The sequence below is a fragment of the Calypte anna genome, chromosome 4 (genome assembly GCF_003957555.1).
Source record: "Calypte anna isolate BGI_N300 chromosome 4, bCalAnn1_v1.p, whole genome shotgun sequence".
NCBI lineage: Eukaryota > Metazoa > Chordata > Aves > Apodiformes > Trochilidae > Calypte > Calypte anna.
The window spans coordinates 4,659,110-4,781,005 of NC_044247.1; the positions used below are offsets into that span (position 1 = coordinate 4,659,110).

General features: G+C 40.7%; 1 protein-coding gene across 7 annotated transcripts; it reads right to left on the reverse strand.

Moving 5' to 3' along the window:
- Nucleotides 1–36,214: 36,214 nt before the first annotated feature.
- Nucleotides 36,215–105,234, reverse strand: KLHL13 (kelch like family member 13). Of its 7 annotated transcripts, XM_030448943.1 has the most exons (12): nt 105,076–105,170; nt 95,237–95,301; nt 88,520–88,578; nt 69,007–69,122; nt 68,519–68,563; nt 67,906–68,018; nt 54,308–54,449; nt 52,512–52,644; nt 52,064–52,260; nt 49,602–50,397; nt 41,292–41,405; nt 36,215–39,263 (listed from the first exon to the last, which is right to left on the reverse strand). In XM_030448943.1, the coding sequence occupies exons 6-12, from the start codon at nt 68,001–68,003 to the stop codon at nt 38,776–38,778; spliced, it is 1,968 nt and encodes a 655-aa protein (XP_030304803.1). In that variant the 5' UTR covers nt 68,004–68,018; nt 68,519–68,563; nt 69,007–69,122; nt 88,520–88,578; nt 95,237–95,301; nt 105,076–105,170; the 3' UTR covers nt 36,215–38,775. The 7 variants fall into 7 exon arrangements, with proteins under 7 accessions (XP_030304803.1, XP_030304805.1, XP_030304802.1 ...); XM_030448945.1 differs by lacking the exon at nt 69,007–69,122 and having other exon boundaries at nt 68,523–68,563; XM_030448942.1 differs by lacking the exon at nt 69,007–69,122.
- Nucleotides 105,235–121,896: the final 16,662 nt, after the last annotated feature.

Below are 121,896 nucleotides of genomic sequence, written 5' to 3' on the forward strand. Positions count from 1 at the left end.
CCAAAGCCAGTTTTCCCTCTCAGATTTTGCAGCAATCCCAGTTCCCACCACCAGCAACTCTTGGCTCCCTCCATCAGGGAAGTGGGACTGAACAAAATGAGCAGAAAAGCACATTTAGGGCTCTGCCTAAAACTGGATGTTTCCCTGGCAACATGGAGAACTTGGTACATCTGATCACTTGCCTCATACATGAGTTGTCTCACTGTAGCATCATCCCAGGTGATTCAGGGGTTGGCTGGAAATGGTTGTTCCATCTGCCACAAACATCCAAAATCCTCCAGCCCAGCACAGGTCAAAGTCACTGCTATGCACTGAACAGCATTTGGAGAGACACAGCCCCCTGCAAAGGCTTGTGTCCTACAAAAACAGTGCAAAAAACATTGTATTTATTACTACTCTTTGTCCCAGCACACTTGCAATGTCATAAAATGAAGGAAACATAGCAGCCATGTCCTTGTTAGTAAATTTGCTCCAATTCCCACAGCACAACTGGAAGTAGAACAACATCTCCTGACCCAAGACAAATTACACAGAGGTCTCAACTTTTGGTAATGAGCCCAGGCTTCCCAAGCCACAGTGGCACAGGCAGTGGCAGTAAATGTGTATTTGGAGTTTGTGTGTAGGGAAAAATGCATTCAAGTGCAGCCAAATTCATTAGAAAACATAAGCCTTGACATGATGAGGTACAAAAAAATTAACAAAAAGGAATGCAAAATTACCTCCTTTACTGCTTCTTATTGAATGTATTTTAGTGTATTGCTCTTCAATACAATTTAATTATGAGCTGGTAGAACAGTTATCTAACTAGAAGATTTAACCCTGATTAAAGTCTAAACAATCTGCTGAACAAACACCTCCTCAACCTTGCCTGAACTGAATTTCAATTACTGGCATGTTTAATGCTTTGCTTACAAATTTTCATTCTGATCATGCTACCAGGGTACAAGGCACCATCCTTCCTCTCATGCACAATTTACAACTCATTGCATGGTTACCAAGAGGACCAGTGCACTGGTTGCATTTCTTTGCCCTGACCCAGTTCATTCAATGCTTATCCCATGTTTCCCATCTGTATGCAGAGTATTTCTCTCCCAGCAGAAAATACACAGAAGTTTGAACCCTGTTGGTGTCTACACAAGACACAAACTGCAACAAAGCAAAGCACTCCAGCTATTTTTCTTAGAAGTGCTGCAAAATCTCCCACCAACAATTCTATAACACGTGTATTCAGCAGATTGAAATGGGGGTAAAGAGCACTGAAAATTCCCTTTTCAGATAAACAGCAAGAGCAGAAAATAGAGGGAAAACAGGCAAAAAGCTGTGTTTGCTGTTCTGGGGAGAGACAGTGCTCCCAGCTACATTTAAGGACCAGGTCAGCATCCCCACAGCTGAGGGCATGTTTGCTCTTCCATGCCAGAGGCTGTTGCCTGTGGTCACCTCACTATGATGATGCAGCAATATTGACCATTATTTCCATCTGCCCATGGCTCACAACAGACTTTAAGCATTGTGGTTTTTTCTTTTTTCTTTCTTTTTTTTTTTTCGCTTTTTTGTCTTTTTTTTTTTTTTAGGTAACTTAAAAATTAATCAAACATCAACAGAAAAACCTGGGGGAGGAGATAGAGAGAGGGAAGCAGGCTCAGCTTTGCAATAGGTGAGAAAAAAGGGCACAAGGGCAATCAGCAGCACAGCAGGGCATCCAGGGCTTGATTAGTCTGCTTAAAGGATGTTTTAGAGACCCAGCCTTCCTCTCACCACCTTAGTGATGCCAACAGCACCCCAAACACAGCAGATGCCTTCTACAAGCCTCCAGAGAGTGGAGGGGTCTCAGCAACATCAGCAAGAAGTTGTCCAGAAGGTTTTTATTAACGGTCTGGGGTTTAATTTGCTGTTTTCTTAAAACAGAAATGGGCAGAGAAGTGCCCCAATATCAGCCATACTGTGTTCATGTCAGCATTTGAAAAACAATTTGTTTCAAGGAGAATGGAAGGTCCCAGTGTTTTCGTATGGAGTGTGATGGAGTGTGCAGTTTTGAGACAAAAAGCACTTTCACAATTAAAAACATCATATTAATATTTTTAAATATTGCAGTCACAATAAAAGATATTACTTTAAAATAAAATCATATCACACAAAATTTAGAAGCCTTGATTTCATTCTGCTACAAGAAATTTTATATTCGTTGACCAAAAGTGAACAATGATGAAAGTTACAGTTTCCTTCTGTCAAGATCCTTAATAATCAAACTGTGAATTCAGGAGGCTTTGAAATGGGGTGGTCTGAGCTGGAAATACTGCTCAGAATCAAACTCATAGAATCATGGCTAGGGTTGGAAGGGACTTTAGAGATCATCTAGATCCAACCCTCCTGCCCTGAGCAGGGACACCTTCCAGCAGATGAGGCTGCTTAGAGCCCCATCCAACTTATCCTTGGACACTGCCAGAGATGGGGCTTCCATTACTTTGCTGGGCAACCTCTTCTACTGTCTCACCACCCTCACAATAAAGAATTTCCTCCCAATATCTAATCTGAATCTCCCCTCTTCAAGTTTTAAACCCCAGCTAACAGCCCCACATGGGATCTTTCTGGACAGGACAGATGCATTTTAACAGGTGATTTCTGCAGAACGGGCCAGGAAGCCCATCCAAGGCCTGAACCAGAAGACAATTTTATAAACTTGTGTAATAAAACAGCATTCTAACCAGCAATGGCAGAAGGAGGCAAGAGCCAAGCCTCCCTGATGAGACAGATGCAGCTGACCTTTCTGTGGACAACAGGCAAATGAACCCATCAATTTGTCAGCAATAATGATAGAATGCATTAAACTGAGAGTTTTACAGCACTCAAATGTCAATATGCCAATAGGAACTAGTGGCTTTCCATATGACTAAACAAGACATTCACATCCAGAAAATGTCACTGTCTTGTGGCAGGAGCCAACAGGCATTCAAAAGACATTTATTTAGGGACCCACGCAGCCAACATCACCACGTTCATCATTACCTGCCACCACACAGGATTCAGCCTGGGGAGATACCAGCAAGGAGCAGGGATAATCCATTACTGAGGGCAATAAGAAATACAAATGCAGCCTGGGCTTCCTGAAGCGACTGGGCTAACTAAAGCATTTTTGAAAATGCTCAGCTGCTCATAAGCAATACAATGTTATGCCACGGATGCATCAGCTGAAAACAGAAGATTAAGCTGACAGTCTATATTCTGATTTATGACATAAAAATAGCAGGATCTTTACTCATTGGGTTTGATAAATAGTTATGCTTCTTGACTTTTTAATTAAATTGTAAATAGTATTTATTATATGACCATATATTCTTTGTATAATTTGTTATGATATTGAAGGACCTGAGAGCAAATGCCAAATAAACCAAAAAACAATAAAAATGTATTTTTTTAACCACAAAATCAATAGTAATTAAAGCATGCTAAGCTTCACGATTCTATCTGAGAAAGACTGATCATCTCAGAGTGAGAATTTTTAACATTTGGCTGGATTCTTCCATTTTCCTAGCATCATCTTTTTCTGAAGAATCACAGAATCACAGGGTTGGAAAGGACCTCTGAGACCATCAAACCCAACCCTTGATCCACCACCACCGTGGTTCCCAGACCATGGCACTGAGTGCCACAGTCAGTCTCTTCTTAAAAACCTCCAGGGATGGGGAATCCACCACCTCCCTGGGCAGCCCATTCCAGTGCCTGATCACCCTCACTGTAAAGATTTTTTTCCAACCTAAACCTCCCCTGGCAGAGCTTAAGTCCATGTCCTCTTGTCTTACTGGTAGCTACTTGGGAAAAGAGCCCAACCCCCCCCGGCTCCAACCTCCTTTCAGGGAGCTGTAGAGAGTGATGAGGTCTCCCCTGAGCCTCCTCTTCTCCAGACTGAACACCCCCAGCTCTTAACCAACTGCTACAGATGTTTCAGAGAATTCATGCAACCAGCATTCCAAGGAAAATGTGTGTAGAAACCCAGGACCCTCAGCACGCCAACTGGCACAGCAACAAGGACAGTCATACATCTTGGCAAAAGTTCTGTGAAGCACTTCATTTTCAGTGAATTGGCATTTTCAAAGGAGAAAGAGTTTAGTTCAGAATATTTCCCTTTAGCTGTAACGTGAAGATACACCACAATGGTTTGATTTGCAACAAATCCCTCATTAAAAAGTGCTGAGCTAGCAGGGCTGTTCTCCTGAAAGGTCGTATGAGAGATTTGCAACAACATCAAAGATTAAATTAGCTGTTCGCTTCTGGATTATAACTAATCCCTCTGGAAATAATAATTTATTCAATCAACAAAATAAGATCAGTTACATTAACCTTGGAAGATCTTCCAACAGATACTCTGCAAACACCGCACACACAGATGATGAGGTTTAGCACCAATGGTTCCCAGAATCTGTTTCCTCACACTATTTTCACCATAAAACAGTGAAAAATATACCCAGGCCTTGTTATTGTTTTGCTTTCAGGAAATTAAGCAATATGGAAGCTAATTTTCTTCTCTCACCTTCATGTCTTTCTCAGGATCAACTTCAGCAAAGCTCCTGTACTTCATGTAAACATCAGGGGCCTCATTTCTCCACACTGCTCTATGGGTTTTTAGAAACCATAATTGGGTTTGCAATTTTTCCAGGTATTCAGGAGACCTTCTCAAACTCAGGAACCACCAGGTATCTCTAGTCAGGCAACCAGTACAAGTTTTTATCTCCTTTTCCACAGAAAAACACTGTGGATAAGGGACTTTGAGTGTTTCCAGCATGTGCTGCTTAGCTGCAGAGCAGACAGACAAAAGGCTGGGAGAGGGACCTCTTTATTTTCTTTTTCTCTCTGCATCATCCATAATTTAATTGCACCATCCAATGCAGGGTATTTTTGTCTCAATTATTTCTGACCACAGATAACTTCCTATGGAAAATGTCACAGTGTGGTATCCCTGAATTCATTTTGTGCTGCTGCTCTTGTGTGGGCGATGCTGTGCTTCCCACACTGCACCAAATACCTGTAAAAGCAGAGAATTTGCAGCAATCTCAAGCTCATCATGTCCATTTCTGGAGTCTGGCCATTCGTGCTGCTGGAGGGCTCCATGGGCACCAAATGGACAAGGACAGAAACTTGGATATAACCCAGCTAACCCAGCTTCATAGCATACATAGCTCAGTGAGCTGGCCAGTGGGAAAGGTTAGGATGTTCCCTCAGCCACATCCTGTCTCCAAGTCCCTGATATTTTCTCACCCCAAATAAAGCAGAAAAGGTGGTTCAGATACCCTGGTAGATAAAGAATACAGGAACTGCAGAGCTTTTTGCAAAGCCTTGTTAATACCCTGTCAGATTTCCAGGAGTGCTCCAGGGAAAAAAAAAAAAGAAAGGTTCAGGAAGAGCCAACAACCAACTGGAAAGCAGCACAAGGCTGTGGTGTATTACAGAACTGCAAGGAATCTGTATTGCTCAGTATTCCTGTAAAGCTATGGCATTTAGCTACAGGTTAAGCAAAGACACCAGGATGGCAAGGTTTCTGGGAGAGTTAGATTTACCTGGGAAATAGTCACCAAAGGCCATATCCATGGAAGAGTCTGAGTGCTGGACTCCATCTCAGGTGTGGTACCTGGGGAGAGCAGGTTGCCACAGGGTGATTTTTGTGACTGCAATGTGGTTATGTATGGAAGCTGCCTTCAAAGATCTGGAAGAAAAGCAGATGCTTTCTCTTGGCTGAAACCTGGCCACAGCACACATATGTCTAGGCTCAAACTGTAAATATTAAACAACATTTTGTCTATAGCCCAGCAGTGCTGCTGAAGACAACTATCAGCTGGGCAGAGAGCTGGGTTTCAGAACTAAAGTCCAACAAAGCCCAAAAGCTCAGCCTTTGTGTGCCCAATCCAACTCTGATTAAGCCATGAGGAAAGTTCATTCTGATGCACTAAGAAGCAAACTTTAGTGGTGTTTATATTCATAAATAGATCATTAATATTTCTGAAAGGTTCAATCTGGGAGCACTGCAGAACAGCAACATCAGAAGAATACAGACTTGAAAGAGAGGTTGAGTCAATAGCAATGTGTCTTTATCATCCACATATTTAACAAATGCACCTTTCTGTACTGTTTTTAAAAGAAATCCTACCCATTTGCAATCTGTGCTCTTGTGAAACGCCTTTACTCTGCAAATCTCTAGGAAAATAATTGAGTTTAATAGAATCCACCCACATTCTAAAGCTGAGATGGAAAGTACTTATATTTAATAGAGACTAGAGCTTCTAAATTATTATGGTATTTAATTTTCATTCTCTTTGCTGTTTTAACTGCAGCTTTATTAGAACAGCATTTCTGACTGCAATTACCATCATTGTCATGATAATAAAAACATGGAAAGCAGATGAAAAACAGGTAAAATATAAAAGGACAAAGAATGAACAGAGTAGGCTGAATATTTGTATTTGGGGAAAAAATTATCTCAGATCTCTGCAAAGCTCAAATCCCCATTCACTCTCCATGTGAGCTTCCAAGAAGAAAAGAAGAGGTAGGATGTTGTTGGCTCATTTCCATACCAATTAAACATCCTTTTGCTTCAACAGAGGGGCAGACAAAAAAACAAAAAACAGCCCCTCAGCAAGCACTGCCCCTTGGCAATGGTGGAAGAGGCTGCTCACAGCCTGCCTGCTTCCTCCATCCTCTGATAGTGGGACCAGAAATTCCCTTTATTTTCTCTACTTTCTCCCTCTCAGGACCTTTTAAGCTTTGGGGCTTGGACCCAGTGCCAGATGCTTGTGTTTCTCCAGTTCAAATTCCTACCCAGAAGGGTACATATTTCTGCATCCAGAGGATCATCTTGAATTTCTGCTGATGAAATCATCACAAACATCAAGAGATAAGATTGTAGCTCTGGGCCCAGAGCATTTGGCAGAGGTGAACCAGAAACAGGTGAGAAGGGAGGTGGCTGATGGTGAGTGAGCCAGTAAAAACACAAACCTTGGGGAAACTGAAAGGGAACCTCATTGTGGCTCCCTCCCAGCTGTGGTTTGAGTCCCACAAGCCATTTGCAAGGGTTTTACATGGTCAGGTCAGGTTCTGCAGCCCATCTCTGACCTCTGACAATGCCCCACATCACTCCACCAGCGTGCATGGGTGGGACAAACCAGAGGCTGCCATACCTAAAGATGATGGCTAGAAGATACCTTTCAACTTTCTTTCAAGAAAATGTGTTAAAATTCCAAAAGACCACGTCCCATTTCACACTATCATGTTCAATAGATCACAACTGCATCTCTCAGGCTCCAGCTGTACTTTGCTCTTTTCTAGCAGCAGCTCAATACTTTGTGTTCCCTTCAAGGTGAGCTCTTCCTTCAATTTATATTTGACTGAGTTGACATGTTTTTGTGCTCACATTCAAGTGAAGCTAATTTTACATGGCAATATGCCAGTTCAGGAAACTCATATGCAAATTCATAATTATTCATCCATAATTCAGGAATTATTTGCATACAGTAAACAGGCCATCATCCTGTCAAATGACACAAAGTGCTAATGAAAGAAAGAACAGACAAGAAGAGATCATGAGACCCAGGGTGGGAGTGGAGATTTATCCTCTAATGAACTTTCAAAAGTCTCTCCAAGCTCTTCTATATGACAAGAGACACCCAAAACACCTTTAAGCACAGACCCAGAAGCCATCCTCTGCCCCACGTTTATGGCCAGGACACAAACTTTTTCTTCCATGTCCTAGTAATTCAACCGACCTCTCATTTTCAGATGTGAAGTGTTTCATTATTAAATAGTTCCTCAGCTGCCACAGGAGGGTACCTACACTCTTGGTATGTATTATGCATTATGTATGCTGAGATTATTTTAATCATTTCACTACAAGAGCAAATATCTCCCAGCTTCACTCAAGTCTCTCTTTCACTCTTATACTGAGGTCTATGAGTGAGACAGAGTCCCCTCTTCCAGCAACAGTGAAAATACTCTATATTACTCAGAGTGCTTGCTAGCAACGTGTTTTCACTAAGAAAGAAAGGGAGAAATGGATTAATGCTCTGGTGCTCTGACACTGGATTAATTCACATTGTTTCACAGTGAGTGTTGCATCCAGTGAAGGAACCCAGCTCTTCCTGAAGGCATCCTGCTTCAGAGGAACAACAATCAACATTTTTTTGGTGACATTAAATCCTTTCTTTCTAAATATGCAGTCTTCATTATTCTTACCTTCAGCTTTAGAATGTAAATATTTCATAAAAGGGCTTTTAGCTTTCAGGTTCAGAATAAATGTGCCATGGTTTTAACATGTTTTTAGGTAGACTGATACTTATACCAAACCATAGGTTTAAGTCGTTTCAGTATTCATCTTAATAAAAACCTCAGAGAAAAATGGTGAGAATTGTTGTGGGAAATGTGCATTTTAAAGTCATTTCCAATGTTTCATTTTAAAAGGTTGATTTTTAAATCATAATTGCCAGGGAACAATTTGACAGAGCAAGGGGCAGTGCAAAAATAAATTAGCCCCTGTACTGATTTACAGGACCCTGTTGCTTTCTGCACATTATAGCTGGCATAAAATGAAAAAGAAGTGATAATGTATTACACCTTGTAGTAACTCCTGCTAGGCTGAATGAAGCCAGATTGTTTTAGGCTCATAGGGGCTATTGGAGTGCCAAGCACTTTTTGTACATATGCATTATTGGATGGTTTATCACCGATGAGGTGCCATAGACCTGACTTTGCTGTCTGCTTCCACTAAGTGGAAATCAGTGGGATGCACCCAGACTGCCTATAAATTTATGATACTTCCACTGAATTGAAATCATACCTATTATTAATAGAGAGGCAGTCAACATTGTCACTAAATACAGATACCAAAATCTCTATGCATTTTGATTCTATTTGCTCATTTCTACTCTCACATCAAGAGCAGCAAGGCTGCATTCAGAGAACAAAAGGAGAGACAGGATTTCTCTGTGTCCATCTTTGTTTTCTTGCCTTCTAAGCAGATAACATTGTCTCCTTGTGAAACCTGTTTACAATCAAGATTTCACTCTTGCTTTCATCTTGGTTTGTTGGTTTTTTTATCCTCTCTGTGAATGGACTGCCAAGGGGACCTGAGACTGGGGGATACATCAGCTGCAGTAGCTCCTGAGAAGAGCTGTTGATCAGCATGGCTCTCTCAAGCTGCTGTATGCATGGTAAAAAAGACTTTTTGCTGATGAAAATGCTCTAGGAGAAAATGTTCTAAGTGCAGTGCACAGTGGAGAGAGGAGGGAGAGCTGGAAAAGAAGACAGGAGCACTTTTTGCCATAAGAAAAGATTTAAGCTTGTCAGAATAAAATACAGGGATTTTCAAGGTTCATCATTTCCACAGAATTACATGGGATGTGAGTAGCTTCAAGGCTACAGCTCCTGCTCTGCCACAGATAGATTTCAAGGTCAGAGTCTAATGTCATCCTGTGATTTAAGTCTGTATTATGAAGCTGCTGGGGCATGCCTGAATCTTGGTGCCCAAAGTGATCAGCATCTGAATTCCCTTGTTTATCCGAAGCTGCAGACAGTGCAAGAACAGGGTGATTTGGGATCAGGCTGTGATTTTTTTGCATGTGGATCTCATGAAGTGCGGGAGTGACAAGGCCACGGCCACAAATGATGCTCTGATCAGCAGCACAACCACCACTGGTAGCATTTGAGCTGAACTGAAGGTGGTGAAGGGGAAGGAATGAAAGAAGAAATTCCTGCAATGCACACAAGCTATGGAAGTTGTCAGGTTTTTTTCCCAGTTATCCCCCAGAAGCCTCAGCTTGAAACTTAAGTGCTTCAGTGAAGGAACTAAGAGTGCAAGGCAGGGAAATAATATTAGTAGTGATTTTGTGCACATTAATTAAACAATTAGTCTCAAATGAGCTTGGTATCACCCTGAAGGCAGCACTGGGGTGAAATCTGGTTTCAAGCAAACTTAACCAAAAAAAAAGAAAGCACAGAAAAAGCAAATTAAATGCCAGCAAGGGAGACCTTGAAGAAGCTGACAAGACTGAACACTTTTTGATGCCTGTTCCTCAGAGAAGAAAGGTTTGACAGGATCTCAAGGCTAGATTGTTGTGACATCTGAAAACTGGTCCATCAGGGAATCTGAGATTGGTTTCCTGGGAGATCTTCACATAAGTGGTTCCTGCTTTGGAGCAAGCATGGGACAAAATGTCTTTCTGTATTCCCTGCCAGGCCAGTAATTCAGTCTGTTCTTAATATCCACAAATTCTTTCTAATGTCTTTATTGGCATCTGCGATGCCTCTCAGACAGAGGCCTGTGAAAGAGAACCCTGTGAAAGAAAATTTGGTAACGTTTTGTGGTGCTTGTTGGCTTTGTCTGATTCTCTAGAGTATCTCACAAGATAAATCATATTATTGGTAGTGTGGTTTCTAGCAATGCATTTGCAATTCCTTGGAAGAAGTGGTACTGTCAGGCCATAGATTAAGAAAACCCACAAAACAACAAAAAACAAAATAAACAAAAAAAACCCAGCAGCAAACAAAAAAATCTTGATTATGGGAGACTTACCAAACACTAGCAGAGAGATCAGCAAGGGGCTTGAATTCACATTCTGGATAGATCTAATAGAAAAGAAGCAATCAATAATCTTCTTTACTCACATAAAAATTACTGCTATAAGCACATGAGCTTGGAGAGCTGTGTGGAGCAAATGGAACAGGAAAGAGAAAGAAAGAAAGTAAAGAAAAACCTTTTTCTTTTGTTACTTTTCCTATAATTAACTGAGACAATTAAGATTTGTTTTTTCCCTCACAAAAATTAACCTACAGATAGCAGGACTGTACAGAAAGTGCTGGAGAGCCAAATACATCCCTGCAGCCCAGGGCAACTGCTCTGCAGTTGACACAGAAGATGTCAGGTTTTGCAGTCACCACCTTGTTCCAGGGCTGGACTAAAATATGGTTAAACAGAAAGGGAAATTCTGGAAAGCTGATCCCTTCCCAGGGAAAGGCATCAGTTGTGTGAGCACCCTCAGCAAGGTCTGCTCTGAGCACCCACAGCTCAGCCCTGTGCTTCCATCCTCAAGACCCATGAGGGTTTTTTCAAAACTTGGAAGCCCTTTCTCTCCTCTGAGCTCACCTGTAGCAGAATTAAAGCATTTTCCTAATGACAAGCCTGGAGACAGATTTGTTTTTCCTTGCCTATACATAATCACTGCCAATTCCACCCACCAGAAGTACTGATGGGGTCATGCCTGGAGCAGGGAGACAGTGGAGAGGTGCAAACTGTAAAAGACAAATTTAATCTCCACTGACAGTTCTGGGCACTAGCACAAAGAAAGCTTTTACTCCCAGCTTTGCAAGACTGAAAATTAAAACAACACCTGGAGACAACAATCTTTGGGTGATGATAAAGCCCATGATGAGGCTGTGACAGAGGGAGGAGGTGCAGGATGGAGGTGAGAGTTGTGTGGCCACCTCTCATTTCTGCAGCATGGACAACAGAAATCACCTCAGCTTTTTTGACTCTAACTGAGCTGATGCCAGCCAAGCCCCCCCAAGTTAGAGAGCCAGGGCCATAGCAAACATCCAGCACCTGGTAACTGTAAAGCATCAATTCTCTTTTGAATCTCTGCTAAAGCAAAAACTTCACTGTCTTTCCATGACAGCCTACATTTATTTTGCCTTCTACCTCACATTGTATGGATTTATATCAAAAATAGGCTTATTCTACACCATTCCAGTACTGACTGTAAATTAAGCTGCTGAAAATTACAAATTAATGTTATTTTCAAAGTAGGAAAGATCTGCAAGGTGGCAGATTTTACTGTAATCTTTTCATTGTAATCAACCAAGCCTGTAAATTTACTATAAAGAAAACATTCAGAAAACTAGTTTCACATTTTTATGACAAGGTTATCTTGCCCTCTTTTAATATTTTACTGGTTATAAGGTCAGGTTTAAAATAAAAATGCCATCAAGGTGTTTTCACCCCTAGCAGAGGGCAGATGTTGCAAGGCAAGAGCTGTAGCTGAAAAGTCAGTAGCAGTATTAGAATTTACTGCCTCTTGCTGAAAAGAAGAAGGGGGTTGTGTCTGCTGATGCTTTTTTTCTATCTGATGTTCCTGCCCCAAGGGCCTCCCCAGAGTGACCACATCCCACTCCAGTTGTTTTGGAAATCTCCAGACTGCTCAGGTGTTTCCAGGACCAAAGCCAAGGGAAGATATGTCACTTTGCCTGCTAGTAAGATCCCAGCTGCTTTTCTTTAGTGCCTTTGGAGCAAATTCCTGAGGTCTGGCAGAGGAAGGGCACTTACACTGGTACTATACCCTCAGCATCCCCCTGAGCTGACACCAGGCTCAGCTCAGAATTTCCTTAACACCAAGGTGAACACATGCAGAAAACCTGCACTACCAGAAATCCTCCATGTTCATATGGATGAAACCAGATTCCATCACATGCTTTCACACTCTTTTTCCCCCAGATTCCCAGGACAGTTTGCAAGGCTGGCTCATAACCCACAGATTTAGAAGGAGCTGTATTTGTAAGCCATAAGGATGAGGTCAGAGTTGCATCCTCAAGGTCTGCTACCAACTTCTTAGCAGCAACATGGAAAGGTGAGGAATGAGAAGCACCTTGTCAAGCTTTCCAACAAGGATTGACACCAGCTGGACTGGCTCAGGAATGATGCAGAATTACCCAAAGCACTGGCTGTGCTTTTCCCAGCACAGAATCCTGCATCTCTGCTTTTCACAGCCAAGTTCTACCTGCTAGCAGATCCCCAGCACATTTCATAGCAAGCTAGAGAGGTGAGAAAACAGCCACAGAAAAGGGGTATCTGTAAGAAAAGAGAGCATCATGTGGAAGGTAAGAGTGTCCATGGTGCAAGGGTATGAGCAGCATTCACTCAAGCAATTCTAGAAACATCCCACAGAGTGGATAAATGCCAGGAAAGAGCATTTTCCTTTAATGGCCCCTTCATTTCTCTTTTATTGCATCTGAAGCATGCAATAAAAGGAAAAACATTTGAAGCCATAAACAGCCACAAACAAACAGCCTGGCTCTTCCTGAAATACTGTGCAGAGCTGGATCCATGCAATTTCAGGAAGGAGTAGGGTGTTGGTAAAGGAATAATACCCATGGATGAAAATCCCATGCTGGCTCCAGTATGTTCTGCTCCAGGAAACCCCCCTGCAGGCTCCATGGTCATACTGGGGATCACAGGGGCACCCAGAAAAGCAGAGCTTGTGGGCAGAGAGACACAGGGCTGTCTGTAGTGTGGCTGCTCCACAGCAGCACCATGAGCTTCAGGCCCCAGAGTTGTACCCAGAGATGATCCATGACAAGGTCTGTGCCACCACACTGAATCATAAGGAATCAGCACTGCAAAATTCCACCTCCATCAGCAGTAATAATGCAATATTGTCAGAGAATCCCTAACTGAACTACACCTCACTGGTAAAATCTTGGCCCTATATCTGAAATACCAAGGAAAATGGGGGTTTTTATTATTATTTTTTTAGAAACCAAAACCCCAGACTGTGCAGGATGCTCCAGAGCCCATCCAGAGGATTAGGGTATCTGCTCTAAGAAGTACTTGGAGCAGAGCTGCAGCATGGGACCACTCTGTGCTACAGATACTGAAGCATGGCACCACTAAGGCTCAGTGAGACCAGAAAGCCCCCAAAAGAGAAACATTTCAGATGAGGCTCTCAGTTTCATAAAGAGTCTGTATGGGGCTCCCTTGCTATTTGCAAGAACTTTATTTATAGGAAAGACATGATAAGCTATTTCTTTACCTGTACACATGGAACACTGTTCTCTCCAGCTCAGCTACACCTTCTGGACAAATCAAACATGCTGCAGAGCTGTGGAAGGCTTTGGATTTTGAAAATTAAAGCCTAGCTCCACTGTACTGAGGAGCAGTCATTATCTGAAGATGCCAGCAACAAATTCAAGTGAGAAAGATCTTGCACCAGGATGAAAACACAAAGAGGTTTCAGGGAGAACCAAAATTGCCTTCCCTATGTATAGAGTCTGCTCTCACTCAAAGGCTGCTGCAGTAGATCCTGAAATGCAGCCAAGATGAAATGTTACTTCCAGACCAGGTAATACAGAAGCAGTTTATTGACACCCCCTTTCTAGCTTCCTGGCTCAGCTCTCCCTGGAGCATGGAAGATGCTCACAGAGCCCAGGAAGGGGGAACATCAGCAGCTGCTTGGCTGAGGGCAGGAATTTGATCAGTATTACCCCTGTGCTGTGAAGTTTCATCTTCTCCCTTTTTTCAGCTACATTTCCTCATGCAGTCTGTGTAGGCTCTTGCTGCCAGATTTCCCACTTCAGCAGCACTTGCAATACCAAGCAAATATCTGTTGCCCCAAACCTCCTCTTCCCTCCTCCCCTTTACTCCAGGGGCTATAGGGAAATCACAGAAAAATAAACATGGAGCCAAAATGGAGCCAAAATCCCTGGTGAGAAGCAAGGGCTCTGCTCAGGTGGGACTGAGCCTTCAGCTCTTCCTCAAGTAAAGCAAGAAAGGGATGGAAGGCAGGAGTGGGACAGCAGGGTTACAGGTGGAAGGGCAGAGTCTACCCCAGGGATGGACATGGAGAGGGCAGGTTACTCATTTGGGCTTTCTGGGAGAGCCCATCCATTCAGGTTATTCAATCTTGCTGAATTTGGTATTAAAATAGCTTCATAAATCCAAGAGGGGAGCAAACAACATAATTAGCAAGCAAATTACACATTAGAACATGATGAAGAGTGGAGAGAGGAGAGGTAGCTCATTGAGATCTATCTGCAAATAAGTCTCCCATTGGAACAGGCTACACAAATAATTTCTCAGAAACTTATTACAGCTGTATGACTCAGAACTAGCTTGACAGGAAGGAAAAAAAAGGTAAAGATTCACCAAATCCTAACTGGCAACAAACATTTGATCAGCTTCAGAAGGAGTCTCATTTCTACAGTAATATAAACAACTCTGGCTTTCCCTTGAAGTCTGTAGAAAGATGTTAAATAACATCTACTGCTCTTTTTAATTTATCTAGATGCTGCAAAATAATGTCAAGGTAGAAAAAACCAAACCAAAAAAAACCAAGACAACTTAAATGACAAATTTATGGTAACCAAGCATCAGTAACCAAAGACATTAAAGAGTTTAATATTAATATTTAGTGTAGACTAAAGCTATTCACTGTGCATATCCAATTAGGAGGGGAAATCTCAAGGCCATGATACAATCAGTCACTCAGTGTTAGGCTGTATAAGAGACACAGCTGATGATACTTGCACATGGCTCAGAGGTAATGGCAGTGCTGGCATCACAGCTTCCATTGCCAGCAGATATTACTGTTTATGATAGCCTTGATCTTTTTGTCATAAATTTTCAGATCTTACTGCTGCACACAGATATCACAGGCTAAATCTATCAGAAAACATTACCCAGTATAGCTCTTGGCAACACAAACTCTGCTATGTCGACCAGCCAAAAGAGGCTCTAAATGAGGAGAACAACTTGGATCATATGTTTTGCTAATTATGTACAAAAAAAAAACCCAAAAAAAAAACCAAGCTGTAAACAAGCTCCATTAAGATTATTATGCGTGAGTTTATGTTTTTGCATAATTCACAAATTACTTATAACTGCTCTTCTGAGAGAAATAATGCTGGGACAACAAAGCTGACATTTTATGCCAAAGACTATAACTTCATTGTGGCCTTCAGAGAAATTACCCTTAGATTTATAGTCTCATGACCCACACAACCCTGAAAAATGTCTGATGAAACTTGTTTATCATCCTAGTCTGGTGGCTGAAAACAGTCCTTTTCTTGATCCAGATGACTCAGTGCACAAGCAATATGGCTCTGAACTTAATCCTTAGCAAGGTGGTCTGAAAAAAACAGCCCTGCCTCTGTAGGAGCAGATATGTCCTTATTCCAGCTAGGAGAAAAGCTGTCTCCAGAGTGAGAACAAGTAGAATATATTTCTTTTTCTGATTAAAATCAATCAAAATGGGAGCAGGGGGCAGGGTGAAGACACAGAGCTCCTGCAGCCAGCATCTCCACAGCCTGGGCAGACACAGCTGAAAATGCACAAAGCCCTGGGGGTCAGGTGGCACCAAGCAAGTTGCTTTGCATTCTCAGTCCCTTTTTAAAGCCCTCCAGTCTTGGTGTTTCTGGCTTCGTTCCTAACTCTGTGCTTGTCTGGGTATTTCTGTTGAAAAATTTCAGCAAGTGGCTGCACTCAGTTTCTCAGTGGCTTTGTATTCTTTAACAGTGCATAAGCAGCTCAGGGTAGACTCATGACCTTTCAAATTAACCATATTATTAATACAATTTTCTACTGGATTGTTAGATAACAGGAACACCTTTCTAAACCCACGTTTCTCTGCAAACTGGTTTAATCTGTACATACTAAGCACTGGTCCAGTCTGACACTAGGAAGGATACACTTGATATGAAGAGATTTCCTGTTTGGCCACAGCATCCCCTGACAAGGGTAGGAGAAGGAAAGTATCTGCCTGAGATAAGAGTAACACAGGACAAGTAAATCACTCCAGGCAGAGCTGCAGATGGCTTTGGTGAGAGAAATGGTCAGAAGGTTTCTTCCCTTGACTGGGCCCATACACATGCAGGAAGTCTTAACTAATATTTGATTTTTAAATCCCTGAATGACTTTCAGGGATCAAACTGTTTAGAAGCACTGCCACATTCACCAACCTTGAGTCATTTCCCAAATGATACTGAGACCTTTTGCTTAAATGCCTGGTTGGGTAAGACCCCCTCATCCCACCTGCTCCCTGCACACCTGAAGGACTTTAAAAGACAAGTTGAGGATTTCTGCAGAAATCTCATCCAAAGCTGCCAAGGACACAACTGGTTTACTGTGGAGTACCCTGAGGATGGGAAGGCAGACCAAAAGCCCAGATGGATCCAACAAGCCCTGGTTCTTAACCCAAAACTAAGCCACACATCCATGAGCTGCCACTGAGTCAGAAAAAGGGGGTGTGATTTCCTACAAATGTATTCAGGCATTTGACTTTCAAATTCAGCTCACTCAGGGACTCCTGCCCTGTGTAAAACTGCACCCAGACCCTGAACTTAATATTTGCCAGTGCCATCCATGGTGTCCTTGACTGTGACATTCATAGCCTTTAACTATAGGTATTTTATAATTATATTAATGTCATCTATGTTATGTAAAGCAGATTAGAGTTCTGTTCTATTTAATCTTGCTCATCCATCATTTATTTAACTCTGCACATTGTCATTCAAAGCAAGTATCTTAAAATCAAGGCTCCATTAAACCTATTCAATTATCTTTTGTTCTGGGTAACTTGTTATCAGGAGCTATAGCTTTTAATAACTGAAATAGAACACTATGAAAATAAAAACATGATTGCTAATGCTTGACTATCCCCAGGTCTTCATTTTAAAGCAGCTCAGGCATTAATCCTACAACCTATAAATAAATTATTTTTTCAAATATAGTAGGAAAACTTGTAGAGTCAAACAACTAAGCAATATCTTACATCATTGATTTTTATTTTTTAAGCAGGTAGGTCCTTTTTTCCATGCACCATACAGAATGGCTTTGATGTTTTATGTAATGCTGTCACTTACTGAAAGGCAACTTGGAGTTCAGCATAAGATTCAGACTGCACAGAGGATTTAACCTCACAGCTCCTGCACTTCTGTTTATGATTTTTTTTTTCTATTTATGAGTATTTATACTGATTGAAAACTGGTCAGAACACAGAGTTTAGTAACTTCAAAGTAAGGGGAAATACTGGTCTGTTTCTGTATTATTCTTACTCTATGTCACACTTGTAAATACATAAGTGTTTAAAAAAACAGTCTGACAATAAATCATTAGTTATGGAACTGATACTTCCAAGCAGAAGCTTCAGACAATAGCAACCCACTTCCTAGCACTTGGCAAGGAACAAAACAAGGCAGAGATAAGAGCAAGAAATAGTTAAAGCCATAATTCACCTTCCTGCTTTCCAGACTGTGAAAGGTTGGGGTCAGCCAGAGCACACTGGCTCTGCTTCTTCAGGTTCCTCAATTGTAGCAGGAGGTTAGCAAGGAAGTCTTATGGACTGAAATGTATTAAATGGTCAGAAATAGGCAGCTAGACTCAGAAACACATTTAAAACACAAAGGTAAAAGAAGAATAGCACACTCTAAGGGAAGGTGTCTTCAGCCCACCCCTCTGGAATCTGGTACAGCATCACAGAAAGTAGCCAATAACAAGACAAAATTGCAAGACTGATTGCAAATTTTCATGAATTTTGATACAAATATTAGCTCTACCTGAGGCTAAGAGTTAACACAGGCTAAACCTAACCTTCTCCCTTCCAGCACTAGGTAATACCACACCACCCAAACAGCCCAAACTGCTTTTCCATGGACAGTTATGGTTGCACAGCAACAGCCTCCCTGCACCTCAGCAGTTCTCCAGTGCAAGAATCAATGGGAACTGCTAATAAAGCACATTTTTTCTGTTGTTCTTCCACATTGGCCTTCAGCCAGATAAGCCTGCAAGAATTTTTTCAATCAAGGGAACCTATAAAAAGTCAACTTGGTTTCATGATGGCGATGGAAGTGGTCCCCTGACTAACCTTATGATTTGTTTGCTTGTTTTGATAAGATCCAAATCAGGCAGCTTCGGAATTATCCACACATTTTCAGTGTTTTGTTAATCACACTGTTACTTTATTGATGTTCTGAGACTGGACAATTATGTCCATGTGGTGACCTCTTTCTAATCATCAATATCTGTGAGACTGGGCGTTTGTGATAGATCCAACTAAAGGGACAGCACTGCTGTTGTTCTATCAGAATGCCAGAATCAGCTGTAAGAAAACAGGATAAAAACAAGTGGAAAACAGAATAAAATGCCACGTGTTTCCATACATGGGAAATCATGCCAGACCAGTAGCAGCACATCATTCCATATAAGAAAACCACCTTGCTGGTCCTCATCCCTCCAGAGTGCAGCAGTCAGTGACACCTCCCTGGGTGAGTTACCTCTCAGAAGTGGAACAGCCAGGAATTAACAGCAGGAGCCATCTCCATGGGTAATGCCAGCGGGCTCTGCTGAAATGGGTGCTCTTAATGCTCAGCCATCACCAGTGATTACAATCCTGTTCATGGTGGCCTCTAAGAGCCCTGTTCTACAAAGCAGCTCTGATGCTGAGGCCGTGGCTGTCTCACAGGGTAAGGTGCAACATCAGACCTGTGAAAAACTGCACTGTACTACCAGGCTTTTCTTCTCTTTTTAAAGCTTGAAATGGTCAGTCTGGGAGTCAGAGAAAAGGTGGTGATATTAGAGACACTAATACAGCCAAAGAGTAGAGTGCACTGCAGAGACACAGGCTCACCTCTGCCCTACATCTGGCTGGTAATTACTGCCCCAGGCCCCTGGGATGGGGAGGAATAAGAAATGTGTTTCATCTCCTGAAGAATCAAGATCAAAAAAGATGTAATCAGCAGTGCAATTTGCTTCTAATTCAGAAACTTCCCAGGTCTGCTGCTGTGAAATAGTTTATAATGAAGCAATTTCTACCACCATGCTGAAGAGGAGAGACATAAGAGCCAGGAACAAATCAAAAGCCACTCCAGTGGAATCATCCCTCTTGAAGAGCCATCAGCATTGCTGCTGAAGTGTCTGCAGTGCATGTGGTTTAGCATTTATTACCCAGGTGGGTGCCATGCTAACCAGCCCCATACAGGTCATTGCATCCATCCCTGGCTCATGTCTGGTATCAGTGCTGCATTGAGCTGGGGGCCCAGGCAGCAGCTGAGTTCCTCCACGCAAGCAGAGCATGAGATGTTCCCATGTGCCTCCCAGAAAAACTTCATGTCTAAATAATGTATTAGTGGAAGGAAATATAATAATATATTATATTATAATAATATAATAATAATATATATGCTGAAGCCAATGTCTGCAAGGCCTCTACCCCATGGAGAGCACCTCCAGCAAAGGTTTAACTGGTGCAAAGGTTTTATACCACAAAGAGGTGACAGCAGCTCCTGCACAAAAGGAGGACCTATGGTGACCTCTCTGTGGTCTCCAAACCCTTGGAGGTTTGTAGGATTCCCTCAGATCTGTCTGGACCCTCAGAGCACAGTGGGAGAAGTGGCATGGCCAGCCACCAGGATGGATGGGACCTGGGGCTGAGGCTCCAGCACCAGGAAGGCTCAGCCAAGGCTGCTTCTGGACCATGGCATCAGGTGCTTAGCATTCAACATAATGAGCTACCAATTACATCAACAAACTACATTAATTTTTATGCTCTCCCATTTATGCCACAGTCATGTTTTTGCACTCCATTTACCTGATGGTGTCCTCTGAGACAAACAACAGCCAAATATTGAAGTGGTAGCATCCCCACAGCCCCAGCAGCCCCACAGCAGAGAGAGACCCAGGGGCAGCCCAGGGGAGGGTGGGCAGGTGCCCTCCTCACTGATGGGTTTTCCCAGGCCAGGGTCACTGCTTGGCTAAGGGGAGGTGATGTTTTTGCATCCAAAATCATCCCAATTCCTCTGCAGCTGAAAGGTGGCTGATGGACCCAAGCAGGATCCTGAGCAGTGCACTGGGCATAAGGGCAGCCCCACAGTCAGAGCACATATCTGGTAGAAGATGCCTGTTGATCAAAAACTGCAGTTTTCACGGGGAAAAAGAAGGAAAAGGGTGGCATTTTTCACTCTTTCCCATTGCATTTTTTAAATGAAAACGAAAAGATGATTTTCAAAGAAGGCCAAAAAAAAAAAAAAAAAAAAAAGAATTAGAAGCCAGTGCATAAAGAGAAACCGGTGGTATTATTTTCACTGGATATTTCAACTTTAAAAACTTTCATACATGTTTGTAGAAAAAATACTGCTGTTGTGGATCAGCTTTAGAGTCAGCATCAAGAACAGATTTTGCTGAGCACGTGCTCCTCTAGAAATGCTTCTCAGGATAGAAAGCAGAACTCCCAGACTTCTCAGCACAGGCCATTTGCTAATTTCGTCCTAAGAAATCTACCCACCAAGCTCAGCTTGGTTCAACCCTTCACATTTCACAAGAAATGGTCCCAAGGAAACCCAAGAGCACTGCAGACACTTTGGTCACTGCTCAGCCCTCCTGAGGCAATATGTACAAAGTGTAAATAGAGTACAGTGCATATACAATACAAGATATGTGACCTGATCAGGGTCTGCCAGAGCCTTTCCCTTGCCATATGCACATTCTTAATAGAATCATAGAATCATAGAATTAGCCGGGTTGGAAGGGACCTCAGAGATCATCTAGTCCAACCCTTGACCCACCGGAGCAGTTGCTAGACCATGGCACTGAGTGCCCCATCCAGTCTTTTTTTAAATGTCTCCAGGGACGGAGAATCTACCACCTCACCGGGCAGTCCATTCCATAGCCTAATCACCCTCTCCGTGAAGAAATTCTTTCCAATATCTAACCTAAACCTCCCCTGGCACAACTTAAGACTGTGTCCTCTTGTCTTGTTGAAGGTCGTCTGTGAAAAGAGTCCAGTTCCCACCTCGCTACAGCCTCCTTTCAGGTAGTTGTAGACAGCAATGAGGTCTCCCCTGAGCCTCCTCTTCTTCAGGCTGAACAGCCCCAGCTCTCTCAGCCTCTCCTCATAGGGCCTGTGCTCGAGTCCCTTCACCAGCCTGGTTGCCCTCCTTTGGACCTGTTCCAGGACCTCTACATCCTTCTTAAACTGAGGGGCCCAGAACTGGACACAGTACTCGAGGTGTGGCCTAACCAGCGCTGAGTACAGGGGAAGAATCACCTCCCTGGACCTGCTGGTGACGCTGTTTCCGATACAGGCCAGGATGCCATTGGCCTTCTTGGCCGCCTGGGCACACTGCTGGCTCATGTTCAGTTTCTTGTCAATGCAGACTCCCAGGTCCCTTTCTGCCTGGCTGCTCTCCAGCCACTCTGTGCCCAGCCTGGAGCTCCCCATGGGGTTGTTGTGGCCAAAGTGCAGGACCCGGTACTTGGCCGTGTTGAACCTCATCCCATTGGAATCAGCCCAACTCTCCAGTCTGTCCAGGTCCCTCTGCAGAGCCCTCCTGCCTTCCAGCTGATCCACACTTCCTCCCAGCTTGGTGTCATCTGCGAATTTGCTGATGATGGACTCAATCCCTTCGCCTAAGTCATCGATAAAGATATTAAACAGAACTGGGCCCAACACTGATCCCTGGGGGACACCACTAGTGACCGGCCGCCAACTGGATGCAGCCCCATTCAGCACCACTCTCTGGGCCCGGCCCTCCAGCCAGTTCCTAACCCAGCACAGGGTGCTCCTGTCCAAGCTGTGGGCTGACAGCTTTTTCAGGAGAATGCTATGGGGGACGGTGTCAAAGGCTTTGCTGAAATCCAGCTGAAATTTTAATGCTGATTCTCTCTACAGCCCCTCTGCAGTAACATGGGATTGAAACACAGGGAAAGCATGTAGGCAGTGAGAAAACTGTTCCCAAGGTGCTGGACAGCACCAAATTTACTCCCAGAGCCCTAGTGGGAGTTCCAGGAGTCAAAGAGAGTGAGGAAAGTTTGGGGAATTCCTCCCAGCTGCTCAGGTTTGCTCAGCATGCCAGGCAGTCATGCTGACCCAGGGCTGTCTTCTTCCAGGAGAGAGCATGAAAAACAAGGCCCTGGAGAGAGTGTAGAACAAATTGTACAACCACAGCTGTTGATTAATGAACGGTGCTTTATTATCTAATTAATGATCTAATAATGTTAAAGCATGAGGCCTTGCCCATTCCATGAGCTTCCAGCACCCAGGTAGATGCAAAAAGGCCTTTGCATGGGAATTACCAGCAAAACCAGCAACCTCTCCCATGCAGACAGAATACTGATAGTTTTAAATACTAGAACTTATGTGATTTGAACACACATTTAGATTTTTTTCCCCTCCCCTGGGTAAAACACTTGTATCATCATTTCTTTAGTAACATATGGCCCTGCTGTACTCCAGATTCACCTGTTTTGCCCTGCTGGGAGCTGAAGAGATGCAGGGGACATGAGTGAAGCACAGGGGCCCATGCCTGAAGGTTCCCAGAATTTTGTGTGAGCTGGGGGGGGGACTGGAAGCATTATCAAAATGCTGGTGACTGAGAGGAAAACAGCATTGGCAGCAGCTGGGTGTGGTGCTGGAGAGGTGCTGGGCAGCTGCAGTTTCATCCCTGGGCTGGTGCTGGGGGGATCCAATATTTGTACTGAGCTGCTCCCCCAGGCTCAGCACCACTCAGCATCACCCTTTGCTTTCTGCCTGTACCATGTTTGAAAACAACCACACTGTGGTTGTGCTACCACATCATCCAGATGCAGATGTGAATGCAGAGCAGAGAGCAGCTTCCAAAACCATCACAGATTTGGGGCAAAAATACGTTTTGGGCAATAGAGCAAATCAGCACACAGAGACAAATCTCCTCATCTACTCAAAGCTTCTTTCCTTCCTCTCTTTATAACATGCAACACAGCAGAGCAGCATTCAATTAGTAAACCCAGTTAAATCCATGAAAATATCCAGAAAATAATTTCATCCTGAGACTGAGTTCATATTCATCCAAACAAGAGGAATGTCTGTGTGGTTCCTCACTTGTTTGGTTGGTTTGTAAAAAAGATCTATTACCTAGACTTAAGTAACAACCCCCCACCTGGACTCCTGGTAAAATACTGATGCATTCTAGTCTGATCCTAAAGCCCATCAAGACATAAAGACCATTTTTACTGATTTTGGAAGGTGTTGGTCAGGGCTCACCTCGTGGAGGTTGTGTTGCTCCAGGCACAAGGCAGAGGGAAGGTGCCTTGGTGCTCCTATGCAGAACTGTCTGGACCCAAGCCAGCACCTCCCACTCCAAGCTATCACTCTGCAGAGGAAAAAAAATTATTAAGGATTATACAAGCACACTTTTTTTTTTTTTAAGATGCCAAAATTGCCTCCAAAATTAAACTGTCAATGCCACAGCAGAGCTCTGCAAGGCCAGGTATTTGTAAGGCTATTTTAAGTATTTTAAAAATTGGGAAACTGAGTAAAAAAAAAATAAGGAGTCCCAGCTGAAAACTCTAAAGACAGTTCACCAGGTAAAGGAAGCAAGGAAAACAAAAATAATTAAAAATAAAATTAGCAGGCCTTTAAAACTCCATTTATTAGGCAATCTAAATATAGCAGCACTAGACTAAAGCACTGTCTTTAGCAGGCTTGTGTCAACAATTCATTTGTTATTTATCATCTTCATTAAATTACTCAGCATCTTGATTTTTTTAAACAAAGGAAAATAGTGAATTTTTAATCTGTTTAAAGAAGACCAAATCACAGTGAGCTAAATGTAGAAAAGGAGAATGACACCAGAGAATGATGTAAAACCTAATTAAAGACCTTTGGCTGCCACAGAATTGAAAACCAATTAAAAACCTCTTTTTGCCTAGAAAAGCCCCAGAAGAAATTCCTAAATCTTAATTTCCTTCTGCCCTTATCTCAGTGGTGACAGGACTCTGAAGCTTTCTCTCCCAGGCCAGGAAGATAAGAGAGAAGCACAGGAGCAGCACACAGGGGCTGCCTCCTCCTCCTCCCCAGGCAAAGCCAGCTGGATGGTGATCTTTAATTAGGGAGCAGAATCAGATGTTCCATTAAACAAGGGGCTTTTAAAACCCTATTTAAATTTGACACGCAAGCCTCAATACCTCACTGCTAAGCACAGCCCTGATGGATGATGAAGGATGCTCTTCAGCCCAGGCCTTGAACCCACCTCATCCTGCCAGCAGTTTCAGCTGCTCTGGGTGCATAAACTGTAGTGCAAGTGAGGAAGCAAACCAAAATTTTCAAGTTTATTTTTTTAAAAAACGTTGTAAGGATCAGCTCACTTCTGTCCTGCTTAGGGGTAGTGCCTCGGCCACATACTTGATACCATTTTGTTTTATTACTGCAGAGGATTATCAAGAGGACAAGTTAGGAACACTCAGAAAGCCTTTTTTTTTACAGGTTTAGATTTAATTTAAGAATCTAGTCTAATTTCTTAGTAGCCTTTTATTTTTGTTAAATTAACACTTAATTCCTTCCTTGCTATTTGAATTAATTCGTATCTGTGGTCAGCCAGAGGATGAAATTGGAAATTACAGTTTTGGGGGTGTCATGCTGCACATGAGTAATGAAAACTTGGGTTTTTTTACATAGATGTTGATATTTATTATTTTTTCCTAATACCACTTTTTGTTCTGGACAAATCTCAGTACAACCCCTTTCTCCCATATGTATGGGCACAACATACTGTGCACCTGATCCTGCTGGCAGCACTATCTTTTTCCTTCCCCACATCCAGTTTTCAGAGTGCAGGGGCTGGGAACTGCACTGAAACTAAGGAATTAAGTCCCTGGGAACTGCTTACCCAGCACTGGCCAAAGCCAGACCTGCACAGCCACAGTGCCAGGGGGATGCTCCCTGGGTTCCCTGCAAGCTGCTGCCCAGAGAAGGAAAAGACAAGAGGACACATTCTTAAGTTGTGCCAGGGGAGGTTTAGGTTGGGTATTAGAAAGAATTTCTTTACCGAGAGGGTGATCAAACACTGGAATGGGCTGCCCAGGGAAGTAGTGGATTCTCCATCCCTGGAGATATTTAAAAAGAGACTGGATGTGGCACTCAGTGCCATGGTCTGGTAACTGCAGTGGTAGTGGATCAAGGGTTGGATTTGATGATCTCTGAGGTCCCTTCCAACCCAGCCAATTCTATGATTCTATGATTCTATGAAAAAGGGAACTTTGTGCAGCAGGAGGGGATGGCAGCTGTAACAGAGAGGGGCAAAGGGAAAGACAAGCAAGCAGAGGAACCAAAGACCACAGAGATACAAATCCCATCTGGAGTATCAAAAATCTTTGCAGAGAACTAGGCACCAACTTGGGCTCTTCTCCTGCACACAAGGAAGAGGGGTTTCTGCTTATGCAGGGGTTCACAGTCCCTTATGCCATTGGGAACCTGCACATGAGGCTCCCCATGCACAGGGAGCTCACTGCACATGTGAGCTCAGCAATTGCTGAGCCTTTGTAGAGACATCAGCATGGCAGAGGCCAGGCAGCTGCAGACACTTGTTGGGTGTTGCTGTTGTCCCAGGGCCCAACTACAGATGCAAAAGCAGCAATGTGCTGGCCAGCAGCAGCTCCCTTGCTCACTCAGAGATGTTATGCACTGAGACGAGTAATGAGAACTGGAAAACCTACCTGGCCTGAGGCCCAGCTTTAATTGCAACATCTTCCAATCCCTGGATGGAGGCCTCAGAAGCCAAAGGTTTTCTCCTCATGGATTAGCTGTGATCCTGAGCTCTCCCAGTCTGTGACACTGGGCTTTCTGTTCCAGGGCTTGGGTGGTCCTCTTGCTTGAGTTGGGTGAACTTGTCATCACTGAGTGTTTGCAACCCAAGGACCATTTCCATGAATTGGGGCAGTAAGTCACCTCATCAGTTTGCTTACCATGCAAGTGGACTTTGCTGCTGCAGTTGTTACATGAAAAAAAGGCAGCTTTAATTTGGGGAAGGCAGCTTTAATCCTGCTGAAGGAGAAATACCATCAGGAGATCATTTAGTACAGTTTGACAGAAGCTCTGCATGTCACCTGTCAAGCTATCAGATACTTAGTAAGAGGCAACTGCAATTGAGAATTAACCCATTTTGGGGTTTGCAGCTACTGCTAAACCTCTGTTTCATGACTTTAAAGAAAGTATTTTAGTCCCCATTGGATATTTAATCTCCTGTCTACAATGGCAACTTCAGGATCTTCTCTAAGGCTGGCTGGATCGAGCTCTCAAAGGGCCCTAAGTCACCAGACCCACTCAAATATCTCAACACCATCAACCTCAAGGGCTCTTCTACACATGAAAATAGGCACCTTTTTCCCCTCCATTGGTACAGCTCCAGCTTTTTTTTTCCTTAATGTCAAGCCTTCACTTCTGAACACCAGGCTGCCCTGAGACAAGGATGGAGAGGGACTCTCTAGAGGTCTGTGTATTGTAAGGTCACAGCATGCTTTCCCTGATGGAACTCACTAATAGCATGGCTAGACACATTAAATGACATAAAAGTCTAGAGTGGACAATTAAATATAATTTCAAAGTGATACTTATCCTACTTGCAAAGAGCACTGGATTTACAGTGTCTAATCCTTTGCAAAATGTGTATTAAACAGGAATATTTCATGCAGCCACATATTCTCTTGGTGGTCTCGTTACTCTATCATCTTGCTAAAAATACTCCTTGTGTCTGGGAATACAATAGTTCTCATTACCAAATCGTGGATTGTCTTATCTAACACCACAGAACAGACTAAGAGACATGGAAAATACACCAAAGAAACTAAATGATGGTTTTGTGTCTTTCTGAGTGGCAAAAATAGTGAAAGTGATGAGTTATTTTCTTGTGAGAATATAACCAGGGAGAAAAAACAACAACAAAAAAAAAAAAAAAAAAAAAAAAAAAAAAAAAAAAAAAAAAAAAAAAAAAACAAAAAACCACAAAAAAAACCAAAAAAAACAACCCCCACCAAACAACAAACCACTGCATGCAAAAGCTAGCAACAAGCATTTACTTCATCGTGCTCATACCAAGCATCATTCCCACAGCCACATCCTTTCCTTCCCTTTATGGCACCTCCTGGAGGTCTTTGACATGAGACTCACCTACCTGGCAGGGTTATGTGCCAGCTGGAAACAACCTCTTGAAGTGTTCTGCCTGTATGCCAGGCTCCTTTTGGTTTCTGAAGTCAGAGGTTACAAGAATTTGGTCCCCAAATTAGAGGCAGCTCCTTGCTGACTTTCTACAGAGTGGGTGCTGCCTCCACACCATCCCTGCACTGCAGGATGAAGCACAAGACCTGCTTTGCCATTCCACACAAAGGCTTACTTTGAAAAACACAAACCAAAACAAAAAGCAGTTTACAGGAGCATTAAAGCAAACACGGGGAATTCTTAAATTATTAAATAATAAAAAAACCAAAACCAAAGTACTGCCCATGAGCATGATGGGCATTTGGCTGGTTTGGGCTCACTAGTTGAATAAATCAGGATCTCCTGTTTGTCTCCTTGCCCCTGAAGGTCAGTTCCCTTACTGACCAGCAACAAGGCTATTTGTTTAGATTACTTATGGGCAAGAGAAAGCACCTGGTTACCTTGCAGAACAGCACCAGTAAGGCAAGAGGAATCACCCACAAGTTTATTTTGATTGTTGTAACAAAGATTACTCATCTGTGAAGAAATGTATTGACATTTTCTGAAATACAGGACAACCTTTTGGGGGTAAAAAAAATTTTAAAAAATCTTCAAACCCCAGACTTATAGATTTCATCTGGCAGTAAGACCCTCCTGGGGGCTGGGTAGACAGCAAATACCACTTTGCATGCAAGAGCTTGTTTGCCTTCTCTGCTTCATTTACCTTCTTTATTGAGAAAATAAAGTAACCAATGTAACTCCCATTTTCTCCAGAATATATCCAGCTTGGCAACAGAACATCTGAGCATGAAGCAGACAGTAACAACAGAGGCAGCCCCAAAACAGCTGAGCAAGTGAGTGCTGAATCTGGTCCCTCTCACAAGTGAAAGTCAGAGCTGGGGCTGTGCACAACTGCAGGGTCTGGCTGCAAGCATGGTGCTCCCTTACCTGGAGGAAAGCTGTGCCCTGGGAGGGTGCTGAAGTCTGTGGGTACCAGGAAGCATTGCAAAAGGGCAGGCACAAGGCCTGAGGGCTCCCCTGGCCTCCAGCACCACCTGTAAGCAGCAAAACCCCAGGAACCTATCCAACAGGTTGAAAGATAAGCAGTACTTTCACTAAAATCGCTTTAAACTCACTATAACTGGAATAAAGCTCTCATTTTACCAGTAATTTTATCACATGAGTTTGGTTTAAAAAAAGCTCCCTCCCTGCTTGGTGACAGCACAAACAAAACTTGCACTACCCTCTGCCTCTAGTGACGCTACCCATGCACTCCAGATTTTTTTTCTAAGACTAACATTGACAGATACAGTTTTTCAAGACACATAAACCCCATCTGTGACACACACACACACACACACACCTCATTCTGTTCCACACCATTCACTGGATCTGGAAAGAAAAGGGACCTTAAGCAAACAGAAAACTTTACATGTGAGTATTTCACATTCTGTCGTTCAGAGGAGGGAAATCAGTTCCCTGGCTACATCCTTCCTTATAACTTTACCCAGCTGTGGACACACAATCACTGGTGACAGATATCTGTATAAGTAACCAAAGTTATTTTTCTGAACAAGTAAACTTTAAAGCTTTCTTGAGTGCCTACAGCAGGTATTTGCTTTTACTGTCTGTGGCTCTGCTCCTGCAGCCACACCACTATGGTTAGGGAAGCACAAGCAATTTAAAAGATCTGGATAAGACAAAGGTTGCTGTTGAATGGCTGGTAGGGCTGTACAGTTTCTAAGAAAAAGGTGCCACTAAACTACTGCAGCTCTTTCCTGTTCCATAATGACAGAAAACAAAGATGGGGGCTTGTTGAAGAGAGGTAAAGTACTTCTACAGGCAATGAGAAGGAGAAGGGTTGAAATTTCCACACGTATGTGTTATTATAGTGCAGGTATTTACAACCTAATGTTGATATATAAATCATCATCTGTGGTGGAACAAACACTAAAAATGTAAGAATAAACATTAAGCTGCTCTTTAACCACTCAGCTTTTCTATTTAGCCATTCAAATTGGTTTGATTTTTTGCCTTTTTTTTTTTTTTTTTAAACAATGCATCCCACTCCACCTTGACAGCTTGTTTACAATTTGTTTCTAGCCACAGACAGCTGACAGATGTGATGTGATTAGGATGACAAGACAGCCTAAATACAGAGCAGAAAGCACAGCAGTAGACACGCAATGGGACTGCAACCTACTTTGCAGGCTCTGACACACCTACCAGCCTCTGGGTTTTAATCTCTCCAGTGGAAATGGGCCTTAACCCCTGCAATTCCAGACAAGGTTATGTTTTAAGACTGCCTGAATTTAGGAGCAGACCCAGTTTCTTTTGCATTAAAGGTTTTTGTGGCTCAGCCCTCAGACAGGAACATTTTTCAGCTCGGTTCCACTGTCATTAGCAGAGTTAGTAAAATAATTACTGCAGTTCAGCTTGTGCACTGGTGACCTTCTCCTTGGTGCCACCTCCACGGTGTACCAGGAGCTGGCATGGCAGGCACTACCCCAGCTGCTCTGATCTGCAGGAGTAGAGGTGCCTGTGGGGAAACACTCCCCTCCAATATTCTGAGTTGTCAGATGTGAAGACATCTGTCTTCTGCACGCAAAAGGGTAGGCATCAGGAGGAAGAGGAAAAACAAAGAAATTTCCTAGGGAACTTGAATTATTTTCTCTCGTGGTAGTAAATTCATATATGTGGGGTCTCTCTTGCTTGCCTCAAGTAATACAGCCAGAGAAGGAGCCACTTTGCAGGCTTTGTACTGAGCTCTTCCAAAATATTAATATCCAGTTTTGAAAGACACATGAGAATGTGCTGTCCAGGATCTGCAGCCAAGGTCACAGGCCTGACCAGGCTGCTTTATTCACTAATCTTGTTGAATAATTTTACTGCAGACTAACAAATCACATGGGTGTAGTCTTCCTTTAGCAAGCAGACACTGACAATTGGACAAGGGGCTTTCCACCTTCTGCAAGAGCTGCACAGGCAGGTTCAGGGGCTGATGGTTCACACCATAGAGCAGCAGAGTGCAGCGTTTTGGCAGAGGCATTCATCAACAGGGAAGAGCACCCCTGGTCTCAGAACTGAGCTGACTGAGATGCCACTGCACTTTTTTTAAGCAGTCATTCACCTGGAGGATGGTGAAGGCTTCTCATCCCACATGAGGCAGTGCTATATCAGGGTGGCAACCCAGCCAGGTTGCAGCCACCTCCTCCAGCTGAGCAGGGAAGCAGCTGAGCCAGCTGAGCCAGGCAGGGGCAGTCTGTATCACATTTGACATTGAACCTGTCCCACACCAGACTTCCAATCAGTTATTCCTGCAACAAGCCCAGTTACTTGCAGCAATTCAGCTACTCATACAACAAATAGCACGTGCTCATGAGGTTCTTCTGTGCCCTCCATGTGTGGTCAATGCAGCTACTTGACAGCTGAGTCTTTGCTGTTGACAGCAAAAAGCTCTGAACCTGACCCAGCAGCTGCTTTTAGGCAGATCACGAGACATTAGAGCTTTTGAGAAAAAAATATAAATAATATCAGTAAACAGAGAAAACAAGTAATTAAAAATTAAGATGATAGCAAGCATCAGAAGAGTGTGATAAATTATTTGTTCATGTTTCATGCATAACAGAGTTCCCAAGGGGCTTAGAAAAGGAAGAGGAAAGAGAAACATCTTCCTTTAAGCAAACAGAAGACTCAGGAAATTAAAGCTGCATCACACCAAGACCCAGTCCCTGAACTCAGCTCATGGACAGTCAGGGCCAAGGGTGCGCCCAGGGCTCCCACCCTGCTCTCCCCCCCAGGGCTCCTCGTTCCTCTGAAGTGGGGTGGTTGGGTACCCCTGGGCATTTGGGGTGCTCCTGCTCTCAGGGCACTGCTTTTGCCCCCCCGTAGCAACATTTGTGGCTTCTTCCAGAAGGTCCCTCCCTCCATTCAGTGAATGTTGTGCCAGTAAGATTTAGTAATGTAGAGGTATTATTTCCCTATTAGCTTTCCTGTTTGCATCTTACACATCAAGCATTTCTCTGCTTAATTTAAGCCATTTTTAATGGCCGAGTAGGAAGGTGAACATGGGGTTTAATGGCTTGATACTGCAAAGTCATCTCACTGTGTGGCATAAGGAGGAGTCTCAGAGCAGCAAATTCTGTAAAAAGTAACTTCTGTAATTTTTAACTGGTTTGGTAATTGAGAGGCTGATTTAATACTGCTCAAAATAGTAACTGCTTTTCCTTTCAGCCAGTGGATTGTTAATGAAGCTGGAATTTGTCCCAGCACATGCCATTTATATGAAGTTACCTAATTCCAGAAAGTCTACATTTATAAGAGTATAAATATGGAGGGGGAAATGAAATGTGGTTCCTCAAGAACTAATGTAGCTGTTCACTGAATGGTTTCTCATGCCATATTGTGTGAACTGTGAACACAAGGCTGAAGAAAAATTATCTTAATTTGGAATAGACAGCACAAATGAGTGATATGTAGAATGTGCAACATCTTTTAAAGCTCCCAGATCTAATACCTGGTCTAATGCAAATGTATGTTTAGAAACAGGATGGGTTTTCTTTAGGGAGGAAGTAACAAGGGGGAGAGCAAGCCGGGCTTTTTTCTCATCAGGATCACTAGGTACAGGACATATGGTTGGTGGGACAAGGAGGTCATAGTCACATCCTAACTGCTTAGCTTCTGCATGCTCCAACATACCTGGAAAAGAGACAAAATGTATGAGAAATATTTAAGGACTAAGCAAAAAAAAGGGGGACACACCAACTCTGATCCTCTCTAGTGGCTGATGAGTGATAAAGCTGAGTGGTCTCATTTCAACATCCTCAGTGCCCCCTTCACTACACTGATTGTGCCTTCAGTTTTTCCTATGCTTTGGACAGCCAAGATGCAAATTGTTACTTCAAACAATCAAGGATTTTTAAAAAATTAAATCTTTCTTCTCTGCTGTCAGATACTTCCAGAGCTCCACTGTCTGCACAGGACCCAGGCTCCAAGCCTTGTTTGCTCCTGCACAGCCAGCACTCTGCCTGCACAAACTCCTGTCCCCACCACTGCCTTTCAGCCTTCCAGCTTCCAGGCAATGGTCCTGGGCTTTGGGTGGCTGCAGGAATAGGACCCATGCCCCAGGAAGGTGCTCAGAAATGGGATTCAAGGTTTGGTGCTGCCTTGGTGCAGAGGAATGTGTGTGGCTATTCAGAAGTCAGAGCTCAGGGAATAAGGCAAAGATGTTTGATTTTTTCCTTCCCCACTGCTGTGTCACTGCAGGCCAAATGGAAACCTTCTGGGCTATTAAACAAGATAAATTTTACAGGACAGTAAATCATAAAATTGTTCTAAATTGCAGAGGTGCTGACAGCACACCCTATAAGCTGAGGGGCATCTGACATCTCTTTTTCCATCCTTAAACCTTTGCAGCAAAAAGCAACAGCAGCAATGCCAAGAAAGCTGAATGAGGAAGCAAAACGTGACATTTCATGTTGTCTTTGCTGGGTGCAAGTAAATTCAGTAACACTTCAATATTTAGATACAGAAAAAGGCTTTTAAAATGTTTTTTAAACCCCAATGAGTATATCCTCTAATATTTGATATCATAGAATCATAGAATTAGCCGGGTTGGAAGGGACCTCAGAGATCATCTAGTCCAACCCTTGACACACCGGAGCAGTTCCCAGCCCATGGCACTGAGTGCCACATCCAGTCTTTTTTTAAATGTTTCCAGGGACGGAGAATCTACCACCTCACCGGGCAGTCCATTCCATAGCCTGATCACCCTCTCCGTGAAGAAATTCTTTCTAATATCTAACCTAAACCTCCCCTGGCACAACTTAAGACTGTGTCCTCTTGTCTTGTTGAAGGTCGTCTGTGAAAAGAGTCCAGTTCCCACCTCGCTACAGCCTCCTTTCAGGTAGTTGTAGACAGCAAATTTTAATTTTAAAACATTAATAATAATAATTTTAAAACATTATTCAGAACTGACTGTAAAAAACACACGGGTCTCATGGGAACTAAGGCATCATTCATGTGATTCCAGCAGAAAAGTGAGGTGGTTGTTATATATAAACACACAGTCAAATGCTAAGGATGTTGCATATCAAAAGCAGCAATTTGTCCCTGTTTCAAGGACAGACTGGGGGATTTACTTAGTTTTCTTTTTATAGGGACAACCTTTTCATTGTTAATACCCTGAACAAAACATGCCTAAGGGACACCAACTCTCCCTCCCCTACCTAGAAACCTGGGCTTCCAAACTGAGATGTTGACTTTCATTTCTTAAGCAATTAAGCAACTGCTTTGATTTTCCATCCAAGTTCAGTTCTCCAGTTCCTGGCACAGATTCTTTTAGTTACACAAGGTTGTTCCTTTGAAGCTGGGAGAGCATCACTCTCAACAAGACTTTGTAGGCAGAAAGGCAGCCTTGCAGGCAGAGGATGAGTAAGCCTCACAAGTCAGTGTTCTACCTACCTCTTAGTAAGGAATATACACAATAAAAAAAGCTACATAGGCACTACTGAAAAAACATATCCTAAAAAGTAAAATATTCAAAGCTGAAATTAATAAGCACAGGCCAAAATAATCTGCATTTAAATGACTGATCTGGGTTGGGGGGGGAGTGTCTGTTCTCCAAAGCAAATTATTTTTTCTGTTGTTAGGAAAAGAGAGAACCCTCTTCACCATACCCAAGGGGAGCCTACACCCACCAGGCAAGAGTTAAATGATTTTGTAATGTTTATTGACAGCTGTCAAAGGTCTGCATAAAGATGTGGAAAGACACACTGGCAGGCACTGGGTAAATAACATGGGGAGGGGACTCAAGTGATCAGTGGGGTGTTTATTTGGGTGCATAAACATGTAAGGAAAATTATTTTTATATTTCTAAGAAATAGTTACAAGCACTGAAAAACAAATAGAAAAGAAACCAAGCATTTTTTTTTTTTTTTACAGTAATGTTGAACAAGGGAAATGAAGGCAAAGTTGTTAACTCAACAGAAGCCAAGTATTTTGGAACAATCCTGAATATGGAGGACACGTTAAAATGCACCCGTATCAATCTTTTTCTTTAATGAACTGATACTGTTATGTGAGTTAATGTTTAAAATCTGATGCACTGCTGCAGGTCTTTTCCCCACAGTGTTATAGAGAGAGATGGATCTGGAAAACATGACCCAACCCTGACTTTCCCTTCTGCCATTTCTGCAGAGGCACAGAAGACAAAGAAAGGGCAACAGCAATGGGCAAGAAGGGAGGATTGCATCCCAAGGAGTTGCTGCATTTACCTTCTTCCAGAGGACTCAGCAGCTCTGGTACACAACCATTTTGAAAAGAGGATGAGGAGATTCCAGTGATCTTTAGATGCCAGGATAACTAAAATTTTAGGTGAACTGTAAGAGATTTGCCTCTTGTACACAAGATGCTCACAGAATTTGGGAACATTTTCCCAGAGGGCAGCAAGGGACTGGTGGCTCATTAGATGTCAAAGCCAAGGTCCTCATTCCCCAGCTCCACATGAACCTGAGCAGGCCAGAGTCACAACACACTTTAGACAGAAGAATCAAAGCTCAGATTTCTTTTGGAACTCACCAAAAGGCAATATGGAAGAGAGGAGAGGTGCTGTTACACTTAACCAGAGAAAAGAGACCCCAGCCAACACAGAAGGCTGAGGTCTAAGGGAGAACACAGCATCACTCCAGCCAAGAGTGCCAGCAAGCATGAACAACTGAGATACAGTTCACCTAATCCAACTACAGCTTTTATTTGTTTAAAATTAAATAAATAGTATAGCTCCAGTCAGCCCTGACTTAATATCCAGATAAGCCTCTGAACCATGCTAACAGACTCGAAAAAATGCTTTTTTACTGCCTAGAATTGTAATTTTACTCTGCAAGTTTAGTAGCTTTGCATCTTTCCAAAGCTCTTTTCACACTGCAAACTCAATTCTCCTAAATCCTTAGGAAACTGAGCCCTGAATGCAAAACTTTTTAATGCAGAAAGGGATAGGCTGTCAGCATGTAGCTAACTCAGAAAGAACCAACTGAACCTTTCACTCTCACCTTAGATTCAGAGAGGCACTACCCATAAAAAGTAAAAAAACCCAAATAGCAGCAATAAACACTCCCAAAGATGAGGAAAACAACCCCTGCAATTCAAGATTCAAAATAAAACACAAGGTGGCAATGCCCATTCCAGATCATCCCTTCCAGAATGTCAACACCTTTGGCATTTGCTGCTAATTGGGCACCAAAAAAGGCAAGTCCAAAACAGAGATTGCAGTCTTGGCTGCATTTAGAATAAATATTTATTAATTGCTTTTCATCCAGATGCTTTTCTAATTTAGGTACTAGGCTGCAAAATTAAAAGCATTCAAGATTCACAAAAAAAAAGGCAGCTGCTTAACATCTGGATACTACTGGCTCTAGATACTATGATGGGCTTACTCTTCATTAAAACTGCCTTATTGAAAATGAAGACTATCTGCCAAACTTATAGCTGTAGACTCTGAGACAGAAAGGGTTTGTTATGCTATGGTTAAGAAAGATGTAAATAGCCCCAAATCATTTTACACTGCATTACAAAAGAAAAGATACTTCAGTTTTTGGCAAATGTTTCATGTTTACTTTTCAGTCCCGGTGAGTAGATGTTAACTGATGTCATTATGAGCACTTTAATCCAGAGGGAGATGTAAGAAAAAAACCTCAAAGATTAATTTGATTGAAGCACTACATTTAATCACTCTGCTATGTGCAACACTGATGAGAAAATGACATTCAGAAAGAATTCTTCCACTTTAAGTAGAATGGATAATGAATCATTAAAAAAATAAAATAAAATCCTGACATTGTGGCTATCTACCAGCTCCTGGCCTGTTCTCAAAGCTCAGACACAAACCATGGACATTTTGACTTCCAGCCACCTCCTACCAGTCAGAATCTGCTCATTCTGGATGAGGAATACCAAAGGAGACACCCACTTTTATCCAGTGCATCTCCTCATCCCCAGCATGCAGACAGCAGGATATAAATACATTATACAAAAGGAATAGCAATGACTTTGACTGATTTTGAGTTTAATTAATAAAATAGAAATGAAATATGTATTTCAGGGGATTTAAACCAAATTAGGCTTGAAAAATCTGGTCTCTGAGCTAGAAAAAAAAATAGTAGCATGGGACACTGATACTGATGACTGAAACAAAACAACAGAGCAACATTTTCCATTTGCACAGCACTAGAAGAGTATTTTTAAGATGCTGAGCTAATTTTTCTTGATTTACTGCTTTCCAAGAGCATCCACTGGTGCCACTACTGACACCTGTAACAACCCTGCACAGCTAGGCAGAATTAAGATTATTATAGATTATTATTTTTTTAAATGAAACAACTGCTTTTGGTTTTAGAAAAAACAATCATAAAACCTAAAGCCTACATATATGTCTTGGTAGTGATCACTACTAGCAAAAAGCATAAAAAATAAATATCAGTAATTCCAAAATTGACACCACAGTAATACTGCTGCTTGATGTATCAAGCAGGGACAAAATACAAATAGCATACTCCCAACAGAAGTCTCTTAAACTTGACATGGTTACTGGTAATAGCACAATGAAGTCAGCTAATGGATCCAAACAGTTTTTCCTCAGACTATGCTCTTCTGTGTCCATTCCCAAAAATACTTGTAGGGAAGTTCAGATGTTACGGGAAGTTCAGAACAAGCCTTGTATGAACACTTGGAGCTGCAGCAGTCACCTCATTTTGGAGCACATAAAAAACCTCTGTAAATCTGTATGACTGCACACATAAGCAATAGCTGTCCAAGGAAACAAACAAACAAAAATGACTGTTTGTTCTTTTGTCAGTGCTTAACAATAAAATGAACATATTAGGCCAAAACAGCTTCTTAAAAGTAGGTCAAAAACACCTATATTGATCATTATTTCTGCATTGGTTTCCTAGCAATTAATCTAACCACATCATGTGTATCCTGAAGAGGGTGAGGCAGAGGAAGAAAACAAAATACATTAATGAGGTAGCTTAGACTGAATAACTGCAGTTAAAAGTTTTATTGAACAAAAGAAGGTAAAATGTGGTAGTCCAAGTTCACTGAGCAAAAGCAGCTCTCTCGCTGAAGCTGCACTTTGTGCTAAATAACCTTATTAACTATACAGAGGACACATTATGCAAGTCACCTTAACAGTAAAGGAAAAGAAGGTAGATTAAATTTTATCTGATGGAATGATTTGGTCAAATTCAGTGGCTTAAGTTAACATTTCTAGCCCTTATCTACCTATATTCAGTACAGACATACAACAGACTATACAACTGCACTGAATTTCCATTTGTTAATAGTGTGTGCTCCCATGCAAGCAGAAGCCAGTTCCTGAAAAAAAAAACCAAATTAAAAACTCCAAACATTTTAAATCTTTTGTTTGAAGCATCACTCAACTGACTCAGGAAAAACAATTGATATGTGTTATAAAATCCCAGCCTCTACAAGGTTCACTTCCTGTATAGTGATAATGATTTAAAATTATTTCTCCCCTCTGCCTAAGAAACTTCATATGCTCTGAAAGCACCCACAAAGTCAGGTGGTTGAACAGATATGTCAAAAACAGCCTGTGAAAAGAGGGAGATAGCTCAGGCTCCTTGGCAACCTTCTGTCATAGTTCACATTGATGTGTTCTACCTCCCCTTTCCAGCAAAAAAATGAAAGGAAAAATGTTTTTAACTATGACATTTAGTGACAGAATATTTTTAATACTAAGTCTTCAAATTTGACTTCATGGGCTTCCAAATGTAAGCTATAAGGTACCTCACACCCAACACACAACATTAATAACGTACCTAGCTCATACATTTTACAGACATTATCTTCTCATTTGTTAAACATTTGGCTTGGGTGAGTGTGTCTTTTTTTTGTTAACCACTTGACAAACACACAGCACAAATAACGTCAAAGTTTTGTTGTTTCTTTTTGTTTTTTTCCCCAGTAAGCGTTCAAAATGCTGTAGGCTAAGCCTAACAGGAACTACTGAAGAAAAATAAGACTCCATGATGCAGTGCAAAGGTGTTACTACAACATCATAAGTCAAGGGATGTTTCTAAGGTGCTGAAAGAGGAGATTCTCTGGATGGTGACCCCGTATTGTCCTCCGGTGGGAAAACAGTAAGAGTGCAGGCTCGAATGCCACCAAGGGATTCTGGAAGGTCAAACACTTTATGCCACTCATCTTTTTCTGGATCATATTTCTGAACTATTTCCACCATACACCGATTATTCCAAGAATATCCTCCAACAACATAGATTTTATTTTCAAAGACAGCAACCCCAACATCACTTTGCCCACGTAACATGGCAGCAATTGGAGTCCACTGGTCCAGCGTTGGTGAATAATATTCACAGCTCAGAACATCATCATAATCACTTGTTCCTCTAAAGTGATTTCCACCAATAACATAGAGCTTGTCTCCTACAGTGCACATGCAGTGCAGACCTCTGACTGTCGTCATTGGAGCCTTCTGAGTCCATTTGTCTGTGTCAGGGTCAAAACACATAAGTTCCTTTTGGAAAGTATCATGGGTGATTCCTCCTAGAGAAAGAAAAGAAATGTTAGAGCAGTGCTCACCCTAATAAGCTGTAAATAGTAGAACCACGATTTTTCATTAATTAATCCAGTCTTCCCTAAAACCTCTTCACATCCCATTCATTAGCTCAGGTTTCTGTATGTGCTCTGTTTCAAAATGACATTTTTAATACACCTTGTCCCTTTACATATAAATATGGAAAGAAGCCATGTCTCATATTGTAAGATGATACTGGCACTTTAAAAGGAAAAAAAAATTGTTTTCTATGCTTCCTTTTAGAAAAAACATTTCTTTGCTTATATTTGTTCAGTTTGCTAGTTTCATTTCTTACTATTAAGAAAACAGAAATGCATTTCCCTTTCAAATTTTGTTACTATGCTGTTGTGTTCTGAGTGGTCCTATCACATAGCAGAATTTTCTTCATAAAACTTTTTTAATCAACTTGAACTCAAGAGAGAGGACACAGATTTCTAATACTCTTCTGTTAACAGATGCCTATGGGTCTCTTGACCTTCTCCATGGTTCCCTGCAAAAGCAGTTTGAGAGGCTTGAGGGGACATCACAGGACAATTTCCCTTCAGTGGATGCAATGTTCCACCTTTTGAGAAGGTCACTAGAAAGGTCAGAAAGCAGTCACACCAATTTCAGACACTGTAGGCTTATTAGCTATGGTTTAAGACCATAATGCAACTAGATTTGAGATGCCAAAAAATACACAGAGAATATACTGCTACTAAACAACCTCCTGCCAGGCTAACAATTCCACACTGAGTTATTATGCTTGGATTATTAGTGGCAAGAGATGCCATGGTGTCTACAGGAGTTATTGCAAGAAAAGTACTTAATTCTTCAATAGGACAGCAAGAATTAAATACAGGAAAAATAAGAGGACTGTCCAGCTCTGACATTTAATGACAACTGGTAGTGACAGCACTTGGGAGCCTGTCACAGATAAGAGGCTTTAATGACAAAGGAACCAATCATCACATTTTCAATTCCAAAAGTGTTTAGAGTCACAGGGATATCTGCAAGAAAAAGTGAAAAAGAAAAATCTGTGGGAAATACAGAGCATTTACATGAAAAAACACAGCAGGGAGTATCTGTAAGTGCTGCCTGAAGTAAAACAAGCAAAATGGGCAAGAAAAGTACAAATAGCAGCATAAGGATTAGGAGGTAGCCTAATGAACTTGGACATAGAAAAATAAGAAGCTGTACTTTATGGTAGATTTTAAAAGAAACCCCTCCTAGTCTACAGGCAGGAGGCTGCCTTATTCAAAATACCCCAAGGATCAATCTGCTCCAGTGCTTTTCCTCACCAGCTCTTTACAGCTCAGCAACCTTTTCCCATCTCCTGCCCTGAATTTCAGCTTAGTTTTTATAAAACATCCCTTGAAATTGCAGTAGAGCATACACAGGTCTTTGATCTCTGCAGAGATCACTGAAAGATAGATAGAATCTTTAAAAACTGAGCAGATATCAGAAAGGATACCATCAGTTTCAGAAAACCTAGTGCCCCCAATTTACAAGAAAAATGGAATGAAACTGTAACCTTGGTGACATATAAGTGTATCACAAATGAAAGACCAGTTAAAATACAGACTGTATATGGTGATTAACATGAAAATTTATCCCTTTCCATAAGCTCAGTACAGGGACATGTTCTTCTACAAAGTATTAAAAATTCTAAAGCTTTCCAAAAATATCACAGAATGTGTTTAATGGTTATTAATATACAAATATATGTATGTGGTGTTGCCAGACAGAAAAATGTATTCTGAGAGTTAAAGTGAAGCACAGCTTTGAAATTCAGAGCTCTCATTTACTGTGTAAACACATAATATTATCTAAAATTATTTTCTCAGACTCTACAGTATATATGCTGCTTCACTGGCTTCATATGAAATTGCATCAATGCTTAAACCATGACAAACCTAGTGCAACGAGAGACTTATCTTTATTGTCTCCCACTGAAATAGGAAAAATCAGGCACGTAATTGTTTCACAGAGATTGTATGATCATAGGAATTATTTACCTGAAATGTACATTAATCCCCCATACACAGTTCCAGCATGGCCATAATGTGGTTCGTTCATTTTTGCAACATAGCTCCACTCATTCATCCTGGGATTGTAACATTCCACAGTGGCTGTTTAAAACAAATGAGAATATAAAGATATTGAAGTGTGTGATTTTGACTACACTCACAGTGGCAGTAATATATTCAGAAACAGAGGAAACAGCAATAAGAAACATAGTGCAGCTGAGAGACTGTCAAAGGAATTACTGAGCATTATGTCGAGTGACAACAGAGAAAAGCCTCAAACACTGTCCCACAGGAACAGCAAGGAAGAAAAAACCCTCTTGGACTCTTGCTTTCCAGTTGTCTCATTCGTGTTTCTGCTTGACACACAACCTGCTCCAGCTCACAAACCTTGCTGTGGAACACCAGACAAAATGGCACAGCTGGGTGAACTCAGCATCCTGCCCTTTTCTCTTGTACCTTAAGTGTCTGCCATAAAGAGACAGGGAGTAAACTTAAATCTGTGTCAAAGAAGATCAACGAATCTGGCAATCAGAACAGAGCCAAGTCTTCAGCTGTGTCCCACTCATGAAGAAAATTAAGCTAGATTTGTTTCTTGGTATTTCTCACTGAAATCGTCCCATGCTTTCAAAATGGGAGCAGCAACTGCTGACTCCTCTTCTATTGCCTTGCAACTTTTTATTAAGTACTTGCACAGCAACATCCAGCACAGCACAGGCAACTCACTAATTCAGACAGTTCACAAAAACCAAGATGATGATGAAACACCCCTGAATCTTGAATGGAGAGAAGCAGCTCCTGTGCCATTTGTGCAGTTTTCTTTGTGAGTTTGAATGCTGAAATGATCAAAAGATTTATCAAATCAGAAATTGCAGAGGTTAGTAATAAGTTAAAAAGAAACTTAGAGCCCAGGTGTTCTTGTAGAAAACATTTCTGAGGAATCCTTTCTTCAAAGAGAGATGGAAGAGATACAAGGCTGCAGGTAAAGGGCTCTGTAATAAGCACATAGAATAGAAATAGAAAACAGATTTAATAATGGAGCTGAGCAAGTTGTGTAGACTGGCAGCTTGAAGTGTACAGTTATGACCAGAGGGGCAAAGCTCCTGAAAAATCCTGTAATACAATGACCTTATGATGCACAGAGCAATTATCAATAACTGTGTTATCTTCAAGACAAATTAAATCTTATTTTCAACAATTAAATCAGATTCTAATGCTTGCTACACAATGCTTAATCTCTGAAGAGAGATGTGTACAGACATGTGTACAAAATTGAATCTGTCTTTGAAAGTGGCATTTTACTTCCTCTAGAACAAACTTTTCATTGAATCAAGAGCAGAAAATCTGAGCCATCTCTATGAAATCAGTGATGGTGACTTACAGTCCAGGATTACACATCAACTTAAAAAGACAAAAAAGAAAATCTAAAAGCTTGGAAACTTGCCATTTTAAAGGCTTTAGAGAAACAGTTATTGTTACACTTGCAGAATTAGCAATGCTGTAACACAGTGGCTACAAGGCACACCTCTGCCTGAACTCCAAACTCTTCACTGCATTTTGGAAGACTGAAGTATAGCTATGGTCTCAAACTACCTGCAAAAAATCCCTAGGGAGGGACAATTTAGCAAAAAACACATTACAGTGATCTTCACCTTTCATGGTGAATATATGATCCCCCTTATAGATGCAAAACAGGATGACATTTTCTAATTCCATGGAATAAGTATTTTAAGTAGACACACTCAAAATAAAAGGTTCCAGTTCCAGTGTCAGGAATACTGTCTGACAAGCAGTTCAGTACCATCTAAGGTTTTGTTTGTTTTTTTTTAATCTACATTATAAATAAGAATTGCTAAACATGACATCAGATTTTCTTTTTTACCCACCCAGAAGCTGAAATGTAAATTTAGGAAATAAAGAGAAATGCTAGTCCAGAACATTAAGTTCATATATAAGGTGAAATACACTACACTACTGTTTCTGTCAGAACAAATTATAGACATTGATATACAAGTATGATAATTAATTTCATATTCTTTAAATTGTTTAGCAATCAATGAAAGCCTGAAAGGATCCCCAGTTATGCCCACCATCTCATGGCTTTGTAAGATGGAGACAAATTAAAAAATGACAAAGTAACTAAAGTGAAGTGTATCTGAGCACTCCTGTTGACATGATAATTTTGTGATTTAAAAAAAAAACCTGCCCAATATGGGCAAGTCCTAAACTTACTCTAAAATACCAGTTCTTCACGAAACACTTTCTATCATCTTCCTTATTGTTATTACATTTCCTACCTCAGCCATTTGAAATGAGCCTCAAGCTGCCTTTCACCTTAAACACATACAAGTAGATTAAAGTCTGCATAAGGAAAGGTACCAAAAGGCATTCAAGCATTTTTTTACAATGAAACTTTTTACAGTCAGGCTTGATTTTTTTAAATTATTTTTTTAAATGAAGTAAAAAAATCTCTTAATTTTTTTTTTTTTTCAAGAACAGGGAAAACCAGGTTTGACATGCACATAACCACAGCTGTCCCAGACCCTCCCGACCTGCTGCTCTCTGCTATGAAGCACCTAAATCATCTTTTTACTTAGTTTCACATAAAAAAGGCATCCTCCTTCCCATAGCACTTCCACTCCATGCTGAGGTGAGGAACTTGTATTTCTAATATACTGTAAGGACAAGAAGAGCCAAATATGTGCAAAGCAATCACAAAGCTAGCAGCAACCAGATTAAGATGACATTCAGCTCTGGACAACTGTTTATCTCACCCTGAACTACAGATTGCATTTAAGAGAGAAACCATTGCCAAAAGTTCACTCTAACAAGAGAAGAGAAAACATTCAGAAACTGGTATACATTGCTGCTACACCACTATCACCATGCTCTCAAGACATCAGTTATCTCAGAAAGGACACTGCTGACTACAAGATACATCACTTTCTGATGCAGCTTCAAAATTCTCTTGAACACTACCAATAGAGCTGAAGTACTGTTTAACAGTGTTTCAGACAAACCATCCCGACTGAGATCAAACAAATCTAATTATTTATCATCTGAAAAAAACCCAATTGTTCTGCTTGATTGTTCTGCATGGTATTTCCCTCATTACCTTGTAAGGTCATTCCACTTCTCTAACAATATTTCCCCAGTACTGAAAAGAAAAAAATATTCAAATTGCCAAGTAGTAAAGGTGCCTGGCAATTTAACAGAGGCATCAGAATGTTCTCTACATTATCTCCAGACATAGCACAGTTCACAAAACACTCAAAAGAACTGCTACTTAACTGAAGTATATATCCTATACAGCATGAGACTGATGGATTCATTCTCCCAACAGCAGGCTTTATTTATGTTTAACAGTTGAACTTCTGATCTGTTCATTACAGTAAGTCAGGGAACACAGGCCTCATTTTAATGGAATTAAGCAATCTCAAAACCCCCACAAAGCTTTGGCAGTCCCAAGGGATGCTCTGTCTGCAATCATTTTATAGTACCATCTGTGATGCTATTTGAGGAATATTCAGATATTTACCACTTCTCTATCAGAAGCTTACAATGTGTCTTGATATTTATTAGAGCAGCACTTAGCAACTGCACGTGATGTTCCAAAACCCTGGATCTTAGTTACATTATTTCTGTAATACAGGTTGCTTCTGTAGAACTCAAGAGCTGACTTGGTTAAATTAAACACAGCTCTGAGTAAGTCTGTACCTAGAAGGGCTGAGCCACCTGCCAGGTCCTCCACACTCTGGTTTGATAGTCCCAGTACTGCACTGACAGCAAACAGCTCAACTGGGACACACTTTTCTTCTTCAATTGCAACATTTAATATATCGAGACTCACAAGAGCAATTTTTACAAAAACAAGGAGTTGCTTGAATTAAGGGTTAAGCATCACAGAGGAAACTTGACAAATAAATGCCTTCCCAATTGTTGGGCAAGGGATCAAAAAAACATGAAACTGTCCTGCTGTGGACTAGATTTATTCCCTTTATGTCTTTATTGCAGAATGATGATGAAGTTACCAACGAATGTGTGTGGTATAGGCACAACTCAACATCCCCTAAAGTGCTCAGGCATGTCCATATTAATTAAAATCTCAAACTCCACTCAAGTGTGAAGCATGGGAAAAGCACCCATCTGCACAAGCTTTCTAATGCTTAAAAGCACAGCTTCTGCCATCTTCATCAGGCACCACAACTGAACCTCTAGAAAAAAAAACCAAAACCTACAAAGATCTACTTGTCTGAAAAAAACAGTATCTGGTAACAGCACAACTAGAAATCACTGATGAGCTCTGCTTCATGATAGAATCATAGAAATGCTCAGGCTGGAAAAGACCCTCAAATCATTGAATCCAGCCTTGTCCTAACCCTGTTCCCAATCACCCACCACTAAACCATGTCCCCAGGCACCACATCCAGCCAATTTTTAAACACATGCAGGGAGGGAGACTCAACCACCTCCCTGAACTGCCTGTTCCAGTGCTTAACAACCCTTTCTGTAAAGACGTTTCTCCTGATATCCAACCTAAATCTCCCCTGACACAATTGGAAGCCATTTCCCCTTGTCCTGTCATCTGTCACCAGTGAGAAGAGACCAACCCCACTCTCACTACAGCCTTTTAGGCGTTTGTAAAGAGTGAGAAGCTCTCCTCTAAGCCTCCATTTCCCCACACTATACAGCCCAAACACACTCAGTCACTCCTCATAGGGGATGTTTGCCAAACCCTTCACTACCTTTGTTGCCCTTCTTTGGACTTGCTCCAACACCTCAATGTCCTTTTTGTATTGAGGTGCCCAAAACTGAACACAGAACTCGAGGTGGTGCCTCACCAGTGCCAAGTACAGGGTCAGGATCACTTCCCTGGTCCTGCTGGTCACATAGTTTCTGATACAAGCCAGAATGCCATTGGCTTTCCTGGCCACCTGGGCACATTGCTGGCTGATATTCAGCCAACTGTCAATCAATACACCAAGGTCCTTTTCTGCCAGGCAGCTTTCCAGCCACTCTTCTCCAAGCCTGTAACACTGCCTGGGGTTGTTGGGATCCAAATGCAGGACCCAACACTTGGCCTCACTGACTTCCATCCAGTTGTTCTCAGCCCAGTGATCCAGTCTGTCCAGGTCCCTCTCTAAAGCTTTTCTGCCCCTCAGCAGACCAACACTCCCTCCTGACCTAGTGTCATCTATGAACTTACTAAGGGTGCATTGGATTTCCTCATCAAGATCATTAATAAAGGTGTTAAATAGGAGTGGCCCCAGCACTGAGCCCTGGGGGCACCACTCCTGACTGGCTGCCACCTGGATTTAACTCCATTGACCACAACTCTTTGGGCCTGGCTATCCAGCCAGTGTTTAACCCAGCAGAGTTTATGGCCATCCAAGAAGCCTTGGGCAGCCAGCTTTTCCATGAGGATGTTATGGGGGACAGTGTCAAAGGCTTTACTGAAGTCCAGGTAGCCTGCATAAACAGCCTTTCCCTCATCCACTAAGCAGCTCATCTTGTCATAGAATGAGATCAGGTTTGTCAAGCAGGATCTGCCTTCCATGAACCCCTGCTGACTGGGCCTGTTTGTCTGGCTGACCTTTAACTGATCTGTAATGGCTCTTGAGTGTCTCTGTGAACCACACTTGGTTTTCACTTTGTCTCTATTTCCAAAAAGTGTTTCCTTTTGCACAGCTGCCTTCTCCAGGCTGTGCTCCTCCTCATGCTGGAGTGATGTTCCTTCTTCCTTCTGGGAATAGCTTTGGCAGGTGTCAACTTTGACGTTTCAAAAGAACCAACCAGAATTATGCACAATCCTTCTAGATGTCACAGGATTAATTCTAATCATTCTAAAACAGCACAAGGTCAAGAAATCTGAATTATAATCTCATAAATGAGTGTGTTTCAAAGACATTTACCAGATTCCACTGCATTTACCACATAGGTACAGATTCACCCATCCTTATCAATGAGCCAAGCATTTCTCAGTGGAATGCACTATTTGAATAGGAATTGTTAATTATTGCTAAAGGACAAACTACTGAGGCAGAAAGTGGTATTTTAAAAGTTTTCAGAAGATTAAACATTTGAAAACTGTTTTGGGAAGGCTTGACAGAGAGCCTCAAAAATAGTGTTATTTTTATTCCATTGAATGTCAAGAGAAGAAATGCTAAATAAATTCATTTTAGTAACTTTCATCTCTTTGGCCTCTTTCCATAAAAGCTGATCTTCCAGAAAGCTGAATTCAGGTTTTGGGAATTGTTTTGTCTCTAGCAACAGACTGAAATTAGTTTGAACCCAAGGGCAACTTCTTTCATACCTGTCCAACACACATTTGACCTTCTCTATGAAGAGTTTTTGTCATCTGAAGAGAATGGGAAGTTTAAGCTGGATTTCATCTTCCAGTTGTCAAGGTTTATGAAAGAAACATGAAAATGAAAAGTGACTTGCTTCACAATTAACAAGCAAAGAAATTGAAGCCCCAGATCGAAGCACCAGACAGCTACAATATTTAACATTTATAGAGTGCTCTTCCTGCAGAATGATCCAATGACATTTTTCAGGTTTGTGTGGAAATCGTTGCAGCATTTTAATTATCTTTACTGAAGAATTTTAGGTGGGTGGTAGATTTTATATTTAATTAAATCTGCAGAAGAGTTGAGGTCAGGAGAATGACACTGCTTGATCTAATTTAAGAAAAACACTGTGGTCAAAGCCTGCTGCACACAAAGATTGCACTGCCTTAGTGGTATCATTATTTCATATTGATTTTTTTTAGACTTGTAACTTTTTCACCAACATTTCTACAACTCTACTCTGCTTACACAATACACAAGAATGGCAGTCTTATTATCTGCTATTAATATGAGAAAATAACTTAATTAAGGTCAGGACTTTCTGATGCTCAAAGATTAATATTACTTGGTACATTTTGTCTTTTACAAGTTATTAAGCTTGTTTTTAGAATTAGTATTTTCAGGTAAAGTGACATGTAAGAAGAACTCTAAAAACCTCTGGATCTGCATCAGAAAACGGCTGTTGAGGGAAAACAAGCTACTGTAAAACAGTTTCCCCTGTTCTTGGAAACAGGAGGTATTTTAAAATGTCTCATTTCATAGAATTTTAGAATGGATTTTAAATTTCTAGAAAAAACAGCCCTGTTTTGTGTAGTGGAAGCAATATAGCATTTGTTTCCTAAGAAATTCTGAATATGGTCATGAAATGAAGTGTTTATGTGAATAAATTAGGATTTGTATTGTACAACTAAACATGTTTCTCACTGTACTTAAAGTTTTGAGTGTAATTCTAAAAAGCAATCCTAAGAGAAAGAGATGCTGCTACAAAGCCCTGACATGCTAACAGCTAAGGGTTGGGCTGAAAGCAGCAAACAAAATAATGAAATGTTACATCTGGTTTAGATATAATATTGTGCTAAAATTCCAAGCGTAATCACTCTAAAACTTCAATTTTTAAATGAAGACAAAGTGTACACTCTCAGACGTGACTGCTAACCAGTATGACTTCAGAAAAAGCAGTGGATTAATACAGGCCATTCTCTTTTGTTAAATTAAGTTACCATGTATTTATTCTTTCTTTCCAACCATCTTATTTTAAAATTGATTTTTGCCTTCTTTTTTTTTTTGGTCAAGTAAAATGAATAATCATTTGCAAGATGCAAAGAATGATGCAGTAGGACAGGGTCATTCATGTAACTAAGTTAACTGTGTAGTCAGAAGATGACAAGCAATATATAGCATTTTCCCTAATTAAAAAGGTCAGAATGTCAGGACATCTGAATCTCACTGAGCTGTGATTCAAACAAATCACCCTACCATTAAAAAACAACCAAAAAACCTAACAAAAACCCCACAGCACTTCTAGCATTTCAAAATTACCATTCCACAAAATTTCTGTCTTTTCAAATGCAACTTTCATTCAACAGTGAATTTTGGTTACAAAGTCACATATCCCTCAAGAGTGAAATGGGTGAGTTTGATCTCTCAGCTCAAGTAATGACTTTTTTTGTGTGTATAATTGCACTTCTATACACACACATTTATACAGGTAGAGACACACGTTTACGTCAAAGCTTGGATATTATGTACCAATATAGATAGTTTGATATTTTGAAATCTTTTTGTGGAAAACCTTCTCAAATTAGCTGCTAACAGCATCCGGAGAAGTTTCTTTATGCATTTTCAGTATTTCCAGACAGAAGGCACATGTCAACAACTCCAACTTGTTTCCCCTCTCCCATTCATAGGTGTTCCAAGGACTAAAAAGCAAGGCTTCAGGAGAAGCACTCACCTAGCTCACCCGCTGCATTTCGCCCACCGACTGCATACAAATGTCCTTTGAGGGCACTTAGGTGGAAGAAGGTTCTCTTCTCATTTAAAGATGCAACTTGCATCCACTTGTTGTAGCGAGGATCAAACCTAAAGACCGTGTCAACCGCTGTCTTTCCTTTAGTGTCATAATTGCTCTGGCCCCCGACGACGTAGAGAAAGTTTCCAATGACGGCGATGCCGTGCTGGTACCTGGGTGCATCCATGGGAGCTAAGGATTTCCACTCGTGGGCCTTCTCATCGTAGAGCCGTAACTCCTTGCTGACAACCAGCTGCTGCCTCAGCACTCCTCCCAGTGTCACCAGGTGAGTGCTGTCCGACCGGATGGCAGTTCTCTCCGACTGCATAACTGGTTGCATGTATGGCATCATTTGGTAGTTGCTGGCTTCCAAAAGCAAGTTGACACAGGTGTTGTCAGTCCTCATGAAGTCCACTGTCTGAACGTAGTTGATGAGATCCTGGGGGGACATCAGGGGGAACCTGATGTTCTTCATCAGCTTTGCAGCGTACTCCATCCGCGGTTCCTCGTAACGCAACCAGCGACAAGCTGCCTTGAAGAGTTCAAGTTCAGTGCAGTGCTTAAGGCTATTACTTGAAAGCACAAAGGCAAGACGTTCAAAGGGGAGTTTCACAAATTCACCAGTACTTAATAACGCGGGGAAATTCTTCAAGATGAAATTATTAACATATTTATCCACTTCTGTGAGATTATACGTGTTGGCAATGCGCCCGACCTCAACACAGTTTTCCAAGGAAACCTATTAGGTAAACAGAAAGAGGAATTAAAACGTTACCTTAATTTGGTGTCTAAATGATAATGAAGAATTTAATTAATACTATAGAATCGGCAATATTTCATCGTTTCACAGTGCTTAGGGTGATTTACACATGAGTAAATACATATTCAGTGCAATGTATATATTCATGACTGCAAGAGGAGACCAAATGTATTCCTGATTTCGAAGAAATGAGACAAGTAACAAACAGATGGTATATATTAATTATGCCAAATACATGATACAGTTATAATACATAGCAATTATACAGCACTTCATCTTTGAAAAGCTCTGTAAAGTTCTTTGTAAGACAGACGTGGAAAATACAGCTAAGGGAGAGGTGATCAGCCCAAGGTTACAGAGCACGATGCAAAAGTAGGTCTTGCCATTAGAAATTTTTTAGAAACACTATTAAAAATGTATTGTCATAATGGAGCCAAAGAGAATGGCACAGCTACCTCTCCACTGCCACGTTTCAGCTATCTACAGTGTTCAGCCCCATGAATACACTCCTTAGAAATTAACAAAACTGGACCAAGGTGGTGCTGTAGCAGACTGTGTTCAAAATTAAACACGTCAAACAACAAAGGTAAGGGTTTATATAGCATGGATTTTTAATTTTTTTTTTTTTTTAATAATAAGCCTTGGAGGGTTTCTCCTAGAAATAATCAGCACATGAAATGTTTCAGCAGCATGGATCACACCCGATTTAATTTCAGTATTTGAGTGACCATATCTCAGTAACCATCTTTTTTACACTGTGGCTGCATCTGTCTTTCTTATATCTTTGGCTCCTACACTTCTGAGGTTACTTATGATCCAAGGCAGAGGGAGGAAGAAAGATGGCAGGGATGGGACATAATTTAAAGTGGGTCTCCAGTAAACCCCTCCAGTTCACTCCAGCAAGCTCTGTGGTACACAGACAAAGCCAGTAAATTTTCAAATGCTTTATGCTGAGAATTGCAGCTTTTTTTTGCATTCAATTCTTATTCCAATTCAAGTTTCATTTGCACATACTTTCTCTGTGCAAATCAGTCCTACTCAATGCTGACAACTTCCACTGCTTTGTGATTCTCAGTATATTTGTAATGCCAAAAGAATTCAAGCTTCCAAATCTCATAGTTATTTTAAAAAAGATTATTAAAAAGATTAAAAAGATTGAGTACTATGACCTGATTGCAGCCTAACAACTCAAAAACCTCTAAATGACCTTCTGGTCATGAGAGAGATTACAAGATTTTAATACTGTATAACTCAATCTGGTCATTGCCCTTTAATGCTGGGCAATTTAAAAGTCTAATGAGTATGGGAATAGGATTTATTTTTTTTTTATTCACTAGAAACTGATCTAACTTGGCCTTAGAGCTAAGATCTGGAGTCATCCAAAGTCTTCATTCACATATCCTGAAATGCCTTCATATTTTAATGTGGTATATAAGATTTTTATCAAGCTAACATTGTGCATAACACTCAGAAGAAAAAAGATTTTCAGGAAAACTACAAAGCAAACTTATTCTCTGTGAATCCAAATTATAAGTATTGGCAAGTTTTAGATTAAACTCTTACTATTACATAGACATTGGTCTTTAAAAAAAAAAAGTACTGAGCCCCTAATAACTGTAAATGTGAAACAAGCAGTAAGTCTTACCCCAGAGATAAGAAACACTTTACAGAAGTCCAAGACAGGTAGAATCTGCAAAAAACTGGCAGCTTCCAGAGTGTCCTGAAGGTTGTCCATGTTAAGGGAAAGTTTTGCAGTATAAATAAAATCAATTATCTTCTTTAGGCCTATTTTGTTCACACCATGAAGCTTAATGCACATCAAATCCTGTTCCTTCATTCCTCCTGGAAAATACATGTAGGTAAGTTTATATGATCATTTTGATTGGATTGAAAGACTTTCATAAAGATATATAAAATTAAAATATAATTTTATGGTTTAATTTAAAAAGCCACATGCAACAGTAGAGAGAGTAGAACTATACAAAGCTGTCTGCAGTCCTGGGTTGATTCACACACATTTAACATGTATCTGAGAGTCCAAACAATGGCAGTTGAGAGATAAAAATACATATTACTTTAACAAGGAAAACTACCTGTGAACATAGCCTTGAAGTAATCACTTGCTGAAGCCATCATTGCTCTGTGAACTGGAAATACTTCATCACCATCTCCTGGAACAAGTGTCACATCACACAGCAAACCTTCCACTCGCAGCTGGTCAAAACCCTGCAAGGAGACCATAATGTAAAGCATTCATAGAACCATAGAATTGGCTGGGTTGGAAGGGACCTCAGAGATCATCGAGTCCAACCCTTGAACCACCGCTGCAGTTCCCAGCCCATGGCACTGAGTGCCACATCCAGTCCCTTCTAAATATCTCCAGGGATGGAGAATCCACTACTTCCCTGGGCAACCCATTCCAATGTCTGATCACCCTCTACATAAAGAAATTCTTTCTAATCTCCAACCTAAACCTCCCCTGGCACAACTTGAGACCCTGCCCTCTTGTCTTGCTGAGAGTTGCCTGGGAAAAGAGCCCAACCCCCCCCTGGCTCCAACCTCCTTTCAGGGAGTTGTAGAGAGTGATGAGGTCTCCCCTGAGCCTCCTCTTCTCCAGGCTGAACAGCCCCAGCTCCCTCAGCCTCTCCTCATAGGATCTGTGCTCGAATTTCATCTGATTTGGGAGGAGAGTAGGAATCTCTTTCTTTTACCTTATGTAAATACTTGTTTACTTTTATTTATGTATTTACTGTTGTTCCAAGAAGTATCTAAAGAATAATTTGTCATATTATAACCATTACCCCCCATATATAGTAATAGATAATTATTCATTGGAATACAAGCAGAATAATTATTCACAAACAAGGCTTTACAACTACAGACAGGTTCACCATTTGCTCAAATTTTGAGGAAGAAAATTCAATGAGGAAGAAGTAAGTTCTGAACATTTTGCTTAGCATTCGGACAAGGGAAGCCTTTCCTTAGACACTAGAACAAAAGAATCACTAACTTCTCTGAATTAAAAAAAAAAAAAACCACCACAAAACCAAACAACAGGTCATTTTTTATCCAAAACTTGAGTAATCTATTTTGGCAGCAAATCTAAAAAGTAAGCACCAATTTATCACGGCATGGAGCTTTCCTCATCACATCACAGAATCACAGAATTTTCAGGGTTGGAAGGGACCTTAGAGATCACCTAGTTCCAACCCCCCTGCCATGGGCAGGGACACCTCCCACTAAATCAGGTTGCTCAGAGCCCCATCCAGCCTGGCCTTAAAAATCTTCCAGGGATGGGGCATCCTCTGGGCAACCTCTTCCAGCCTCTCACCACCCTCATGGTGAAGAACTTTTTCCAAACTTCCAATCTAAATCTGCTGTCTTCTAGTTTGTACCCATTCCCCCATGTCCTATCACTCCCTCACATCCTATAATGTCCCTCTCAAGCTTTCTTGTAGCCCCCTTCAGAAACTGGAAGAATAAGGTCTCCACAGAGCATTCTCCTCTGCAGACTGAATAACCCCAACTCTCAGCCTGAGGCAGCTTTCACACAGGAGATGGGACAAGTGGCTAACATCATAACATGACTCTATTCAAATGAGCTTCTTTGATACAGCTGTGGCTTCACAGTTTAAACAACAGTACCTCTTCAAAATTGAGAGTGGACAGATAGACCAACCAAGGAATAGGCTAGAGTGTTTCTTCCAAGCTGCTGCTAAAAGTTGAACCTTTAACTCAGAGTAAGTTACAAGCCATGCTTGCCTGTGGGCATTGCCAGCACAGAACAACAACATGCTTTTAGTCTGATAAAGTCTACTGAGGAGAGACATTCTTTAGAGAAGCCAAAATTCTCAGAAAGATCAATATTGACAAAAGAAAATATAATTACCTGTAATACCACAGAACTGTGAGTATTGCTGGTGAAAAATCTTGTGGTCCCTGTCTTAGAAGACTGTAGGTGGGCAGAGATGCCCATATCGCTGCTACCAAGAGATACTTTCATATGAGGATCCTCCTCTTCCACCAGAGATCTAAGATTAGAACAAAGAAACCTTAAGATGAAAATCATTTTCATTCGGTGCTCTTGTCCATTAAAACCACAATCTTCTGGGATGAAATATAACAGGAGAGGTTAGAGGTGAAACGTTGGGAGGTGATAAAATCAGTCCTTAGAGATCCCTTTCAGCTAATCTGGGACAGTGAAGCATTAACACTCTCTAAAACAGTTTTAACTTCCTTTTCCATCCACCTCCATCTCCCTGATTAAGGCACTTTCACACTATTTTATTTCTATCTGTGCTTCCAGTATAGTTGCATGCTTGCAGGTGTTTCATCCAGTTTCCAAATTCAAGTGTCTTACCTGATTGCCACGGAAAGCTACAAGACTCAAATTCTAAGTGCAATATTCAAGTTCTGTACTTTCATTCCTATGGCTTGCATTATCTTGCTCAAGTATGAACATAGTAAAAAAAAAATATACATAACGGAATTTCAAGTTACTTTTAGAACAATAGAATAACTCATTTAGGTCATGATATCCAATATTTGGCTATGACAGGCAACAACTTCATAATTTTAATTTGTTAGTGTGACAATAATAATTAAGTTTTTTATTACAACCAATTACTGCACAAATCTAGATAGGAAGGATTAGTTTTAGGTAGAATTATTACAGAAGTAACTGTGCTCTTATTAGCCTTCCACTGTAATCTTGAGATATAAATTAGGCTTCTATAAAGAGATATGCATATGAGAGTCTAACTACCTAACGTGTAATTATTATAAAATGTAAATAAATTTAATCTCTAGAAATATTAATAACTAGTTCCTGTGATTTCTGTGATCTAATGTACTACATATTAGCATGCATAATGGCATAATGCATATGTACACAACATTAATTAACAAACATAAGATGTTATTCCACAGATGAGGGCATCTCCATTATTAATAAAGACTCCATGTCTCAAAAACCATTCCAAGCAGTTAAACATAATTGCTGCAAACCTCAGATATAAAGTTTTACAAATTTTAAATGTGCAGGCTAAACATTGGCCTCCAAGCAAGTTTCAGAAATTGCTTTAAACAACTGAAAAAGATGTGCTTACAATTTCACCCATTCCCCCACTTTTGTTTACACTCAGGAGGAAAGCACAAATTTGGAATCTTCAGGTGAAAAAGATTTTCAGAAGGTTTTTTTCCCCAAACAAAGGTTTGTTTCTTTAAAAAAAATATATATATATATATTTTTTTTTTTTCAGGTAAATGGAATGTGTAGAGCAGTTTCTGAACCTCACACATTACCCCAACAGCACTGCTGTGCCTTGTTCAAACCCATGGGTACACAAGGTGAGCTATAAAAACATATTCCAAACAAATTCACTACTCAACAGTGTACATGTGTTTGAAACAATGAGATTTTATGTAAACAGACATAGGAATAGATTTCAGGAACATCTAAATAGCTCTGAATTCTAGTGCAGCAATCAAATCCTCAGACATCTCAAAAAAAAAAATTATAAATAAGGATGTGCTGCAGCATGTGAAAACTGTGCTGGCTTTTTAGAAAATGTGCTTACCTCTCTTTTACAAAACTAATCCAGATTATATTTAAAATAAATTTTTATAAGGTGTGCCACCTTGGAAAAGTGCTCTCCAAACTGTCTTTGGAACCCAACAATGCATACAGTGGTTTAACAAAGCAGCAAAGCAGTTGCCAGCTCATGACCCAAAATGGTTTTTGTTTGCTTTCTGCTAGAATGGGTTTTGAGTTTGGTGGGGTTTTTTGGTGGGGTTTTTTAGTGGGGTTGGTTTTGGTTTGGGGTTTTTTGTTTGGGTTTTTTTGAGATTTTTTTTGTGGTTGTTTTGTTCTTTGGGGGTTTTGATTGCTTGTTTTCTGTTTTCTCTTGTTTGGGTTTTTTTGTTTTGGTTTTAATACAATGACATCAAGGACAGAGCCTAACATAATTTCAAGTGACATCCAGTCACTAAATTTATACATGTCTTTCTAAGAAGAAATTATGAAATAATGTAAGGAGACTTGTAAGTGTGGGTGGGAAGGAACCACAGATTCAACTAGCATGATTCTGACTATTTGCTCCTGAAAGATCTTCCTGAAATGTCAGCTCAGATAGGCATTGTACAAAGAGGCTTTAAAAATACTTCTGAACTCAGAGCAAAACAGAAGATGTGCACGTTAGTTAAAACCATTCAGAAAAGAAACATGTAAGTAATCCAAATTTTTTGGCTTTTTACTATGTTGTCACATACCCCATGCTGCTTTATTTCCTGACAGCCAGCGTATGTTTCAATTTTATTAATAAATTCAAAAGCCTTGACCGTGATTCTTTTGTTCCAAAAGTGGCAGTGATAACAGAAGCATTTTTCTGAACAGGCCCCATAACATACAACTTCCCAAGCTTTGACCTAAGAGGTCACAAGATGCTTTATTACAACAGAGATGGTACAATACATTTCACAGTTCTAATACTCAGATGAACACATTTGACATGCCAGATGTGGTTAAAAGCAATTATTTCCCCACCTGATTTTCAGCACATAAAGGCAGCTGTCTAACACCTATAGCACACATATAAGCTCAGCAGCTCATGACTTGATGCTCTTGGGGAAAAGAAATTTCCACTGTTTCTCTCCCACGTTTGCTTGTTATGTACAGAACTCACATAAGCAAACTAAATATTAAAAATCACCACCTTCCATACTATAAAAATCCACCACAAAATAAATGTTACAGTTCTAGTCTCAAACATTAACATCACTGTGTATGACTCCAAGAGTAGAAGGTAAGTAGATTATACTGTTCTCATCCTGTTTTTTGCTTTATATATAAACAACTATGACAAAAAAGTGTGTGTGGGGGGGGGTTGGGTTGGGTTGGTTGTCACCTTTTTTTACCTACAGCTTTAACAGTTTCTCAAGGCCAAGCATCCTTTCCCATCATGCAGAAAAGTGACATTCAGGACCTGATTTTGGCAGAAGTTAAAGCACAAGTCAGCAAAAAAAAACCTGGTGACAGCATGCTGGTCCCCTGAGTCCCCGCCTTGTGGCATTCACTGAGAGGGAAAGAGCACACCCAGAGAGAGCAAAAATTATGAGTTTGTCATTGGCTTTGCACCAGTTTCAGCATTGACCTTCACACAACAAGAGAAACCACCCTTAGTAAGACAAATTAAAATGCAACAGCTCTTCTGTTGCTCTTCAGCTCTCTCTCTGTTGATCCCAGTACACAGGGAAACAGCAAAACCCAAGCACTATATCATCAACAGTAAGAGAAATTTAAAACTGGCCTGATGAGAAATTTTAACTATTCTGAATATGACTTCTGTTTGAAGGGGCTGTAAAGTGAATATTCAGCAATAACTCTGCTATTCACACCCTGAACTAACAGGTAATCCACTTTGTACCCACTGAATTTTAACCAAGGTTAAAAAAATTAGTTGGAGGAAACAGCTAAAACTACATTTATGTCTAGTGATAATTCACAGCAAGTTGCTCTTAAATGTGGATATTAACACCACTTTCAATGCATACACCTGGTCTGGAGGGGGTTGAACACTACACTGCTAAGACCAAGGGAATTTTAATGTTTAATGTAAAGTATTAATATATTAATTACATTAATAGTGTAATAGCAAGGGCAGAGGAGCTGCCTGACTCTGCAGCCTCTAGGAAGCAGTGGCTCAGAGTTCAGAAAAAGGCACTGACAGTTAATTAGTTTCTATCACAGAATGAGTCAGAATCTTCTTTTTAAACTTAGGTTGGTTCAAGTACAGTAGAGTTTTACCCCAGCAACTGTAACCAAACGAGCTTTTCTCATTACTCCAAATATGTCAAACCAATATTTTTGTAAAAATGAAATATGGAGTGTGCATTACCTGGGTATTAATTGTGTATCTTCATTTCCTAATTTTCTGTCAATTTTAAAGGAAGATAGCTTTCTTTTTAACATTAAAAAAATGTCAATATAAGGTTTCTTTCTGTAGATTATAGCCAACTAGATTCATTTTCACTAAGAATAATATCTTTAGGGAAAAATCAATCCTGTTCATCTACTGAAAGATACCTGAACAGTCTCTCACAATGGAAATTAATAATTACTTTAGAACTAGCAAGAAGGCTTGAAGTCAAATGTTGAGCTATGAAAAAACAAAAACAAAACCCTATAATAGTTCAAGAGTTTTGCCAAGCTAATTAGGAAGCTACACTGACTTTTCAGGTTTTTATTACTTTAGGGATTTTGGGGTTGTTTACGTTTGCTTTTTTTCATAGGACAGGCAGAGGAAAACCATAGCTGAGCACTCTCCTAGTGGAGAAAATAAGTGTTCAAACTGCACCAATTCAGTAGTAGTATTTAATATTTCATTGATCTGAAAGATACAAGTTCATATGATCAGATATATAAATCCCTAAATGTCAGCACACAGGACAAAACATGATGTGCTAACAACAAGAGTTGGCTTCTCTTAATGAAAAGCAGATTGGAATTCATCTCCATGTGCTCCATGAGTTTCTAGGCTTAACTGCTGGCCCCTGAATGCAGAGAACCATCTAATGGCACAATCATTATGAAAAATTAGTATTCCAAGAGAATATTACATAAGCCTTGAAAACACTCAGACTGACCCAAGTATTTACAGGATTTCTGCCTATTAGGGCTCCCAGTTCTGTATGAATTCTCCGTAGATTACTGGAAGTTATTTATGATAACTGTGAGCTGACTTTAAAGGAGAAACTGAAATATGAATACAGCAGAAGAGCAAGGAACCTCCTAACCAAGACAGGTTATGAGACCCTTTAGTCGGAACCAGAATCTGAGCTGTACTCACTCAATCCTTAGCTGAAAGCTGAAAACCAGCTGGCAAACATTGGTGCTCACACCTCCAGCAGAACTCTGATTTGTACCTTCCTTCAAAATATGCCTTCAATACTGGAAATTTTCAGCAAATATTGACAAGTATCTTTTAACTGGGTGGTGTTACAACCTAATTCCCAGAGGCAATTTACTTTCTAAAGCATTTAGCAAATATTAACCTCTTAAGAGAGGCACCAAGCTGAGCCACAACCATCAGGGATCTGTGGAACATTGGGTAAGTTTTGCTCTAAACCAAAATATTCAAATCATGGAGTTGCCATTTTGTATAGAGCTCAGTGGCAGGAACAAAGAAAAAATACTCTGTTGTGGTGATATCTTCACAAGTAGTGAAACTCTCTCTGATGCAACAGAAATAAGGTAACTATGAAAAATACTGGGGCTTGCTTCATTTACAACCATTGATCTGTTTAAATTGTCAGAGCATGGTGCAGTCTCTGAAAACAAAGGAAAGAGATCAGCCTACAGCTACAGACATTCTAAAGTGCATGTTCTCTGATTTATTTAAAACTGACAGCCTTTTTGTAACTCAGCAAAAGCTTGCCAAAGCCATATTGGCCAGACAGTTAATTCTTAATTTGGTAAAGCTCAATAGCTTGTTTCTGAAAAGATTATAACCTTATTTTCTCTGTCAAATTACTGTTCAATGAACCATGACTGCAAGTGTTCTGGTCACTGGTAAATGGCATCTTCAACAATCACTCCTGGCATGTACCAGTACTCTGGTATTTATCAGCAAACCAGATTTCAGTTTCATATTAAGATATCCTTAATATAGGACAAAACTTTTATTACTTTATGATCTATTTAAAAATCTGGTATATTACAGGACTATCTATACACAAAGCTATACATGACCCTTCTTTCTAATGACCCTTTTAATGAAGAGGTCAGTGAAAGACAATGAAACTTTTTTCACAATAAAGATTAATTCCTTATTAAGATTACAGATTAATTCTTTATTTTGTGTGCATAATCTGCCATAAAGTATTTTATAATGCTTAGTCTGGCAAAAAAAAAAATGTTAGTATCAACTGTTGTACTGTCTTCCCATTATGAACAGATAGTCCAGAATCATGAGTAATGGAATTTAGGGATTCCCCAACATCCACCTTAGAGCTCAACAAGCATAAATCATTTGGCAGCACTATATACAAGAAAATTTCTTAATGCTTAAGAAATTCAAATATTAAAATAATGTAGATGAACAAATTACACAATCATGGTATTGCACCCATACCATATCTTCTACCCCTACAATTTCTGAAAATCTGTTATTCTGGCAAAAGATACTTTTACATTTTTCTGCCCCTAAAATAACATCTAATCTTTTTATTACTACTTGTAACAGATATTATAACTTCATAGATTTATCATAACAGTAACCCAGTAGAATTAGATTTTTATAACTTGTTAATGGTTTCTTATTAAAAAAAATGAAGCAAAAGCTTCTGAAGAAAATGCAAGTTTACATTTTAAAATAGAATCATAGAATTGTCAGGACTGGAAGGGACCTTAAAAGATGATTTAGGTCCAACTCCCCTGGCATGGGCAGGGACACCTGACTACAGCTAGAAGAGAAACCAAAGACAAAAGATCATCTTTGTTCTGATAGTTTGACAGAGCAATTTAACTTCCTTTTAAACAGACCAACCAACATGTTCAGTTCTTGCTTTGGGGGTATACAGGTAAGGACACAGGTGGATGTTAAAGATCTGAGAGCAGGATGAACATAGCAGCAGGACTGGAAGGCAGGACCTAACGCACAAGGCATCAGGAGTAGGAATCCTGTCTTTTTTTCCTTTCCTTTTATGAGCAGTAGTCCCCTGCTGCCAGCTTCAGTTGTCACTATTGTAGCTGAACAGTTTAAAAGCCTCTATTTTAATAGATCAACTAGAGGCTGACAATGTAACTAGGAACACTTTGCTTTTATCAGGTTACTCCGTTTCTTAAAAATGCTGCTTTAATGCTGTTCACTTGAAAGGGGTCAGCACAACCAGAAGTTCACAAACCTGTACCTCAAACAAATTAACAATGCATTTTTAATTACTGGGATCTTCAAAAGTAGCTAGAGCAGCTGGTACAGAATACTGCTCACCATGGGCAATGCACCTGATGTTTATATTTTAATATCTCACTTTTTACACCTTGCCTTGTTTATAGATTATAGGGATAGCAGTAACAGCAGAACATTTAAACGTTTTTTTTTTTTGTTTTTGTAAATTGACACTGAGCTCTTCTAAATCTCCACTCCAGAAGAAAGGCATAAAACACAGCTTACTGTTTCTTAAATTAAAAACCAAATAGATGTTCCTCTATCTGTTTTGCCACCTTTCCTCTAAACTAAGGGTGTTCTGTAAGAGGGGAACAAAGACCCAGGCTCCATATACCAGAGGAAATCAGTGACAAGTTACGTTTTACTTTCATATGGCTCTGGCCAAGGGCAGCAGACAAGGAGGACACAGGCCCTCCAACCCCCCAAAATCAGCAGAAGAGTACAAAGATCATTTCTGGACCCTGCTGATGGGCAGCAAGCATATGCAGGCAGCTCCCCAGGTTTGATCTGCTCTTAAAACAGTTACAGCATGAGATGCTCATTGCAAGGGCAAGTTTAAGAAGGTGCCTAAAGAGGAAATTAATCACCACAGCAATGTAGTCCAAGCAGGTCTGTAAGCAACAAATACATCAAGGGCATGCGGGCAAAAAAATATACAAATTAACAAGGACACTGAATGTTGTTCAAGTGGAGTCTGGCTCAAGGCAATATACAGAAGGTGTAATAGAAGCAAAATTTTGGAATCTAGATGCTGAGCCTTTAACCTTTTTTTAATTTTTTTTAAATAGAGTCTGTCTTTGCACTTAACACACAATCACCATCTTTTTAAAAAGTTTCTACCCAAGCATACAAGCCCACAATGTGAACAGGAATGAAGGCTACTAGAAACACTCGAATGATTGAAGATGCGATCACCAAACACCAATAGATCTGGTTGAAAAGCAGGACAACCCAGAAATGAAGAAATTCCCAACACCTGAACCTTTTTGTATCACTTCCTAGTAAGGCTACACCATAATCAAAGCCAGCACAAAATTAGGTCCCACAAAGCCAGCAGAAGAACACTGAGCAACAGCATCAAATACTTCCATATGAATTCCCAAAGACACACACACACAGAAAATATTCTCTTCAAAATTCCTTTTTAAACAACTAAACTAACAGAGGTCTCAAGCTGTTAGCAGGATAATTACAGCCTGCTGGTTAATTCAAATTTGTTTTCCACAGAAGCAAAATAATACTTGACTCAGTTATTGCTATAAAGCTTTTGTTCCTCACAGTATTTAGTCTCTCTGGGAGCCTTACTATCACACCCACATTTATCTATTGGACAAAGGGTTTACATTTATTGGGCCACTTGTAGCTAAAATCTGCAGACTCAGATTGCTAAATGCTAAATTAGAAACGGTTCTCTAATGACTTTTTGCCAAAGTTGGTGTTCCTACTACTAAAAACAGAAAAAGCAAAGCAAATGCACACACTCTGTAGCTTTCTGCAGAAGCAGAACTATTTTATATGCTTGATGTTCAATAAGGTACAATACAGCAGTCAGATGTTTCACAGTTTAGGCTGGACTGACACTGCACATCCTATTCTCTGCCCTTTATATCTGAAATGTTCAAAGGACAAGTCATCATTTTAGCCAGGCAGCTTCCTACTTCCAGTGCATTACAAAACACTTAAGAAAATCATTTTGCATGCATTAGCAGATTACAGTTCTACCTGATATGTCTTTTAAGTTAGTTTCATACACATCAAAGTTGTTCATTTTCCTGCATATTCAAGACTTGGTCACAGAATTTATATCCCATTGTATTTCATTAACAGATGTATGAACAATTCCCTTCCAGAGTATTGGCTTTTTCTTCCTATATAATGTACAGAACAACTTTGATAAAAGAGAGCAAAAACTAAACAAAATTGTGACATTGTGGTTTAGTAATTAATTTCTACATCTGCTCTAGGATTGCTCTTGCTTTGTCACTTCTGACAGTTCTTTTAGCATTTCTTTATTACCATCTTCAGGGGAGAATACAGGGTGGCATTATTAGTTTAAATCATAATATATTTTTCCACTACATGATAAAGAGTTTAAATCTAAGCATGTCACATTAACAGGTGTGGGTAACTAAATTGCTAGGATTAAAAGCAGTCTTGTATTTGTATGATATAAAACCCTTTCTATTCCCCACCCATCCAACTCATCCATCTACAGGCATTGTCAGAATAGTTGAAAAAATATTTGAGGTGACCTGCACATTGACTTTCAACGTGTTGAAATTTGAAATACCTAGGAAGTAATTGCTTAAAATGCAAATGTTGTCAAAGACAGGTAAGTCTGTGTTGGTGAGAATACCATAAAACCCAACAGCAGGGTTTATTTAATAAATTCAATAAATATGATCAATGAAGATGTTGCACAGGGTGCTCTCTCCCAGAACAGAACTAATAGAGATGATCTGATGATTTATGCACAGACACCTTTTGCCACTGCAGTATATTTCAGTGTATTGCATAAATCCAAAGAGCACATTTCCTGTTAGACAAAGTTCACAACCCAAACACAGACAATTTCACACACAAACTCAGAATCGACAAACTGTGTTGCAAAACCTTTTATAGCAATGTACAAACATTGTATTTGTTTATTTCTCCTAACACTGGTCAGCTATTTATGAAAACACACACAAAAGAAGTTTTTAGTCAAGTCCCCACTTCAAATATCAACACACAGTTACATGTAAAGGCACTAAGTTTACAAACAGATTGTTTGGCATTAAGGCTTTTTTAAAAATTTTATTTTACTTATATTTAAACAGGGCATGTTGGAGTCTAAAAACACCTAACTGAACTTACAACTTTTCTGAAAACAGTCAACAACCATTCTCACATGGTATCTTTTTTGCATTATTGAATTCTTAATAAATGTCCAGCATAGTATTTTAATATCCAGAGTTTCTACAAACATTTGGAGATGTGTGTAACTTCAGGAAACAATCTAAATAACATTGCTAGTGAGATTAAGAAAAAATTCTCCTCTTAGTTCTGAATGTGACCCATGAGCAATAACAGGCACACATGTTCCTTTACACCTCAAGGCATTACATACAATGTTTCTCATCCTCTCTGAAATAATACTTCAATTCTTAACCTCTGCTTATGTCAGTCACTGCCTTCTTCTGTTTTTAACATGTGGCCATCAATACACAGCTACAATGCCAAGGAACAGAACTCTTCAAATGCTTTATTCACTTTGTCCTTTCCTCTGATTTACTTGCTAGAAGTGCTCATCTGCATATATATATATGTATATATCACATTGTCACCTAGGTTTGTCCCACACAATCAAACCCAACCACTAATACAAATATGGTTTCACTAGCAGAGAATAAACTTGCAGTACCAGCTCTGACACTCATTTTGACAAGAAGAATCTCCATTCTAAACCCCAGCACCATTGAATATCATTAAAAAAAAAAAAAAAAGGTAAAGCAACTTGACAAAAGCATGTACATACACACACATCTGCACATCCCTAACGTGCACTAAGGCTGCACATATATTGGTCACATGCCAGTGCTCCAATTCTAAAATTATCTGGTTTTTCCTATGCAATGTCACTGGATCTCTATCAACATGGAGGACAACTCAAGCTACCCTGGTGTAGTTCCACCTGATGGCAGGGGTCTCATGCACTCCCCTTCAGAGGGACCCTTCACCTTCCACAGAAGGTGAATTTACCTCTTGCAGTCAGGATATCCTGAAAATTGCCCTAATAAATAACTGGTGGTAAACAAAACCACCAGCCAAGAGGCAGTGATTCACTGCTGCTCCTTCCCAGTGCCAGGAAAGCAGCGCTAGACCCAGCAAAACCAGAACCTCCAAAGTCATCAGCTCAACTTCAGCAGGTCCTTTATTTTGTGTACTGCCCAGCCACAAGTTTCCCACAGCAGAGGAGTCTCTGGGACGAGCTCTTCCTATACATTCCCCACGTCAGGAACTACTGCAAACTTTTCAAGCAGAGACTGTAGCTAAACTGCCCTAAACTGCACAAATTTGCTGGGCAGTGAACCAGTTTAGAGTGGTTCTTTGTACAAAGATGTCTGGTCCATCTAAGAAGCCCAACGTGCCCATAACCACCAGTCTTGGCATTTCAACACAGGGAAACTAAGGCAGTGTTCAGGTTTCAGGTACACAGACCAAATAAAACACTGATAAAATCTATATGTAATAGATTTATAATAATGACAATCAGTTTAACTTCCAGATAAGTTACTTGTAAATCATAAGCAGGATGAAACTTATTAGAAAAGTCTGGAAAATTGGAATTTAAATACTAAAAAAAAAATTTAAAACAGAATCACCTGTAAGAACTCCACATTCCAAATTACACTGCAAAGCTATTTTATAAGATTAAGATGTCTAGTATTACAGGGGTTAAAACCTCTGCTATAGCTTTCCATACTCCAGATCCAAAATATCAAGTACTGAAGTAATCATCTGTGAATTCTAGAGTTTTATGGTTATTTACTTTACATCAATACATGTTCCATTTCACACATCACTTATTCGTGAATCTTTTACTTGAAACATAAGCCTTTTGCCAATGTGAAGAACAGTATTTGTGGAAAAAAAAAAAAAAAACAACTCATAAATATGAATGTGAAAAACATGAGATCACACAGAAAAGGAGCAAATTTACCATGACTTCTGCAATGAAGATAATTAATTCCATCACCTACTTTCCTGGTCAACCTAAATTACCAGGTTTTTTTTAATCAGTTGATATATACTGCCTAATCAAATAGGTATTATTTGGTAATATTTTTCATTTTTTATTATAAAGTATATGAATAATTTTAATGCTAGATTTAACAGTCCTGATAATGCCAGGACCGTGTGCCAGTGAGGAGACGTCTCTATAAACACTGGGATACATTGACTCATAAAAAGATGATTAAGGCTGCTGAGCACATACATCTCATGCTCCAGATAAGTTCAGCATCATATAGTTAAGCATGATCACTAAACCTGTTCACATACTTTCAACACACTGAGATAATCAGCTACATGATCCCCATCATAAAAGCTGGGGCAGACACAGTGCTAGATCAGCAATTTAAAGGTGACACACAAAAGGAATGCTGAGTTTCAGCAGCAGATAGATCAGACTGGGCTATTTCTGATTTTTCTTGTATTTAATAAGTACTATATTTTAAGAACACTTAAGACAGTGTTTCCCTAAAAGAGGTTCAAAAGCCTCACAACTCTTTATCAGAATACTTCAGTTGCATTTAGCCTTAATTTCTAAAAAGTCATAACAGCAGCAATCTATTAGAAACAGTTTATTACTGGTAGCTTTAAACATGTTCGATGCATTCAGTAAGTTAAAAGGCTGAAGTACTTCCATGAAAATTTATCTTAAAATTGGTGTGTGCACAGCACAGGTCTTGTACAGCCAGGTTAGCTTCTTAAACCTCAGCTCTTCTGACTGAGAACAACAGTGACCACGCATACGGCATTTTATTTGTTTCAGCTCCACTGCTTATCAATGCAATTCTCAGCAACAACCAAAAAAAGAAGATATTTACAAGAACCTGTTAATACCTATTTCTTACAGCATGTCTCTCCAGCAGCTGGAGCAAAAGCCTATCTGTAAAAAGCACCAATATAGATATTATTGTAGATATTACACTGGAATATTATTGGAAGTCACCTACACTGCTACTTGCGCATTTTAAAGGAATTCTTCCTGGTTTTCAAAAGAGCTCTTTCCTTAAATACAGGCAAAAGCAATTCACTACCCTATGCTCAGTTTTAGGTCACAGAAGGAAAAAAAGCCACCTGTATATGCTAACACAGAACTCACAGCAACAAAAGAACAAAAGCTCCATCAAGATTTGGCAAGGCAAAAGCCTATTGTTTCCACGTGTATTAAAATACTATTATGTGAAGCTACTTTACATAATAAACCAGGTAAGTATTCAGAGATGAACAACATTTATGTTGTATGCCTTTGTTGTAAGTTTGTAAAAAAGGCATTCAATATGTGTTAAGGCTAAGACTTTGAGGAATAAAACACAACTAAAGCAGGGTGATTTCTTTTATACAAGAATCTACATGAACAAAAATGCAATGCAATACAATACAGTCAGTGATTCCATGTTCAAATTCCAAGTGTAATAGTCAAGCAGAGGGAATGTTAGAATATATACGACAAAGAAAGCCTCCCTCAAAGCTTAACTTGTCAATTCAAGATCAGCACTACAAATTAGCTGCAAGAACTTTTCAGATAACATACATGGCATTAATTACCAACATGGCTTAACCTGCACAATTTCTCTACATTTACAACACAGAGGGAAAGACTCAACACAACACCCATCATGAAACATCCAGGATAAAATCTAAGGGGGACTACATAGAAAACAAGGTAAAATTCTGAGGACCGATGTAATTTAATATATATAACAGGGTAGTTTGCCACAGGGTAGTCTCACAAAAGCAATCCCACCTTAATATCCTCATTTCTCTCACTTACATGTATGCTGGAGAAAGTGGCGATGACCTGGATGTTTTAAGCACAGGAACTGGGAATTTCCAGATAGCAGGAGAGCTCGTTTTCCATTTCAATGGCATGTTGTCACCACGGTACTACAATAACAGTAAACAGCGTTTCCATAACAGACTACCAACTAGGACTTCCATTCCACACACTACTGACACAGCAGTGGCTGCTAAGAACAAGGAAATGATTCTGCCAATGCCCTTAAACCAGTGCTTCCAATCTGTAAAACAGGGCTGCAAGGCATCTCCTTTTAAATCCTGCTGTCCCCTAAAGCAATATGATAATTCTATCCTTCTAACTCAACAATAGTGCCACCTTGTTAGGGAAGCGCTGACTGCAGTATATGCTTTAAAAAAAAAAAAAAAAAAAAAAAAAAAAAAAAAAAAAAACTACACTATGCACACCAGCACAATGCAGCTTTATTTAATAAAGCAGCTAATATCTAAAGAACTCTTTCTGATGCTATTGTTCTGCCTTAACAGGGACACTGCAGAACTGTACCTATATTCTCTTCCTATTAACCTCATTTCTGACCAATGGAAGAAAAAAAAAAAATCGGGTTTCACATGAAAATGAAACAACATACCTACTCAGAATACACTTGTCATCCTCTGACCATTCTTCTTTTGAGCTGCAACAACACAAATGGGATATAAATCTCAGCATAGCCTTAGGCCACGGGTAATAGAGATCAGTGACTAAATTCAGCAGCCTGTTTTCCTCCTGTGCAAGCTCTGACCAAACAATACAAGAATGCCATTATGGAAAAAGCCCATTGCAAAAATCAGTCCTTCTAATCCATAGCTAGGAAGGCAAAATAAAGCATAAATCACTGGAGGTTTCTGCATGCTCTTCTAATGGCTTCTGTTTCAGGATGCTCTCATTTTTCTATTCTCATATCCAAGGCGGATGAGCAAAATCTCATGCATTTTACAACATGCTATGGGAACACAAATATCATTCTGCCTTCTGCAGCAGAGAAGCAGAGTAGCATGCTGCTAATAGCAGTCCTTGTAGGGACGCTATCAACAACCTAATTCTGAATGCTCCCCCCCTCCCCAGCAGCTCACTCACATATTTATTGCCTGAAGAACTGACAAAGCACATGGTCACCCAGGTGTCCATCAGGGACCAGTCTGCAACTCTGTGCTCCCTTTGGTGACCTCCCAGCAGAGAGCACAGGCAGGAAGCTATTAAAAAGGGAATGGAAAATTTAATAGCATACTGTGAAGAAGCAGAGCAGGTTTCTAGGGAAAATAAGGTAGAGCTTCTACTATACTGACTCCCTTATGGGGGAGGGAAATAAATTTTAAAATAAAATCACTTTTAATATATTATCACAGTAGACCAGAACAATGGTCTACAATAACTAAAATGTTATTCTACACAATTCAGAATAGTCTTCATACAGCTTAACAGTTGTTCTGCTCATCAGGACAGCTTAATACTATCATAAAAAAGCCAAATCCTTGTCATAATACTCAGCAATAAGGAACAGAACGAAAAGCAGAATTTCTATAAAGTTAAGCATTTTAGTAACATTTAATAACACAGAGAGGTTTTTCATAATTGTGAAGCCATTGCTGTTACATTTATTTTGGGGATGAAATCAACAGGGAATAATTGCTGCTTCTCATTATTATGGAAAAATACTTGCTAACAATAGTTTTGGGCATTTGAAGCTGCTATCATAACCACAGGTAAAGAATGAAAATAACAGAGGATGATCAGAACCATGGCTAATTAAAAAATAGATACACCTATCTGACAAGCAGTTGAGGGGCTCTCTCCTGCTTCTTTGAAGAAGTTTTAAATTACACACAAACAGCATCAATACAGGCAACAAATAACACAGAATCTGCTGCTTGAATGCTGAACAGACATTTGCTGCATAGGACAAGAGTGGGTTTATGCTATAAATATTGAGTAATGCTATCCCTGCAGAGCAAGTGTGCAGTTTTAGCATAAAGAAGTCTTTCTTTTAGTAAAAGAATTTATGCATTTACAACCCAAAAGCCATGCTTGCCCTGCCACATTGTGAATATTGCATACAACAGTCCCATGCACACACACAATGCAGAGTACCAGATGATGCTTCCTCTGCACTGAAGGCCTAAAGGTTAAAAGCATTGTTTGATAGCAGCCATGACCACAAAGACAAATACCAGTCAGACACCCAGTTTTGCTTTTGCATTTGCCATCATACAGAAAATATCTTAAAATATAATAATTAAATAACTGCAACTCCCTTCATCACATGGAGTGCCCAACCAGTACAACCAACAGGAAACTCCTCTTCGAGTCTGTATCTCTCTGCTCTGACAGCCCCACAGGAGCTGATGACATTTTATTTTTAACACTAGCACTACTAATACAAAATAATTAGGCTAAGGGCAATCTGGGAGCTGCTTTTTCAAAAGTAACTTTTGATATACCCTTTTGACCAGTAAAATAAGAAAGCCAAGTCAAGCCAGTCATTCCCAAGCACTGACTGGTATTTAACTCAATCAAGCACACCCACAGAGCAGTGTTACCTCCCCCTTCTGACCCTGACAAGATCATTCCTCATCGGGGACAGAATTAATGCTCAAATACCTGCTCTCTTTAGGGTGCCTCTATTCCCATTTACTTTTCATTTAATTTACTAGCAGCCTAATTAAAACCTTTACAGAAAACACAAGGAACATTTCTTTAAGTGTATGAATCCCAAGCACTGCCCCCAGCTTTTCCTCCTTCTACCATCCAGCACACACTACACCACACCACGATCAAATGGCCAATGTACAAAACAAAGAACTGAAGCAGCAGTGACAGGTACTCTAAAAATAGCTGAATGCTTTTCACTTGCACAAGAAGTACCATGTGAGTAATGAATCACCTATATGCACATAAGGAAAAAGAAATTTAAAAAAATCAAATACTTCTTCCCAGCAGTCACAAATCAGTTGCATAGTCCCAGGGAAAAGACTACCTAAATGTATTCTATGCTTTATGCAAACTATTCCTAACTATTCCTAAGGCTATTCCTAACTGAGTGATCAAGCATTGGAATGGGCTGCCCACTGAAGTAGTGGATTCTCCTTCCCTGGAGATATTTAAAAAGAGACTGGATGTGGCACTCAGTGCCATGGGCTGGGAACTGCAACGGTGGTTCAAGGGTTGGACTCGATCTCTGAGGTCCCTTCCAACCCAGCCAATTCTATGATTCTATGAACTATTCCTTATTATTATAAATAATAGTATATTATTCTGTTAGCTTAGAATCATAGATATGGAAGGGACCAATCAGGATCAAGTCCAAATCCTGTCCCTGTGTAGGGCAGCCCCAGGATCACACCATGTGCCTGAGAGCATCACACAAACACTTCCTGAACTCAGGCAGGCTTGGTGCTGTGACCACTTCCCTGGGGAGCCTCTTCCATTGCTAAACTGCCCTCTGGGTGAAAAACTTTTTCCTGATACCTAACCTAAACCTCCCCTGATTCAGCTTCCTACCATGAGTCCTGTCCTCAGTCATAGGAGTGAAGAAATTGGTGCCAGTCTCATCTCTTCCCCTCATGAGGAAGCCAAATACTGGAATGAGGTCACCCCTCAGCTTCCATTTCTTCAAACTGAACAATTCAAGTGACTGTAGCCACTCCTCGTAAGTTATCCCCTCCAGACCCTTGCTCTCCTTTGGATGCTCTCCAACAGTTTGATGTCTTTTCTGTACTGCAGTGCCCAAACCTGCACACATCACACTACTTCCTACTGACAAAGCGTTTGTGTAAGAAAAGATGCTGGACTCAACAACACAGAAATAAGTTTAAATGGTGGTGTCAACCTCAAACATCTTCAGACTTTTGAGATTCCTTTCCCAACACAAGTTCTAAAAATTTACTGATACAAAGCCATGTTTTCATTTTGGAATAGATATATGCTATTATATGATAAGACTTCTGGTTTATAGTATTAGCACTTGGAAAGCTTGCTCGAAACTGAAGGCAGAAATTTGGTTTCAGATCAGAAAGAATTGCTCTAATCTTTTGCATCTCTCAGAACTACCAGCCCTGTGAGCTGATGCATACTACTACACAAAAGCATTTTGATACAGAAGAAAATAGAACTCCCAAAATCCAGTAAAATATTAACAAAGCCACAGATCTCAAATGCAATAATTTCAATATCAAACTATATCAGCATTTAAAATATGGCTGTAAAGGCACATATATAGAAACTGAATGACAGCAAATAAGGACGCACAACGTTTCTGTTCAGGATCCCTAAAAAACCTGATAGTTTAATTAGCTTCTTTAATTCAGCTCTATCCCCTTCACGTGGATGCTCCTCATGACTGTTCTTTCAGTCTATTAAACTGCAGCTGTTACAATTACTGGCAGAGAGTAATGAAAAAATCATATTGAGAGTACTGTCTTATATACAAAACAGTTTATTAATACAGTTTCTTTGACCATATATTATGAGAATATTCATACCAAAATGCACAGGAAGGGAAAACTCAGCTTGAAGAGGTATGCAAAGGAACACAATGCAGTTATGTCTGCAGTCCCCTCACAGCAACACTGTGACATTCCCCAAAAACTGAAACAGGGAAAAAAATTGGTAAAATGCACCTGGCAATACTTTTATTGAAATTACGGCTTATCTAGAAAACTCAAAGATCTCTCCTATAAAGAAACAGTCTTTCAGTTAGATTTTTTAAAGTAAATTTAGAAATAAGTGTTAAAATAGGCAACAACAGTTCTTTAAGTTACACAAGAACTTTGACTATGTTGTCTCAAAGAAAATTATATAAATGGGGAGCAAAAAGCCTGAAACATAAGATACAAGTTACAGCACCTTTTGGAAGCAAATGTGCTGTAGTCATCAGGATGCAGATAGCCTCATAAATGAACAGATGCTTATAAAATGGTTACCATCATTATTACAGCTCAAGGGAGGTGATTCTCCAACTTTGCTCTCATGAAACCCCACCTGGAATTCTGTGTCCACTTCTGGAGCCCACAACATAAGGACACAGAGCACTTGGAGTGAGTCCAGAGGGCCACAAAGATGATCAAAGGGCTGGAGCAGCTCTGCTATGAAGGAGATGGAGAGTAGGGGCTGTTCATCCTGGAGAAGAGGAGGCTCTGGGGAGACCCTTATAGAAGCCTTCCAGTACCTGAAGGGGACCTAGAGAAAGCTGGAGAGGGGCTTTCCAGAGAGGTGCATAGTGATAGAATAAGAGGTAATAGCTTAAAACTAAGAGGGTAGATTGAGGTTAGACATTAGGAGGAAACTGTTCACTGTGAGGGTACTGAGACACTGGAAGGAGATGATGGTTCAGGACCCTTTCAGCCCAAACCATTCTATGATTCCATGGTAATTCTTTTAAATTGGGCTGCCTGCTCAAGGAGCAAGGAATGACTGTAAAGCATAAAGAAGTGAATTAAACTGGGTTTGTAGCCAACCAGTCCTGCTGTCAAAATGCCATAAGCAGTATAGGTTCTTGCCTCTACAGTAACATGTGTAGGGATATTTCTAAAACAGGAAGGAAAAAAAAAAACCCAACTCCTAAACCTTTAAATATTAAGTTAAGCAGTCAAGGCATGTACCACATATTAAACAAGAAGTTTTGCAGTTTGCCATCCACCCACTCAGCATTTTTTCCTGTATAAATGAGGGAATAGCTGCAGGAACAGGATGCATCATTTCAGTGAAAATTATTTTGTATCTAAACATACTTATGCATACTATTTATATGTATAAATTCATACACATACTATGTGTACACATACATACATATACAAAGTATATATATATACACACATACATTAATACACATATATATGACAAATACATATTATCCTGCATCTGACACAGCCACTTCCCTCACAGACATCTCAGTTAGGAAACATTTGAGTTCTCCATGACTTTGAGACTATAAAAATGCATATTCTTCAAAAAACCCAAAAGGCAGCAGCTGACTGAGAAGTAATCCTGTTGAGTAATAAATTGCTCCATTTCAAAAATCGTTCTCAAAAACCCACAGCCCTGGTCCTTGCAAGTAGCATTCATTAAACAAGAGAAATACCTTGATAGTCTAAGTAAGCAAGTTCTGAAATTATACAGCAACCTAAAGAGTTAAAAAATCCACACCATTTCCTATTGAGTCACAGTCACTTATTTTTAAAACTATTTAAAAAAACATAAGCTTAACTCAGCTACACAGAAACTTACAGAAAAAGGAGGGACACACAAGTAATGAACAAACCTATCCTCATGTTCATACTTGTATTATTTGGTAGGGTTAATTTATTAAAATATTAAATTCCGTTTCAGGTATATTTTGTAAATACAGAGTCCCAGAAATAAAGTATCTCAAATCTATTCACACAAGTGTTGTGTTTCTGGCCATTAAAGTAGTTGTTATTTTATGCCACATGTGGATGCCCTGCATTTTCTTATTTGTATTCCTGAGGAGGCCTTTTCTAAAACTGAGGGAAGATTTCTAACAGTAATTCACTTCCAAGAGTCAATATGCACTGTTAATTTAATGACCAGCTACTGATTAGGAAAAAAAAAAAAATTAAAAAAATGTCTTTGCCTGGGCACACTACTCTTACATGAAAGCCATGAAGTAAAATAAATTCTTAAAACACTTGGTAGGAGGTAAAACTGAACTGAGTTAATGAAGGTTTCCAACTTTTGATCTGAGCCCATATACTCTGCTGGCAGCATACTGCTAAGAAGAAATGCTTCTGAATTAACACTGATTTATTCAGAGAACTGTGCTCATCTTCCCCAGGTGATTATATTTAATAAATCACCACAGAAATCTGAACACAGAGTCAGTCACAGCAGCCAGACTGACATTACTGAAAAAAACTTGTCTAAAGCAAGTTACTTTTACTAGGATAAATTGTGAACTACAAAGAATTCCCTTCTCAACAATTTCTTCACAGCTGTTACCATCTGCTCACTCTACAGTTTACACATCTGACTTGCATGATGCAAATATATTAAACAATACAATAACTAAAAGGAGGTGAGGACTGAGCACCAGTCTTTACAACATCAGGAGTTCCAGCACCACAGACAGCATACCAAAAATTACATTAGTCATGTGTTGACTAAAGTACTATAGAAGTCTATAACCCAGAGGCAACCAGGACTCAACTCCACATTTGACAAAGGCAAGTGTAGTCCCAAGACTCCTTCCCAAAACACAAGGTGGGGAAACTCCTCCCCTTCCTCAGCATATGAAGCCACTGATAACTATCACACCACCAAAAGAAAAGAAAAATCAAGTAACTGAGTCTCGTTTTGATGCTCTTCCACTCTCAACAGCAGCCACTTCATGATTGTTCTGAACTGTCATGGGGACCCTGGACTCAGGTACCTCCCTCTGCTGCTGACTCCAGTTTGGGACTTCTCTGGTCTGGAAGTAATTACCAACCGAGGAGCATGGGGTTTATATTTATATATTCAAGTATGTTTGTAATTCACCATCACCATTATTATCACTACTTCATTGAACCTATTCTAAGAGGGGTTTTTCCAACCTTAAAGTCTCTTTCCCTTCCCCTAGGACAGTATTAGGGGGATAACATGTCACCCAGTGATTGGGTAAAACACTGGCACCTCTTCAGCAGTTACTCATGTGCTACGGCAAAAAGAGGCTTCCTGTAAACTTCTATTGTTGAGCATTATTACACAAAGCACCCAAAAGGCACAGCCTTTAGCACTGAGCTGAATGGAGCTATAGGGAGGATTCTCTTCACAGAGAATCTGTGACATCTATGACAACATAAATCTAAAGAAAATTACATCTCCAAAACAGAATTTCAAAACATGAGAGTTATTTATTTCATTCAGGTTTGTTATGGTAAGCAAATGTATAAGCTATGAATTAATTTCCAAAAGCAGATTCTAAAGATAGTCATTTAGTATACTGGAACAAATCTGCAGTTACAACATCCCTGTTTAGTGACTCTCTGGATAATTTAGGATCAAATCAGGACATACTGCTTTGAATGAAATACTTGCATGTAGCAAGAAAATTCTAAGCACAAGATGTTTTCAGAAAGCCCCACAGAAGAATTCCAATCATATTTGATTTTTTAAAACTGGAATATTTAAGACCAGTAGTTTTAGGTCTCCTGAATCCTTATTTCATAAAACTTCAGACATCTGACTCCTAAATGAAAACTGAGTTTCAGTGCTTTCAGAAGTGACAATGCTGTGGCTCCTACAGATCTTAACTGCTGAGCCATTTTACCATCACTACTACACACCCCAGGCAGTTTTCTACATCTTTGTTGTACTTGCAACCACACCACTTCACCCTGGCAAAAGACTTTTTGGAAGCACAAAACCGAAAAAACCCTCGTGAAACTGAGGAGGGGAGGACTGCAGGAGGTGGGTCAAAAGGTTAAAGGGTTTAACTCAGGTGAAAGCCACCACCAGAGGAGATGCACCTACTTCCCTCTCACCCACCTGCACAGCAGCAAAACCAGAAAAGGGTATTATGATTCTTCAAAAACAAAACTCCTGTCCAAAACAGTAACATCAATCTCATCTCTGCTGCTCTAGTGATTCACAGCAGGCTCAGAAGAGACCACATACAGAAAAAGAAAAAAAAAACACAAAACCATACACATGGTATAGAGGTCCATAGGGTGAAATGGCAGCTCTGATGTGCAAAAAGCTTACAAAAGTAAGCTAAAACAAGAAACATTTGTATTTCAGTACCTTCTATGTAGTAGCTGTGGTCATATACTTTTCTACAGCTGAAAATCTCTTTTTGATGCATGCATATACAACACCAAACAACTGTGATAACTTTGAGTTGGGACAAGCCTTTCTCTGAAATAAAATGTAAAATATAATAGCTGTAATTCAGGTGTTTGCCTGCCAGAGGGAGCCGAAGGAAAGAAGAAAAAAAATCTCTATATATCTCAGTATTTCCAAAGTTTCGGGTTTGTCCTATGCCAATCATTTAACAGTTCAGACACAAAAAAAGGTTTTAATGCCAAATCAACCCTTGTTGTGCCTGGCACAGGGCAGCCACAGCCTCATCACACACAGGATACACTCTATGATCCTGTGATCTTTAAAGAGAAACTTAGTTTGGAAGAATATTTAAATACTTTTTGATCCACACCACAGTGGAAATGGCCATCCCAGAGTTTGGCTTCTCTACGAAGTAGAGCATCACACGAGATTGTATCTAATGCTTTTATTACATCAATTTGTCATTAAATGCATGGCAACACTTTGCAAAGACCAAGCTGCAGTTTGTCAGAATGAAATACAAGTTGTGCTGAAAACAGATCTTCATTTAAATGCTTATTGGTCTTTTATGCACACCCTTTCCACTTAGTGCTTCTAACTACTGGTACACCTATAAAACGGTTAGAGCTGCAACAGCATAAAACTGTAATATATAAATTGGCATGTCATTAATTTATTCCTGCATAGCCCCATCTAACCTGAAGAGCTTAAAACAGGCAGGAACTGGTCTCATTTTGCAAAATGGGAAAGCAAAACATCTAAGCAATGTGTCAAGGGAAACCGTGGTTGTGTAAGACAGTTTAGGAAAGAATAGCACTGCACACCTAATGGACAGCCCCTTTTTTCCATTCTGCACTTTAGTCAAACAAAATTTGACATAGAAAAGCCAGCAGGAATCCCACCAGAGTTTCCACATTTTGAAAAAGAGCAGAATGTCTATTTTTAAACAGCTCCCTTAAATATATAGGGCTAAAGTAACCAACTTTCCCTAGAATAAAATCTGACCAACAGCTTTAAAATAGATTTAGTAGCATCCTGTGTATTTCTTAGAATCAAAACACTTTTAGGAAAATCAGTTATGCCACCTTCTGGTATTCAAAAGAACTGCTCTATAAGAAAAATGCTAATTTTCAATAAATACTAATTTTAAATGGTGAGAGGGCAAACATAAGCAGAAAACTCATTTCAGTAGTGCAAAATATGAAGTTTTTTTAAGATCTGGATGATTGGTAGAACCTCATAAGCTTAGACTAGCTTTTGCCCAACCTTTAAGTTCCTAAGCCTGTACTATCTGCTGACAAACACAGCATTATTCACACATTACCTGGTTTGAGATACAAAATATTCTGCTCTTTGCCTACCTCACCATTAAAGCAAAGGAACTGGAAAAGTCAGAGAGTAAAAAGGATGAGCAAACTTGTGAAATGTGTTTGTAAAAAGGAACAACTTGTAGATTGAACTTAACAGCATGGAAGGCAGATAGGAAATAAATAAAAAGGCTACAGTTTCCCAAAAAGAATGGTAAATGTGTACAGGTTGTTATTATTCACCAGCTCTCCAGCACAATAAAGAAAAAACTTCAGATGAAACTAGCAGATATCTAGTGAAAAAAAACAAAGAAAACCTCTTCACATAATATGCTTCAGCTACCACATAATCAGTTTTTCAGTAACCTTTTCTTCTTACAACAAATTCACAAAGCAACTGTGAAAAGTAATTTTGAAAAAAGTGCTTTGTACGACAGGCACAGTGGGTGACTCAAGCAGAATCATATATGCAGCCTGCAATCAAATTTCTCCACCATACCTCCCACTAGTAAAGCATTTATTAATACTATAGTAGGAGAAATGGATGTATAATGTAAGAACACCTATAAACATCCTTCCTTCTGTATTATACCTGGGTCTGTGCAATAGAACCTCTACTGCTAAACACGCGACGAATTACAAGTAATTTTTCATCATTTCCAGTTAAATCCTTCAATATAAAACCACTTTTAGGTGTCATATTTCTAAAGCAGAAAAAGCAGTGTATCTTCACTAAAGGAAGGTAGAAGGCACAGAATTAGGTATGAAATAATATTAATAAATTATGTGGAAAACTGACTTCAAGTGTGTCGATTCTCATGCTTCACTGTTCCTCACAAGCCAAACATCTACCAATTCCCCACCCTTGAGATAATCCTTGACTCACAAATTAGATATTTCTGGCTATAATATTCCACTGTAATTTTGAACTATACGAGTTTGATTACATGAATTTAAAATGTAGTTAGGAAGTTCAGTGGAGGTATCAGACAAACCCAAGACCACACTCAGGTGCTTATGCACAAGTGGCAGAACCAACATAAGCTGAAATACAAAGACATCTATAAGCATCCCCACTTGCTCACCTCACCCTCTCACAAGCCTTTGCATATTCTTTCACCTAAATATATATATATTCAGCTGTTCACAGTATGTCCCCCATTGTATAACCATTTTCTGGATCAGTAAATGAAGCAAAAGCTACACAAAGCTTTGCTCTAATGTGTTCTTACAATCAAGAGTTTTTACTCTTCCCTAAGTTCAGCCGTTTGGTTTCTGGTGATGCTGTAATTATGATTTTGACAATTCAAGGAAGAATGATAACACGCAGAAGGGTATACACACATCACGAGAAGCTGCCTGGAAAATGCAATGCTATAATTTCACATAATGAGATAGTTAAAAATAGTCAATTTTTTTTTAAAATGTCAAGCATTGACATCAGTTGTGCCTCAGCAGGTCCTGCCTAACCATGTATTTACCGACATTCTCAACTGCCACCGACTGGATTCTTGCAGTTTAGCAAGGCATTTCTTCCCCCACTTGGAACACTGATTCCAAATCCCAACCTTAGACTGGAAGCAGTTGGTTAGCAATTCAAAGCCCATCTCAAATGAACTCATTGCTTTCATGATACTAAAATCCTTGAAAGCTGAAACTTCCGAGGCCTTTGATAGCATATATTGGAAACATGAAAAGAAGGCAAGATTAGCTCTGGGTGCACCTGGGAAATCTCAGCTGAGCCAGCCACACACTCCTCCAAATGCAAAAGCACAAGATACAACCAATAGTCAGATCAGAAAGGAAGGCAGAGCAACAAACCAGATATTTATTAAATAGGGCCAGTACTGAACTTAAAGCAAAATGCAGCTGGTAGCTTAAGATAGGATGAACATTTGCCACACAAGTGGCATTATTATTTCTGTAAACACTAAAATAAAAACTGTCCTGTGATTACTAAACCTATGCAGGGAAACCAACAGTCACAGCTTCTACTGGGCCACTGTAGTTTCCCATAAACACTGTAACCGAAGAGTGTTCTTTTACTACTGCTTCTCAGATTTCTGCAAACTTAGGTTCTGGCTCATATCCTGAATCAAGCAACAACATGCAGAAAAATACCTTTTTGTTTGCTTCTTTCACTTACGTAGAAACATAAACTACCAACACCTTGCTTAACAAGAATGAGCTGCTGGGGACAACTGGTTTTTAAAACTTTGCTGAGTTCTGAAACGTGCTTTCAAGGACTTTAAGAGGTAAAAAGAGCGATACTCAATTTAAACTCAAAATACTGATTTCTTAAAAAGACAAGACCTCTCTGAATACTGCCAGTGATGTTAAATAATACATTCAATAAACAGCTAACAAGTGGTTCAGGATTCTCAGCCATCATACCAAACACTTTGATGTATAAGAACTGAATCTTTTATTTGCAGAAAAGCAGCCCATTTATGATTATGTTTTATCAACACCCTAGAACAAGGCCCAAGGCACAGTGTGACTTCATTGCTGTAATCTTATGAAAGCATACAAAAAGCCAAAGGTAAAAACTGAAACTAAGTAAAATTGAGACTTGTTCAATGCACATAATAAATTTTTACTGCAAATTCTAGTAATGTGCTTCAGTTCATTTACCCTCTTTCTCCCTCTCTTTGCTTCCAAGTTCTGCATTGTCAACAGTCTTACAGTTAACTGACCAGAGAACAAGGCCATTCTGGTTTTTAAACAACACTCCTCATTACTCCTAACCATGCATAGCAGAGAGATGGCAAATCTAACTTCAGATGGAGCCAGCATGCATCATGTAATTACCCATTAGCCAGCATCTTTGTCACACCCCAGTAAAGAGCAGCAATGAAAAGGATTTCCGGTTTCCAATGACAGACCAGTGATGTCCTGCCAAAACCATCTAAGCCACACTACTATGTATTTTACTACATGGGCCCAGCTCTAATTATCTGAAAACAGAACTGAACACAGTCACTCTGGTGCTCTAATTACTGGGGAGACAGAACAAGAGAGGAGAAAACCTTTCTGCAAGAGCAAAGAGGAACACAGACAACAGCCAAAGATGCTCCTCTTGACAGAGCAGCTTTACAAAGCCTGCAGCCTCCTCTGCCTCAGATCTCCTGTTCTGCTTCACTTTGTTCTGACTCACTCAAGTCATTGATCCACACTTGAAGCAACTGCAAACACAGCTTTGCAATCCCTGTCCAGCTGAGGCACTGAGGAACTTGCTGACTTGCTGACACATGACCTCCGAGCTCTTCAGGAAAACAGAAGTAAACAGAGCGCCTGAAGATTTAAACACGTTCACTTTAAGTTTCCTTCCAGATCCTTTGCCAATATTATACACCTCTACTCACCTGACTGTCAGCTTTGATTCAACCATCCTGCAACAGGCAAGATGAAGCAAAAGAATGTAACCACAATTATGGAATCTGGAACAGAGCAGTTGCCTACTGAAAAGGTTTGGAATCCAACATGATCAAGTTGGATGTGATAACACAGCTTGGGAAGATAGGAGTTTAGCACGATGCTCAGGTTTCAGAAATGTCACCAGAAGGTCAGTCATAAATATATACACAATATTGTAAACAAGGCAGTTAATAGTGGCAGTTATAGCTGAACGTTTTCTTTGATAAACACATTTCTGCATTGTAGCAATGCTCTGTTATTTTCAGTTGTTACTTTTATCAATTTATGTCATCAGGCCAATTAGGATAAATTGTGGCAAAAGAAGCTCTTTCACAGCTTTATTTATAAGGCTTACTGTCAAACATACAATCTTTTTCCAAGGCTGTTTCTCCAAAGGCTTCAAGAGGCCATCTTTTGTCTCTCGTTATCTATTCAGGTAAAATCCATCTTCCACAAAATCAAATCATGCTACTTTCAGAAAAGCTCCACATTTCTTAAACCTTTGAAATTTCTTAAATGTTTCCCTGCCTTATCCCTTCAGCCATATTAATTACTATGGAGCATCCATCCAACACTCCTGCTCTTTGACCACATCAAGTATGAAAAGCTGCTTTCCAATGCCCTTCAGGGCTCAGCTTTGCTGGTTTTGCAACATTTATTCCCCATAATCAGCCATTAGCAAATCGTTCAACAAGCACCTCTGTGTTGTCTTTCATGTGATCCTTTATGCACAAAGTGCCTGGAAAAAAAATATAAAAGCAACAATTCATTAGGCAATGATATCAGACATCAATCAGAGTGCTGATATATTGCAACTCCTAGTTCTTAGTCGTTCAATTTGATTTACTCCAGATCCCCACCTACACTTGCTCTCTTTCTGCATTCTAAGTTCAAAATGCATTGGATGAGAAATGTTTTGGTTTACCTTTGTATACCAGCATTGCTTGTCAGGCAAGTATTCAAACAGACAATTACCTAAGGAGGGTTTCTGCAAACCAGATTCAGAGCTGTACTTCTCACAGCATGTTCACCATAAACACAAAATTCAGGTAAAAGCAAAGAATCGTTACATTAAAAAGAATAAAAGATGTAAACTTGTTGCAGAATCAGTTGTTCATTTAGATGAAGTAAAAAATGAGAAATCTGCTTCATTGGAGAGTCTATAAATTTCTTAAATTTTAAATTTTTATTTTTTAACTTGAACATATGACTGCATCCAGTAACAGACTAGCTGTAAGCTTTTTTAGAAAGAAGGAGGAGCTCAAGGTTGACATAGCAAAGGTAAGCATTAAAACTGCAAGTAAGCAGCAATTGTTAAGGTAGCACTTTGCCTCTTGCAAACTGGTACAAAAAGCTGATTAACTCTGCTCAAAAGCCACCAAAATTAAACATAAGCAAGCTGATTGCTGAGAACTCGGCTATCATGATAACAGCAGAGACTCAGGACTTATGAGCAAGTACTAAAGAGGGCATGAGAGAAAGATTTTTTTAAAAGATTTCTCATGGTTTTTCTCTTTAATTGAAAATACATTGACAGGGTTCTTTACTACATTTTTAAAAGTAAATAAATCAACATATTGTTTAGAAAGCTATTCAGTTGTGGGTCCTTAAAGAAAAAGCAAGAGATCACTGTTAAAAACAGAAGTTGTTTGAAACTGCCCAAAGTTGAAAATTTAAGGAAGGTTCTGTTACTAAAGAAATAGACTTCATATTGTCCACAGGAGTACATTAAAATTCAGCAGTAGGTACACAATGGATCAGTCCTGAAATACTATTTGAATGAACTGCCATTTCAGGGAAGACACACAGACTATGAAGGAAATGAAGCTTTAATAGAACAGGATCCACTACACTGAACTCAATAATACAAAGTCATATTTAAAACCAGTAAAAGTCACTCTTATTTTATGTAAACCATGCTACTGCACAACCAGCCTGTAGAGCACACAGAGTCCTACTAAAACAACACAAATGTAACATGCAGAATGCAAGATGCCAGTAGAAAAACTACCAATCTGCAGACTATAAAGCTACAAAAGACCTACTGCCTTGCCCTCATCATCTTAAAACATGTCCCAAAACAATCCAGGAGGAGGCCTGCACCAAATCAGAATATAGCTAGAGCAACCTTTAATAAAACACTGTACAGACAGCAAAATAGAGCTGTTACATGGGCAAAGAAAAAACTTTATATAGTCTTAATGCAATCAAACATATAATCTCAAACACACTCAGCAGTTTCAACCTCTGCAAAGCATTTGCAGAAACACAATCAAAGAGGATTATTTCACTGCCTTAGTACACTGGCATCTGTGCCATAACAGATCTTGACTCTCAAATCAATCCATGCTTTGGCTGTTACAGGCTTCCTAGTTTGGACTCTAGAAGTGTAAGTCTGACAATACCAGAGACATTGTTAAATTTCTATGTAAATACAGAGGGGCATTTATATAGACTTATGCAACTTAAGTTTAAAACCAAACCAGTCTGTTTCTACACTCATTAAGTGGCATGAAGGATAAAAGCTGGACTTAAAGCTTAGAGCAAACTTTGACTCAGACTCCAATCCACTCATTTGTGTGAGCCACAAATCATCAGAAGTACCTCCTCTATGAATATTATTTCTACAGTTTATCTGAAATAAATCAGCTCCTCTTTCCATATTAATGACCTTGAAGATGACACTGCCCTGTGACCAGCCCCTCAGCCTGTGACAGCCTCAGTAAGAACAGACAGAGAGCTCTTCCCCACCAATATTTCACATCCAGCACACCCCACAGACAAATCTTTTCAGACTGTAGTAGAAGAGGCACCTCTTTCACACCCACCATTTCAGATTGTATTTCAGGTTTTGGACAATAAACTGAAGAACCAGGCTGATGAGTCCTGTGCACCTAACACCTTACACGTAGCAGAGGGGTCCTCCCTTTCCACTTTCATTCTTCAACATCCCTATTTTACTGCCCACAAATCTAGCCTTTACCTGAACATTCCCAAGGATGAAAACAGCACCACATCTCTCCTAAGAATGGGGCAGCAACCTGAAGCTCACCCATTTCCACAGGCAGCTGGATATGACACCAGGTTAGGGCACTGTGCAAGGAGAGTCTTAATCCACTGCACTGAAAGTAAGGTAGTAGAAAGCAAAATTTTTGCAACACTGAGATGTACTTGTCAAAACATGGCTTTAGAGGGAAAACTCTCTTGAATTTTAAGATACCTGATCAACTGGATGTGCCTGGATTTGTACAATGAACCAAATGTAAACTCTTACATAATTAAGGCAAGATGAATCTAAATTTTACCAAGCTTGTTGGTCAGCCCAAAAATATGACATAAAAGCATTCTTAAAATGTTGAAATCCTTAAAGATTTACATCTTCATCGTTGTTCAGGACTTAGATTTCACCTGCATTTTTCACCCCTCATAAACCTTTTCTCCAGTGTAAGTGACCTATGGCTACAACTTCAGAACCAGCTGCTTCCTGTCAGTTATCTTAAGAGCATAAAGCTTGATGTGGTTACTAAGATCAGGGCAGGCCAGTGGTACATAGCAGTCTCTTCACGTGGAAACTGAATAGCTTAGATACAGCACGTCCCTTCAGTGTCCAACCTGTCACATACACCCCTAATCTACTGATTACTGAGGGCACAGCTCAAGTACCTATTACTATTGTACAAATTAGACCTTCTCAGACACAGCCAGATGTTAAGTAGAACAAGGCACCCTCATTCAGCCTGTCAGGAAAAATTCAGCTTAGGGGATGAACTTGCAACTCTGTGGTTTGGTTGAAGAATTTTATTTCTACAATTTTAAGTTAAATGCTATCCAATTTCCTTATGAAATATTTTTTAAGTTTATGAATGTATGGCTCAATACTAACAGGTGAAAAAGTTTTCACTGTACAAACACACTCTGTTAAAAAAGCTACATTTTTACTTACTGGACTAAGGTGCCATGTATAGTTTAAAACCTTTGATGTGTGCTTCTCAAGCAAAGGTGAAACATTTTTCCATATTTAACCAGGAATCCTGTACATTCAAAACTGCACAGTATCAAACCACGATAAAAACTGTAACAAGTAAACAACACTTTCCTTTATACACCCCACAAACATCATATACCTATATAAATATCACTCATGGAAAGAAGTATTTCAGCACAGAAGTTGAATCCAAGGTTATCATCATGTAAAACTGGGAAAAGAAACCAGTTCCTGCACCATGAACTGAACTCTATTCAGTTCACAACCTATCCCATTACATTTACCCATACCATATCCCATAAGAATTAATGAAAATGGGCACATAGACATTACCCATTATTGCAGCTACTGATGTTGACACAAAGGAGCCTTAAAGTAGGTAAATCCAGAAACACTGTTCCTGGTGAGTGTCATTGCCTTTAAGCCTTATCCACTCTCTTAAGTGTCAGAGCACAACCTGACCCAGCCATAAGCTGAAAAACTGACTGCTCTGCAAATAGAAGACCTTAACAGCAACCATTTGTACAGATTAAATGCCAGCCCCACAAAATAATTATGTATATTTCATAGAGCCTTTTCTGAAAACTACCACACGAAAATGTAGTTAACATCTGTAAATACACTCAGAGAAAAACATATTACCAGTAACTGTGGCATCACTAAGAAAATCTATTGCTTGGCACATTTATACCTAACTATACTTACTGTATTAAAAAGTACAATCACGTTCCAGTTTCATTGAACTGATAATACAATATCTTATTTTAAAACTGGTAAAATTCTTTCTCAGCTGCAAATTTTTCCAAGTTCTGTAGAACGATACCCAGCTGACACCTGCACTTGTCTAACACACTGTACCTTATACAAGTCTGTACAAACCAGATGGCCACACAACTTCTGCTTCCTTCATTCACCCTAAAACCTCCTAGAAAGAACATTTTTTTAAGTGTAAAGATTTTTAGCTATGAAACAGCTCCTTTGACCTAAGGAAGCAGTCTAGAAAGCTGAAAAAAAAAATCTGAGCCAAACCAAGTCCCCACTAACATCTAATCTCTGTTGTTAAGTTTGGAGAATTTAAACAGGAACACTTAAGAACAGTGTTATCAAAAGGAAGCAGCCTAAGGAGGCAGGAGACCCCTGAGCAAGGCCTGACTTACTGGGTCAGAATTGGGAATGCCAAAGGGTGACTGACCCAGAGGCCAGAGCAGTTCAAGTAGCTGCAGAAGAAAGCTCTGTCTGAGACCTAAACCAGCAAATCTGAAAACATGGAGAATGCATTATCAAGGAATCAAATACTCCACCTACTCTGGTTATCCACAAAAGGCAAAACAGAACGCAGTATTTTTATTTATTATCATTAAAAGCTATATTACTGTATTATTAAATAATATTCCATATTATTGCTCCTAGTCAGCCAACCATTACAAAGCCTTCATGGACTTCAGCCTCAAGACAGTGATCTCAAGGTCACAGTGCAATCAAATCAATGCTATTTCCTGCCTCAGTCAGCTGGATCAGCACAAGGACTTCTCCTGCTGCTTCACAAGGAATCCAGCACCTGGCCAGGACATGGCTACAAAGAAATCCTTCATCAGCCTTCCTGCACTAGCAGCACAGCCTTAATGAATCCAGGGAAAACATTACTACAAGCCAATATTCCCTTGAAGCCTTCACTGAAGGCAGGACAGACAACCAGCCACTACTTCCAGATGTCAAACCTCACCCCCGAATGAGGAAATCAAGTATTAATGACCATTTTTTTTTTTTAAGTAATTACTGACCTACAAATCACAAAACCAAATCTAGGAAAATATGCAAACTGTTCCAGGATTAGGGAAGCCTAAAAACCATTTAAGAACCTTTTCCTTAGATCTAGGTAACAAAAAAGACAAATCCTATGCAAGAATGCAAACTGATTTTTACAAACTAGTTGAAGCAATTACTAGTTTTCTATAATTTAGGGGGAAAATTCATGGTGTAGCACTAGTACAACAACTGCAAAAAAGTTAAAATAAAAAAATAGAAATTTAGGTGCCTGATGTAGCAGCTGCTAATTTTCTTGACAATGAAAAGCTCAAAATTGTCAAGATAGGGACCACATCCCATTAGGAACCAAAGGAACCATTAGAACAAAGCAATAGCTCCAAAGTATCAAAACTTATGGTTTGATAGAAAGCACTCAAGACCACATTACTTGTATGATATTTAAAACACATACACACACACACACAAAAAAATCATGCAGCACTGGGACTATCATGAAAAATCCTAAAATAACATGCTGCTTTAAATCTCAACTGTTACAGGAAACTCTGGGATTAACCACACCAAAGGAAAAGAGGTGGCTGACAGCACTAGAAACATTGCATAATTATGTAGTCCATCTGACAAACAAGACACTGCATGACCTAATTGTGTTCATTAAAAAATAACCTTATTTCCACAAAAGTAAATCCTTCAAGTACCTAATTAGGTACAGTTAGATTCTGACACAGAGGTTCTTCCTTACATGCAATATTTTGGGAGTGCACTTAAACTGCATGCTTCCAGAATATTGCTGTGTTCCAGCAGGCAGGAACTGAAGACAAAGGAAAGCTTCTGTTGACTGCTACTATTCCCATCTTCTTCACAACAAATATAACAGACTTCCAATTACATTAGACAAGGATATGTAATAAAGTATTAGCAGAATGCAGAATATGTAACACCTGTAAGCTTGGCAGAAAAGGTTCGGTAAGTAAAGAGTTAATCCTACTAAAGGTTATCCTTATACTCAGTATCAGTCTTTCCTTGTGTCTAGAATGCATAGAGCAGTCATCAGCAAAAGCCTTTGGTAGACTGAACACTGTAGGAAAGTTGGGTGTCACAGTTAATCATTTATGAAGCCACAGACACTCCACTGCTCTGTCTTACGGCTCTGTATTTTAATGATCACCTTTATCTATGATTTCCATGAAGGGCTCTATGTTTCCAGCTTTCAAGAGCCAAACAAGAATGTTAGGCAATTATTCTAAGTTAGATAATTATTCTAAGGGGGAGGGAGGCAGGGGGAACCTCACATTAGCAGTTTGGGCTTTTTAGAAAACACAGATGAGTTACTCACAAAGCGTCTCTCCACATCATCTCTGCTAAGCGGAAATATCTCCTCTGCTCTTCATGCACCTGTAGTCAAACAGAATTGAAGCAGGGTCACACACACAGACATCCCAAAATAGCATCTGCCTCTCCAATGCCATGGATTTTCACAAAACACACCAGGATTAGTTCTAAACATTCATACATAATATGACCTGCTCTCCATTCCACTAACCTTCTGCAGTAAAATCTGAGATAAATAAGCACAAAAGTAATAAACTTCTTCTCTGCATGTACTACACTGCTGCTTGCTGTGGTAACAAGGATGAACTATGAAAACTAATCAAGTGAACAGACAGAACATGCCCTAGATTTTTCAAAAAAATATCTTGGTTTAACCCAGTTGTTTCTGAGCCTCATGAGCCTCTCATGAACCATTTACTAAAATGGAAGCTGTGTCTCATTAAAGCCACCTTTTATTTTAAGATGGAGAGAAACAGCTCGATTTATTTATGTGTGAGACATAATCATATTAATTTGCACAGAAGAGGCCAAAATTTTAATGAGTTCCATTTTTAAGATCTAATACAGTTGATCAAGGACTCCCTGTTCCAATTTTTTTTATGTCTCAGGAGTTTGATTTCTTACAGCCATTAACCAACATGAAAGACTACAGACTACATTCAAGTTTGTGAGCTCATACTTCTACTTGAAAGGACAGCAAAAAAGTTGTAACATTTCAATCTGCAGACATCATTTAGCAGCAAGCTTTCAAAATATAAAATATGGAATAATCCTGAAAAAGCCACACTCCTGATTTTGTGTCTTTTATATATTTTACATTGATAAATACAAGTGAATGACAAAAAAATAGTAGCTGGATGAATTAGACTTTTCTTTAAGGCAATTTACTAATAAGCCACAGCCCAAAGCAGAAATTCCTTAATGAACACTTTTAACATACAAAAGTAAACTAGTGTTTTTAGGTATGGTCACAGAAAAGTAAAAAAATCTATATAATAATTCTAACCAGGTCAGTTTATATTTAACAGAAAAGAACTTCTACAAATTATACTCTCCCCTCAAATTGCTTTATACTATTACAAAAAATCTGACTTCAGAAAGGAGGTCACAAGCAATGCTCATTTAAGAGCCTCACTAAAATTTTACTTTGTTAAAACAAGACTTAGACAGTGAAAGAAAAATCACACACAATATTTGTAAGCATGAATTATAAATTCAGTGCATACTTTGCAATACTTTAAACATGCCATAACAGTGACATGATCAAACAGAATTGCTTAACAGCCTCTAACTTGCCCAGTCCTTCCTCACTGATGCTACAGCAGCTGATAGAATAAGGTGGTTCTTAACTCCTCGTGTTGCTGCACCTCAAGAATTCCTTATTTCAAATATATTTCAGATTTTCCTCTGCTAAAGAAGTCTGATGAGTAAATATGATACGTTTTGTCTATCCTCCATCATAAAACATGTTCAAAAATTACCATGTAAATATAAACTTCCTTCCTACTCCAAGTTATGTGCAAATTCCTACATGATGTGCACGTGGCCAGTGTAATCAGAACAGATACTGCATCCCATGGACAATGCACAGGCTTCTCTGAAGAGGCAAATACACTGCACAACATAGGAGATTGGTCATGAAAAGACAGATGGCTCTCAACCTCACAAAACTGTAAGGTTTGGATTAAATCAATTCTGAGAAATAAATTATGTTGGCCTCCTCTTGGGCAAGCATACACTACAATTGGGTTTGTTCATATAGTGAAGCATCTTCCTTCCATACACCTGCTTGGTGAGTTTAAGACCATGTTCCTTTGATTTTGTCTTTAATAGGGTTGCTTATCAATACATATGAACTATACTGCTCACTCTACCTTTCCTAAAGATCTGGGAAAAAAACCTGACCTTTCAACTCCTAACTACAAATAAAACTTGGGGATTTTTTATACTTCCATTTTACATAAATTCCACAAACAGGTCACTCAGTCAACTTAGCTGGAAGATTGTTGGAAAAGTGTAAGCAGCATACAGTAAAATGGTGCTGTACCAAAAAAAACTAGACCTGAATTCCTGAAAATATCAGTTTTGCCTTCTGCCAGTCTCTTTAGACTGACCACACTATTCACATCCAGTCAGTACTACTGATAGTAACTTTTAACTGTTGCCTAGTTTTAAATTAAAAGCTATAAGAGCTATTTCAAAACCAAAATCCTTTCTACCTCTATATTTTGTCCCCTCACCTGAAGGTTTCACTGGGATGAGTTTTTCACTGGTTTTAGCAGAACAGCTTACATTAATCCACTCACATTACTCTGCCTGTGAAAGAAAGCTGAGCCAATTATACTGCAAGGTGAAAGCTGCCTTGCTTTTTTTTTAAACCACTGCTTATGGCTGGAGCTGCATGGCTGGCTTGCAGTTGAAAATCATGAGAAATGTTACAGTTATTTATTTTTCCTGTACAATAGGAGAAAACAAAAACGTCAAAAAGCACAAAAGTGCATGAAGAATATTTATCAAGTCTCATTAGAACAGAAATTCATGTAGTTTAAATTCCATGTTAAAAATAAAATTTGACAATCAGTGAAGTTTTAGATAAAACTATCAACTCTTCCATCCTCACCTGTGATTGTACACACCCAACACACAAATATGATAAATCCACACCTCCACTTACAACTTTACAGCTACTCACTACATCCACAGAAAGCAGAAATTTGATTACCAGCACTAACTTGCCTCCCCCTACCAGGAGCCACAGGTTCAATTTCTGACTGCTGTGCAAGCTCCTCAGATCTCTTTAGTCTGTGGTGTTTGCTCTTGTTGCTGCTGTTGTATTTTGCCTTCATTGTGTGAATTTCAGATTCACACAAGTAAATATATTTATGAAAAATTATTCATTTCCTATATAACCCATTACATTTGTTAAAACAATCTTCAGCATGAATTTAGAAAGAGAGTTTAAAAGAGGTGTGGTTAAGACCCAAACAAAATTGGTTAGCATTTCACAGAAGTTAAACCACTTCTAATTCCAACTCCAAAAAATAACTAAAACCACTACATGTGTTGGTCATAGACCAGTGCACACACCTCCCATACCAGACAACCTGTGAAACTAACTGGTCTATTTTTCCAGAAAGTCTGTATTTCATCTTCTACTACACAATGCTCAATATTTTTAAGAGCAGAGAAAGGAGGCACACAACTCATGTAGGTTACTTGTATCAGTTACAGTGAGCACTTCAGAAACAGCAGCAAAATAATGACACAGAAAATACTCAACAGCAAACAGTAACTGTGTGTGGCAGTCTAGGAAGTCAATGCATGAACATCCTCAGGGGCAAACATGAGCATCCAGTGAACATTACAAACTCATCAGGTGCAAGGACAGACCTCAGCAAACACATTATTTCTGCAGAAAGTTGTTTTCAAAGGATGCTCAAGAATCACAAAGCTGTGATTGAGCCTGACCTACAGTGTTCATTCAGCCCTTCCTCTAGCACAGTAACAAATAAAAATTGAAACCATAATAAAAGCAGAACTGCTGAAAAACAGTCTGGTTTTACATGGAGTAAGAGGCTGGGGAACACTAACAAAGAACACAGCTCCACATTACACTAAAGTCTGACCTAACTACCACTTGCCTACCTTGAACAGGTACAAACCAACCACAGTTCAAGAGCAGAACAGAACAAACCAACCACAGTTCAAGAGCTGCCTCCCATCAGAGAAGTGAGGCCATCCCACTCACCTGCTGGCATCTCCACTTCCCTGGCACCCCCTGAGCAGCTCTGCAAAGAGCAGAAGGCAGCATTGCCCCTTTCAGCAGCAGCTGATTAAATCTGACATTGAACTACACTCCTAAAAGAACAGCTTTACTCTCTAAATAAGAAGTAATAAGATAAATCTTTCCCTAAATACAGAGAAGTATACCCTTAAAAAAGGCATTTTTATTTTAAAAGTAGGACACTGAACAGCCTACCTCAGGAAACATTTTCAGCATGAACTCAGCACACATTCTGACATTAGCAGAGCCTCCCCTATTTTTATAACAGGCATCAGAGTTGCATTACCTGAGAGCAGCATTAACATATATCAAGTATCACCTGATAATCAATAATTAACAGTAGAACCATTACTGTTTTCCACATACAAATTAGAACTATATAAATATTTAAGCATTATCAATAAAGTCCATAAACAAAAGAAACTGGGTTTTAGACTAGAGAAGATCAACCTGAAGCTACCAATTTGCCTCAGTCAACCATGGTACTGCATTTTGAAAAACTAAGTGTCATAAAGCCTATGAACTGCTGAAATACAACTCTTGGTAGCAGAGTAGATCTTATCCTAATGGAAATTTAGTAATTGTATAAAGTGAAGAAGTTTTACCCACCAAAAGAAATGCTACTGTAGTTACATAACGTCCTCTGCTAATGTACTTTAAAAATACATTAAATAAAAATTTTATTTAATCTATTTTAAGGACACAAAATAAATCAAGTTTCAGTACATTCACAAACTCTTAAGTCTTCAGTAATATTTTATGTATAAAAACAAAGCTTCTCAGTAGTATAGTGTTTCATTCATAGTCAAGAGAAAATAGTTCTCTGAAGTTCAAACTTATCAAAGATGTGCTGATACTGAAGGAGATACACTGCTTATAAATCACATTCAAATAAAACATTTACTATTTAAGACAGCAGCACAGACAGCAGGAAAATTTGATGCCATACTGAATGTCCTCTCAAATACCCTCTCAAATCCAGGAGCTTCAGCAATTACAGAACCAAATAGTCCTAATGAGACCAGCTCCGCACACAGCAATCCTCTCCTGGGACCAAAGGAATGGGGAATAAGGAGGAAGCTGCATATTCTCACCACAGTGAGAAAGAATTTAGGGTATCAGCACAGGGAGAGGACAAGGGGGCAGAAGGGGCCACTCTCCCAAACATCTCTACCACCTCTTCATCCACAGCTGCAGCTCCAAGCACCATTCAGAGCTGGGCACAGCAGGGGAGGATGCCCATCCTCCTGTTTGTGCATGTCTAAAGGAAGCAGCTTCCATGCCACTTCTCTGTTAAAGGCAATGTGGGCTTCTGCCTTTGTGGTTATGACTGGAGGAGGTTTTTGAGCATTCTCTCTCAAAAGTCCTGATGAAGGTGCAGAGGGGTAGCTCAGCATAGATGGATTGCTTCTGTTTGTTAGGAGCTCCATTCTGGAGAAAGCCACCTGCTTCACTGAGAAATGGTCCTTCCTGAAGCTAACATTCAAGTATCCATGTGACAAGGGAATTTAGAATCACTTTCCACTAAACTATAAGCCTTCCCACCTGCTGTTACTTTCATCAGGCACATCAAAATAAGCTGAAAAAACTTCTAAAAAAGCTGAAAGCAGTCTCAATAGTATCTCTTGGTGTTAGATAACACTATTTTGCACAAAGAACTAAACTCTGGGTCTTTATCAATCAATCTAATAAATGAGCTAAGGCTACATAATTTGATCCACAACACAGGAGAGTTCTGAGATTTTCAAGATCTTAATAGTGCCTAAAGTTTAAAGTACATTAACCAGCTTTTGAAAGCCCAGTGTAAAATTCTGCTCCCATGAAGAATTAAGCACAACATGGTTATGGAAAATGAAGTTATACAAAAGAATGTATGAGTTATACAAAAGAAAATGAAATATTTTTCATTTTAACATCTGCATGTTAAGCATTTAAACTGCTGTGAAGAGTTTAGATTCAAAAGTTTTCAAAAGCTGCTCACTATCAATTGACTATATCCAAATCATGATATTTAACAATACAAAAGCCTTCTAGTTTCAATCTCAGTGAAGGCTGGGATGCATCAAAAGCATCTCATGAAAACTTGCACTGTACAAGCATGCTGCTCAAGCACAAAGTCTCTCATAAGTCTGTTTTTTGCATTGGAAAAACTCATGAGAATAATTTTCAATACACCAATTTAAGGATGCCTACTGCAATGTCTGGAAAAGGCTACAATAAGAATACAGAGCTCATAAACACATAAATATTTATGTGTCCTTTAAACCAGAAAGTTTCAGGCTACAACATTAAAAAAAAAAAAAAAAAATCAGTTTTTTAATCAACACTCAAGAATATCCTTAAAGTTGCCTGCTTCCTTGAATGTATAAACCATTTAATCAACCTTTATTAAATACTAAGGTTCATGTAAGGAAAACACCACACACAAGCCAGCTATGCAAAGCTGAACTGAAGACCTATTTAGCCAAGCTACCTGAAGCAGTCAAGTCAGGAGTGATATCAACACACTGCACTCCAACAGCTGCCCTCAGCCCTTGTTTTAGGGACTTCCCATATCCTGCACACAGAATGTGGTCTTTTCCACTCTGCAACTCACTTTTTTCTTCTCTAATTTGTCTGATCACATCTCAAACTAACTTGTGCTCAAGACGTCCTGTGACAACAAAGACTCCATGTAATTATACACTACATTACAAAGGAGTCTCACAATACAATTACATATAACATGGAGTAGTCTTCAGCTACCACCTCAATGATTTCATAAGCCACCCCTCTGACTTCATGTGCTGCCCCTTAACTGCATGAAAAGATGAAGCACATCCACACTGAACTAGAAAATGTGTTGCCTGGTTATGTTGATTGAACAACAGTTTCACTGGGGTTTAGCCATTAAAAACAATAATTATTTGCATACATAAAGGATCTCAACTTTCTTACTGTTCATGGCAGGATCCCAGGGCTATGTTTCGCCATTCTCAAGTAGTCCAGGTTAATTCTGACATCTAGAACAAGGTTTAAGGAGAGAAAAAAAATGGTCACACACATTTGCACACAATTATTCACTGTAGATGTTATTTTAAAGAACTGCAGGGTACAGCATCTCCAACAGTTTACTGTTGGCTCCTGCAGCTCTTTGATCTCTATCTCTATGGTGAATAGAAAATTGCAGAGCCCCATTCTTGCCTGGAGGGAAAAGTTCACATCACTCACCACAAATCTGTGGCATCTTTCTCTTGTCCATGCATACAGAATATTTCATACATAATTCTGCAAGATCACAGCTTCAAATAAAAATCAATTTCAACAATAGTGCAGAAGAAAAAAAGCTGCAGTTAGTTTCTGCTTTAAAACCTGTCAGACAGTCTCTCTATATCTAAGAAATGGAGCTACCTTTTAATCATATAAATCACTAAATGCAAGTCACAGGAGGTACAGCAATCTGAACAGAAGGAATACCTTGCATTATGATCCTAAGCCAAGCATGGTTTTCAAAAATTCACCTCATAATTCCCTCCCAGTAGGAAGCTATCTGGGCTGGGCTTGTCAAGACAGCACCAGTCACAAGAGAACTGAAATGGCACAAAGTTACAGCCAAAAGTTTCACAGACATTTTGAAGTCACCCACCTGGCCAGAAAGAACAACTAGAGAGCAGAATTTGGGGACACCCTGCCTTTCTTTTTAATGCTGAAAAAACAGCATGTCCAGTTGAAAAGGAAAGAAAAGCAGCCAGATACCCCAAAACACAAAGAGCAATTGCACAGTACCTGCCATTTGCAACGACAGTCATTTTTTTTATATACATTCTAACATAAAGCAGGAAATGCTGGTAACAATGCTGCCAGCTTTCACTTCCTCTGCCTTTCCCCTCACTAGCAAAGAAAAAAAAATTAAAAAACCTGAAACACAATGCTTGGCAAAACTTATTCTCACATTCTGTTAGCACCAACAAGTGATGGTCACTTCTATAATTCAATCAATCAACAATATTTTTTCAATTACCCTTGCCAAGCTGAAGTTATTGATCCAGTTAAAACAATAAAAGAATAATAACAAGAAAATCACATAGGAAACCTCAAGTTAACCAGTAGGTAACAGAGAAGAAGCACTATGGAACATTCAAACTTCTTGACCAAAACAAAGGAGTTACCTGAAGATCAGAGAGGCTATTGCTGATTTATTTCATGAAGCTTTCTTCCTTTTGATACTTCTCCTTAATCCATCAAATTATTTTGCTTTTCATAAATGCAAAGCTATGCATGGAAGCCATCAGAAAGGCCCATGTTCCAGAATTAAAATATTAGTGTGTCAGGAATGACACATACACTTCATTAGGAAGCCTCTTACACAGGTTGTTTTGGTAAAGAAAGCCAGAAATCCAGGAAGTTAGAATGCAGTTTCTGAGAGCAAGAAGCCTTCTAGAAACTGGAAGCAAGATCCAGGCTTCTCATCATCCTTTATCAGAGCACTCTGCATAACCTGCATCTCTGCAAAGCTGTGTCAGGCTGCTCCAGTGACACACACAAGCATTACAGTGGAGAGCCTTATGAAAGGCCCTCAGTAACACAAATCTTAAACAATGTCAGACTTGTTAGATACATCTGGGATGGCACTGGAACAATAAAGTCAATACAAAGATAGTGTTTTTCCTCCAACCCACTCATTTTTTCCTCCTCCCATCTCTTTATTTGCCATTATTTATTCTTGACTCTATGTTTGGTACTGTAAAGCATTGTCGTGCAACCTCTTCTCCTACATATTCACATTTTGCAGCCAAACTCCCTCCTACCATTAATTTTACTAATGAATTAGTAATGGGAGCTAGTTATAAACACAGCATGGACTTCTCTGTAGGCACGTGGGGGAGACAGGACACTGTTGCACAGCAACCCCATACCACATCCTACAGTGTCTGCATGCCTGCTGCACTGACAGAAGAATTCTACAGCCACTGCCCTCCCTGACTCCCCATAAACCATGTCTAAATTTAACTACTACTTCTTTCACTCCACACCAGCATAGCATTACAGCCTAAGCAGGAAAACCATTCATTCCCTAAAGGACAATGAGCTGGGGTTCTCTTATTCTACCTGTGATCTCAGGTTTATTTGCAGGGAAAAAGCCAAATGTCTGCCTGTTGAGAAGTCACTTAGCTTGAGAACCTCTGCCCTGGGCTTGATCTCCTCCTCTAGATACAGCTGTGCAGGGGAAGAGCTCCCCAGCTGCTTGTCCCTGCTCTCTGCCAGAGGGCTACCAGCTGAGCTGCTCTTAAGTACTTTTTAGCCTATTTACTCAGGATCAACCAATACAAAGAGCAATTATTTAGGCTGGTTAAACCACTCCAGCTTACATTGGTTGGCATTCTGCAGAAAATCTTGTAACTGCTTAAGCTGCCAGAGGTAAGGTTAAGACCACCCTTACTGAAGTATTTTCTCCTTCTACAAACCAGGAATGATGGTCAAGAGAAAACCAGACATAAAAGGCCTGCTGTCGTTCCAAAAGAAAAGAGAGCTGTTGGCACACTTGGTATCATCTAGAAAATTGATTTTAAGAGGAGGGCAAGTATTACTTACATCTGCTCAGCCTTTTTCAGGGAAGTTGTTTCAACTAGCTCTGAGAGAAGACTTAACTCAGTGTCTCAAGTGGGGACAGCCACATGAGCACCAAGAGTAACATGGTATAAAGCCTCTGACCTTGAAGGAAGGCAAGAAGGGCTGGTAAAATCCATCAAGTTGCCTGAAGGATACAAATTATGAAAGCAAAAAATGCCATCCCAACAGGCTAAAGTTAGACTACATGCTTACTAAGATGTGGCTCATATTAACCATTTTTTATTCTGTTGTACCCACCCCACTCACAGCACCACACAAACCCCAGAAAAATAGCAGGTGGAAGAAAGACTACAGTGGCATAAGAAGATTTGGGAATAGAAACTGCCATTTTATGCATGTGAAGCACTATCACACCAGGGTCTTGGTCCATCAGTGTGGCTCTTAAATGCAATCAGGTAGACAGATCAGAAAGAGCAGTGAGAAAAATAATTAACTAACTGTAGTAGGAAAAGAAAACCTATATTCAAAACCTATACAAAAACTCTGTATTCTTGCTAAAATGATATACTAGGGGAGTTGTGCTATGGCCCATCTAGAGCCTCAGAGCAAACTCCTCCACATATTTAACCTTACATTAAGATAAGCTGCTGAACCATTCCTGAAAAAAAAAGATTAGCCTACTTGCAAAGATACAGGCCAGGCTCCCTCATGGCAAGTCAAAGCACCAACATCACCAAAATAACTGGTGGAGTTGATAACACTTCCACCAACTCCAAGATATTACAATCATCTCAATACTGTTCTCCTTTAAATAACAAAACTCCCTGCCCAGATGCTAAGAACAAAATTTTCAGACTCAGGGGGAAAATATAACACCAAGTCTTCCATGGATTACAAAACTCCCCACACCAGCCCTTCAACTATTAAAGATGTCAGCGTTTTGTATTGTCCCAGTCTAATGAGGAACAAGTAAAGTGGATGCTTATGCTTTTACCATTACAGCTCCATAAAAAAATGGGAGCAGTCACAATAGACTGTTCTTATTTGCACAGCCACTGAGGGAGCAATGTGAGGCAACTTCAGCAATCTAGTAAATTCAGATTCAATACTGCTGAATAATCTAGATTTATAGTTTGATTCTATTACAGCTCAAATGTTTAATTCATAATTTCCAGATTGAATGTACAAGCTTGCCAAGTCTTTAGTTTATATAAAATATCTCATAGGGCACATACCCTGATGAAAATACTTTCATTCCACCGTATAAAAACATGCTTAAACAGTAAACACAGAAGACAAGCTTACATTTCTAGATTTAAAAACATCATTGCTAAATTACAAATTCAACATTAAACAGGAAAAAAATGTTTGCATTTTGTTCCTGTTAAAGTTTCCAACATAAATAAGGAATGAAATATAGTTGTTAGCAAGTGTCAGCAAGACAACCACATAAGTATTTTCTAACTTCTAGCTGCTACTCAGTAGCAGTGAGCAGAAAGATGATTAGGGAGGGGAGAGGAGAGGAATAAACTATTAAATACAAGTCTTCTGCAACAGGCACTGTGGTTGGGTAATCAGCTTCTAAAAAAAGTATGTATATATATACAGAACACGTGCCAACATCTGTAGGATTCTGGTGCCACTCATGGCTTTCTTTAAATAACGGATGAGCTACTCACTTCCTGTTCTATTCAAAATCTGTGGGCAGCCATAAACTTGCCCAGAACCATGCCTGTTTCGTAACACCAAAGACACCTGGGAGTCAGGCACAGAGAAGCCAAAAGTTGATGAGGCAGAACAGCAACCCATTCCTCTCTCTCATCTTCCCTCAAGAGCCAGGTAACATCAGTGAACAGGCCGAAGTTTTGATTCCTCCAGAGTTGAGAAAAAAAAACCCTTTCCCTCTACTTTACTGTAGTACAGAATTTATGCCTTCATGTAAAGATTTTACAGAATTTATGTGGATCATTCTGCTACTACACAGATGAAAAACTAGCCTGAGAAAAGCAGTCCCAGGAACAGCTCTTAAGGGATCTGGTAACATGACCAGTTTGAAGTGGAAACACTGTTCTGGTCCTGCTACACAGAGTTTGATGCTCCATCCTCAGCATCTGCTGGGAGAAGCAGTGCTGCTTTCCTTCCACTCACCTCCAGCCACATCATTTCTGCTTCTACCTTTGAGAGCAATAACAAGGTGTAGCCACAGGGTGAGTTAGCAAAAATTATAAAAACGTTACTGAGTAGATTACTTTCCCACGAGATAAGCATGAAAGAAATCACCCTGCAATCACACAAGTGTTAACTCTGCCAAGGGAGCTGCAGCAGGAGGTCAGGGCAGGACCACACAGAGATGCATCACGAGGTACCTGCAGCACCAAACTGCCTCCAAAGTCTCTAGATTTTGCCCTCCAAGAGCAAATCTTCTGGTTAACTTTCTCTCCTTATTATATTTATGAAGAATTTTAAAATTTAAGACATGTCTCACATTTATTTCTTGCAGAATTATTCAATTATGAAGTAAATATACTACAACAATATATAATAGAAACAGCATTTCAACTTTAGAGAGGTTTTGTGCCAGTACAGTAAAAACCTGCTGGATAGGTCAGATCATCATCTCAATATACTGTAGGACAGTTCCCATTAGCATTATCAGATAAATTCAGTTATTCTAAAAAAAACAAACTTCTTATGATGCTAAATGAAATGCACATAAAACATATTCAACTCGAAACTAGAATGGACCACTTACATGGAGATCCCAAAAAAATAACCAGAAAAAAGGAACTGCATTTAAATTCATGTGTTTACCCTTGGTTTCTTTGACCTACAGGATTCTCTCCAATATTTAATCATTATCACTCCTACACCTCAAAAATTCTGATTTTTTTCATGACACACAACCTCACCCTCCTCATAACCACAGTTTGCACTTGATCAGATGGAAGTGTAATCAAGCTCATTTACAATCTACCACAGTTTTTATTTGTCATGTTGCTAAACCCTGGCCTGCAATTTCCAAATGATACAGCCTAATAAAACTTGCCCTCTCCATTTATTTTTCTCACCAAGAATCAAGGAACAAAGCTCTTCCCTCACTTTCCTGCAAAGGTGGAAATTTACACTTATAATGGGAGTTACACATTGGGATCCTGAACACTGTGGTGTCATTTGCTGTTAAATCCTCAGAGCTAGGACAGACACTCAAAACATCACATCTCTGGTTTGAACCATGAGACCTGTGCAACACATCCCCACATACTTTGCATCAACTGGTTTCCTTCCAGCAAGGTGGAGCAGCTTAGACAGGACCTCCATCCTAAAGCAGATTATAACTCCCACCTTCAGGCAAGCACAGACTTCTGAGAGGCAGGACAAACCAGAACACGTGCCAGGAGGCAGGAGACACCAAAAGAAGGTGGGGGAATAGTTCTGCTGCTTTGACTAATAACAACCAGTTCCACTTCCAAGCAGTTTTGCCCTGTCAATAGCCTTCCATGTGCACCACTGTCAGGACACCCCTCCAGAGCAGGTCCCTTGGAAAGAAAGAGCAGAAGGTATCAGTGCATAGCTCAAGCAGGCATGGGGCTCCCAATAAGGTTGAAAAAAAAAAAAAGCTTTAACTTTTTCCCCAAATTCAAGCAACTACAAGTCAGAAAAGCTCTTGAGAACTCTTCTGAAAGCAAAACTTGTGTTCACAATCTATTTTCATTTCTATTTCACCTGTACTTAAGCTTGCCTATTTTAGATATTTCATATGAAAGAAATCAAGCAGAATAGCTTTAAAAAGGGAGAGTGTGTTGGCAAATCTCTCAGATTTCCCAACTATAGAACACACCACCAAGCAGCTGCATCAATCATGAAGAAAGAAAAACAAAAGCCCCAAGAAATCATATGACCAATGTCATTAGTACTTGCAGCAAAGCACTGCTTCCACAAAAGGAAACAAAATTAAGTATTTCCCACAGTAATTTTAAAGCAAAAACATTGACAACACAAATCAGGAGCTGATGCATTCTTCAAAAAAATTATTGCACTCATTTCAGTCAAAAGCAGCTTTTCAAGAGAGGCATGGAAGACATCAAATTCAATGCAGAGCACTGAATATGCAAAATCTTTTCAATTTTCTTACTGCCAGTCTTCTGAAATACACATGCCAATTAAAGGAGTCAGACTTTTTTTTTTTTCCCAGCTTGCAGGCTCCTCCTGTGTTCAAACCGATCTGTTCCTACCTCATAATCCAAAAGACACCTTCAAGAAACCCACATCTGAAAAACTCCTGTTACCAACAGTCACACATTGTGATTCCCATCTCAAGGCACTTAGAGCTTAGTTCCCCTTTCCCTTCAGATACAGGCTATCCACATGATTTGGCAGAGGCCATTTCACTATGTAAAACCCTTAAAGACAAACTTTCATGAGGCTTTCAAAGACACTTTTTTAGCAATAGCAAATACACTAAAAAAGTTTTTCCTGTACCAGTTTTTTTAATTTATCCATAAGCTCTAATATCCCAATTTTAAAACACCTGTTGCATCATAAATAGTTAAAAAGACAACCATAAAAATGTTTCCATCCAGTATTCTGACAATGCAATACAGCTGTGAGAATTAAAAAAAGCTGAAAGCAAAGAGCCTTGAAAGGAAAACAGGGTTTAGGTTACCCCATCAATTTAGGCTTTTACCTCACACTGACACCCATACACTCTGTGACAGATCAAGGCATCTATCCCTGTGAACCTGGCCTGAGGCCACCAAAGTCAAATTTCATAAGGTATTAAGAGTCATTAGAAAAAGTTCTGTACTACTGATACAGTGACACATCCAAAGACCACATATTATCTCTCTGAGCCTTCTAACTCTTACAATAAATGCTTCATAATTATTCGGTTTTTGCCACAGTGCATTTTCTCTGAAAGTTTTGCCAGAACAGATATAACTACTAAAAGAATAAGGAAAACAAAACCCAAGTACTAAGCATTGCAGCTACTTCAGCAACACAACAAACATGAAAAAGCAGAGCATTTTTGCCAGCTTTGTTTGCGGAGTTTGTAGAGGTGATACAGTAGCATTACCAGAAACACCCCTAGCAGAATACACTGCAAATTAATTAATTTGGAGTCTCTACCAACATGTTTCTCTGTAGTGCTAACTAATTACCCCTTTAATAGCTGGACCGCACTAAGAACATAAAGCCCTTGAGGTCACATCATTAGAACTTTTTAATTCAGACAGCAGAGGTCATGCTTTTAGATCCAGATATCCTGGGCTTGATTGCCAGTGTCAAAGAACCCTACACAAGTATCACATTTCAGTAAGATACACTCAGCACTACATACTACGCTTTTTTTTTTTTTTTTTATGCAACTCTAACCTTTTTCAGAGCTTGTGGCAAAAAAAAAGGGAAAAAAAAGAAAAACACATTTGAGGTTACTGGAACTCAAGGGGGGGAAAGCAAGGCTTTACTTTGTATGCTCAGTCCCAAAGTGCTTCTAGCCACTTCAAATGCCAGCACAAGAACCTTTTCTGCAGCATCTACACTTTATTTCCACTCTGAGACCCCTCAGGATTTATTGAAGGACCCTGCACTAATTTAATCTGCCTCTACAGTGACAGGAGCTGAATATACTCCCTCTCTCTGCTTCACACCACTCAGCCCTGTTTCCAATGAGCCAAATACTCGCAGGCTGCTTGAGATGATCCCAGAGCTTGTCATCTCCCCACAGACATGCTGTCCTATCATTTGTGGGATCAGATTGCAAACTGGACCATGGAGCCTGCACAGTCCTTTTCCCCTAGCTAAATTTGGTGATCTGCTTCATGTCTGGCATCACCAAAAGCTGTGGCAGTGACACCACAAGTCTCAGAATCCACCATTACTGGTACAGATTAGGTACAGCTGAACTATGGCCTCAAATGACTTTCAGTTTAGTGAATCTTTTGCAGAAGAAACTCTCTAAAATTTAAAAAAAAAAAACCAAAATAAAAACCACCAGAACTGGCTGGGACAAAGTCACTTTAATTCATTTTTCATTTTGAAAATCACAGAATCACAGAGATAACAAGAAGAGCATTCAGGATAGCATTTAATCCTAGTTACTACCCAAATACCCAAAGATTTAGTTTTTTTTACTACCAACATTCTGCAGCACATTCTAGTACTAAATGGGATTGCAGAACAGGCTTTACCATGAAATCAGAGAAGTGGGGAGAGTGCCCTGAAGGTTCTTCATTAACATTATCTCTACCTCCAGCTCACTGGAGAAAGAATAAGGAAGATTCCTCTGTGGCATTCTATTCAAATGCATGAGCCATATTTAAATGGGCAAGGGAGATATTTCTGATGCAGAATTCACAGGGGTCCAAGTCATCATCAGTTTCATTAACACTCAGAACATTCAAGCTAAGGAGCCCTTTGCCATACAAAACTGAAACAGAGGTGCACCTTGCATCTCCTGAGCTACACAAAAGACTCAAACCAAGACTCCAAGGGCTCTCAGGTTTGCAGCACACATTTCATATAGAAAAAAAAAGGTCCTGAACAGTGCCTATTAAAAACAGAGCTTTGGAAAAGGCGAGTTGAAGACACTTTTTCAGAGGCACGAAGCACACCAGACCGGCCCCGAAGCAGACGGCCACCTGTGACCCCCAGCCGGGTCGGTGCCGGGTCGGTCCCGCTTTGGTCCCTGTCATTCCCACCCCGGACTCCTGCCCTGCCTGCCCCTTCCAGCCTCTTCCTCCTCCTCCCCAGACACCGCACAACCCTCGGGGCACGGCTGAGTTTTGTTCCCCTCCTTGCACACCCGGCACTCTTCTTCCTCCCCCTCGCAGGGTACTCCCGACTGCCAAGGGGGCATTTTCCTCTCTCCTCGCCCACAAACCGGCTCAGCCCCACCGCAAAGCCCCTCCCCTTCAAGAGGTCACCGCCCCCCCTCAAGTGCCACCGGGGCACCCCCGTCCCCTCCGGCACGCCGGGAGCCCCCGCTTCAACCCGCGCTCTCTCCCCCGGCCCTCACAGCGGCACCCCCGGTAGAAAGGGAGCCCGCTCCCCGCCGTCCCGGCCCCGCACTCCTCACAGAAATCGGCCCCGCTCTCTCCCCAGCCGGCCCGTTCCGGCCCGGCCCGCCACCCCCGGCCGCACAGGCCCCGCAGGACACAGAGAGCCCCGGCCCCTAAGGGACTTCGAGCGGAGGAGGATTGCACAGCGTTCCCGCTCTCCCCTCTCACCTGCGGGCCGTGGCTGTCCGCCCGGCACCGGTGCCCCCGGGCCCGGCTCCGGAGCGCTCGCCGAGTCCCGAGCGCAGCCCCGCAGCGCAGCGCTGCCCCGCACCGCTCCTCTCCGCTCCCCTCCCCACGCCCGCCCGCCGCCTCCTGACCCCGCCCCACGGCCCCGCGCGTCACCGCTCCGCCAACATGGCGGCCCGCGTGGGGCTCCGCGCCTGCGCAAGGGGCCGGGCTAGGGGGACAGAGGGGGACGGGACGGGGACGGAGACAGACACAGACACAACGGGATAAAGCTCTCCCCCCAGAGCAGAGGGGACAGGGACTGTTCTTGGTGACACAGAAATCAAGTGGCAGATGTACACAAAAACCCCCGTCTTCTCCTCTTCTCCAGGGGGTGGTGTGGGACCAGCGTCATTACCAAGTGAAAGGTGAAGCCCAAATTGCTTCCCTGACTGAAATAATTGGTGCTGGAAAGCTCAGAATTGCTTCACTGGCTCCTGTAAAGCTGCAGGATCGACCGCTGAGGTTTGCTCGTAGTTTTCTTTGCTCCTCCGTGGGAACGCTTCGGTCACTGTTGTTCCTCTGCTGGTCTGCCCGTAGTGTTTCCTGCAAACACACCTTTAATTAATGAACCCTCAACATTCAGCAAATTTTTTTACTGTAGGTAATCTTAGGGCAAATAAGGCCTTAGTTAAACCAAGTCAACCTTAATGAAGTTATAGGAATCCCAGCAATGCAGCTCAGGGCAGGACTTCATGCAAAACGAGTTAGGAAACCAGAGGCTGCCTTCCAGCCGAGACTGCAGCCACCTCCTCATGGAAGCTCCGTGCTTCAGCTTGGAAAATGTCCTTGGCTTGAAAGATGCCAGCCAACTTAAATCCTAAAGGAAAGCTTAAACAAACGTAGAGACCATACAACACCATCTGAGAGTTAGTTTATCGAAGCTGAAGCATCATCTATCTCAGAACGGAAGAGATCTGGTTAAGTAATTGGTTAAGTAACCCTCTATGCTATGGGCAGTTTCAATTCACTTCTGTTCTCAGCAACTGAGAACAAATTCATTTCCTGAGAACCAACTCATCACTACACACAGGCTTACAAGAAATTCAGTCTTTCATTTGCAGAGGAAAGCAATTTTTTGTGTGTTTTTCCTACTTCTGTCTTTGACAACTGTCTCTTGCGTGAACAAGCACCAGCCTTGACTTTACAAAACTTTTGGGGGAACTCATCCCTGCTGAGAAGTGACAGGGACATAGTGACACACTGGACATTTCACTAATGTTCCTAAATAGAGTAAATCTTGGAGTGACCTCACTCACAATGTTTTACAAAAAATAGGCTGTAATAGGCTCTTCACCTTTTTGCTTGTTTATTTACATTAGAAAGACAGTGGGAATTGCCATTTAAATAGACTTGGGCTATAAAACATCTCTCTACATACAATGCTCTGGCAGCTCTTTTAACTCCTAAGGCAAAGTTATGTCTCTACTGCACATTTAACATGGGCTCTTGCCCAAGTTCCAAACCAATCCCACACTTCTAACCACACAGAAACTTTCTGACCCTCTTTGATTGCTTACATGGCAGAAGGTGTTTTTTTACAGCTCGGGTTCCATCTCATTTCACAGTTGAATAGACCCACTTTTTTTGCTAAGGACTTGGCAAACAAACCAAGTACTAATAGTGTTCAATGTTCTTACGGTTCCACCTTGAAAACCAAGCAAGATTTCCCAGGATTTACCTGGGGGCTCTCAGCACCAGAACCCACAGACTTATTCAGAAATTTTACAACTTGATTTTATCTAAGAGGAAAAGTTAACACATACCCAGAGACCCCTGAGCTAGAAACACAATTCACTCTGAACACCTGCCATAAATTACAATAGAATCTATTACTAAACAAATGCAGAACCTGGGTAGAAGAGGAACTAAGCTCTATTAAGCTTCAATTGCTTGTGACAATGTAGAGCCACTATTTACAGTTCTGCAGATAATCACTGAACCTGAGCGTGAGAGGAGTTGCAGTGGCAGCAGCCATACACAGGTATGGATATTTCTGCAGCTGCTTTGATCTGCATTGCCTGAACTGTTCAACTCACAAACCCTTTCCCAAGCTCAGTATGGCAGAGATGGATGTATCTGCTCCCAGCTCTTGAAGCAAGCTTGTATGCTGCATGAGTTCTTTTTATTTACTCTTAACTTTTGCACACTGCAGTTTAGAGAAGTTACTTTCAGGTTATATGTTCTCTGTACTGAAAATAGTCTGTATCAGAGAGATCTGCATATTCATGCCACAATAACAGCCTCAAAAAAATAAAATTATTCTGAGGCGAGGTGCATTTTTGGTGAAGCTGTAGACACTGAAAATATTTTGTGGTAAGAGGAATTAATTAAATATGTGTTTTTGAAGCCCTTGACTTTCCCTCATATGCAGATGTAGAGAGCTTGATTCCAGTGACACAGAATGCATTTCCAAAATTATCTGGCTACTCTGGTCCCTGCTAATGCACAACAAACCCTATGGAGCTGGTTTTTCCAAGTAATTTTATTAACCTGGAGTAAAAAGCAAAATCTGCTGAGTGCAGGCAGCCTATTCATGACTGTTCCTGCCGGCTGGCATCTCATCCTACAGAGCAAGATGCTCAGCAGCTGATCATCCAGCATCCAAGAGAGAGAAAAGGATTTGAGCAGCAATAAATTGTATTTGCTGAGGCTGGTGAAACCTCATAAAAATCCTTTCAGAGCAGAGTGTATCTATGTCCAATTCTTGCTGGTTTTCCACTGTGTGAATTGGAAATTTGCCCGAGGAGATTACAAAAATAAAAATCCATGGAGGGAGGTCCATTGTCCTAGCAGTGCTCTACCATGTTGTCCTGAGCACCACTCAGAAGCCACCAGCCACTTTCCAGGAGAACCAGCAAGGAAAGGCTCTCTATTTCCCAGATATCTTCTGCAAGGAAAGACAGCCTTGCAGTCTCTCTCCTTGCCAGAGCTGCAAGCACCAGACACCCTTGGTGCCCACAATCAAAAAATGAAAATGCCAGTTTCCAGCCTCACACTTCAGGTCACAGATACAGATGTCATCTTCTTCATCATCCCAAACAAAGGATCAGAGGCAGGTGAAGCTCACTGAGCCACAGTCATGTCCATCCAGACAACTGCAGGAAGCTCTCAAAAGAAAACTACAGGAAAAGTATATAAAAGCTTGAAGAAAAATGTATAGAATCATAGAATTGGCTGGGTTGGAAGGGACCTCAGAGATCATCAAGTCCAACCCTTGATCCACTCCCCCCATGGTTCCCAGCCCATAGCACTGAGTGCCACATCCAGTCTCTTTTTAAATATCTCCAGACACGGAGAATCCACTACTTCCCTGGGCAGCCCATTCCAATGTCTGATCACCCTCTCCATAAAGAAATTCTTTCTAATATCCAACCTAAAACTCCCCTGGCACAACTTGAGACCCTGCCCTCTTGTCTTGCTGAGAGTTGCCTGGGAAAAGAGACCAACCCCCACCTGGCTACAACTGGGGGGGGGCCCTTTCCTCTCCTGGCCAGAGTTTGGCCATGCAGTGCCTCGGTATTTGAAATGTTTCTCCTTGCAGAGTCAGTACCTTACAGTTACATTACAAACCTAGTAGATAGCAGAGCTTTCCCCTGCACTTGGAAGAGGAAATAACTGCCTGGTATGTGCTGGCACACATTAGCATTTTAAATCACAATTATAATACAGATATATCTTGCTTGCACAGGCCTTTATTTTCAGCCTTTTTCCACTATCCCTAATCATTTCCACAAATGTGAAAATGAGTGTCAGACACCAATATAAAGACTATTTTTTTGCTGATACCCCTTTTTAACATCTTATCTCTCTTTTCCCTCTATACAGTCTTCCACCATGGAAATCATAATTATTGGGGCAGCAGAGAAATACAGGCTATTTTGAGAGCCTGCCCTTCTCTACCAGGCAAAAAAGCAGCAGAACAGGGAAGAAACCAACATAAGCATCAGTGCTATTCTCAGAGAAATATTTCTAGTGTAAGTGGAGCATCTCACTGGAGAGACACATTCAAACTATTAAAATATGTAAGAAAGGGGAATTATTTTGGCCACTGAGCATTAAAATTCATCATGTGTAGGGAAGAAAGAGCAGAAAACATTAATGGCACAATTGATCCAAACCTTCAGAGCTGGGGGAGATAAATGAGATGTGAAAGGAGTGGAAGGAGTGATGAGGAAATCAGAGAAGACTGCAGGGAGTACAGTCTGTAACAAACATGCAGGCAGAAAGGAGGCCATCCAGTCCAAGTGGATGTTTAACTGCCCCAGGAATTTGGAGTGGTTGCAAAATTTAACACAGAAACTACAAAGACAGTACCTGACCTAAATACTCCACTTACATCTACAATAACTATAGTTTGAGAACATGAAGGAGTAAGATAAAAGTAAACTGACAATTTAAACCTAATTTTTAAACCCATACATTATAAGATTCCTGACTAAGTCATTCTTTTTAAGAATTAGCCATAGATCTTACCTGTTGTATCACACCAGCTGTGTATAAATGGATGAAACCAGACAGTTTGTCACTCCCTGTCATTGCCAAAGGTCCAATATCCAGGGTGTAAGTTATCATAGTGGACACACAAAATGTTTTATCCACTTTGCCTTGCAAATTGTTGTATGATTGCAACATTTACATTGGTAACAAGGACTTCCTCATCTCCAGCTGACTAAGTTGTTTTGGAAGACTTCCTTGGGCACATAAGCACTGACAAATAACAAGCTTTAACAACTGTAGTCTGCCGGTCCTAGCCCCAAGTGTTCCCTCACCTCAAAGGAGTTCACCAAAGAAAATAAACAGCAATGGAAGTTGTCATTTCTCCCAAAGTCATATTGGAGTTTATCAGGTTTTTCATAGAATCATAGAATTTTCAGGGTTGGAAGGGACTTTTAAGATCATCTAAGTTCCAGTCCCCCTTGGCAGGGACACCTCCCACTAAATCAGGTTGCTCAGAGCCCCATCCAGCCTGGCCTTAAAAACTTCCAGGGATGGGGCTTCCACCACCTCTCTGGACAACCTCTTCCAGTGTCTCACCCCTATCATGGTGAAGAACTTCTTCCTAACATCCAATCTAAATCTACACTCCTCTAGTTTGTATCCATTGCCCCATATCCTATCACTCCCTGACATCCTAAAAAGTCCCTCCCCAGCTTTCTTGTATATAATTCCAGCCTTCAGATACTGGAAGGCTGCAATAAGGTCTCCTTGGAGCCTCCTCCTCTGCAGACTGAACAACCCAATCCTCTCAGTCTGTCTTCATAGGAGAGGTGCTACACTGGACTCTCCTGGCAGGAGAGCCACTTTCTACCTCTCCTAACATCACCAAAGTGGTGCAAGCAACAGTATACTCCTGTTCTCCAGACTGTAAGCTGTTAGTGGGCTTTCTCCAGCAATCAATAGTTATTCTATCCAAGCAATCTATCTTTAGATTCACTCTCAATCAAGGATAATAATGAATATAAAATAAATTATTGATTGTTGTCCAGAAATACATTAGCAAATCTGTCTCCAAGCAAGAATAGCTCAATAACTCTAAGTGGCACAAATTTAGTCAGTGATGTGGAAGTACTCCATCCATCAGCTAGGCTCACCCAGTAGTAAAGCATCTTAATATCCTCTGAGCTACTCTAAACCTGGTCAAGGGAACACTGTGGGACTATTCTGTGGATATTTCCAAAAACAATGCTTCAAAAAGAAGTTTCAAGATGCCACATAGTAAAATTAGAATCATAGAATAGAATCATAGAATTGGCTGGGTTGGAAGGGACCTCAGAGATCATCGAGTCCAACCCTTGAACCACCATTGTGGTTGCTAGACCATGGCACTGAGTGCCACGTCCAGTCTCTTTGGATGTAGTGCCTCTTCATGATATTCCTCAAAGCAAGGGGGCACATGTCAAACTCGTGTTGTCCTGCCCTGAGGCAGATTTGGGCACATCTCCTAAGGCTAAACAGCACTGCAGGAGCAACAGTGAGGAGTAGATTTGCTAAGTTCTATCTTCAAAGATAAACAAATCCTTATTAAATGTGTTTGAGATACCACTGAGATATTGCAGTGTGCACAGTCCAGCAGAACCCAATGAAGCCAGCTATCTCATTAGAGCTGTACCCTTATCTTTCTGTCCAGAACAAGGCTATTGACTGTGGAGTGCAAACAAAGGAGCTATTCAGTCCAATACTTTAGTAATAGGACAACAATTCAGCTACTTGCATACTGAATTAGTAAGACCAAGGTCTGTAAGACCACAGAGGAGAGGAGAGTCTTAGACACTCTTGCTGCAACTGAATAAATGACAGAAGGAAGGTAGAATTCACAAACAAAAATCCAACACAACACACAGCAGAAGAGAAACATCCTGAGGGGATGCAAGGGTCACAGCCCAGCTCCTGAACAGATTGGTTGCTCTGCAAAATCTGCTGGGGCATCTGTTCTGAGCACACAGATTCAGTCTCTTCATGAATTTTCTAACATGGGCTTCATTTAGGGGAGCATTCTTGGCCACAAACAACAGCAAGCAGGCAGTAACAGCACAGTTTCACTACTAGTAGTTGATCCCCTATACAGTGCATTGCCATGTAGAAGCTGACTGAGCAAAAAGCTCCTGGGTATATGAGCTCCCTATCCCTTGACAGGTCAATTTGTGTATGAAAAAGAGAGGGCAAAGCAAAGAAGATCAGTGCTGATAGAACTCTTGATCATCACCAACTCTCCTCACTATGCCCCAGTGCCTGTAAAAGCCTGCTTGCTTTGTTGCCAGAAAAGGGAAGTATTATTTTAATTTGAAAATTCAATTCTCTGTGATTTAGCAGAAGTTCTCAGCTGCATGCAATGAGCCACAATGAGTTAGTATAAAGTGGGGGCTGTAAATTACAGGTCATCAGCATCAGCAGGGAAATTATAGGTACTCAGCAGCACAATAAATACTGGAGGTGGACCTGGCCAATTGCTTTCAAAACCTCTTATTTACTTCTCACCATAACTGCAGGGCTGTGATGCCTGTAAACATCACTCCTGAATAATGGATCATACTGAAAGTCTGTCCAGAGAGTACAGAGGAAAACATATACACAAACACTGACATCCAGTACTGAAAGTATAATAAATTGAAAATAGTTTCCATTAAACTATAAAGCAAGCATTTTAAAAATATCCTTGAAAGATTCCTGGACATAGCTGCAAGCACTTGATGCTCTGCTTCCTTCCATTAAATCCAGAGGTGCAGAAGGGAGCTCTTATTGTCTTTTCTCCAGCGTTTTGCTGTCTGGGCTCCATGAGAGTGTTTTTTATGTTATGATTAGAGCCTGCACAGCTGGGAATTCTGGGGGTTTATAAGGCAGATATTTCATGTTCCTTCAGACATCCAGGATATCTGCTCGCTACCAGTCCCTTCAGTGCCAGTGAGGGATCCTTAAGCTCTAATAGAGGTGGCTGTGCAGAGAGGGAAAAAGAAAATTGTTTTTATACTTCATATCAGGAGCAGAGGTTGGAGTGTGCTCAGGCCATGGGCTGTGCTTTGCAGGCGGACTTGTGTATCCATCCTTACGGATACAGCTGATGGTTCTTTCCTGGCAGCCAGTTTTCATGGCCAAGCATGATCCCTTGATGTCACAGGGGCCTTCTCAGGGACACTCAGCACCCTGTCAAGCCTGGTTGTATCCATTTAACATGGTAGATCTACTTCCCCACCTGGGCACACTTGTTGCAGAGGAGCTCTTGCTGTTCCTTCCCATTTGTTTGCCCTGGGCACAGCAGCCACTGTCAGTTTTCCTCAAGTGGGCACATGTGGACCCAGCATGACCCTGGGCTTTTCAGGAGAAGAAGAGACATTGAGGTACTTCCATTGATTTATGGTTTTTTCCATCAACAGACTTACCATTAAAAACACACATTTCTGACAAAAACTTTTACTGGTCCCCTGACATGATCAAGGAAGCCTGAAGAGAGAAATAGCTGCTCCTGTCTCCCTGCATCATAGTTCTGCTTCATAGTTGCCTGTGGTGCTGCTGATGCTCAGAAAGGCAAGCAGGTGTCCTGGATGCTGTCTGGTTTTATGCAGCTCCTGAGGGATGGTGAGGAATCACACTTCAGTACACTGCATCAGAATTATATTTGAATTGTAGCCTGCAGCTAAGTGGAAAGACATTAAAATCAGACTTCAGTCTTTTAGTATAGTTGGTGTTCCACTTTGCCCCTAAAATAATTGATCACCCCTCTCTACACAATTGTCTCTTTCTTCACCCATGGCTCTATGAACCCTGGCCAGCAGCCTAGTCCAACTTCCCAGGGAGGTCACAAAGATGTGGACCAGATCCCAGTGGCACAAGCTCAAATCCCTGCCTGATGCTGACAGAACTGGACAGCACATATTTTCTATGTAAACTATATTTTAATGAGGGCTGCTGTAAGGACTAGTTTTTACAGAGAGTCCTTGGGTATAGAGGCATTGTGACAGCATAACCTGAAGCTAGAAGAAAGACACCACCCTGAGGAGGTTGTGTAAATGAGCAGCAGCCTCTAGGTGGGAAGTTTTAGGCACTTCAGCTCACTGATCTTGCTTCAGAAGAGAAGGGGTTTTTTCTAGCTAAAGAAGATGGAAATTGAGGTCTGGCCAGCAACATGGGGAAATGTGTAGTCCATCCTGCTGAGAAGTGTCAGCAGAAAAGCTTTTTCAGGGAGCCAAAACCTTCCACTCCCTTCTCAGTGATGCAAATGGGAGGCAGCTGGCACCTCCAAGGTAGCTGGGGGTGGGTGGACCACGGGCAGACCCATGTGCACACTGTGGTTGCAGAAATCAAACAAAAAAATTCTAAAAAGCATAATACAGACCACTTCAAAAATATGAGTCACTGTGAACTTTGTAGCTCCCCAAATCAATTGCTCTTTGAAATGTGATTTGGTGGCAGCTGCAAATTTATTAGATTTTAATATACATTGGCTCACTTAGCTCATCCTGCCTGGGTTTTGTAGCACCATTCTATCCTGGAGCTGCAAAGTACAAAGTAGGTGCCAAAACCAGGAAGATACTGGCTAAACTCATCTCTTGCCTGGAGATTTGGGCATGCAGCACCCCAGAGACAGGAGCAGTCAGGATGCCTGATCCTCAGAGCACAAAAGGTACAGATGCTGCCAGGGCTCTCAGCACTCAGGCTCTACACACCACGAGGCAGCTCAGCAGTGGGGACCAAGGTGGTCAGCAGAGGTCCTGGCCCCTCCTGAACCACACTTTAATATAATCTACTTCCTCTACAACAACTCCATCTGCTGTGCTTTTTTCTGGCCATGACTTATTTCTCAGCACAAGTGCTATTTTTCTCAGTGATTCTATGAGCATCATGAACATGGAAAATGTGCAGAGGAGGGTTGTAAAAGTTGCTGGCTGGAGCTCAACAGGAGAGGGGAAAAAAAGCAGAAACACAGAAACATGGAGCATCTATGAGGACACATCCTTGTAGGAGCAGAGACCCGATAAATATTTGAATATAATGATCTCTGAAATCAAAATGTTAAAAATAGTCTTTAGCTTTTGTTTTTCAAAAGAATATCCTGTTGCCAGTAGAGATTTCTCTACTGTTTGGGATAAGAGGTTAACATCACCATTCTCAGCTGATGTGGACCTGCTGCTCACCAGGACCAATGGGAGACATTTGATTTCTGCAGCAGCTGCTTCCCACAAAGCATAACTTCAGTTTCTATGTCATGGAAATCCTTGGTCTGTCCCCATCCCTGCAAGCCACAGTGGGAGGACAGGGACTTTATCCTCAAGTTTAGCCCCTTGCTGAGGCAGGAGAAGAGAAGGAGGAAGAGTTGTGGCAGCTCTGCTCACTTCAGAGGCAGCACCTGGAAGTAACTGTCACATTTTCCCCATGGAAAAGGTTGACATTTTTTCCCAAAGCTTTGAAACCATTTCCAGAGTGGGAGTGTACCCCTCTGGCCAGCCCTTGTTTATGTTGCTTGCCCACATTGCAGTCTTTGGTGCCACATCATGGTGCAACGTGGCTACTCCTGTTGCATCCCACAGAATGCATCCCTGCTGCTCCACGGGGACTGACCCCTTTTTTTCTCTGACAGTTTAATTGCCCAGAATTACCAGTTAACCCTGGGAAACCTCTTCTACAGTTGTATTTGAAGACTCTGGCTTCTATTTCAGGTCTAAAGTGTGGATTGTATGTGCAAAAGTTGCTGTTTCCAGCTCTACCAATGTCACAAATCAAACTGTGTCTTCACAAAGCTTATTCCATGGCCATTCTCAAACCACTGCAGCTCCACAAGTGCCACCAATAGGCATTTTCTAGCCAATTTCTGGGTTTCCTATTTTTTGGGGGGAGGTGGGGGTGTCTTTCTTTAAAGAAAGTTGTAATAGGGTACTTCCTTAGTATGTCCCATTTTGTGATTGGAAAAAGAACCATTTTCTCAGATTAGCTCCAGGGGTCCTCTCCAGCAACCTTCACAAAGATATTCCATAATTCATTTCGTATGTTTTATGAGTCATTTAATGTGCTTGGATGAGATGAACAAGCAAGAGTCCACATGCCAATTCCTTGAAGTGCCTGTGATGTAGAATAGAAATATGACTTGTATTAAAAGAAAAAAACAATATTCCTAAGAAATGAAAGGCCACTGAGAAGCCTTGCATCACAGTAGTGCCAGATGGCTAATGGCTGGCTCTTCTCCACAAGGTGATGAGGAAGGATTTAAGCCCTTCTGCCACTTCCAGACAGGGGCACTGGAGTAGAAATTGCTGCCCCTCCTGGGGCAGTGTCTGCAGGCTGGCCTGAGCTCACTGCTCCACCTCTTGGGTGCTCAGGGTGTCATTCCAAGTCGCAGACATGGTTCTGGCTGACCCTGTCTCCATGGAGGGACACCAGCACAAAGCACCCCCGAGGTGAGGGTGGGAATGCTGTGAAAGGAACCCCAGGGAAGCTGAGAAAGCCCGAGATCCTCATCAGAAGCCTTGAGATAAAAGAGGCAGAATATTATCAGTCTTTAATAAAGGTAGAGCAGAATTTAACTGTAGCAATGAATATGGAAGGCAACAATGTACAAAACAAAAATTCAAAGGCAATGGTCACTCTGGGGCAAACAGGGGCATTTGTGTTTGTCATCCCAAAGTTTTGCTTATTATTTCTAGGTGGTTTTGCTTGCTTAATGCTCTGTAGTTATTGTCTCTGTTGTAGAAGAGACAAAGCTACTGCCACAGCAATTTATACCTCATAATAACACTCCTCAGGATACAAGGAAAGGTATGAAACCAGTAGTGTAAAAGTAGGATAAAGACACAGCCCTCAGGGCTGTTCTATCCAAAAGCTGTCACTAACGTTATCACCTTGCTTCTGTTTTCTCTGCTGGATTGCTTCTCTGCAGTCCCACAGCTAGATGCTCTTGAATTCTTTTTATTTAAGCAAAGGGAGTCCATGCCTTTGGTTTGATCAGTCCACATTCAGCACTTGACATGCTGACACCTCTGAGAGACGAGTGGCAATAAGCCTTATTATAAGAATCTCCAAATGCTGGGAAAAATCAGTAGTAGCTATTGCCAGTACTGCTATGGTGACAGACACCCCAGCTCTGCCTTAAATCACAGGTCCAGGCCCCTGGGTTGGTGTGAAGCCACTGACTGAGGAGAGATTCCCAAAGAAGCAAAGGCAAAACACGCTGGCTGAAATCCAGCCACATCTGGCAGATACTCACTGTGCCTTTTTCAGTGCTTCCTCTAGCTTGAAAAGCACAGGCTGTGTTTTCAGGAGTTTGTTGAGATACTGATTTGCTGCCCCAGGGATGTTTTTTCCTAAATGATTCCTTAAGGAGAAACTGGCTGTCAAAAATAACTACTAAGTGATTCTTTAGAAATCAGATGTGGATGAGATTCCCTTAAATCTCTCCTGCCAAAATATATGTATATTTATAGCATATATGTAGTTCCCTGTGCCAGCTTGTATTCAGATGATTTTCTAGTTGTTTCCCCTGCTATTAAACCCATCTGCTAAAGTTTCACAAACATAACATCAGAGGTCCCACTTCTTCAAAAAAATTTCTGTGCTTAAAAGTGACTTATATAACCAGATGTGCCAGAGTCTGTTACAGGCATCCACTGCTATTTTTATCCTTCCCTGTATTTTTTTTTTCAGTGATTAAAGCTTTTATTATGTAACCCAGCTCTTTGAAATGGTTGCTCAAGTTAGACACTGCATCCATCCCACACCAATCTCTGGCTGATTGCAGGGAGATTCTGCCCTGAAAGCTCTGTGGAGATTGGGCTGTGCTCTGAGTGCAGCTTCAATACCACCTTCTCTCGGTTTTGTTTTGAGAGGTGTCTTCTCTGGGTAGGGATGAGCTACCTGGGGTGTCCTTCCAGGTTTTCTTGGGGCTGAAGGAAGCAAGTTCAGGCCAGGAGATCTACATGGATGTTCCCAACCCACTCTTGCTTCATGCCTGCCTGCCAGTTGTAGGCCCAGCATCACTCACAGGTCAAGCAGCTCTGCAGCTACCAGCTGGGAAAGTGAACCCAAGTCTTTACATTCCTCTTTTTCCTACATTGTTTTCTTTCAGAACACAGACACAGCAGAAAAATGTAAATTTAAAAAACCCATCTATTGTGTAAACGTAAAAACACATTTTAAAAAATAAAATGCTGTTTGTATTTCGAACCCCAGTGCTTGTGACCAGGAAGCAAGGAGTGGAGCTGTTCCTGTGAATGTCCCTGTGCACTGGTACATTTCCACAAGGAGCCTGCCTGGGGCTGTCATGCCACTCCTGAACCCACATGCATCTCTGTGGTTTCTCCCATCAGCTCAGATCTGCTGCCTCAGCAACCGGCTGCAGGGGGGGTTGCACTGGATCTAGATAACAAATATGCTGTGTTCAACACACCTCTGACTAGAAATGCAGTCAGCATAATCAAGATACCCATCTGCTTCAGGAAAAGGCTTCTGATGAGTTAAGTTACACCCTTGCTACATCATATATCTAATTATAATTCTGCTACCCACCCTGGGAAGTAGCATAGAGGCGAATCACAACCTAACTGGCAAAATGTGTGGGAAATTGTCTTTTATCAGCACCAGTGCTACCCCTGGGAATGGGAGGGTTCAGGCATCAGTATGCAAGGTCCTTCTTGTGGCAATGCTGCCTGCTGCTCTTGGCTGCTGGGTGTCTTGGGGCTTAGGGAAAGCAGCTTGATCCTGGTCTCCAAGTCTGATGGACTGGACACCAAAGACCCCAAAATGGTTGTGGTCTAAGGCCAGGTCTGCTCCTCACTGTGGACAGGACGCAAAGGAGTAAGGGCTGGTGATGGTATCTGAGAGACTCTCTGGAGCCTTCTCCAGAGAGGACGAGACATCTGGAGATGTCTGTGGGGGTCAAACTAGGAGGAAAGCTCCACACCCCAGGGCTGATGTGCTCCTGGCAGACAGTGTCAGCCCCTGGAGGGCAGGTTGCTTCACCCTGAGCGTTGCTGGAGCATCTGTAATCCCCACAGCAATACCTGGAGCAAGCTGTTGCTCTGTAGATAAAGATGAGCCACTCCTCTCCAGAGCAGCCAAGTTATCAGGCAGACAAGATTACTGCTTTTCAATAATGTTGATTTGTTTCTTGGCCTCAGAAGGTGCCACTGACAGAGTACAAAAAGAACCTACATGCATGTGAGAGGATGGTGCAACTTTGCTCTGAGAATATCCTGGGAATCCACTGCACCTGCACATTGCCAGCAGGACTCAGCTCAGGACTTTCTAGTCGAACTTTCTTAGAAGATAATGGAGTAATTATTAAGTGTTTTCCACGGGGATATTTTGATTGTACTGAAACACTTATTTTCCACCAAGAAATGAAACTGCCTCTGCAGACTGTGAGCAGGATGTGACACACTGAGCAAACACCCAGCTAGATCTATGGAACAAGGTAGTTTCTGCCAGACAAAACATTTTCCCCATATTTTTAAATCCATAGTCAGTCATCATATATGGGTCAGTATATATATATAAATACAGTATACAGACACCCAACAGCGGGTGACAAGTTCCATCCCAACACGCTCACAGCCAGATCAGTGTGAGAAAGTTATTCTTTGTTTCAATATTTTAAAAGTCTCCCCTAGGTTGAACAAACACCTGATTTCAGTTGTGAATTAGAGAAACCTGTAACAGTCCTAAAAAAAAGGAAGAAGACTGATTTAAAAGAAGACTTTTAAATCCATAGTCATATATATTACATATATATACTGACCCCCTGATTTTTTTTTCCCTACCATCCAGTTAATTTATTGCCCGTGCTCTGGGGAATCCCCAGCAAACGATTACACAAGAGCAATGTACGGGCTGCCCTCCTCCAGCTCCCTCCTTCGGCAGCCGTTCTCACATACAACTCCCGGCAATGTCCGGGGCGCAGCGGGGCCCCAGCACCACCCCTGAGGATGCTCCCGGAGCCGCCCGACCCCATCCCCAGTCCCCGCTCCCTCCCCGACCCTCACACGCTCCCCCACCGCTGAGTGTTCGCTTTCTGTCTCCAGCCTTCTCAGCTCTGAGTTTTTGTGGGTTTCGCCCTGTTGTGATGAGGGTGCCACCGGCTCCCGGTGCTGGCTCTGACCCAATCGGGCCTGCCTGGCACCGCTGCCTCCTGCTCCCTGGCGCTGATGAAAAATGCCCACGTTTGCTGACTGCGTGGCCACGCTCCAGAGCCCTCCCGTTTGCTCATAGGGGCCGGGCTATGCTCCTCCTCACACGGCCGTGGACGTGGCACTGGTGATGAGGACAATTGTGCCTTAACCACAGTGCGCTGGCCCTTGGCCGCTTCTGCTGCGCTAACGCTGAGCACTCGACTTTTTCCCGCAGCACTTTTGCCTGTGGCTGCCTCTCCCCCCTCTGCTCTGTCCTCGGGGACGCTCCTGACACCTCCAGGCCACCTGCAGCAGCTGCTGGCAGTGCCAGTGCCAATGCCAGTGCCAGTGCCAGTGCCAGTGCCAGTGCCAGTCCCTATCAGGAGCAGGTGCTCTGCATGCGGTGGCCTTTTGCTCTTCCTAATGAAAACACAGTGAGCACAAAGCAGATGGGCTGGCAGGGATTTGGACCACGGCAAACTGCTGCTTATTTATCTAAAACATTTATTAGAAAGAGGCTCTTAAAAAAAAAAAAAAAAAATTTATAAAAACTCATTAGTCTTCTGTTTTTCTAGGTAAAGAATCAACCTTTCTTAAGGCTTTTTCTTAAAAATTCTGTATTTTTATTTGGCTTAATTTCTTTCCACAAAAAATGTTTGTTTGTTTTCTGATCAGCTCCAGCTCAAGGGAATTACCTCCAGGAGGAGGGACACTGCTGCAGAGGAAACCTGGGAGAAGTAAGACGTTCTGTAACATAGACCTATTCAAATGTTACCTATACTAATAGATACTCTACGAAAAAATTACTGTATAAATTTAGTAGCATGCTGCAGATGTGAGTACTATATATCTGCTTATAATAGACTCTTCCTTGTTATTTATTGTCACTTTCAGGATTACCTGAGGAAGGAAATGGGAAAATGTACTCCCTGGAATGTCACAAAGGTGTCTGAGATGCTGAGGATGAAATGAAATGGAGGCCAGCTGAGAACAGCACCTTCTAGCCAAACCCCTCAGGGTGGCTTTGACCTGTATGGAGAGTGAGGCAGCTATTGAAAAACTTGGCATTCCTCATCTGAAAGTTTAAAACCAAATCAGCACTGCAGGAAACATTTCTGCTGCATCCTTCCATAACCACTAATCCCTGCTCAGCCACAAGCTCAGACAGAGGATCCGTTTGCGATGCTGAATCATAGAATCATAGAATTGGCTGGGTTGGAAGGGACCTCAGAGATCATCGAGTCCAACCCATGAACCACTGTTGCGGTTGCTAGACCATGGCACTGAGTGCCACATCCAGTCTCTTTTTAATATCTTCAGGGACAGAGAATCCACTACTTCCCTGGGCAGCCCATTCCAATGTCTGATCACCCTCTACATAAAGAAATTCATTCTAATATCCAACCTAAACCTCCCCTGGCACAACTTGAGACCCTGCCCTCTTGTCCTGCTGAGAGTTGCCTGGAAAAAGAGCCCAACCCCCCCCTGGCTCCAACCTCCTTTCAGGGAGTTGTAGAGAGCGATGAGGTCTCCTCTGAGCCGCCTTTTCTCCAGGCTGAACACCCCCAGCTCCCTCAGCCTCTCCTCATAGGGTCTGTGCTCGAGTCCCTTCACCAGCCTGGTTGCCTCCTTTGGACCCGCTCCAGGACCTCTATATCCTTCCTAAACTGAGGGGCCCAGAACTGGACACAGTAAAGATGCTGATGTGTCACAGTTGCCTCAGACCAGCGGTGACGAATTCACCATTCTGTCCCCAAAAGCCATCAGTACGCATCCCTCACACCTCTGCTGAAGGTCACTGCTGTCCTCTACAGTGGGATGTGCCAAAAGAGGAGTCAAGCACACTGCCTTCCTGCTGAAGAGGGCATTTCCTTTACATACTAAATATGGGAGTATATAAATAACACTCTTGTTCTTCCCATGGTCAGCTGAGGCACAGGGAAGTCTGGAGGAGGCTTGTCCTTAGCTCCTGGATGCTTCCCTTCCACAGCTGGCAGGGCTCAAACTGGGCTGGCCTTTAACATCCCATTTGTTTCCACCCAATTCATACCCGTGGGCATGCCTTACCTCTGGGCTGGATCCATGCAGAGGACTCAATGCACAGTCACCATCGGATATTTCTGTGGGATTTCTTTCCATATACCCAGTGAACGTTTGTCAAAGCTCAGTCCCT

Excerpts from the sequence above, each read along its gene's own strand:
- KLHL13 (XM_030448945.1), bottom strand. The coding sequence starts at position 68,003 with ATGCCATTGAAATGGAAAACGAGCTCTCCTGCTATCTGGAAATTCCCA. Across the intron at positions 52,645-54,307 it reads ACAGTTCTGTGGTATTACAG|GGTTTTGACCAGCTGCGAGT; the intron begins GTAATTATATTT and ends GTCTCCTTGCAG. Across the intron at positions 39,264-41,291 it reads GGGATTAATGTACATTTCAG|GAGGAATCACCCATGATACT; the intron begins GTAAATAATTCC and ends TTCTTTCTCTAG.